The sequence below is a fragment of the Mugil cephalus genome, chromosome 4 (assembly GCF_022458985.1).
Source record: "Mugil cephalus isolate CIBA_MC_2020 chromosome 4, CIBA_Mcephalus_1.1, whole genome shotgun sequence".
Lineage (NCBI taxonomy): Eukaryota > Metazoa > Chordata > Actinopteri > Mugiliformes > Mugilidae > Mugil > Mugil cephalus.
The window spans coordinates 8,667,378-8,809,761 of NC_061773.1; the positions used below are offsets into that span (position 1 = coordinate 8,667,378).

The window sequence follows — 142,384 nt, forward strand, 5'->3', positions numbered from 1 at the left end:
CCAGGTGGATATCCCCCAAACCGGAGACGTATCGTACTGGAGTCACCCGATTGACCTGCACTACGCAACCAAGGGGCTCCAAGGCTGGCCGAAGCTTCACCTCCAAGTGTGGCACCAGGACTCGTTCGGACGCTGCCAGCTGTACGGATACGGCTACTGCCACGTCCCGTCCAGCCCCGGACAACACCGGATAAGCTGTGTGACCTGGAGGCCGCTCGGCTCTTGGCAGGAGCAGTTCGCGCAAATGTTTGTCGGCGGAGGTCCCCAGCTGCGCAGCCCGGACCTCATATACAGCGGGGCGGACAGATACAGACTACACACCGAAGCCATGGGGACCGTGGAGGTGGAGCTGGGAGTTATTATGAGACACTTTGACAAATATGGCGTCGAGAGTTGAGACGCTGACATGTGAAAAACTTTAAGAAAATTGATGTGTTGTGCTGGTTTGTCTTGTGTTTTGTATTCGTTTTTACCTTTTTTACAGTGAGGTTTTACACATTTTTTTTAACCTGTTTATGTTTTATACATAAACTGATACCTATATGTAAATAAACGACCGTCTTAATGAAGTTAGTTCCTCGTTGGTATGTCGTGGTCTATGGTTTATATCACTCAGATCTCCTAATTAACTCGTTAAATGTTTTAGCAATTCAATACCACTCTAAGCTGACGATTTCAATCATTTAACATTTTATTTAGCTTCAATTTTGTCTAGTTAACAATTATTAAAACGAATTCTTATGATACAACCAAAGTACGTCCCGCTGTAGGTTTTGTGAGTAAGTTGTTTTCCAAACATTGAACTAAATCTTGACATTAATACTCAACAAGGTTGCTTAAAGAAATATAGTTTTAATGTCACAGTTTCAAAGCCCCTAAAGATCCATGAGAAAGTAATCTAACCCGTACTGTTTGCCTGACTGCTACTTCTCTAAATGTGCTCACTCCTCTCGCCGTGTAAAATGGATGGGTTAAATGCAGGTAACAGACTTGTTGTATGTGTGCATCCTTGGTTATAATGAATCAGATTCATATTAAATATTAGAATTCAGGAGGGAAACTACACCACTGTGGTTAAAATGTACCAACACTTAATAAAGTCTCATGTTTCTACATAAGATCATTACTACAGGATTTGAAGTACCTTAGTATAATTCTCATTAGGAAGCTCTGTGTTTTTTTCAACATTTATACTGGAAGCTCAGCAGGAATATCTTTCTTACTGTATGTGTCCACATAGTGAGAACGCACTCTAAATTTACTTTAGGCACACATGCTTCAAAAACATGACAACTTCTACTTAACTACTTATTTAACACCAGGGATTTCTCAAATTTGATTCAAATATATTTTTGCTTGTCTTCTTTAAAAGGCAGGATTACAATATTTTGAATTAAATCTGCAGCTTCATTGCCTGCATACGTACTTGCATGGAATGGCAGAATAAAACTAGCTCAATAGCAAGATTAACAGCATCTGAGTGAAAGTCATTACTACACAAGCGTTGAATCAACTTTTTAAATAAAATAAGGCATGGGTAAACTGTGCTTGAGACAAAACGCCCATATTATATCAAACAACAATCTTCTAGTGCTAAAATACAACTGCAAAAAATTCACTTTTCCTTTTTTCTCCAAGAAACTAGTGTGACTACCAATAAGAAACGTACTTCCTATTAGTGGCTAACAACATGTACCATGCAGGAAAAACTCACCAGAGCTGAAGTCATTTTTTTTTCCTGATATAGGAGACAAACACACGGTGAGAGCGACTCGTTTCTGTACCGAAATATAGCGAAGCAGCCCCGTTATTAGCACGAGTCTGATAAAGTGAAAAAGTCCCCTAAAGTGACCGACCGGCTAGCGTTAGCTCCGTTGCTAGCTAGCTTGTAGTTGCTGACAACAACAAAGTTGAGTTTACGCGCCGCGGTTGAGCCTCGGCCCGGGGATTATTCTTAAAGGGGCCGCCGAGCCGCCGCTCAAATTTATGTCGACAAAACGTCGATAAAGTCCTGATAATGTTACGGAACTACATAAAAAAATTGTACAAGAATATAACGATGAGCCATGTTTAGTTTTGTTAGGTGAAGATTTTAATTCCGAGCCGTTTGAAAGTGTAATGACCTACTATTGCTACCAGGTGTCAGCATTGTATCGGGGAGGTTTTCAGTGAAATTCATGCGCCAGGTCATTAAATCCTCCTTGTTCTGCAGCCTGCATATCTAAACTTAGGTATACATGTAAACAGGGATCATTTTTCATGCAAGAATAGGCTGTGTGAATATGAGTGGGAAGTAGTGCCATCTCAAATAAAGGACTCTGCATAAATATAAAAACACATGTACTTTACTTGAGTATTTCCTCTTTACTTGTATTTACTACATTTCCAAGGGAAATATTGATCTTACAGTTGTTGCTCGGTGCCCATGCCATGCAATGCATAGTTATACATTAACATACACATGCAGAGCAGTTTCCATATGGTCCAGCTAGTAGCTATAACATTTAAATGCAGCTCATGGGGTTGATTCATGAGAGTTAAAACACACACTCAAAGCCTGTCCTCTGGTTATGTGTGATGAGATTTCAAGAACCAGCTGAAAGACTCAAAGCCTGGCTGGTTTGGTCTGCGAACTGGGACATTCACCCACTGGGACTCTCACCCACTGGTTGGTGGAGCACTAGGCTATTAAGATTTAACAAAAGGCCAAAGAGTTAACAAGATTTGCATAGATCAACATATATTTTAGTGTTCAAATGTTTTATTTTCGTCCCTTAAGGAAATAACCTCTTCTATTGACATACGTCCACCTCATTCTTAAACTAAATCCCCAGTGGGCTGTTTAACCTGTATGGCTGCTTTGTCGGCGAGTGATCTGTTCATACCACAAATGCTTTAACAATTCCCACTCATTACCTCATGTTTGTACAGCTCATGTTGTTTGCGTATTATTTTTTCTTTATGTATTCATGTTTCTCTTTTTGGAAAAGTGACCAACACAGAAATAAATAAATGCATTAACTGGCAGAACTTCTTTTGTCTAATCTCCTCTCGCTCCAACCGGTTGAGGCAGACGGTCGGTTCTCATCCTTTGCTCATCCTTTCAGATTACAAGGGAATTTTTTGTCCCCATTAAGTGCTTGCTTCAGGAGGAATTGTTGTGTTTCTCTCTATCACACCTTAACATTATGATTTTGCTCACCGAATTAACAGAACTTGAGAATCACCGCCCGGTAACTGACATGTTAATGAAATGAAATAGTCAAATAAGTTTCTCGTTTGCTGTAAAGGGCTCGAGAGAGGCATTCAACAAATTATTGTTAAAACCTGCCAAACTTGCCTCCCTAGAAGCCCTCCTATTCTCCAGGTTAAATTTGTGTTTCCGACTGTTTCAAGAAGACTTTATTTTGCATAATTCATACAGGATTCTGATCAAATTAGGGGTTTACTGGGTCTTAGGGACCTTTCCATTTATGCTCCAATATGTCGGAATCCTGCTTTCAAACTAGATTTGCTGGACAGTGGAGTGTTAACATGCTGGGCAGAAACGGGCTTGAGGATCTGTTTGTTAATAACCATTTAGCACCATTTATACAACTACAAGCCAGATTTGATCTCTCCTCTAGCCACCTATTCCAATACTTATAAATTAGAGTCATTACATCAATTTTAATCTATGCCCAACAAACACAATTTTCATGTCCAGTTTGCAGAGTTGCTGTATGTTTGTATTTAATACATTTTTCGCTGTGACTTGTAAGTCTTTGTATTTAATATCGAGTCACTTTGGTCCGGTTGTGGGAAAGCGAGTCATCTTGTGGGAATGGAGGTCTTCCTCACCTCCCCATTTCAAAAGGTGGTTAAATGACATGGTTACATGTATCTATCTTGAAGAAATCAGTTATACTTTGACTGGCGCCCTGCCTAAGTTTGTCAAGATTTCATTTGGACATTGTGCCTGACCCATAATTAGCTTTCTCGGATTCACACTTGACATACATTTTATCCTTCCTGGTCTCTCCCACTCCTGTAGACACGTGAGTTTCCCGGCCTCTTGGCCAATCCCTAGTCACCCTGACCATGACCCTGACTTAATCTGTTGTATTTCATTTTATATATCTATGTGTACACACACACACACATATGTACATACATACATGTATATATATGTGTGTATAGATGATGTATATGTGTATAGGCACATATATATATATGTGTGTGTATACATGATTTTTTTGTTGTTTTTTTTGTTTTGTTTTTTAACTGGCTGCTGTGTGGTGTTTTGTGTTTGTTTTCCTTGTAACGAATTGAAAAATGAAACTGTACATAAAATATTTAAAACCTGCGAAACTTGGCCAGATGTCAAGCATCTTTCTGCAGAACAATCATGTCTGATACATTTACTTATTTTTACTTACTTTTACATTGCACGTGATTCAAGAATCACATCCCTCATTTATTCAACCCAAAAAATCCCCAATGCCTTCAGTTTCTATGCTTTCCCAAAAGAAATCAAGACAACCCATTTTCTTATTTTCTCTCTGCCAGACAGTAGGCAATAGACAGACGGTAATTCCTTTGCATGAGACACACCAATACTCTAAGGTTATAATATACAGTTGAATAGTTGCAGTAATACTACACGGCAACCCTTAATAAAACAAGATCATGGACCAATCGATTTGTTTTGTTCTAATCAGATGACCGGTCACATTTCTTGGAAAATGTCTTGTAAAGTCTTGTTTCCAGTAGCTGTAGACAAGGAGGACAAGGAAGGAGGAAGAGATGTAGGGATGAATGGAATCTGGACACTTTTCAACCACAACAAAAGATTCCTAATCAGTGACTATAAAAAGACGCCAGTGTCAAGATGGACACACCCAAGTTCCACACACGGTTACTGTAAGTCTCCTCCACAGGACTTTACAGTCTGAGCTTGGTCCACAAACACAATTTCCTCCTCAGTGAGAAAGGTTGTTTTTAAACGTGTGTTATCTGCTGGAGCTCGTCAGTCATTTATGAACCTGCAAATGTCTCCAATCTTATCTTCCGGCACTTTCTACATTCAGCCCGATCCATGTGACTTTATTAGACTTGCCACGGCCTTTGTGGGCTCCTTTTATTCATTATAGCACATCGAGAACTTTTAGAAGTTTGCTTTTTTTAATCGATCCTCAGTGACATTTTTCATGCTCAGTGGCGAGGGCGACTGGAAGCATGCGGAAACTTTCAGCTGCTACAGAAGTGTCTTCTCTCTGTGTGTTGCATTAGTGAGGAAACAGAGCTGGGCCTCCTGACAAGAGACAACAGTTTTAAAAGGTAGTTTGCAGAGTTGCTGTATGTTTGCTGTGACTTGTATGTCTTTGTATTTAATACTGAGTCACTTATGAGATATTTCATTTTACACTTTGTGCTAGGCTAGGCTAAACTAGGGCAGGCTACAGTGTCTGTAGTAAAGATAAATGAATAAAACAGATGTTTAGCCATTATCTAAGTTAAACACTAAACACTAAACACTACCTTTATAGCAAAACCTCCAGAGCTCTAGACTTGTATTAAGATATAAAATAGAATGTAAAAATAGTCAGCTTCAGTTTGTCCCTAGTGTTTTTTTTTTTTTTGTTCTACAGTTTTAGAAAGATGTCCTTTTGAGCTGCGTCTTAAGAGACTGAGATCGTGTTTTTTTGGGATGCAGCTACGTTTGTCTTGTGACTGTCTACTGATGACGCCAGGTTAGAGGTCAGTTACATGGTTTAAAGTCTCACAAAATGCACCCTGAGTCACACAAACAAGTACCTTTGTTATCATTGTATGCTCATGATGTAGTGGAAGAGACCTCGCCTTTCGGTGCTCTTCTGCCACTTACAATCGCTGTCCGTACAATGCAATAATTGTGAGAGAAAAACATTCCACAACATCCGTCTTCCTCTGGGTTTCTAAAGGCGCACCTTAATCCTGCTTTTGAGCCGTGCAGCCTTAAAGAGGCAATTTTTGCCTCATTGTCACGCAGCTTTCACGTGTGCCACAGTCAGGGCGATGCCGCGGCAGTGCCTTTAAAAGCCAAAGAGAAACAACTATGCGTCTATCATGAATGAGGAAATGTAAAGATTTTGAATCCACCGAACTGTTCAGGGGTGCGCATGCAGCTCTGCAGCATTGCGAAGTTGTCTGTCACAACGTGGTTTAAAAGGTCAGCGCTAAAAAGGAACTGCATCCGAAAATAACAAATACATCTTCCCCATAAACGTCCAGTGACGGGAAAAAGTTTATAATAGTAGTTTCAGAGTCAAAAAAGGTGTAGACTGAGTGCATCCACACGCGCTGTGTGGACATGTCTGGCATGTATACAAATGAGTCAAAAAACTGGTTCAACACATTTTATTTTAACGCTGATGTTCGGGTAACATCAAGTGCAAGACCTCAGTCATATAAAATTTGAAGAAGTTGGGTCTCAGCAGCTGTGTCTTATTTTTTATCGTCGTTTGAGGAACAAAGTCCACATTGCACAGCTATGTTGTTTCTTTGCCGTTTTCTAGGAAGAAAGTATATCTGTCTGTGTGATTACTATGAAGCAATGAAGGAAATTCACTCGCTAGATTTTCCATCCGACATCCTTGTTGTGGTGCCTCGGCGAGTTAAGGCTGCTGCCCCCACTTACTGTATGTACAGCCCTCCAAACAGGAAATTCGCTTAATGACTCACACGCTCTTATATGGAAACCGGAATAGCACACTCAAGTCAGTACAATAAACAGGTGAAGTCATATTTTATGACTTTGCATGTGAGGGTAAAGGTTCAGCGCCTTTGTCTTATTTACCTGATACCCTTTTACCTGCAACATGTAGAAACAAGCTGGCAGCATGAGGGAGCAACAAAAGTTACCCCTGCTTGTGATGCCTTCTCACCTAGAACATTCTAGACAAAGTGCAGGCTTTTGAACTTTGAATAAATCAAGCGCACACTCGTTGATGTCTGTCCTGTTATTTGGCTGGGCCGTATAAGGGTTCTTAGTTGCGTGACAGATCTGTCCGCTGGAAGTGTTTTTATCAGCAGGCTCACTATAATGAAAGGAAGAACAGTGTGTTGCTTGGCCTGCAAGGAGGAAACGAATGCCTGTGGCTCTTATCCGTTCATCAGACTTTTATGTCACGTACATGCAAACTGTAAAATAACAATGCAGTCTGAGACACACACAGGGTGAAATCAAGCGCGCTCAGTCTCTCGCCACTCCTGAGCTTAATGTGTACCAGACGGTATGAGTTAAAATGGCTCTTAAAGAGGGGAAAGTCAGAGGAGGAAACTCCGCTCTAGATTATGTTGAATCACCTGCAATGCAGTAAGACAACTTCTGCGAAAGAAAAGGCGCTCTTCGTGGAAGGTATTTTACCCTTGCACATCCTTGTTCCTGGTCAGGCCACAGGCAAGTGAGGGCGAAGTCCTCACTTGGGCTTCACTGGAGCCAAGGTCACAACAGGCAGCTCGAGTTCAAACATACACGGGAGATAAAAGACCATTTCAGACCAAGGGGCCTACAGCTACCGTTAAGCGTGAGAGCTGAGACTTATTGACTGAAACATCCAAGATTATATAACATAAAATGTGGCGTACTCACTCGTTTACTGGATTGTCAGTTTTTTTTTTGTTTTGCCACCAGCTGTAGTTGTCTTTCTATGCAGGTGTTTTCCAACCTGGGGAAATGAAAGGCCAGAGAGGGAGAGGAATGTCCAGCTGGTGAGCCTGGACACCTGCCACTTTATGTCGATTATCATGTGGCAATGACAATGTGATCTAAGACCCTCAAACTCCTCATATTTTAATAACCCACTTTCCCTCATCCGGGCAGATTTCTTTCTTTTTTGAAGCTCAAGGACTCATTGGTTGCTGAATTAGTCCGTTACAGATGTGTTTTGTGTGTATTCAGTACTTCATAGCTACAGCAAATATGAAACTTGACAGCATGTGAGAATAACAAATAATGAATGAGTAATTGCATTTAATTCAACTTTTGTATGAAAGTTCAGGCCTGAATAAGTCATTCGACACTTGATGTGACTGTCACATGGTGTCACACGTCCTTGATCACGGGGAAATCTGTGCACATAATGTCAGCCATTACTTAACATGGCGAACAAGCGAGAGAGATAAGTGTCCCTCATGCCTCTAACAATGCACTTGTCAGGTTGAGGGTTGTTTTGGCAGCCTGAGATGAATTCCTCTAGTGATCTCACGCTCCAGTAAGAGGTGTGAGTTAGAGGAAACATCTTCAGCCGTGAAAAGATTCCCAGTTAATAAATAAAGCTTGTCCATGTGGTTCCCTGCACTGCACGTTTGACCCAGCAAAGGTTGTAGTTAGTTGTGTTTGCTTTAAAAGGAGAAGTCGCAAAGTAATTAGGCAACAGGCAAGATTAGATGAAAGATAAACATGGAAACCGCTATGACCAATAAATTATGAAATAGGTCTATTTATCACTGTAAAAAGTATATGATATATTCCATGATGAAGGTTTTCAAGTCATGTTACTTCTGCTGATATGAAACTACACAGACTGATTCAAATCCATTATCTGGATAAAAACATCCACGCTGAATCAGCATCACACTGGGATCAACTGCATGAAAGTTTGACTGGAGCTGCAGAAATTCTGTATATTTGACTATTTGGTTCCAAGTAAAGATGGGTCTTGTGACTTTTTTTTTCCAAGCTCAGCAGCAGCAATACTGAATCCAAGAGTACAATGTTGGCCTGATTTTGGGAGTCACTTTAAATGTGTATACAGCTATGGCCATCTTGACTAGCTACCATAGAACAGTTGTGTTGATGTTGCCCACACTCTTGTGTTGGTGCATGTTGATTCATTGTCATGAATTATTGAGACTCTTAATGGATGAAATTAATCGTTAGTTGCTTTCCAACAGTGACAAGTCAAAATGTGGCCTGTTACACAACATTGCTTTATTAAAGTGGACTCTTATTTTGTGACGTTTTATCTCATAAATCTCATTTATCTTTATTACAAGGGGACTGGATCACAATAATAGCTCTGCGTGTGATCATAATGAGTTAATACTCTAAGTGAAATACTTAAGTATTAAATAGCTTTGAAGTAAGTTTGATTGTGCAAAGGTACGAATAAAATGGTACGTGGTAATGGTTTTAAAATGAAATAAGCAAATCAAGGCACTGTTGCTTCACTGTACGGCAAAGTTCATAAACTGTGCATGCAGTTGTGGTGACATTTAGGTTAATTCAAGCAGTCTGAAGCAAAGCATCGGCTCAGTTTGTGGTGTGCACAGTTCTTGTGTTGTGAATACAGCCGCACTGCACGACCCTCCACACATTTTAAAGGTGCTCAGCAAGCACACTGATTCCATAATTTTTGTACTCCTGTAATGACCTAGCCCAGCACTCGTGTATTCCGAAGGCAATTCATGCATGCACATGCACCCCTCGCCTCTTATATGAACTGAGACAGTGACGCACCCACGTGGTTACATTCCAGGAGGCCCCAAGGCCCTGCAGTTATCTGGACCCAGATGACGGCAGCAAGGCAGTCAGGGCGGTCAGCGTCAAAGACAAACATAAAGCGAGCCCAGCCGTTTCAACTATTAGGCAGCATTACTGTACACTCAAACAGCACAACACAGACTTTTCAAGGCTATCTCATATTTTGTGTTGACTTTGTTTTGTGAAATTGACTTCGGTAATACATTCAAAGAAAACTAATCTTGACAAATGACTCGGCAATCCTAATAGAGGGAGTATTGTTATCAGAAAAACCAGCTGCAAAATGGGTCATTCCCCGAAATCACTGACAAATATTTGAGGCTTTGAAACCGAATGCTGTTTTAATCCGCTTCATACCAAATGGACGTGATAACGTGGATGTGGACAGAAATGTAATTGTGGCTGTTTAACCAGTTGACTCTACATGCCTCGGTGCTTTCAGTGCTATGAGGAAGAGACCTTCAGAGAAAGCTAAAATTTAGACAACCTGGCCTTCACTTGGCCTTCAAGCTCCGTGGCTGAAGTTGCCATAGTGCTTATGACGTCTGCTTGAGAACCAACTGCAGTTTCGCCTTTTCCGCAGCCACAACACAACAAGTCTTACGCTTGATTTAAATAGGCTGCTCCTTCGCACCCATAGGCCATATTTAGACACAAGCATGAATGGTATCATGAATACTCCAAGTTTTATTCTTGTAATGTCTTATGAATTTAAAATATGCAGTGTGTACACATAAAAATATGCACCCTATCTATAGGCATGCATAATTGGTCATGTGCTTTGTCATATTTTTTTTAGAATAGAAAGCTTTTATTGGCTTTTTACTGGCTCTGGCGCATCTGTAGCATCGGCCAGAGGGCAACAGGTCAAACAGGTTGTGGGCGGGATGGGTGTTGTCTCTGGTGATGGTCCGCGCTCTGCTGAGGCAGCGAGATGTATATATACTTTAAGGGAGGGGAGGGAGCAGCCCACGATCTTCTGCGCTGTCTTGACCACTCCCTGGAGCTTCTTCCAGTCTGCCTCGGTGCAGAGGGAGAACCATGCCGAGGTACAGTAAGTCAGGATGCTCTCCATAGAGGAACCAACAGCTTCTGGTTGATGTTGTTCTTCCTGAGCACTCTCAGGAAGTGCAGACGCTGTTTGGCCTTCTTGACGATAGCCTTGATGTTAGCAGACCAGGACAGGTCAGCAGAGATGGTGGTGCCCAGGAAGGGCAATCCACTGTGGAGTAACAAAGATAAAATACTTCCTAGTTTTTAGCATATCTATATCATTGTTCAGATTAGTTCTTTTTTTTTCTTTACTTTGGGATCAGATGTCATTAATTTAGAGTATAACTGCCTTGCTGCAGACAAAGGTGGCGACCAGTGGAAAAATGCTGAAGTTAAAAATGTTAAGTTTGCAACTATTAAATTTACCATGCTTGGAAAAATTGAACTGCAATCAATCGTGGGAAGCTGCTGCTGGTGAACGGTTAATTAGCAAGTTAGCAAGCAGCACCTATTGATGACCTTGAAATAGATCCCCTGAGCTCCTCATGGTTACAACGTGAGACACTGTGCAACACTTTAACATGAGCCATAAGTTGTGAAACACACCGCTGCAAGGCAACTGCTGCCGTCTAGAAGCCTCTGAGGGTAACACTTAAGTAAGCAACCGTGTACCTCATTGAAGGGAACTAAAAGGAAAAAATAAATGATAAGGCCTTGGGGATAGATAGAATCTCTTAAGGACCTTTTTTTTTAACAGAGTCTGTGTTATCCAACCAGTCCAGTTTGTGGTCAAGCTGTAGGCCCAGGTAATAATAGGCCTGAACCACCTCTACACACTTCCCATTCCCATTACAGGCTGCAGGTAAGGACTGGACCTCCAGAAGTCCACCACCATCTCCTTGGTTTTAGCTGCATTGATCAAAAGGGTGGTTCACTTCGCAACCATAACAAATTGTTCATTACATTCTTACATTCTTTCGTACTACTGCTCCCGTCGATCCCTGATACACCTCACAACACTCCCACACTCCCACTGGGATACTCCACTATCCAAGAAATGAGGTGTGAGTCCACTCCCATCTCTACTAGCTTGTCTCTCAGCGACAGGTTGGCGGTTTGATTTCATCCCATCCCTTGTCTCTTGTTGTGTGCTTCCAGTTGTGTAATGTTTGGTGGTCGGAGCGGCCGTTGGTACATATTAGCAGTGAATGCAGTAGGCACAGAAGTCACAAGGCTAACAGCTAGAAAGCTAATGGTCAGGTAAGTTAAGTCGGAATCGCAAAGGCATGATAAACAAGTGTAGAACGACGGTACTTATTCATATATTGTGTATTGATGCACTGAAGAAAGAAGTGATCACCGCTGACAAGTCTTCTCTTGCATTCAGAAGGGTTTATTAAAAGGAAGAACCGTGTCAAAAAAAATCTTGCCGAATCTGAGGGAGGTCAGACGTCGATTGTAGAATTTCTTGCCATTCAGCTCCAACACTCTCCTTATACAGACAAAAAGACGCTGACACCTAACAGCTGGTACTTTAACACACAACAAATGGTCAGTAACCTTTAACCTAACACCTTTAGATGAGGAGGAAAATAAACTACACATGCATAGATATTTCAGCTGCCTTCTAAGTGGATGTCAGTCCAGTTTACACAGTGCAGTTCAGCATTGTAACTCAGCAGATCAGCCAAACAATTTAATGTGAGACGCATTCGACTCGTTCAACCTCCAGTGTGTGAGCCCGCGGGTGGGTTTCATTGCTCCTTGCTTTTGTCCGGACCATGAGAGTTTGGCAGCCACACAGGGACCGCTATCAATGAATGTGCAGCTGGTGGGGTCGAATTCCACACGAAGCAAACAAAACGCTGTCACAAAGTTGGGAGAGAACTTTGAGTGATTAATTCAAATCCAAAAACCGATTCCACATTTAAGAAAAGCAAAGTTGGAAAGAAGAAAAAAAAGAAAAGAAACATACAAAAAAAAAATAAATAACAAAGAGACATCAACCCGTTTAATGATTGTCTTCTAAAACACTATGAACCAAGCACAAGCTCAGCACATTGTTAACTATTGTTAAGAACATTTACTGATTGTGTTTGTGGGTTTGAGAAGGGTCAGGCTGTGTACTGTCTGTGCGGGGACAAATGAATGAACATGAGTTAACAGTTGAAGACACAAAACAGCTGTAGATGTGTACAAAAGGCACAAGACGTCACTGACTGATTTAATGAGTGAAAATGATGAGTGGGAGTAATAAGAGTCATCAGATTTGACAGATGGATCTCACATCAGCACATCCTCCTTTCTCTTCTTCTGAAGTGTTCTTGCTGACTAAAGCCTGAATTGCATTGAGTCACACGTTCATATTCAATATATTTTTGATATATATATATATATATATTATATATATATATATTATATATATATTATAATATAATATATATATATATATATATATATATTGAGTATTTCCCCTTTCGGCTGTAACACATGCACATTTTTGTTTCCTGAAATGTTGCATTGATCACCATTTTAATACATTTCTGTTGTTTGTATGTAAATTGATATACACGCAGATATCTTCAATATGGAAGTCTAGCTTTATTAGCACAGCATCAGTATGCCACACTGGTATTTCACTGCTCATTGTATGAGCACATGTCTAACCGAATGAATCTTGAAATGCAAACTCGTTCACACGTGTATTTATTTTCATGCTTGTGTGAGTCGGGGGTCGCTTCAAGGCACATGGTCGAGGGTATAAATATAGCTAAGGAGTCAGTTAGCCATAAGATACCGTGTTAGATGTGGCTGAGCTACTGCGTGTATTCAAACTCACACACTCTTAATCCTTGTCAGAGCTTCCATTCAGAAGAGGTTCGTTTTCAATCTGGTAAAAAGCTGCAGTTGCACCTGTGTACAAGCTGCGCAGTGGAGTCGACCAGCACTTATCTGGCGATCTCAGAGGAGGCTTTACCAGAAGACGGCGTGTGGTTTGCTTTGCTTTTCAGGGCTTTGACCCAATTGAAAAGTGCATCTTTCTCAGTGTAGCCAGTGCTGACTCATACAGTATATCAAAGGGACTGACCTGAATCTACAGTGTTGTTGTTTTTGTTGCTGTTGCTGCTGCTGCTGCTTTATTCAAGCATAAGATTATTTTGTTTTATGGTCCTAATAAGGAAGTTCAGTAAAACAAAGCTGTCCATGCATTAAGCCAGATATTTAGACACTTAAAGCAACAATATGAGAAATCTTCACGGATACAGAAGTGTCCACTCAATGAACCATGACTTCCTGTGATTTCTACACTCCTGGTTAGACTCTCTATCCAGCCTCATATCTGTATGCTCTTGTAGAGTCAACTCAAAAGGAGAAGTATTTACAAAAGGCAGTGGCAACATTTTCAACAGTCAAATCTGCTTCTCTCACTTTCATTTCCACACCGGTTATGAGGCAATTGAGGCTCCAGAGAAGTGACAGTACGTGGTTAAATGTATATCGCATGATTATGACTAAAGCAGGCCAGTAAGTTGTTTTGGAAACATGACAACGCAGGAGTCTCCCGTGTTTGGTCCGATCAGTCCGAAGATCACACAGACCCGAAAGAAGACATCTGCCTTATGTGCATCACTGACCTCCTGACCTCCTTTTATTTTGCAGATCTGGGTCTCACAGCTGCATTTATGTCACCTCCATCTGAATTTACAGGGAGGTAGGTTAGAAGGTTACACCTCACAGTCCGGGAAAAAAAAGACACAATACCCAATCTGCTGCCTTTTATTCTGGGAACTTTATCTGTTTATCTGTGTCACATCTACCCAGAATTAATACTGAACGAGTAGATTTTTCCAAGAATAAAGCATGAAAAAATAACACTTCCTGTGTATGAAATTCGTTTGCAGCATTGTCACTTTCAGTTATCAGGACCAAACAAGACACCAATCTGTCTTTATCACTTTTATCTGAAGCACAAGTAGGTCAACAATAATAACTCATGATCACAGGAAGGATACAAAGATTTAGTCCTTTTGTGCGCCGAGTCAGGACCATTTGTTGTGACCCATTTTTGTCGTCTTCAGTGTGTTATCTACCTCAAATTCATGTAACTGCAGGTCAACTTTTATGTGACAGCATCATAATGTGGGATCAGTTTTTTGTTCAACATATGCAATTAACCCACTTCAGAGACCTGTTAATAGAAATGGTCTATCAGAAGACGTATTAGAGCTTGATTTGAATTCACAATTACGGTTTATCTTTTATCTTTACAGTTCCCAGAGCCTGAAACGCTTTTTCTACACCGTTTCACTAAGAAACAGAAGTGCAGGCTTAATGGCAGTCAGTGGTTTTGTATGTATGCAGGTGCATTTCCCTTCTCACTCACAGTTCCTTATCACATTCGCACGTTTGGTCTTTTGATATTTTCTTCTCCAGTTTCACAAAGCAAACAAGCAGAGACATTTTTTTTTTCCTCATATTTTATTCGGAGCATATAGAACATCTGACCATAGATACTTTAAATAATATGTGTAGAGGGACTTATCAAACATAATTAATACATTCTATGACAGTGATAGAGGAATGGGGTTGAATATATATATATATATGTGCCGTCTCAAGCCGGCACTGGGGAGTAGTGTTATGCGCAGGCTGAGATTGGGTGACTGAGGCCACTGAAGTAAGACTTTTCTCGCTCGCTCATCAGCTCGAAGTGCAGCGGCTGCTGGCAGAACGTACACTCGGCGGATGAGTGAGGCTTCAGGTCCAGGCCCACCTCTTTCCATGTGTGCACAAGCTTATCTGAAGACAGAGAACAGAGTTAGAATTCAAGGAAAAACAATACCAGGTACAAATGAGAGGATGGGCCATGTGTTTACTTTTCAGTCAAACATGTTACATCATCTTACCAACAAAGTATTTCATCATCTCGGGGGTGTGGTGAGGGGTTGGAGCGATGCGCAGAAGCTCCTCTCCCCTGGCAACCGTGGGATAGTTAATGGCCTGCACGTAGATGTTGTGGCGACTCATCATGAGGTCACACACCTCAGTGTTTTTCTCTGCGTTAGATACCTAAAAACAAAGAGACACAGACGACAATTAGAAAACTATAATGGAGATGAACTAACGGTAATGGTTTGGTTTTATCTGTAACGTGGCTGTGTGTACTGTCAATGCTTCAATTAGATTACCCTGACGGGGATGATGTGGCTGGGGCAGTGAACGACAGGCAGGCCAGAGTCCATCAACATCTGCCGGAGCAGCTTGACGTTGCGCTGGTGTTTACGCCTAAGAGTGCGGCCCTCCTCCCCTTTAAGAACCTGGATGGACTGCCTGGCTCCAGCCAGCAGCATCGGCGGCAGCGAGGTGGTGAAGATGAAACCGGCAGCGTACGAACGCACCGTGTCCACCAGGGCGGAGGTACTCGCGATATAGCCGCCCACACAACCAAAGGCTTTACCTGAAAGAGAACATGACACAGGTGGTTATTCTTTATTTTTCCATTGCTACATCTCCAGAGACCTCATTTAGAATCCCTCAAAAAGGGCCTCCCACAATAAAAACACTCAGCGGTCTTCACAAAGCCCTCTCACAATCTAGATGGTCCTGACATGGTAGCTGTACAGGAGCTGCAGAGCTCTGAGTAATAATTGTCCTCTCAGCTTGACAGCGACACACAGATACAAAGCGTAATTGAATAAGAGCGCAACAAGAGCCTCGAGTCTCCTAGCAACAACTGAGCTGCCCCAGCTTCTTTAAGCCCTCTGGTATAATGTGTGACAACACTGAGGCCTGATTCTCACTGTAAAGCAGATAGAGAGCTAGGAGAGACTTGCTCACTGGGAGTAGTTGTTTTGAGTCATAAGGAGATAGATACACCAACATTACGATGGAATTAAAGGAAACATAAGCATAACTAGTTATGTAAATGAAATGTAATGCAAATAGCTCAAGAACTTTTTGGCATGGTTTTAAAATCTAAATGCTTTGCAAAACACCGTGAGATTGGTTTGAGCTGTGATTCCATGCTGACCTAGAGTCCCAGAGATGATATCCATCTTGTGCATGATGCCATCCCTGTCTCCGATGCCCCCTCCTCTTGCGCCATAGAGGCCCACGGCGTGAACCTCGTCTACAAAGGTGATGGCACCAAATTCATGGGCCACGTCACACATCTCCTCTAGCGGGCACACGGCACCTGTGTTATAAAAAAAAAACAAAAAAAAAAACAGGAAACGGTTTAGTTAGTGCAATACTTTGGCAGACAATTAGAATGAGTATATTTAATAAAATGATTACAAGCAGTAAAAATCCTCATTTTAAGGACAACAGCTATTAAATAGCATGAAAAACAATCCCAAACTCACCATCCATCGAGTGAACGGTCTCAAATGCCACGATCTTCGGTTTTGTGGGGTCCCCCTTCATTAGCTGCTCTCGAAGATGGGCCACGTCATTGTGGCGGAAAATGAACTTCTTAGCACCGCTGTTCCGGATGCCTTGGATCATGGAGGCGTGGTTGCCCGCATCAGAGTAGATCTCACAGCCTGAAAGTTCAGAGGACAGAGAGAGTAGGTAAGACTGGGCAAAGCTTGAAAACGGTGTCGACTTTCTCGCACAGAAAGCTTGTGTGTACCGGGCAGCATTTTGGCGAGGGTGAAGAGGGTGGAGTCATTGGCAACAAAGCAGGAGGTGAAGAGCAGCGCTGCGTCTTTCTTGTGAAGGTCAGCCAGTTCATGTTCCAGTTCCACGTGGAATTTACTAGTCCCAGAGATGTTCCTGGTGCCTCCGGCCCCTGAGCCATGCTTTTGTAAAGTTTCTCTGGAAACAGAAAACAAACAAAACTTTGTTTAATTGTGCCTGGTTGGCTAAAGCTGGACATGCACACATGCACATTAGCATGAGGGTCTCTGAACGGAAAGTGTGTGCGTTGCTGCTGCACATGGGACGAGAGAACTGGGCAAGCTCAAACAAGTGGTAAGGAGAGGGGAAAAACAAAACAAAACATCTATACTGAGACTCCTGAGGTTTAGGTGTAAACTACAGCCAACTAACACTCTATATCCACGTAAACAGACTGGATCACCCAAGGGTGTCAGGTTGTATGAAATGATTACATGCTCTGTCCTATCGATTCTCGGTTTCTGTCCCTCTCCAAAATCTGATCTCACAGTGGAACAGAAGGTAGAGAGCAATCAGGGGATCGAGACTGGATCAAGTTTCGCCTGTTCGCCGGCTCCGCAAGCTCTTCTATTACTCACACAATGGACTGCACAACTCGAGGGTGGCGGCTCATGCCCAGGTAGTCATTGCTGCACCAAACGGACACCTCCCTCTTGTCCTCTAGAGAGCCTGTGAAGTCGTCGGCCATTGGGAACTCGTTGGCCAGGCGGTTAACGGTCTTAAACACGCGGTACGTGTGATCACTTTTCTTCTCTTCAATCTTCTTCTCAAAAAAGTCATCATAATGAAAGCGGGACACTGCAACGGAACAGGAAGAAAACACTTGCTTAATATGAGTCAATGTTGCTGCAGTAGTGTGGCATGTGGAGAAATTTCAACATGGTGAAATATCCTGACATTTAAAATGAGACTACTAATAATTCAATAATGAGGAACATTTTCCTGAAATGATCACGGTCATAAAAAAAAAAATACATCAACACAAAACTGAGACTTACTTGTTCCTGGCAAGTTGTCCTGCAGCAAGTGGGTGACTCTCTTGGGTCGCTGCTTCAGGAGGGACTTCATTAGGTTCGTTGGCTCCACTGCTTTAGTGGTACCGGCTAAGGACGTCTGGTTCAGCTGGGAAGGTGACACCTCTAAAAAAAGGTTAAGAATGAACAGAAACAAAACAGTGTCAATTACCATGAAACACAACAGATAAAAACTTGGTCAATATCTAAAAAAAAATCTTACCTTTCTGAACAGTGCGGATTTCCTGCACATCCTCCTGAAACTCCATGCAAACCTGACGCACCACACCGCTGTTCTTCTGGCCCATCTCTGCAGCCAGGAAAGGGCATTTGGAGGCCACTGCCTGGCCTTGGGGCGGCATAGGGTGACCGGTAGGCAGCTTGGACTGCGCTTCTTGCTTGGGGGCTGAAAATGGACAAAAGGAATTTTACAACCAAAATCATGCCATTGCAGTAATTACAATGACTGGGATGTAACACTTGGTATAACGCAGCTATGCAACAAAACTCGTCTCCTTCACCTTCAGTGGCAGACGTCATGTCCTCAGTCTTCTGGTGGGAGGATGAGGAGCACAGGGCCCGTGCCATTGAAGGGGCCATAGGCTTCGCAGCCAGCTCCATCATAATGGGGCATCGCTGGGCGTACACCACCATAGACTTCTTGGACTGCTGGAAGAAGGCCTGGGGTACACGAGCCAGGAAAGGACAGCGACGTACTATCACATCCATAGTCAGCAGTGGTAATGGTGATTGTCCAGATGTCTGAAGGAGAGAGTGGAAACAAAACTCGCTGAAGAACCTGTTTCACGGCTTGTAGGATTAAAGCCACAGTTTGCCTGAAAGCATTTTTCCTCTTTTCAGGTAATCCATTCATGCCCTTTCACAGTCATTTCTATTCCGCAAGTCATTCAACAAGTTCTGCAGCTACTTGAAGTATATTGGTTAAAATATTTTCTCTTTCTATTTCTATATTCTCTTTCTGTGTTTTTAGAGACAAATCCACAGAGATCAAGGAATCTGTATAGATTTAGCCGATGTTGAAATACTCAGCATCTCAAAACTAAATCTTGATTTTGAAAGTGAACACTGAGTCCAGTAGAAACAATCAATGTTTGGTCAATTTTTTACTCATTACACAAGGTAAATAATAGACCTGACTACTTGATAAAGTCAAACATACGCCATATGTGAGTTTTAGTTCCTCAAGTTTGAATCCTACTGTATATAATCATTACTCATTATCTTTGACTACAATGATCACTTTTTGCACCGTGTCTCTGATCGTGATATTGGAAGTCGAAAATCCAGTATCATTGCGTAAAACCAAAAACTTACACAGCCCTTTTCCCAACCGTGTGTCATACCCTTCCCCCAGCTGGAGCCCAGTCCATGAATTCCTCGACTGAGTACTCACTTTACAACTTGTCCCCCCGTTCACCCCCGCCCCATCGAAACTCGGAGTAAAGTCATATGTACCGGCAAAACGTTTCTTCATCACAATTATGTTTAATTTTCATGCTAATTCCTTGCACAAGAGTTTTGATAAGCACATATGTAACATCACACAAAGCGGCATGACACCAAAAATTTGGAAGATTTTATGACCGGATTATAAACATAGTTATTTGTGTATTTATATTTCCGGAATATTAACGATCATTGAGAAAAGACTTGGGTTTGAACCTGAGAATTTTTGTCTCATTCAATCGTTTCGTTGAGGTGGTAACGTTACCGAGGTTATAACACAGTAAGACAACAAGGATCACAACCTGTCGGCTTCTGATGTAGACTAGCATAGCAAAATTAAATAATTCGCCATCATGAAACTATTATATGAGACAGAAGGAGTTTTGATATTTTTACGACTGTTTTCATCCTTTGCCGGTTGACACGGCTTACTGTTAGCTGGGCTGCTAACATTAGCTAAGGAGCTACAACCAGAAGTGAGGAAGATGGTCCGGATAAACCTTTAAATAAGACGCTTACCTCTTAAAAACTTCACAGCAGACGGTTGTATCCCTCCGTATATGTCGTTTAGCTTGCAGGGTAGCGGCAACCTTGTGTCACACTCTGACAGAAATTACTCGTTTTCAGAAGAAGCCCAATGTAAGACCGCTTCGTTATCCTGCACTGAGGACGAACGAGAAGGACGAGGTCGGACAGGGTACTTATATGAGCTAACACATGGCGGATGTCTCGCGAGATCTTAATTCATTGACGTCAAAGGTCATGTCAGTGTGTTATGAATCACCTTTCTTGAAGTTACGTAGTAGTCTGTCTGTCTGTATGGATGTTTGAAAATAGGGTAAATACTTAATTTGGTTTGACCACAGCACTCGTGTCCATCATTTTTATTCTCAGCTTTATAAAGGCATTGGTATAATGCTCTTACTGTATGCCAACAAAGGCACCTTTAACTCCTTCAAGTGCCTTTGAATGGGCACAGTTGTCTGCCCTCCCTACCCAGTTCATTAGGTACACTGGTGACAACGAATGTATTCTAATATAACACACTATATTTAGCTTAATGGAGGCTATGGTATTCAGCATTTGTTTAAAATAATCGAGGAGGGTGTTGATTAATCGGTACTAATCTGCCTGCTGCTCACATTAGAGGCAGTGTGAGCAGCATGCTGAGGGATAAATTAAAGGATTACCTGATTTTCACATATCTTAAGAAAATTAAAAAAAAAAGAGTAATACACAATGTACACAAACGATGCCATAAATATATGAAGATTTCAAAGATGGATATGAAGGATGTTGACATGTTGACAAGTGAATAATTGAATAAGTGAATAAATTGGATAAAGTGGATAAAGTGCAGACAGCGTGTGTAAACACGAGTTAAAGGGATTATGTGTGGATGAACTTTTAAAGGTTAAACTGGTACAGATATTTTTAGTGCACATATGACCTCTGGTGTTCAAATAGGGACACTGAACTTACGCAAAGTACACAATTATGAAAGAAAAATCACTGAGAAACACCAAAACACGTTCAATGTCAGCTAAATATAAACTGATGATGAACTCAGTACTTGGTACTCAAAACTTAACACATGGTTACCAGTGTATTGAGATCACCTTAATACACCTTAAATTCATCTTCATTTCATGTTTGAAAATGTATTGTATAGTGTGTATTCCTCTCAATAAACCCAGAGCAAAAATATAATAATGGTCTGCATTTTGATTTCCTCAGCCTCTCCAACAGGCTGATGGGTTTCCATCATATTTCTGAGAAGGTGTAATAAATCCCATTTCCATCTTTTATAATATTGCCTACACCAATTGTGATATTGCTTTTACTGCATGCTTTAACCTAAGCTTATCCTCATGTTTAAATGTTGTCACTTCTTTAGGAATTATCACACATGCTTTTGTAATCGGCCTTTGTCAGTCACGTGAATGACACGCTGGATGGTTAACAGCGCATGAATAAAACGTGAGCATACAACAGTGGAGGTTTAACTGAAGATGGAAAAAGGAAGAACAGACGAAAAACGAGAGGAAAGCGAGACAAATTCAGCAAAAATGACAGGGACAGGTATTTGCCAAGGTCACTATAAATAGCGTCGATCCGTTCGACCTGAGGGCAAACAGCTTGAGCTCCTACGCAGAACTCCAACTTCTTCCCTGGACATCACCAACTATCTGGTATATGGCATAAGTGCCAGCGGTGAAAACTCACAAAATCACTGACACAGCACCAAAGTGCAGAGAAAAGAAAAAGAAAACAAGTCTGTCTTGTCTGTGTCATAAACCAGAGAGCTACAAAGGGCTACAAAATGTGATGTTGATCATCGTAATGTAATCATGCTGTAATGGTCATGACATGTTTGCACTACTGTCATACACAAATTGTTGTTCTCTCAATCTTACATTTGATTTATATCCACTGTTGTTCCACTTGTCAATGTGGTGAAGAACAGTAGCCAATAACACCAGAGTTATGTAAAATGTCACATACGCCCTTTATTGTTAAAGCAGATTCAAATACAGTAAAAACTCAAACACTGCAGTTAGTTACTATACAAAACCAAACAGTTCACTTTAGATGTTAATTTACTTTTCTGCACGGAAATAATGAGACACTTATCTTAAACTTGCTGTTCATAGGTTATATATGTTATATCTGATAAAAAAAAAGAAATGAGCAAATCCGAATTTCCTGTATATCAAAAGAGTGTCTCCAGACTGTATGCAAACAACACTGGTTTGTATATTTGATCAGTAAGATACATTTCCTGTCTCGCAGAACCCATTATGAAGAGACCCGCTAGAGACCCGCTACGATTTGTGCCATGGTGATTTGCTGCCACCTACTGGTCGCTTTAGGCTTTTACAGTATTTCATAAAATTTTATCTACGACTGTACTACAACGCAAATACAGGTGTAATATTGATTGATTCAGTAATAACAAGTTTCCCAGCAATGACAGTGAACTAGTGGCCACAAGAGTAGTAATGCAGCCATCCATTTATATTCCTATACTTTTTTTTTTATGTAACAAGTCAATATGTCTGCCTTCATTAGGTACACTGGTGAAAATGAATATATTCTAATATAACAATCCTGCATTAAATCATAGCTGCACAGAGGTTATGGTTAAGACAACAAAGAAAGCTGTTGATGCAAATGTGCTTTCATGTTGGAGCCAGTTTGTGTACTATTTATTTAATTGTGTTGTACTGACACATCATTTTGACAACTGTTTTTAGTCAACGGGCAAGACTAAGTAACAGAAACACTTTAACGTTTAATTAATTGCAGATTAACACCACCACAAATTACAACCTCCAAAAGGATCATGGAACATTGAAACACTCACATCCATAAAGTGTAAATATTGGAATGTATTCATTTTTACCAGTGTACCTAATGAACTGGCAAGGGAGAGTACTTTCCCTCCTGTAACAAGACAGTATGTCTGCTGTGAAAATGGGATCCAGTGTATTATTTCATTAGAATCACTAACTTTAAACTAGAGCCGCCAAACAAAACAAAACACTGTAACTGCTGTAACACTTACTAGACTCCTTTAGCTTTAGATCAGATTGTTTTGCCAACTATTTTTGTAAATTTTATTTTTATCTTATTATAATCTTATATTATTTTATCTTTATTTTTACTTGTGGTTTTCAAGAGTATTTTTTATGTGCTACTGAACTACTGAGACCAAGTAATTTCCTTTAGATCATTAAAGCCAGTCTAGGTCTAATTTAGCTAGGTGTGCCTGAAAAACTTGCCTCGAGGAATAAATAGGGGTGGGCAAACGATATAAATAGTTACACTAAACCTTTTCCTTCCGTAACGAGGCAATGTGTCTGAATTAAACCTGAAAATGGGCTCTATTTTTGTGTTGACTGTAAAGCTTATCGTACAGCCCGGAGGGGGCGGAGCTTCAGGCTGCTTCGTAGACATAGACGATCTTCGCAGAAGGCTGTAGTTTCTCCGCATCACAAGCCAAGGACTAGAGCTCCTCTTCTCACTGGCGGAGGAGATCCCCGTTTCCTGACTCAACCCGGGACTCTTGGGCTAGCCGTACGGGCCTCTCTCGTGTTGTTGGGTCGGCTCCTTTGACCCTGTCCCCTTCTGCAGGTTTGGTAAGTTTTAACGCTCCTTTTTCTCTGTTCATGTTTCGCTGTTCGGCGTGTTTTCCCGTAAACCAAGGTCGACACGAAGACAGCGAGGTTAGCGTCAAGCAGGGAGACCACATTTTTTTTAGGGCGATGCCAGTTAATGTTTCCTTTGCTGTCGATAGCTTGGTCCTCTATTAAACTTACCGTTTCGTTTTCAATCTCAATGTTGTAACGTTTTGTAGCTAGCTAACCGGTAATCAACCGGAACCTCTTTGTATGATTTGGCCTAGGTTTAACCAGCTGGTCATTGTCTAGGTATGTAAAATGCCGGCGTACTATAGATGTTATCAATCATACTCGTGTACAGCTAAATATAAGTGTCAGTGTCTTGTTTTGAAAAAACAAAAACAAACAAAAAAACGTGTATCCATACAGTCTTGTAAGTGTGAGCTAATTTTATCATGTAATATAGACTCCATGAAGCAAACACTGCCTTTGTTAAGTTCTTCCTCCATGCTCATTAATATGAATGAGTTACGTATAATATCTGTGTCACACATGCACCATAACACCTCTGTAGTGGTCCAGACTAAGCCTGTCTGTTGTTTGGTGTGGATGGGATTTGTGTCAGCACTGTTGTGTCATTTACTGGACTTAATTTGCTCTAGCTAAGTGTCCCTAATAAACTGGAAGTCATAAGTCATATCTCCACCCCCTCCATATAAGTGGACAGTACTTGGGCCAAAACACTAAAATACATGTCATATCATTTTCAAGGATGCTTTCAGTTTTAGGTAGTTAATAGAGTGTTGATGCGTGCTCACGTGTAATGTGTTGGATATGTTTTATTAACAGTAGTTATTTGGTGCTGTAGAAACAGGATGTGGCATAATGTTAACCACAAGTTGCCATGCCAGCCACTCCATAAAGCAGTCTGTGGGAGGAGCAGCAAAAACGATACGCTTTTAAATAAAAAATAAGTACGGTGTATAGCCCAACATTTTGGTCAATGCAAGGAAGTGGGGACACGCCATCCATATTTATATACAGTCTGTGGTTTAGATGTGTGCGCCCCCTTATTCTTAACTGCTGTTTCACTCAGCTCAGACAGTTAGACCACCACTTTGTCTGCAGTAGTTTCAATACTGATGTTTCCTGTGTTGTTCTTTTCTCTCTCTGCTTTGTTACAGCGGGGGACCAGGACTGTTGGGCCTACCATTTTTTTTTTTTCAACCATTCTTTCCAGGAACCTATTTCACAGTAACTCCTGGTGGCTTTCTGAGACAAGATGGGTATGTTCTCTCTGTTCTTGTGTGATTGACAATATATTCCCTCTAAATGTCTTTTGTTAGGTTGAGATTTCTGTTTTGGATGGTGGGAACCAAAGGCAATTTTGAGTCTCAGTCTTTGTGAAACAATAACTGCCACGATGTCCATTGTGATGATTCACACAAGAAAGAGGAAGTGGTGTCTTCCTGTGCAAGACCACCAGGTGTAAATTTACATGTGAACCAGCTACAACGTGCTCCGCAAGTTGTTATCTACGCAGAAAACCTCATTACTTTACACGAGTCATCTGCTGAGATTGAAAAGTCTTAAAATACACACAAAAAGAAAAGGCAATAGAAAAGTACTAAAAGTGTTTGTTGCTTGTGGTGAGAACTGTAACTGAGATTGTGCTATGTCAGCAAAGGCTTTATAAAGCCTTTGCTGCTATTTATATTTCTATAACTAGCAAATATAAATAGTCTATTGTCTCATACTGTAGTTGCAGTGTTCAGTTTAATTGGTTAATCAATCACCCACAATTCTCCGCTTATGCAAGTTACTTAATTAGGGGTTATTCTAATATGGTCTTTCCATCAAACTTTCATATATTGGTGATAATAAGATTGTAAAACTGTAATCTGATCTCAGACTTTGATTTTTAGCTTTAAGTTTACCGTTACACACCAAAGCAATTTCAATAGCGTTTTGCATATTTCTCTCTGTTTCTTTACCAGATATCGGCATATTGACCGTACTCCTGCCTGTCATATGTACTGTGTTCATCATCATCAGCTGCTTTGTCTGCCCCTGCTGCTTATGTTATAAGATGTGCCGCAGGCCAACGCGTAAGTAGTCCCCCTCCAGCAGTTCATACATTGTGTTGTTGTTGCTGTCAGTTATTTCATTGGCCAAGAGATCGACGACCTTGTTTCAAGAGCTCAGGACAGATTGTTGTCACATTTGTTGATCTTTTCAGACTTAAATCATTATGTGCCATAATATGAGAGAGTGTAAAGCTTCTTACATACTCCGTGAGAAGTGAGAAATTTGTTCTTGTTCTCAAGGTGAGCAAGCACAAGAGCAAAGTTTGTTCTGGTCAAGTCATTTATACCTCACAGTGCCGAACTCCAGTGAAGCCCTCAGTGGGCCCTCCCACTGCAGCACACGTCGCGCGCTAAGCATTATGGGAGATGGGTGACGAGACGCGCCTTTGTTATTATTTGTCACTTGGATGAGTGTATTTGTGGCATCACGCCGTTCATTCGGCTTGCACCCACACACAGTATGCCGTATCTCTACCCAGGAGAGATTAGCTTTTCCGCATTAACCACACTCACTCCGGTCTCTGACCAATCACAGAATGGTCGTGAGAAACGCAAGAAAGTGGCACAAAAGAGAGATTAGATTCATGGGCCTCGGAAAGTAGGTAGTTGTGTCACTGTCCCGTAGCACTAGGTGAGAGAACCAATTCCTCACTTCTGGTGGAGTATCTAACAGCTTTAAAGCATGCAATTATCTCAGTAACTAGTGAGGGTGTGGTGGTGTATGGCCAGAACATGCAGTTATTCGGCTCACTGGGCAACACAATTAACCGGCCAACAAGTGGAGCACATTCAGCGTACACTTCAAGTTGCTGGATCGCTTTTGTCCTGTCACAATTCCCATGAAGCTTTTTTCAAACTAGAGGGCTGTGTGCTCGGCGAGAATGTTTTATTTATTCAACTTATTTGATGTGAAATTGCATCTTTGTCTTGAGTAGTTAATAATGAATATGTGCTTGTCACAATAGACCTTTTTTACATTATTTATTTTGTGTGTAATACTAACATTTCAAGTTCTGCCTGATTGGATTTTGTTTTATTTTTATTTTGTGTACTGCAAACCTGCTGGACCACGTTCCCAAAACACTACCCAGGATGACATGCACTGCTTTTCTCACTGCAACAGTGTTGTCGATTTCTTAATCAGTTCAGTCCTGTTTAAATCTAAAACGGTAACAGCTGACGAAAAAAGATTTTGAAGTGTCACTTCAGCTGTATTGAATAACACCATGATAAACCATAATTACTCACTGGAAACAAGATTCACATCTCGTTTATACCGCTGCTTATCTGTCCGTCTGTTTTATTTTAGTTCACATCCTGGACTTACCGGAATGTCAGGTTAATGCATAAACAAAAACTTAATGAGAAGAATTTAATTGAGTTAGTGTTTATACTCCAAAACATGGTTGTAATTTATTTTTCTATAATTTTTTTGTGTAGTTAAGAAGTAACTCATACCACCTCATGTAAACAAAAACCCATCACTGTAAGTTACACTACTGCATTTACTACTTGCATTCTTTCTACAGACTCAAGCACCTACGCCTGCTAGTCAGCTAAATTCAGGTGGCTTTCTATACATTGCTGTGATCTAGTAGTTTGTAAGTAGTTAAAATCCATCATGTGTTGGTATTAGTTAGGTATTGTTTTCAGATTGTCAAGTTCCGACCGACTTTTCTGAGTGCCAGAGTGTAAAAGTGAGGATGTCGGCAGGCAGCTGTCTAACATATTGACAGCTTATTGATGCATGCAGCTGCACCATGTTGCTGCACACCCGTAGGTTTCCTGCACGCAACCCATAAGCAAAACATATTTGAATTGCTAGCTGGGGAGAACTCCCAACCTACACAGACATCCAGCGTCTGATTTTTTTTTTTTTATTTAAATTTTTGCCTTCTTTAGAAGTCAGACTCTTGGTTTCCAGTGTGCTGAAGTGGAAGGTCAAGGGACTCATTTGAAGACTATCGGCACACCCACCACATGACTTTCATTACTGCAGTCAGTGGTTCGCTCTGTCTAATGGCATAGACATTGAGAGTCAGCACGCAAACTGATCTGCTGTTGCAAAATCACAGCAGCAAGGCTATATGAAATCATCTGCCTCCAGAACGAAGACTGAGTTGACATTTGTGTTCGTCTGGGATGCTGCACAATGTCTCACTTATTAGCGATCCTCCGCGGTAAGCGGCAAACCCCTTAGGTTGATGACGTAAAATAGTCACGACAGCGAATTGCTGTTTTGAGTTCAAACTCGGATTTTCCCTTGCTTGAAAGATCCCACTGCTAATTATAAGTGCTATGAACTGAGCCACAGTTATAACAAATGCTGTTTTCTGCATGTAGCTTTATGATTCTTTGCTTCATGGGCTTTTGTGGTTTAATCTCAGACCTCAGCCATAATGTTGCGTAGCTCTCACAGCGGGAGGTCAGACCCGGGACTGCTGACAGTTTGAAAGCACATCAAAGACGGGTCAACCCAAGTGTGAAAATCCTGTGTTAACCCAGTGTTTTCGATTTGAAAGGGGTTGAATATGAACTGTCATTTGTTGTTGTTCATCGTACACACGTCACTCTCTGATGTAAATCTGAGTACCAGACATTGAGGGTAGAGTGTTGTTGTGTGGCTGTGACCACTTCCACTCCAGAGCGCACGAAGTGAGACTTAGACTTTAACTTTCCCATCAATGAGAGTGACGCCTCAAAAATCTTCTGGAATTAGGCGCAGCTTGCAGAATTTGCAGACGGTTAAACGATTTCGTCTACATGTCAATCCCAGAACATTTCCAAATAACAACCAAATACCACCACCAGATTTCATTCATTGCTTAGAGTTTGCATCATGAACCAAGACAGCTGGCCTCGCACACGAACATGTTTTCTTCGTTTGTGAAGTTCGCGTGCACAAGTGGGATTCCCCAAAACTCCCAAAGTTGCAATAAAGCCTCAACACATTCTGATAAACGTTAGGTGTGTCTTTATTAGACTATCGTAAGTGTACTGTAAAGTCTAAAGTTAGTCATTAATAAAAGTTAAAAAATGGACTTTGTAGTGTTAAACTTAATCCGCTCTTCTAATAAAGGGCATTACTAGCAGAAGAACAATGCATCGGTATAATATGAAAAGTTTCTTGTTATACACATATGAACTTAAGTGACATCACACTCTTAATCCATAGGGTTTAATATGACGTTGGTCCACCCTTCGCAGCTATAATAGCTTCAGCTCTTCTGGGAAGGCTTTCCACAAGGGTTAGAAGGGCGTTTATGGGAATTTTTGACTATTGTTCCAGTGCATTTGACAGATGCTGATGTTGGACGAGAAGTCCTGGCTCACAGTTCATCCCACAGGTGTTATATCAGATTGAGGTCAGGACTCTGTTGAGGCCAGTCAAATTCTTCCACACCAAACTCACTCACCCATGTCTTTACGGACCGCGCTTTGTGGTACATGTGCACAGTCATGTTGGAACAGGAAGGGGTCATCCCCAAACTCTTCCCAACACTTCCTCAAAGTTGAGAGCGTGGAATTGCGTTTCCATTGGTGTTTCCATTACAATCTTTCACAGAATAAAAGTAATATTTCTGAAATTTAGAAACTTCCATTAAAAGGTGTTTTGTGAATGAACTGTAACTCGTTAAGTTTCTCGATGTCCCATAATTCTCTTAAATTCTCATCACTTTGAGGAAAATGCACTTCAGATTAACTGGTCACATGACCCCCTGTGTCATCTCAATTTTGTGAAAAAAGTTTTTCCATTGCGACAGCAGGGATAGGCTCCAGCAACCCCCGCGACCTTAGTGAGGATAAGTGGTAGTTGAAGATGAGATGAGTGTTTCCATTGCACTTTTGCGATATACTTCTATATATCTTCTATCAATATCTCTGAAAAACCACCTCATGTGAGCATAAAAATGTTTTAGCAATATTTGCTACATATACGCCTACGTTTTTTCAAAATGTAGGCGTTTCCATTGGCAGTTCTTTATTGCAATATGGAAACACAGCAACTGATTAGTGGTTGTCTTAAATTACACAGCTGTTCATTAGCAATCCCTTGAGTTCCCTTCACACTGTACATGTGGAAATACTCTTAATTTCACTATTAAACGTAGCCCCGAGTTCTGCTGTTTTGTTTTGTCGATTTGATTTCGCTTAACGTTTAAGTCTCCGATCGTGATGAGTCAGGATTTTTTTTTCTGATCAAAGTTCTTCCCCAAAGATGATGGTCTCTCACTATCCTTCCAGCTTTTAATATGACGTTGGACAGTTCTGAACCCAATTTAAGTAGTTTCTGCTTCAGCCTCCTTAGATGTTTTCTCTCCTTGATGCATGCCAATGATTTGACCCTCCTCAGACAGACTGACGCCTATCCCACCACGTCAGGATGTGTCTTTCCACATGCTTGTCGAATAAATGAGAAGCTACTCATTGCATCAGTTACACACTAGATGGAGTTGAAAAACTTGCTGCCAGCTGAAAGATAATCACCCATGCAGTAATTATCCAGTAGGAGGCTTGTACCTGTTTGCTTAGTTAAACCTAGGTTGCTACTTTTTTTTGGGCTAGGCAGTGTATAAATGCAATCAAGTTTGTCAACTGTCGTTAACACACTCTTGTCCTTCTTATCGTGTTGGTCTTGTAGGCAGCTTGTTCATGTTTTGTCATTAGACATAAGGCAGTGTCCTGGCAGAGACAGGCTGTAAGACACCAGTAAATAAGGTGGCAGGCTGCTGGGATCAACGTTGGGATCAATTCCAGGAATTTCGGAGCTCCACCTTGTGAATCATTGTTTCCACGACAACTACAGAGGGGGGGGCGAACTCAAGGCCCTCCGATGTCATTTACGGGAAGTGGTCATGACTTCCACTCAACCACCACACAAAAATAGACTGGAGTTGTTGTTTTTTTTAACATGGCTGTGTTACAGTTTGACTTACATGTGGGTGAAAACTTGAAGCCTCCTTTTTTCAAGGTTTTGGCTTGATTCTATTGATATGCATTTATAGGCAAGAGACATCTTGAGATGAAGGCAGTCAGTTATGGAAAGAGGCGAAGATGATAGATTACTATGTATGTTTCTTCACTCAGAAGAACATCCCCCTCTTCCTCCAGGTCCTTGATGATTTGTTTTTGCTTTATTTTTGCTTTTGTTGATAACCTGATTAGTTTGTATAACTACAAATGATTTATGAGCAACTTCCTTTCCTCTGTGTCTATTCTGTGTCTAACTCCACTCACTCCAGAAATTAAACTTGACAGTGCCAAAAGCCAGATAGATGGATATTTAGATAGCTGTCACATAGCTGTGTGTGCATGTAGTTGGTATAAATGATGAAGACCATGCAGCAATTCATGTGACTGGTTGACTTTGTGTTTTTTCTTGGTGTTGCTCTCATGTTCATGCCCTTAGATAACAGAGGAAATTGTGGTCTGAGTTAGCTCTTGGCTCATATTTTTGAAACAAAGAAATCACTTCTTTCCTAAGTCAGCACTTCTGTTTTCTTTAATGTTGTAATGCGATGGATTCAAGTGTAATTCTTAGTTTCTGCGTGTGGTGGTTACATGTTGGTGAACTTGGTGGCATGTTCTGCATATTTTGTGCCTGAACTGTTCCTCCCACAGATGTGCTTCTCCGCTTTGTCTGAAACTAAGATTACAACTGTCTACTCTATATAAACTGTGTTCGTTATGTGCTCCTGTGTTTTGTTTCCTCACAGCGGTGATAGCCACCACCACCCACACCACAGTGGTCACAAGTGTCCCCCAGCAGTACCCCCAGCAGCCAACCGCAGCACCTGGACCCCCCCAGTCTTATCAGTGGGGCCAGTACCCGGCTTACCATCCTGTGCCAATGCAGACCCACCTTGGACAGCCGTCCGCAGGACCCCCACCAACATATCAGGAAGCCAGTGAGTGTGGATTTTAACACTAGCAGTCAGTATGTTTACATGCACGTGAAAAAAAACATATTATTTCCTTAATCAGACTCTAACTGGAGAACTTCAGTGCATGTAAACGCGTTACTCCGATTTAAATCAGAGTTCTCTTTATCCCATTAAGACTCAGATAATGCGATTGGAATTCGGTTTTCTCTGACCATGTATTATATATATTATATATTAACATGTATAATATAACCTGTCAGTTATTCGGTTTTCTCTGTTGTATGTAAACTGGAACAGGGACTGTAGTCAGAAAGTCAAATTTCGAGCTTATCTCAATTCAGCTGTGCATGTAAATGCACTTAGTGTTATAAATGCCAAGCACGATTATTGGCCGACTTTTTTCCTCTTTAAAAGTGAGATTAGAACTAAAAAAAAAAGTGAGTTAAAATAGGCAGAATATTATTTTGACCTGTAATATAACTTACTCTTTAAAAGAAAATGGTAAGAGAAATGAGTCATTAGACAATAAGTAAATGCTTGTGGACTAGTCTGTAAAGTCTCTGTCATTCGTGCATAAAATTTAATTAAAAAAATAACTAGTTTTTGAAGGTAATTTATTTGTTGTTGAGATTCATTAATTATTTAGTTAGTTAACATGTACAAGAACAGAATGATTAAAAAATGATCGCTGCTAGTGACAGGACACAGCGCTTTTTTACTTCCAGATGATCATTCAGGATGGCAGCCAGTTGAGTCAGCTGAGTAGGTGGTCTGACAGTGTGGGAAGGAGGCACTGTGTGTTCACATTACTACAAGAATGTAGCCACAAGTGGTCTAGACCACCTCCAAATGTGGTCTGAGTGGATCTGTAATGCATACTCAGTGCACCTCCGTTCACTGTTACTGTACTTTAAGCTAGCCATTGAGGGTGTGTGCTATTATCTGATCTGAACAGGACCTAAAACTAACTAAATTTCTTCTTGGAACAGTAAATTAAGTTCCCACTAGAAATGAGAAATTCAGCGAAGGCAAACATGAATATGGTGCTGGTATCCACAGGTCCGTAGAGCCTGAAGGAAAATCATTTCAAGTCGACCAATATGTGGTGAAAGGTTTATATTATTGGTTACAATATGAACTTTGTGTTGGTCTCTAAATAACATCAGGGCGGGGATACATAAAAAATAACTTAACACATGTGCATCATTTCCCCAAGTCATGACGCAAACACAGGACGTGGGAATGGAATAACCGCCGCGTAAAGTTGTAACACGTGTTTAAAATAGGAAAGGAAGCATTTACGTTCATATTACAGAACTGTACTTGAGGTTTCTGTTGAAGCACTTTCAGCCCCTTTTAACCTCATTCCTCCTGTTTGTCCGTCTCTAGTCGGCCCTGGATACCCTCCCCACCCGATGCCTTACAGCCAGGCGGCGTTCAGCCCCGGCCAGCCAGCATACCCTCTGCAGCCCCCTGCCCTCCAGTACCAGCCCAACGCTCCGCCCGCAAACAGAGACTTCCTGAGCCAGCCTGCATACAACCCAGATTATGTTCCATCGTCCATGAGCGGGTAGTGGACCTCAACAAACCTGCGGCAGATCTGGAAACCTGTACTTTGAATGAGAAATTCATCCCGATTCATGTGGTTTGGTGGTTAAATGTGAGAATGTTACAACAGTGTATGTATCTGTTCTGTTGAGCAGTGAAAATGTTGACACCTTTGGGCCTGTGTTGCATGGACTTAAATATCCATAGATGTGTTGATATTGATATTTTCACAGTCTTGGTGGCTCCATTTTAGTCAGCTCGGAAGATTAAACCTCGAGCCGCCGAGTCCGATATTAGAGATTAAGTGCTTTGTTATTTTTCAGCCTCATGACTGAAAACTTGCCTTTTTCTGTCCGCCAGCTAAGACTACCTGACCTCTTAATGCACCTTCAGTTACTGCAGTGAGACTCTGACGGAGGCCATAGTTCAGTGTTCATGTTGTGTATCACTCACTGGAGGGACTGAAGGATTCATGTACTTGTAAAACAAGTAGTGAAGCTCAGATGGTCGCAAGGTGTCCTTTTAACGCTCTAACATGTCCATTCAGAAAAGCAAGTTTTGAAGCCGTGGACAGTTTACTTCACACTTTTTATTTGTGTCTGTGTGTGTGCGCTCATGTACATGAGAGACTTCTTTATTGCTCAGGTTGTTTTCATTTGCTCATCTTCCATACGGACGCGTGCCTGAACTGAAATGCACCGCTAGCCTCAGATTAATTAACCAAAGGAAATTCTTTTCCAGCAACCGAACATTCACAGTCAAAGGAAAAAAAATAAAAAATAAAAAAAAAACAGGAAACAAAAGACAGTTATAAAATGCAAGAAACAGCCGTGCCTTTTCAGCCGCACTCATTTTAAGTGTTTAGTGTCACTGTTACCTTCGTCATAAAGACATCATCCATACATGTTATTTTGCAGTGTGGTCTTTTCTAAATGCTGCCTTTCAGATTTACAACCCAAGTTAATTGTTGTTTCTGTGAAAAGACAGCCATCAGCTCTGTTTTCTGGTGACTGAACATACTTGAAAACAGATATACAAAAGTGGCCTTTTTCTCGTGACCAAGCTGAATGGTGAGCTACAGTCAACTCATGTGACAGACCAAGCGTTGATCTTCTCGGCCGCCATGTTTGCTTTTCTTTGTTTAGGCTGTGGTTGTTGTGATACTGGTGCATAGTAACAGGTATATTTCATTTCACTGAGTCAGACACATCTATGCTGGGACTTGTTTTTCAATCAGAGGTTTGAGATGTCTAACCTTATTTGCAGTAAAAGTAAGATACCCTGTTGTGGGCTCGCCTTTATAGTGGTGTTCTGCATGTGATTTCAGTCCTGCGGCCAGTCTTGACTCTCGAAGGTGACCTAAATTGTTGTGCCGTCTGCTTTTTTTTGTTTGTTTGTTTTTAATATATATATTCTTCAGGAAAAAAAAAACATACAGCCATTTATTCTTGTTCTGTTTCTCAACTGTTTTGTAAAAAAAAAACAAAAAAAAAACACTTATTTTTGCAGAGTTTAATAAAACATATATTTTCTGTTTCTCCCAATTATTGGTTATTGGATTTTAAGGGGATGGTTATTGGTTTTAAGGGTATACCGTATACCTGACAGGTCAGAGGCAAAATAGGGACGGAGACAAAGGATTACTGTGAGCAAAAAACATAAAAATAGTATAGTGTATCAAAAGAGAAGAAAAGAATTATTCTGCTCTCTCATCAAATAGGAAGACGATATTGCACCAAGCCACTTCATGTAATAAAAGGATAATTTCCTGGAATTGTTCTGGGAAAACAAAGCTATGCTGTAGTGTAGTCTGTTTCCAGTTGTAGCCACCACTACTACTGAGTACCACACTTTTACTGAGTAGCTGGATTTCTATTTAATTCAGGTAAGTTGTTCAAAACAACATGACACAACTGAAATCTGACGCAAGCTGGGACTGTTGCTTCATATAGCCCTGCACATCAACTGCATCAGCTGAACATCCTGTATAATACTTAGAAAAAAATGCTTTTGTTATGAAGCCTAGGCAAAAGTTCAGTACTGCTTTCATACAACAAACTTTGGGTTTATTCAAGTCCAAGTCCTTAGCTGCTCAACTTCCTCAATACATGTTCATTCTGCACCAACTACATCATCTCCGTGAGTGTGTGGGGAGGGTTATTAATGCATGATTACTGGCTTTTATTGCTCAAATGTAACAGGATGCAGCCTAGTCTGGCGACAGAGCGTGGGTGCACAAGAAAATAAATTAATAAATAAAGTAGCAACGTGAGAACTTCTCAGGCCCAAGTTTCTGAACTGAACTGGTTTCGTTTTCAAGTGTGTCCTTAATGGTGGAGGAAGAATTCACTGTAAAAAATACTCTGTTACAAGGTAAAAGATTAACTAAACGTAAATAAGTGCTGTGCAATTAAATTATTGTGTGATATATTGCTGAAATATTATTCACGCATTTATAGGAAAAGTTGCACTTTACTGTTTTAGTTTAGAGCATAGGTGTCAAACATAAGGCCCAGGGGCCAAAACCAGCCCGCCAGAGGGTCCAGTCTGGCCCATGGGATGAATTTGCAAAAATGACACTGAAGATATTAGCTGATTTATTTATTTATTGATAAAATAAGAAACTGCGCTTGCACCTTGTCCTTCTTAAGAAATTCACAGTTGCTCATTATATGTAGCTGTACTTTTCTGCATCAAAGCAAAGGGTCGTTATTTACCGGGTAAAAAACTATTGCGTTACTGGTCCGGGCCCCTTGAGATCAAATTGGGCTGTATGTGGCACCTGAACTAGAATGAGTTTGACACCCCAGGCTTAGAGTGTCATATGTTTTACATGTCAAATCTGTTTAAATTTAGTCCAAAGAAGTGTGAATAATGGAAACAACAACGTAATGTAATCTAAATTTATTCTCAACTCCATGTACTTAGTCACTTTCCACTAGTGCCACAAAGGCACGATTCAGTTCAACTTAAATTATTGCCACTGTGAAAATGTTCCAGCACACATGTTTAAAATGTTTTGTGGTTGATGGCTACTTTAACACGTGTTTCTTCTCATTGTTCCACCATTTAATCTGATCTGTCTTTATCAAAAAAGTGTTCATTTTAACCACCGTTGCCTTATTCAGTAAAGTAAGTGCAGGCCTACCAGGCATTGGCAGCATTTATAGTTGATCTGCAAAGACAATTTCCACTGCCAAGGCGTTCACATGAAGAAAGGAATGTTGAGTTACTTGTTACGGTGTGGGACAGGCACACGTGTTGAGACAGTTGTCTCGCTGTTCAGCCTGACTCATTTCCTCTTTACACACCATCAGAGCAGCTATGGTTTCAACTGTTTTATCCCGTCTTGTGTGTTTTTTGTGCGTCATCGTGATCCCGGTTGCCTTTGGTGAGTTTTTATTTTGGTATCCCTTTAGGCAGCCTTAGGATAACTAAAGTTAAAAGTTATGTGTGGCACCTAACTGCTTTTAATAGATGCAAAGATTAATAACCCTCACAGGAGAGCCTACAGCTGACAGCTGGCTAACGTAACTTAGCATAAGGAGTGTAAATCAGTAGGTGAAGTCCACAAATGATCAAGTCAAGTTGTATTTCAATTGAATTTCGACAGCTTTAGATCTTCTTAAGGCATAAGCTGAGAGAAACAAAGCCAAACCGAAACCACCAGGCCAAGTCATAGCAGTCGATGATCAGTAGACACACAGTACAGTGCATTAAATGACATCCCTGTCATGTTATGGTGTGTGTGGTGTATGGTCCTGTCTATGTATCTCTCATCCGTAAATGGTTACTGCCGCTTTAATCTCTCGCCCTCACTGGACGCTGTGTTTTATGTTTTACAGCTGATGACTGCAGCAGTTATTATGATTCATATGGTGTCTTTCATGATGCTCAGTCATGTGTATTCTGCTGCGGAAACTGCCACAATAAATACTGCTGCTACTCCTGGAGTGAACGCTTCACCAAAGCGGCTCAGAAAAGATGTCAGCCCTACACCGGGGAGGCTACGGCTCGGTAGGTAGTGCGGGTTGTCCATGAACCGAAGGGTTAGAGGTTCAATCCCCCGAGTGAGCCATATGCCGAAGGGTCCTTGAGCAAGACACTGAACCCCCCAGTGCAACTGGCACTGGTGTGTGAATGTGTGTGTGTGTTTGTGTGAGCGAATGGGTCTATGTGTCTCTGACTGTAAAAGCGCTTTGAGTACCTTTGGGTTGGTAGAAAAGCGCTATACTGTATAAGAGCAAGAAAATTACATGAATGATGAAGAGATTTAAAAAAACAGTGACTTAACCCGTTTTTCTTTTTTACGCGCCTACCAGTGGATCCAGAAGGTACAGCCGTATCAATCCATTATACATCATAATTGGGGTCACGGCTGCAATTCTGTGCATCTTCCTTGCTGGGCTCGTGATCTGCTGCTGTGTCCCGTGCTGCTGGTGCTACAAGAGACGTCAAAATGCACGGAACCGAAGGCACACAAGTAGGACATGATTTCGGCCACAGTGTAGTTTGTGGACACAGCTGCACTCCTGTAATATACTGCATGTAGATGTCAGCGATTACAGTTAAAAGAAATATTTGGCACCTAATTGTTTCCCTTGATTTCATTAGATGAGAAGATTAATCACCCTCTCACGTGTTTACGCTAAGCTAAATGTGACGCTACGTAGCATAGAAGGAACAGGCTGCCAGGATTTGTCTACCATTAGACTCCACCAAACAGCAAGTGTGAAGTCCACAAACTGTCAAGTCGAGTTTTATTTCAATTGAATTTTGGCCTTTACAACCACAAATATTAAATTGAGAAGTGTTATGTCAGACTATTTCTCATTCAGGAACCGATCCAGGATTATTTGATGGTCCCCTAGCAACTGGTCCACAAGACATAGCACATGAAACATCGGTTTTGTCATTTTGTGCTTTTGAACTAAACTAAATTTCTCACTTCCTATAGATGTGGCAAACACCATCACATTGTTCCACTCACAGCAGCAGGTATACTCACTACATGGATATCAGCAGCCCCACTCAGGATATCAGTCAGTTCCAGTATACATGGGCTCAACCATGCCCGCGACAGCACCACCCTCATACTTACAATGCAGTAAGTTCTTTCATTACATTATAAAACTCAAAGACAACAAGCTGATTTCATCCAGATGTGTGTGCTTTGTTTACGACTGAATTGGCAAATGGAGCCGTCCACCACACCGAAATGGCAGCTAGAATGTGAGTCCTGAGAAATAGACCAACCCGAATGGAAAAGAAAAAAAATGCTCTCTTTAAAAATTTCACACTGTGGACTGCTTTATTCAGTCCGACACACAGGACCGTCAGCAATATCCAAACGACGAATGTGTAAATGAGAGATTTTAAGAATTTAATTGACACCTTGTTCACCTCTTTTGATACCCATTGACTGTTAAAACATCAAAAAATAAATTAAAAAGGAGAATTCCCCAGTGACAACAAACAAAATATTTGTTCCTTGTCTTTCCAGCCAGTCCAGCTTACTCTCCAGCTGCATTCGGTCAAGGGCAGCCAATGCACCCCTTCCAACCTCCCAGTCAGCCTTATGCACCGCCACCGCTGTCAGACGAATCTGCACCACCGCCACCCTACAACCCTTCATATGTAGAAAGCTCCTAAACTCCTGGATCTCTGCTTACCAGGCCACACTGGGGACTGACTCACATTCTTATGTGACAGAGAAATGTGTGGATTGATGTAAATTGTGTTGATGCACTGGGAACCACTTACATTTTCCTTGGGGGGATTTCTGTTGCTGCCTGTGGGCAAACTGTTATGGAATAACCATTTGTTTGTTTGTTTGTTCAGCTGTATTATTATTATTATTGTTGTTGTTTTGTTTTTGTTTTTGTTTTGTTTTTTTACAAAATGCAGTACGTAAGTTCAAACGTAGATGCTAAATGCAAGCACACTCATTTCAAGATGGGAATGAAAAAAACAACATGCACACGTCTGTATACAAACCAAATACAGCTGAATGCTTGCACTGACAGGACAGTGTGTATTAAATAGGATACTTATCTGATTTATTATTAATTTCGGATTCATCGACAAATATTGAGCAGATAATGAATAGTGTGAATAATGAATCTTCTTTCTGTAATTAAGCATATGCACTATATGTGTCTTTTTAATTTTATTGTATTGTTCTTACTACTGTTGGGTTTTATGTATTGTTGTTTTAATTATAAAATATATAAACCTCTACTGATGAGTCTGATTCAGGAGTTTTTATCTGTAATAACTCAGCCTGCCAGCAGAGGTCGCTTCTGTCCTACTTTTATTTTGTAAAAACAAAAACGAAAGAAAGAAAGAAAGAAAGAAAGAAAGAAAGAAAGAAAGAAAGAAAGAAAGAAAGAAAGAAAGAAAGAAAGAAAGAAAGAAAGAAAGCAGGTGGCACATATGTACCTCAGGAAAACTGTTCAAGAATATGACTTTGTGTGAGCAGCAAAAATATGAGTCTCATTATATGTGTAACCATGTCTTTTGGAATTGCATAAACTCTCAGGTGACTTTATTTTAACCACTTGATACACAGGGCACATTACCCACTTTCATTTTACTTTTTTTTACTGTGGCACTAACTATTGCCATCTGACAAAACCTTCTAAAACTGCACACTAGTTGCTCTGAGCGAATCTACCAAAACACTAGGGTGGGCCAGACAGTTCTCCCAAAAGTCTTTGTTTCTGCAACCACACACCACAGTGTTGGTGGAATATTAAAGCATCCCTTTTAACCTGTCAGCTCAAACCCATTTTGGTTTTGTGACCATACGCTAAGTGGTGCAGTGAGAATAAGACGAGGTTGATAATGCTTATTGGTGTTTTAACCGTTTCTACTGTTTCTGCTTAGAGTTCTTCTTAGAGCTGTGTAGATGTGTGCAAAATGAACCTGACTTTCCTGCTGCCTTTGTTGACCAGAAAACAACTCAGCTATTCAGTTCACACCAGAAAAAGTGAAGAATGAAGAGTCTTAGCTGAGACTTTCTTCTAGGGCAATAATTGTTTTTTGTTAAGCCTAAGTAAAGTTTTTGTTGCATTTTGTTTTACTATTCATACTGACAGTTGTACATAAGCAGATTTTGGTCACTTCTCTTTTCTTGGATGCTACATGCTGTACCTGAAACTAACACTAATGTTTTCTTTTGTACACAGTGATGTTGAAGTTTTTCCTGAATACTTACTTGCTGACATTAAAGGTCACAAGAAATTAATGAGTAAAAGCGAAACATTTGTCCTCACTAGGGTTCATGGAAGCTCTCTACTAACTTCGTAACAATGTGTATTACGTTGTGCTGTGCATTGCCAAAACATGGCATAAAATCTTTCAAACAGAGTTAGACCTCCGATTTGTTTTTGTTTTGTTCTTTTTTTGCCGTGCATGTGCCCACCAGATGAATCTACTTCTAATATTCCCAAGGAATATCTGGTGGCCCAAACTCTCCAGCGTGTCCACTGACTAGCTGCTAACTGTATTCACTGAAAATAGCTTTCCACTGTGGCGGACAATTACGCCACAAGAGTAATGAGACTAACCCTCGTGGACCAGGCAGCTGAACGATGAGATATGGGACTCGCTCTGAAGCTCTGAAAAAGCTCAGAGAATGCTCCAGATGCAACCGAGTCTCATGGCAAAATGTGAACTGATTTGCCAGATGACAATTCTCTAAAACGGATGCTTTTTTTTCTAGCAATTTGTTACACTTCCATGTTTTCTACGACTGCAAATTACTGTATATGCTGATCACTGCTGCTACCACAGCAGAGGTGTTCGCGCTCATCAAAAGCAGTGGAGAAAAATGGTGTTTTTTTAATATAAATATCACTGTAAAATGTAATCAGCGTCAGTTACAAAATCCATCAAGATGTCTCTGAATGTTATCAGTGTAAAACCCCTACTCCCAGTTTAGCCTTTTCCTTTGGGATCATGTGTGGTCAAATAGCCCGAGCGGGAGCGGTTGCATTTAATCCCATAATAACCAGCACCACTCCCTCTCATAGCATCTAGCACTATCCATTAATCAATACAGTAATACTGCTGACTGCAGCTATTTCTGCAATCGAAGGGATCGGGGGGGGTGCAAAGGGAAAAATGACCCTGGCTCTGCTCTGCTCCGCTGCTGCTGCCTGATGTCTAAAATAAGCTCTCTCCTTGAAGTGTGGCCCAGACTGCTAATGAGCACTTGTGTAAAGATGACAGTACAATGTGTCAGATAATCTTTTTCGAGGCAGCTATCTTTACCATTTCCTTCCTCTTCATCCTTTTCTTGTCCTTTTCCCTTTACTCCGCCTGCATCTGACTGTGCTTTGTTCTATCTGCAGCCCTTCTTGTCTGGCCTCCTGCCCGAGCTGCCATTAAGACGCTTCCAGTATTTTCTCGACAGCCCACATCATTCTTTTCTTTTCTTTTCTCCCACCCAATACTTCTATTCTGTGGAGTCCATCTTGTATTTATATCTCAAATGACAGATTTCAATCCCAGTGGGCAGGGGACACACTGTGTTACTGGATATCAGTAGGAAACCAACCTCTGGATCATGTTTTAGATAGCCGTATCTGGGACTGTGCAGTGACCCTGTGAGTTGTGTGTGGGAGCAACTGTTGACAAAAAGCTGAAAACTCCCCATTGCGTGTTCTCACTCTGGCCAAGATGCAGAAAAGACATACAGGCCTGTTGAACTTTCCCACATAAGTGGAAACACAAATATACGTGACAGCTTAATTTATCTCTCTATCTCTATCTTCTTTTGCCGAAGGCTTGGGGTCATTATTTATATTTGAGCATTTTCTGACTTCCCATCACTCAAGATACGTGTCAGTGTTCAACATAATTGAAGCTATAATGCAGGATTTTTTTACAAACAGTATATTCAAGCTGTTGTCAAACCATGTTTTACAGTGCTGCTCCTCATTTTCCAGTGAATCTCTCTGGGCACTCTCTGTTAGCAGAGTTTTCAGTTTTGAGTCTGATGTCTGTGGAGACATTCCTGTGTAGGAGGTTAAAGCAAAGACTGGATATCCAGGGATGAAGTGGGGAACAACTGAAGCAATGGAGATGGAGTGGGTTTCTGATTCCACCATGGTGAAAATATGAAACAAAATCTAAATCATACGGATATCATAAACTCTGTGTTCAGAGGTGTTACAGGAAATTAATGACTGTAGGCAAACAGATTATTAAGCACATGTCATACTTTCAGTAGTGGGTAATTGCCCTCACTGCAGAAGGAGACAAAATACCTCCACAATTGGCAAATTTGCCATGAAATACTTGTTTAAGTTTATTTCATTTATATAGCACCTTAAAAGCAAAGAGCATTTGCATTTGCTTCACATTCAACATGTCATATAAAACATGTAAAATGGGAGTGAGAAGCTCAGAGATGTATGAATGGGCGAGACCATGGAGGGATTTATAAACAATCAGAAGAATTTTGGAGTGTATCCTAAAATAAACAGGGATCCAGCATAATGATGCAAGAATGGGGGTGACGTGGTCTCGCTTCTTTGACCGTGTTAATAACCGGGCGTGCGTTTTGGATTAGTTGGAGACGGGAGATGGTGTCTGGGTAATACCTGAGTAGAGAGAGTTGAAGTAATCCAGCATGGATGAAATGAATGCATGATTAACTGTTTCTAGGTCGGAGGGTGATAGGACGTGCCTGATTTTTGAAATGGTTCTGAGCCGAAGGAAACTGGACCTGACAACAGAATTCACATGAATTCTGTTGAAACTTAAATTATTGTCAAATAACACACCCAGGTTCTTCGCATATGGTGTGATAGAGGAGGAGAGGTGGTTGGGGTTCTGCGCAGTAGCAGTAGTATGATGTGGAGGTCCAAAGAGTAAGACTTCTGTCTTGTCCCCAGTTAGCTGAAGGAAGTTCTGAGCCAACCATTCTTTGATGTCATCAAAATGATTTATTACTCGGGTGATGTCAGTCTGACTGTGAGAACTGAGGGGGAGGTAGAACTGCGTGACATCTGTGTAGCAAAGGAAGGAGATGTTGTGTGTTTGGATCATTTTTCCCAGCGGGAGCATGTATAGGCTGAAAAGAAATGGACCTAAAACTGAACCCTGAGGAACCCCACATGTAATATTTATGCCCTTGTCCTGTACCAGTGACTTTATGTGTAGTTCACTGACCCTGGGGTGCCAAACTCAATGTAGTTCAGGGGTTACATACAGCCCAATTTGCTCTTAAGCGGGCCGGACCAGTAACATAACTGCATGACAACCTCTAAATAACAACTCAAGTTGTTTCACAAGAACATTATGAAAATTATTACATTTAATAAACTCCTTTTGCCAAAGATTTTAAGAATGACCTGAAATTTTGTAAGAAAAATAAGTACAATTTGGGCGCATTGTTGCCATCTGCTGTTTAGTTCTGGGTCATATTATGTCAACACTTGCTTATAGAGCGAAACTAATTTAGAATACCAGTTACTTTTATGGAAAAATTGCACTTAATGTCTTCAGTGTAATTTTTGCACTTTCCACTAAACCTTTCTACAGTGAATACTGTAAATGCTAGCAAAATATCTATTCTATATATTCTTTATCCATCTCTCGTGTTACATGCATTACCTGTATCTTGTACTCTTGTTTGTCATCATATTTAGATGCTGAGTGTATGTTTTAACCAGATGTGTGTACACTATAACAGATGTATGTATCATCGTCTTACGCTCGCTGCTCTTATCTTCTCCTCCTTTTCATTTTCAGTCCCTACCCTGCTGGCCGGAGGTTTACAGTATGTTGTGTGCAGGACACACGTTAAAATTTTAGTTTTTCTCTTACTGCTACCTGGCCAAAAATGAACTAGTTTGAGATCTTGGTTATACTGAAGTACAACCTCAAAGAGAATTGTTGTTAAAACTTCAGAAATCACAGAAATACACGGTACAGCTGTGTAGAGAAATCAGCCTCAAAACATCTTAGACATGATTATATCAAATACAAAAAGAAAAACTTAAAATTGATTGACGATATTGAAATGGAATCATGAACTGATCACACACGCTGAAAAGTGGAAACTCACCAGATGCTTTTTAAAATACCACATCAGGGCAGCAGGGGGCAGAGAGTGTTTGCCACCGGAAGCTGGTTCATGATTCCAGCTTCACAGATCACATGAGAGGTCAGCTCCTGTAGGAGGCTGGTATGTGTCGATGTTGATGACAGGTCCTAGAGTTGCTAATCTTTTCGGGGTTTTTTTTATTTATTTTTTTTTTAATTGTGGTAAATGTACAAGTTTTGTCACATAAACATTTAGACCTTAAAGTCACACTAAACATACAGTTTGGTTATATACCGTCTCTTTGTGCTGAATCCAAGTCATATAACATTGGAATAACACTTAATTGTTAAAAACAACTGTAGTTATTAGGGTTAGTGTTAACATTTCTTCGAACTATAGACACTTCTTGGGTACGTGACCATACAGAGTTTTGTATACAGTAAATCATAAGGAATATTTCTTTTTCCTTTATAATGTAAAACATAAAAAAAAAAACATCATTCTCTTACCTTAAAAGTACATGTGTTTTCCTTCATACTTCACTTTCATTTTTTTCTTTTCTTTTCTTTTTTTTACCCATGGAATGTCTTGCAAACTTTTGTTGCTCCGTGATTATAATATCTGTCTGTCTTCATGTTAGTTTTTCAACAGCACTTTGTCTGGGAGTCTTATTGACAGCAAACGTCGGACTCTTGGAATAAAAGAAATATGCTGACAAGTCAAGCAGTATTTCAGTAAAACAAGTGATTTGTTTGAGTGAGACAAACCCGGGACTGAATTCAGACTCAATGCTGATGATGGTCAATACCAGATAAGATTGTAGTTGTAAATGTTTGTTTTTATTTGGTCATTGACCGGTTCTTTTAAATAATTATCCAAAAGAAAGACTCCCATCTAAAAAGCTATTTAATTATACTGATATATAAGCTCATATTCATCTGTTTATGTAAACACCTTAGAAGAAACCTTCCCTCTTGACAACCCCGTCCTAACTGGGACGTTTACTCTCATACAGTGCAAGGATGGGGTCCTGAAAACCGTGTCCCAGTATTTCACCTGTTTGCGTGCAACTGATGTGCAAGTCTTCCTGTGTGGTTTATTGTGTGGAACAGTTGAGGTGACGCACTGACAGCTGCACACGGATTGACCCAGGAGGAACGAAAATCAGCTGGCTGGAGCAGCTGCTGGTGCGACGGAGGCAACGGAGGAATACTTCATTTGGACTTGGGAAACTGGGAAATTCTAAACACGTGTGAGTTAACTTGCAATATGAATGAATGATGCGCTTCGTTGTAAGCGTGCAACCTTCCTGGTCATGTCTGCTCTCACATGGCTTTGTCGTAGCTCATACATTCCCTCGCTCTGGCTGTTCAAAAGAGCTAAAGGTCTCTAATAAAGTTTCCTGGGTCATTGTGCACATCTTCCCCCTTTGTCTATCAGATTCTTTCCAGATCGCTGCCACCAAAAGTGAGACGTCAGGGCTTTTCAAGCTCGGAGGTAAAAAAGGCCTTTTCTTTTTTCTTATTAACTTTCACTGTTATCCCTTTTATGCTGCCCAGATGTACGAGCACCTGCACCGCTGAGCGTCTCCAGAATGAGGCAGTTTGGACCGTGTGAACTCAACAGATAAAACAGCTCGCTGTCTTTTCACCCTCTCTAGCTCTGTTCAAGAGCCTCCAAGTATCCTGACAACCTTGGCTGGTATTTTGGCACAAGTCCCTTGAGTGTTGATGTCAGCTGAGAGAGAGGGGAGGTGCGGTAGGGAGGAGGGGAGGAGGGCCTGGATGAGAGAGGGGAGGGGGAGGAGTGAGCGGGCTATTCAAGGCACTTGTCCTCTGTCTCCCTCTGAGCACAGAGGAGGGGGGAGGCGCACATGCATTGAGAGAAACACACTTACACACACACACACGCGCGCATAGTAGTAGAGGCTGCGTTTTCACAGCCCGCTCTCCAGACTGACAGCAGCAAACGGAGTTGAGAGTCAGCACGACAGAGCGAGGGAGAGCGAGGACTGGAAACAAGGGAGGCATCCACAGAGGAGAGACAAGGAGAGGACAGTTACACTGGATTTTTCCTTTTTTTTCTTCTTCCTCTTTTAGCTCTGTGGGAGCCCTTCGAGGAATCTGCCTTGTGCTCTTCTTGGACTGAACTTGCTGCTAAAGGACCTGCATCCTGCTATGGCAGCTCTGGCGGGACACGGGAACACCGGTTCCCTCTCATCTCAACACTGGACTGCCTTCATCTGGGCTCTGTTGACCCTATCAACCCAAGTGTGGGGCTTCAACCTGGATACTACTCACACTCTGCACAAGTTGGGAGACCGCGGCACCTTTTTTGGTTTCTCTCTTGCACTTCACCAGCAGGTTACCCCGGAGCCCCAGAGCTGGTGAGTGCGTGAATGCGGCACTGAGCTTGCCCTGCGTGTCCTGTGTGTTTTTCACTTGCCTTGTGTGTGCGCTATATGCACCTGCTCCTCACAAGAAAATGCTCCCTCACCCTATTAATGATCATTTTAGGGCTCTCAGAAGAAGACATTTGTCAGCATTTCTCTGCTGCCTTTGATTTGCCAAATCACTCCAGCTGGACTGGCTGCAGGAGCATGTGCAGCCTGAGCTCTGAGTTCATTAAGCGTAAATGGAGGAGAGCGGGCCGGCCGAATCAGCAGACAGGCTTTTATTTAATCATTTTATTGCCTAAAAGGGACAAAATGGCTCTAAACAAGTTCCTTTAGGTATGTGTTCTTGGATGAGTGGTGCGTGTGGTCGGGGTTGTGATTTTCTGTTTGCCAGCAGCTGTTTTGACGTGTCTCTCTGCAGCACTCCAGCCCTCTAGAAATCATGAATAAATTATGACAACAGGTCTGCTTGTAAATCTTTTGGAATTATTATTAACTGCGACACTGTAAATAAGAGGCAGACTTAATTTACCTTTCCTGAAGTGGGGCAATTAATACTGAAAGAAGTGGTGGAGACATTTTAAATGTGTTTCTGCTCATAAGCCTTTAGGCCTGCTCTTATTTTACACCAAAAAGTCCCTACAGCCACAACAGGCACAGCTCTACAGGAATGATTTCAAGAGGTTTTGCTTAACATTTGGTTTAAAAAATTGAAAAATAGAAGCATTACAACGTACTCTATTAAAAATGTAAATTCAAGGTTCAAGTACTCATAGCACAAAGGTAGTATTTTTATTGTGTATTTATTGCGTCTTGAAAAAATCAGTTATATTGAATTGTTTTTAATGTATCTATTTTACTGATGTGTGACATATTTCGTATAACAAGAAATCTGTTAATGCAGTTTTTATGACTTGATTAGTTATTTTTTTCACTGAAATAATAATGTGCAGACTACAGATAATTTCCCTTGCAAATTTAGTGGAATAAAACAGAAATAATTACATAAAGAATTAATAACCGTATAGACTATGCATTAACAAATGCGAGGTATAGTTGAATGTACATTTAAAAAGTCTTAAGGGAATTAAGTGTCTGTGTGCTCCTGTTTTGGAGCTCCATATTTAACTGTTAACTCCTCAGTTTACCCCGGCTGGAGTCATGCTGTCGCCTGGTAAGACCGGGAGAATGACATCAGACAGAGTCATGTCACCTCTCTGAAAACCTGCTCGCTGTCAAGAAGCATTCCTGGAACTTATTTTAAAAAAACGACTCTGAGAATAAAGTATTGTGTTGCTCATTGCTGTGGCCTGAGTAGATGTGACCAAATACCGGTGGTGTTCGTGCCAAGAGACAGTCAATAAATGGCCTGATGTCCTGTGGGGACGCTGCACCTCCTGGAAGAGGATGGCATCAGTAATGCTGTGACATCAGCTACTTTATGTTTGACTTACTTTATGATGATTTCATCCCTGATGTGATATTGGTGTGATTAGATGACTGTAGCCAGTGTTTTATAGATATTGAGGTTATGGCTCCAGTCCTTTCGGCCTACGTAGTTAATGCAAGTCACTCTCTACATCTCTATGTTCACTCTCTTTTACTGCAGACTTTTTAGCCGCTAAATGCTCTCCTGAGTTCAGAAGCTGCAGCTGTAAGCTCCTCCTACCTGCTGGTGTCCTGCTGGTCATTCGCACTGTGTATCTGCAGCGGGGATGCAGTGAGAAGGATGAGAGTGGATCAAAACACTGCAGCTGGGGGCCTATTAAAACAATGAGCTGACACTTTAGATATCAGTGTGGAAAGACAGTAGTTGCATGGTCAGGGTTTTTTTTTTTAAACGTTTGTGTAGGTTCATCACTATGAACAGACACACAGACAAAAATACTGTTCTAGTGGGTTAATGATTCCTTTAGCGATATATTGTTGGCCTAAAAAACATAAAAATGATGAGTCAAATAAATACCGAAGAAGGAAAAAACTTCACTTGTGTCTTCTAAAACCATGTGACATTGACACAAACTGAGAATCATCAATAAGTGCCTAATTCCTACATTCTGTTGTCATAAGCTCTATGGCCACTAGCGCATTCGTTGTCAACAGGGGAGTCGCAAAATCTTAGGTTGATTAGACCTTTTTTTGTATATATTTTTTTTATTTCTCCCACAAATTTAAATTTCGTTAAATACACATTAACCTGAATATAAATAGCACTAGGCCGAATTTAATACAGAACACATATAGTAGGTAGGGGGTCCTGTAAGTTTCTGTGATTTGAACAGAAACTTACAGTAGCTCTGGGCTCAGACTTCATTCTCTGACTTCCACTGTAGCAGCGGCAAAGCATCCTGAGTTAATGTTCTTCTATAAATGTATTATTCAGACAGCAACACAGCAATTATTCCTCCTGTCTGAATAATACATTTCCATTAAGGTTTATGATAGTACCATATTGCCGCCCATGCCAGGAACTTTTGTGGTGCCATTGTTATACGTGGTGCTGTTCTGATAGACAGAATTATCTTGAGCCAAACTGCCCGAAACATGTTGTAATTAGACGCTTTTGACTCATTTTCTTTTGTATTATAAGGGTGTGGGTTACTGAGGCCTGCGGACATGCTGTTCTGTGCCCATTGTGTGTTATGACACCAGATTCAGTGGTGAAGATGATATTACTGCTTTGATGCTCTGTTCTGAGCTTAGTCATGATTGGATCATGCAGATCGTAATGTATAAGTGCTAATGCAGTTCGGCTTAGTCATGCTGGCTCCGTTGTCTAGTTTTGCCATTTGGGTGGATTGAAATTCAGTTTATTGGATGCACAAGGAAATAAGCTCATTGAAAGCACTTCAGATGGTGTGTGTATTTTTTGCACAGGGTTTTCCATGCAGTGTCTGGCAGCGTCTGTGTTTTTGTTCGGTTTTACACTATCTATCAGAACATGCCTTTGCTCTCCCAAAGCCCCACAGCTCCTGTTCAGTTGGCAGTAAAGGTCAAAACAAAAGCCATCTCATATTGACTGTGCTGCAACAAGATCCTGGCCAACGATGTCTGGAGGAAGTAAAAGTATGCCACACTCAGAGTAGGATAAGAGCCTTGATCTGGCCTCCTGGACTTCTGTAAACCTTCAACATTTTCATTCTCGGTTGTCCTGAAGCAGAGGCCCTCAGCTGAACTTAGGGGGGTTCTGTTTCTTCTTCTTCTGCTGTTGTTGCTGCTGATGGCAGAGAGAGGATGAGTTGAGAGTCTATTTGAGTCCGAGTTATGTATGCATCTGCTATTTATAATGCAATGGGAAGAGTTCACTCCCTGGCGAAGACAGGAAGCTCAAAGTCTCCACTGCATATCGTCTTGAAATCGTCTACTGCAAGTTTCACACGGTAGTACGACAGCTCACAACACAAAAATACACTCCAGATACACAAAAACAACTCAGCCGTATCTGTCATGTTTATGTAAACAATTAAAGGACTAGTGTGTAGGATTTAATGACATCTAGTGGTGAGGTTGCAGATCGCAACCAGCTGAAATGTTCTCATCTCAGCCTCCTTCTCTAGGTGGTCTGGTTTGGATGTGGGTTACCGTCGAGACATGGCACTGCAACGCTGTCGTTTTAAAATACTGAACTGAAATGCTGTCCACTCAATGAAAATCTAAGGGTAAGCCACACAAGATAAACCAGGCTGTGAAAATAAAAATGGCCAGTCTGTTAAAAACCAAAATACTGACACTGCTGATGTTCTATGATCAGAATAAGCTGATTCTTCACTGCAAACTTTTAGTGTCATACATCAATATATTTAGAACAGACCATGACAGTAGGATGTAGCATGAAGCCTTCTGCATGTATCCCTGTTTAGTTTACTACCACAGGCATGTACTGTAAATCATACTGGAAAGACTCCAGCTTTGCACTTTCATGCTTTAGTTAATCTATACCTCATAATTCAATGTAAAGATTTTGAGTGTATTGACAGTGATGGGGGCGGGGGGGGCTTTGCCATAGCTCACAAATCATCCGTTATTGTTTCTGGCCTTGAAACACATCTCTTGTCCTATATCTCTTTCCGCCCCTATCTTGTGTGATGTTTTCAATTGATTTCCCTTTCTTTTTGTCACATTGTCTTTAGCAAATGACTTTGCTTAAATCCATGATTCTTTTTTTTTTTTTTCAAACCCTGTCAGTCTGCAGCAAAGCCACACATCACTGACAGTATCATTAAACCATGATTTATGCCACTGTCAGGCTGGTGATTCAGTGGACCTTGAATTGGCTGTGCTGCATTGCTGTCACAGGGAAAGTAGGGAAGTATCATGTTACAGTGAGGTTCATGTTTGCGCTTGGACCTGCTGTGGTGCCTTGGAGAGCAGAAACACTTGGTCACTTGGCCGGGGGACGTCCGCAAGTAGCCGATATAGTCCTAGACATCTTGTCTGGAGTTCAGTTTCACCGGCTGAGCAGGAATCTAAAAGAAAGCTTTCTGAGGCTGAACAAATCCTCCCGTTGAACTGGAGCGTGGATGTTCATTTTGGATGTTTTCCAAAATCTTACAGAGATAGGAAAATAAGTAAAATGTATAAGATAAGAAACTCTGTGCTGTTCAGGTTGGGAGGTTAGTTCACTGAAGCAATACTTTGACATTATGGCAAATACACTTATACACTTTGTTTTGGAGAACTAGAAAAAGAAGTGCATCAACCAATGATGAGCGTAACTAGCACAGAAACAGCCATCAGGGAGAAACTTTGCTTAACTTAAACAGCATTCACTGATTAGAAAACAAAGAATTTCAGTTTTGTGGCGTAATTTACATGACTTTTTAATGCCATGTACTGTGATTAGATAAATATTGGGTGTAGATTCTGTTATATTTTTGTCATCTTTACCTGCGTCCAGGTCAACTGTTTCCCTCTCTCCCCAGTCTTTGTGCTAAGCTAAGCTAAGCTAAGCTAGCTGTATAATGCCTGTCGAGTCATGTTTAGAATGAAAGACTAATGCTCGTCTTGAGTGTTGCATCAAAATGTCACTAACCTCCTAAAAACTGCATCTATAGGTCTGGTCTTTGTAATTATATCAACTCAAAAACCATATTCTTTGAACCTTACAAATTCTTGTGCAGAACACATGTATGAAAGTGCTTAAATGGTGCCTAGCAGAACTGTCTCTCACATTCATAACACAAAGAGGAATTTCTGGGGGCTAATTTACATTACAATGGCGAGATAAAAGCTGCTTTTTCACCCCCAGCTTTTCAGAGTTGAGAATGAACCTTCCCCTCCTTTTCCCTCCCTAATTCAATTCATGATTCCTCTCTCTCTCTCTCCCTCTCTCTCTCTCTCAGTTTGTCCCACAGTAACTTTCTTGCTAACCCTCCCAAAGGCCATTCATGTGAAAGACTCGTAAATGTAACTGTTGCCGAGTTTATTTATATGAGAGATCACTAAGAGCAAAGGGTATACAGAATGGGCTTTACAGTCTACCATGCACGCACAAACACACAGGCACACACACACACACACACACACACACACACACACACACACACACACACACACACACACACACACACACAAGATAAATGTCTTTCTCTCGCTCCCACTTACTCTCTGTCTATTTAGCATTGTCCCATTCCTCCACTGGGCAGCCTGGACCTGCACAAAAGCTCAGTGGGAAACAGCGCTGCCTGGCCCAGAGCTTTCAGGAATATTACTTTGCAGACCACGTGCTCAGTGAAAGCAGAGAGACAATCTGCAGAGTCAGGAGGATGCAAACAACTTAGATCTGATGGAGATGCAGGAAAAAAAAGAAAAAAAAAAGCAGCATTTGGCAGTGTTGCACAGGCATAGGCTATTTGTGCATATGCACTTCTTAGATGGTTGGCAGTCAGATAAAGCCCTTAGGTTACACGGGAAGGGTTCTGCATCCTCGTCTTTAGTGTTAATGAGTCATGTTTCCTTCTGTCCTTAGTTGTGCGTCATTTGACAAAGTTACTTAACAAAGAGCTCAGCATTACCTTGAGTTGACTCCAGCAATCGCTTCTGAATATCGTATGATGTGTATATGGGAGAGGTGTCGAGGGTCTGATGGGAGTGGGAGCTGCAGGGATGAATAAATCATGGCAGGCCTCCCTTTTGATTAAATGTCTGTGTGTGTGTCTACGTGCTTGTGTACGCGTGTGCACGGTGGTGCGTGGCTTAACTCTGATAAAGATGCAGTTTAATCAATCAGCTAATGGCAACTCTAGTGGGACCAGATACAGAGATATCTGCCACCAGATACTATGGAAAGCAGGAACAGGAAATTACAAGAGTGGAGGAGGTCTTTGTTTGTATTTATTGAAAAGATCTGCACATTGTCAAAGTGTCTTGTATCTCTACTAATTTCCTCAGTTATTATATTTTACTCTTCCAGTCTTAATGTGTCATTGCTGTTGGTGTCTTGCATGACGTTTAAATGAATGGACAAAAATAATGACAAAAGACAACAACATGACACGTCTAGATTGAAAAGAGAAAGAAATCACATGCAGTTTCACAAAGTTTATTCCGTTGGATTCTGTTGTTAACTGGGAGATTACAATTTACACTTCAATAAAACAATTCTGCACTGAACCTTAAATTTGTATGCCAAATACATTCACAACAGCTAATTGGCATTGGCTAGCATGACTGTATTTCATTGCTCACTTTAAATTAAGCTAGCTAGGGCCTCAGAAAAATCACATACTTGCCAACTTAACTAACTGAAGAAGTTAACTAAGAATTTATTCATTTATTTGATGAAATCCAAATTTAAAACTAGGTAAGATTTTCCAAGAACAATAAGGACTTTATAGTAACTTCTAAACTATCGGTACGAGCTGAGCTAAGACTTCACTAGGTGAATCTGTAGCACTGCAGTGACCTACGTAGCCCTTGCCGGTGTGAGACATTTGTACTTGTGCCCAGTCTGGCTCTCTCTGTGACAACTCCCCCAAACGCTACACGACACTGTGTCTTTTCTTGACAGCTGGGTTCATTTTTGTTCCCACTTCCTGCTTCACTTTCAACAATGGTGGCTGAAACTTGAACTGGAACACGAGTCATACAAATGCCTGTTTCTCCAAACCTCCTTATTTAACCTTACTGATTCTTTATTGAGCCAAAAACACCGATTTGAAAATGGTCATCATGGTCATGATCGGACAGACTTTCCTAATCATCATTATCTCAGTTTTATTCTGAGAATGAGGCGCCTTGTTAATGTAGAAGCTGTATAGAGGAAGGATATGACGTGAATGGTAAATAAGCAATTAGCAACTAATCCTGTGAGTTTATAGTATAGTAATTAATTCACATGGAAAACGGTGAAATCATACAGTTTTCCTCCTGGACGAGACACAAAGCTGATCAAAGGTGTGACTTAAGGGATGCGTTTGCCTGTGTGATAGACTGGAGGTCGGTCCAGGGTGTTTTGCTGCCATTGACCCTTTTCATTCCGCAGAGTTTGGCCCCTACAAAGAAAAAAAAAGACAAATGAATTTGAAAACAAACTGCGTTTTTCTGAATCAAGAGGACTCATAAAATAGAAGTCACTTCAAAAATGGTTGAGTACAGAGACAAAGTAAAGAAGGGATAGATCAATAGATGGATGAGTGGATAACGGGGGAGAAGAAAGGGATATGAAAAGGAGGAGGGATGGTGTAGGGTTGTGTCCTCTTTACACTTTGGGCCTGAGGGCTAATCATTGCCCAATCTAGGCCTGAAAATGACTGTTCACTTATTGATCAGTGGATCAGGTGGTGAACTGAGGGGCTGTTAAAGATGCATGTGGAGTGAGGATGGGGTTACTATTGTCCTCACTGCCAAGAACAGTGTTTGCATCCTTCTCCTACTTCAGATCTACGTTCGCTGTAGAGTTGAGGATATTCAGATCTAATTGTTAATTTAATACCCTGCCATTGTGATTCCCATAAACAAACTGTTTGAGCAGGAAATTGAGTCAGATCCGTGGGCAGTGAACCACAATATCCCGAAGGAGGTTTTGCAGGAACCGGCAGCTGTTTCTGTCTCTCTTTTTGCCCATTATTTTGCGTTGCCCAACCCCTTCCTGCGCTGCCTGAAGTGGGACAGAGTTGAGATGTTAAAAACGTGATGATTCACAGCTCAGTCAACTCATTCTCAGCTGTCGCTTGCTCATCAGCGGTAACCGAAAGGAGAAAAGTGGCGTCAGGTGTGTAATCTGCAGTTTCTGAAACCCCCTTAGCCATAGTTTTATGGGAACTGAATGTCTCGGTCGACATTGTTGGACATGCTGCAGTCAATGTGTTGATCTTTAGTTTACACAGTTGTTGCGCAGCCTCCTGTTTGTGTGTGTGTGTGTGTGTGTGTGTACGTGAATAAATATTCATGCCATTTGTACACTCACACCTCTATTAATGTCTGCATGCTTGCACATGTTTTCCTTTGCATGCATGCGTGTGTAAGTGTGTGTGTGTGTCCAGGTCAGAGGCCACAGTCTTGCCTGAGGGTAACAACAGAAGGCGTATGGGCCCCCATGCTGATCCTGTTGAGCCACTGTCTATGGAGCAACAGCCTTCACACTGCTCTGTGATGGACAGATGTTAAGGGGTGTGAGCACAAAGATCAGGAGGGACCAGGCAGTCGTGATGGTCAGGAAACCAAATATGGGAAGTTTTTTGAGTGTATTTTACTCAACATTTCACAAATTTTATTAGCTCTTGAAATCCCATGACTGGAACATTCCAAGGACGGGTCGGGATTTGAAGCGTCTTTTGTCTGTTGTTAGAGTTTGCTCTATAAATGGATGTTCACATTAAAATTAAAGCACACGAAAAAAAAGCTCCAGTTCCTTTAGGCAGATTGCTTCAATGATGTACAGTCACACCACAGAGGCCCTTTACAAATCAAAGCCTTTTGCTGCCTCTCACGTCATTCCTCATCTCTCCTTTTCTAGTTGGGGCCTGAGCACTTTCTCTCCACAAACAAACACAAGTGAGCTTTGAATTCTCTTGGGATTACCAGATAACTTTCCGCCAATGTTTGTGCATCTCGTCTGCTGTTTGTTAGTGTGTTAACATGCTGCGTTTGCCTGCTGATGATTATTTCAACAGTTTTCTACAAAAAACAGCCTTGTTTTTAGTTTGCTGTCGGTGGATTATCTGGTTGTATAAAATAAGCGCTGTCCAACATCGCAACAGAAAACACACTGTCACATTTGCTGGAAACACTCTGACAAGAGGACGCTGGTGTTTCTTTAGCAGTTGAAGTAGGAACACTGGTCTGAATCCCATTGTTGTCCAGTTTTTTTCTGCCACTCTCCTTGTTTATATGGGAGGAGGCAGGGATGTGACTCCTGAAAGTGGGGGAGCATTGAGGGAGGGTGAGATTGTGCGTGTGTGTATGTGTGAGTGGGGGAGGTGGAGGGGCCTGGTGGGGGAAGGGTGGACGGAATGGTGTAGAGAGTGTTGGGGTCACTGCACATGACCCCCCCCCCCAGTGAACAACGAATATGTGTGTGGTGTAATGTGTGTCTGTGTAGCTTTTGTGATGATCAACTGGGAAAACAAGGATGGCGGCTATGGAGGACGATGAGGTTATAAATCACTAATCAAAGCAGAGCTATATGAATTATAGGGAGGTTGTTTTTCTGCTGTTACAGACATTGACCAGCGTCAGTACTGGCAGCTTACAGTTTAATCTCCCCTTTCGTAAAGAGTGCTTTTTCTTTCATTGCTGTAATGACAGTAACCCGATCAAACATTGAGTGATCTCATTAAGATCAGATGTCGCCGTGTCAGGCAAGTTTTGTTTACACCCTTTATTTGACCATGTTCCCTGTCTGTAGTGCAAATGCCCCAACTCTACAAAGTGGAAATCATTACCTGCTTAACATCATTATCCTATCCTATTATTATCCCCGCCATTGTAATCATCTTAGCATGCTGATGTTAGCATGGCTAATAGCATTTCTGTGGCTAAATGCAGCCTCTTCCTCAGATACGGTGGTGCCCCAGATGTAGACAGAGCCAGGTGCTTTATCTAATCTGCCGGTTCAACCTGGTGGTGGAATTCTCACACACACACCCACACACACATACACACACACACACACACACACGGACACACTGGTCCTGTCTGGGTTCATGTGGGTTTTCCACTAGACAGCATCACCATCACACTCAACACTCTGATATCTCCTCCGGAGTTAGTGGGAAGCAACAACAACATACCCACAGCCACTCAGGTTACACGCAGACACACACCGTGCCCAATGCAGATTTACGGAAAGATGAGCTTGGCAGCTGAGATCACGATCACACCATCTGAGTCAACCCGAACAATGAAGTGAGCTAATAAGCGGCTAAAGGGCAGATGCATGAAAGTGTTACTCAGCTACGATGAGTTACGTTATCTGTATCAGATCTGCCACATGTGTCCACGTCTGTCTGCTGAGCAGCTCTCAGCTCTCTGGGATGTATTTGTAATTCTTCAAGTGTGTTATAAACCAATAGCTGCGCTCTCATATAAACACTGAATCAGTGTTTTTGTCTTGTTTATATAGACCACTAAAAATGTAATTGTGAGTGAGTGATCTAAAAAACGTAAAAACTGTAAAATGTAAAAGAAGGAAGGAAAGGAAATACAGGCCATAAATGTACTTATTCTACCTATGAATATATACAGTATGATGACCTTTGCCTCATTATGTTTTTTTTGTTTTTTGTTTTTTTCATCATAAATAATGACTTCACTCTGGCAGGCTAGTACAGCGTAGGGAAGCATGTTGGGAGGCATCCCGCTCTTCTCCAAATACTGGTGGTATAACAGATTATCAAACCTCCCAGCCTCACACCTGCATCAGGGTGGAAAGCGACGTGTAAATTAACTCCTAAACATGGGCCTCATGGAATGTGACGCTACCAGAGGAGTCTGATGCTATCAGTTTTTCTTCAGTGATTCCTCTTAACAAAATCCCTTTCGTCAAACATGTGTTTGCAATAGCTTACCTTTTTTTTTTTTTTGGCATGGATCAGCGGTGATAGCTATTTTTTGATGCAGTGTATTTGCTTTGGGTGGCTGTTTCAGATTCTTGCTCGTTAAGGTGAGGGGAATTTTTGGTGAGACTCGCGCAGCTGCACCTCGACAGAAGTTTTTGTCAAGAGCAGTCAATAGAAAGTGGGGCAGTCTGGGGGATGTCAGTGGTCATGTGTGTGTGTGTGTTAATCAGAGGTGGAACGCAAGAAAGTGCAGTTTGGACATATATCTATGCTAGCTGTTAATAATGACTAATAATGTGGCTACAGCGTTAGTGTGATAATATCACAGTACTTTTAGCATGTGCTACTCGTTTAGCATTTTGGCCGACTCATAATCAGCAGTGAAATATATTTTTCTGGATTTACAGTGAGGCTACCCCTCTGCTAGTGTGTGGTTTGTGGTTATGACATGCTTGGCATTCAAGTGGTAACGTCAGCTGTAAATTGTGCGTAAAATGCGGACAGCTAAAGCCCACTGACGTTAGAAGAGATTATCAAGCTAACAATGAAATAAATAATAAAAAGAGGAGGACGTAAGAAATATTTCTTATACAAATTACAGAAGAAGACCTATGTGACTATATTACAATATATTAATTGACCACGGACCTCCACCCTTTCTGAAAATGTCAGCAAACACATCACAACCCGTCAATTCAGAGGTTACTGCAAAATGTAAAACACTATCGTGGACTTTTCTCATGAACATAGTAAATATGACACTATTTGAAGGCCACTCGAGTCACACCACTGTTCACTCACAGCGTCATAGTGTCATTTATTGGCGAAACAAACAGGTACTGGACAAGCTTTATATATTTCTCTTAGTAAAAATCAAATTTTGTGCAGCCTAATAGAGCGTCTGCATGCCTGCTGTCATCTGTGAGAGTTCCCAACTAAGATTAGTTGGAAAGGATGCACTTTTGATACATTCATGTGTCCAAGAGCGGAATGGAGCCAGTATTTTAAAAGAAACACTGCTATCCATCTGTCCAACTCACAGTAAAGAGGAGTTTGCTGCGTACTCAACACTGCCTCTCTGTGAACATTCAGACATCGACATAGAGCTTTTCCGCGTGGTACTTCCAGCTTGTTATGCTATATTTATAGGTGAAATATTTCCCAGCCACAGCAATAGCTCTAATTTAAGTGTGTACATATCACGGTAGATATGAAGGGAGCACGCGGTGGGAACACTACAGCAAGTATGTAGCCACACAGCCGAGCCAACCATTTTCATTGCCAACATTGTTATAATTACCCATATACACATTGAAACTGCCATTTCTGCTGCACTCAATATAGGATAGGCCTCTTTTTTTAGTTTTCTCTTCTACTTCTCACTTTATTCTCTGCTCTCGTGTCTCTGCCTCTGTTTCCACGCGTCTCGCTTCTGTGAATACGCCACGGCTGATGGTGTTGGATGGAATGTGGCTCAACATTCGGTTTTTAAATAGCATCCGAGACAGAATCAGACACTCCTAATAAGGCAGAGGGCAGTGACACCAACCCCAAAATATCAGCAACCACCTCACTGAGAATAAAACTTTTCCTTGCCTTGATAGTGGAGGATGACTGGAGATAGCTGCTGCATATCACACCGTAAACAAGATCCTCAATCAATCAATTTCAAGCCAACATAGCATGTATTCACTGCTGCCACTGAATAGTTTTACTTTAGCTGCAGGTGTTTGTTAATGTAGCTGTGGCTTGACATTCAGGTGATTTTATGGTGATTAAAAAAATGTTTAAACTGTAAAATCGCTGATTTTCTTTTAGGATCCTGGTGGGGGCGCCACAGGCAGCAGGCCAGGGCCTGTTGAGGGGCAGTCGACCCGGGGCCCTGTTCAGGTGTCCAATCACACCAGAGGAGTACGACTGCGAGAGGGTTGACATCGATGGAGATGGTGAGTTTATAGTACCACTCAACTTTAAAACACATTCTGTGCTTTCCAATATACTCTTTATACTTTTGTCTTTCCTTACTTTTATTTGTTTTTCATGTCACCAGTGAAATGAGAAGGATTCAAACAAACATGAATAACTTGTTGTATAACAAAAATCAGTTTGCTTTCCGTGGCTCAGATTCTAATTGGTTTACAATATGGAAACCATTTCCTTCTGTGTTTTCGTTCAGTGAGTCTGGACAGAGAGAGCAAACACAACCAGTGGCTGGGAGTTACAGTGAAGAGTCAGGGGATTGGAGGCAAAGTGGTGGTAAGTGAGATCTGTGTTGTGGAAATTCCTCCATTCAGGAAGGAATTGTGTTTCCGCTGGTGACCCAGTGGTGTTTGAACAATGCAGACACATGTTCAGCTTTGGACGAGGAGCTGATTGTCTGAATGAATAAACAGTGTAGAGTATCCTACTGTCTGAAAGTCAAAGGCCAAGTGATATCCAAGGCACACTAATGCCATTTCCTGGCCCCTCACCAGACCTGCGCTCACCTGTACGAGCTGAGGCAACGTGTGAATCAACCTTCAGAGACTCGTGATCCCATCGGCCGCTGCTACGTCCTGAGCGAGGACCTGACAGAGCGAGATGACCTGGACGGTGGGGAGTGGAAGTTCTGCGAGGGTCGGCCACAGGGGCACGAGCAGTTTGGTTTCTGTCAGCAGGGCCTTTCTGTCAGTTTCACACCGGACAACGACTTTATCCTATTTGGAGCTCCAGGAACATACAACTGGAAAGGTAATGCAGAAGCAGAAGCTCAATCCATTCATCTGTTGTGGCTAAAAAATCTTCTAGAGGAACCTGCCCTAGTTGACAATGGGTGAAAGGTGGGGTTCAGCCAGCAATGTCCTGTCTATAACACAAACAGAGTATTTCCTCTCCAAATTAAGAAGTTGAACACTTTCCTAATCTAAAAACACTTTAAGGGAAATTCATGATATGATGTGCGACTATTTACATAAAAATGACTTGACCTCCACCATGCAATTCTCTTACAGAAAGAAATTTAAATGAAAAACATGTGTTAGTGTGGATCTTTTTAATTAAACTCCTGCAACATTAAAATATGCAGACAGTTTACAGTGGAGGTAAAAATAAAAGAAGAATTTGGCAAGACACGGAAGAAACCCATGGACAAGGACACTGCGTTTAATTTATAAACCAATCTTTTGATTGGACACAGAAATTCCGCAGCATATAGGCATGCCCTAAATCAACGAAGGCTCTGGGACTTATCTAATGCAAAAAACAGTCACTGGATTGACTTATATTTTATGGTCCTGGTCTCCCACATGTTGTGCATTGCTGCATAATACAAAACACATTCTATAATGTGGAAATATGACTTGTCTTATAGATGAACGTCACGCTTCTAATTCTAACAGATTGTATAAATCTGGTATGATGATTTCCATTGTGTGCATAGTGGGTATTTAGATAGACTGTACCATGTTGGTCTGTACTACATTCAAGTTATGAATTTGTAGTGTTTTCACAAGTGCTAACAGCTAAAAACATATGAACACACAACATACTGTGAATAATTGTGAGAAAGAGAATGAATTTTCTTTAAAAATTAAAATGGAAAAAAAAAACAATGCATGAGTACTGTATCAGAAACCTGTTACAATAAAGAAGTAAAGTATGCTAATTGTTTACACACTAACAGTATTATTTACTGCACATTGTAGAGAATTAGCATGCAGTCTGGATTTGGGACACAGCGTGCTGTTTGAGACGATGTGCAGCTGTTTTGTTGCTTTGCTGCGCCCTCACCTGTTTCCTTTCCAGGTGAGATGCGCGTCCAGCTCCTAAACCAGACTCTGCTCAACCTCGGTTTCTTTGACGACGGACCCTACGAGGTGGCAGATCAGAAACAGCTTAATGCCCAGCTCATCCCTGTGCCTTATCACAGTTACCTGGGTAGGATTTGCCCTCCCTGCTCACTGCTGCCTGTGCACAGGAGAGAAAGCGAGGGCTGGTGGAGGGCGACACCAGGGCTCAGGCTGTACCGCGACAGGGTGGACTCTGACTGCAGCAACAGTAGCAGCTGATAAACTGCTCTGAGCTGTTGATGGAAGACTTGTTTTAGTGTCCTTGTCGGCCCCCGGGGATTATTGCTGCCCGTGTGTGACTCATAAAATCCTGAATATGACTCTCATTTTTTGAAATCTTTCTCTTTGTGGGTGGATATGCGGCCTGACATGAATTCTTATGATGCCAGTGCTGACTGCCTTTCTTGGGCAAACAAGGAAAATACTGTACTCTCCAATGACGTAATCCCCATTCCAGACAGTGCCACTGTCTAAAAACAGAAGAACAGGAAAACATGTGAAAATGTAAGTGGGTGGTGAATAGTGTCAGCGTACAGTCTGAGCCCGAAATGTCGTCTCTCTGCCAGGTAGTGGTTTTGAAGGATAAACCACTGCAGCGCCACCAAAACAAAGCACCAGTCAATCACAGCCTGTTTACCTGCACCTCCCTCTTCCCTTTTTTTTTCTGTCTTCTCACTCTTCTCTTCCCCTCACCATTTCACCACCCCCATCACACCCCTCCCACGCTCCCTCTTTCTGTCTCTTCCTGTTTTGGGCCATAGGGCTCTTGTTCATGGCTAGCCCCATTGAAGATGTGCTGCTGTACAAAACTCTGGAGCCCTCCAACCGTCCCACACCGTTTGAGGATGTAGCTCATAATAGCTACTTAGGTTTGTAGGCTTGCAGTGTTGTCGTTCGGACCGGACTGGGATTGTAGTGAACGTAGTCCCTTTTTCTTCCTCTCCACTGTCTTTGTCTTAATCCTTTTTGATAATTCCGCCTCCTGTCTACGTATATAGATTGTAGTGCGTAATCTGTGTACTACATCGGACCGTGTCTTAGTGTCTAATAAAGAGACAGCCATCCCAAACTGAAAATCTGTTCAAAAGCTTGGGTAATTTCATTTAATTGATTTGGTTATTTTCGTGGAACTCGTTGCTGAATCGATGGTTGTCTCTTTGGGTAACAGGAGGCTGTGTGTCTGTTCTGTCTAGATCTCTGTTGTCTCTAGTGTGTCGAGGCCATTTGTCAGTTTGCATGAGTCTGTCCGGATGAAGCCTTCCAGGGTATCTCGGTGGTGGTTTTCCTTTTGATTGCTGCTGTTTTACTAAATTAAAGTTTAACTAACAGCACAAACTGCACAGTGTCCTACAGTTCTGTGAGGCCGTACTCAGAGCTAACATTAGCATGCTAACACGTTCACAATGACGATGCTAACAGTTGGTCACTAGTGTACTTCCCAGGCTCCGGTTGCCTAGCAAACCTCTGGTAGTTTCCCCAACCCCAAATGTGAAGTAAGTAGAATAAAAATACTTGTAGTGTATGGTTGGTGCTAGCTCTTCAACGCTCTCTTTAATTCATGTATTTGCTGTCAACCTAAACGTTTGGCTAATTCTCTGTTTGCGTCACGTTTCAATCAACATTGAGATTATTTCTTTAACATTTTTAAACTGTGACTAGAAAATGGCTCCTGATAACAAATTAAAAAAAAAGTTGTGAGAGGTGATCTGACAGTAAATTTAAAATCTGTATCAAATAAACGAATTTAGAGAAATTTCATGCAAAACCAAAGATTCCTGGTGGCTCAAGAAGAAAAGTCAAAGACATTTGGATTGGTCCACTGGACCCTGTCCATTGCAGTCTTAAATATCCATCGGCAGTGACAGATCGATATTTCTCTCCGTGAAGCTGCAGTCATATAAACAGAAAATGTTGGACAGGTTTTTTTTTTTCTTTTTTAAGAAAGTGATGTGTGGCACTTTGTTGTTACTGACCCATCATGTGGGATCTGTGTGTGGATCCGTTATAAATCTCTCTATTCACATTCCTCCAACCCTGCTTCGCCCCCCCTCCCTCACCATATTGAGCCGTCTCCTTGACAACCCTAATTCCAACATGACCCCTGCGCCTTCATTTATAACTCACATGCTTCCATTGAACCCGACCAGATGACGTGCCACACCTATGCATGCCAGCTAAACTAAAATGAGACTGTTGTAGCAAAGCCACATGATTTCGACTGTTTATAATAAGGTCAGATATAAACTGTAAAAACAACTATTGACTTTAAGGAGAAATGCACTGAAGGGGAAGAAACACAACTTCTAACTCCCTGAAGCCTGTAGCATCATTATAAGGCTGAAGGGACAAACAGAGGCTTTATTACAGGAGCTACCCAAAGAATGAGTTTGTCTTATATAATGAACTGAAACCATGGAGTTTATTAAGGTTAGTACTGTTTGCCCCATCTTTTTTTTTTTAACCTCCCCGTCTCCTTTAAAACCCCTTTTCCTCCACTAAGCTTCTGTTCCCTGCTTAGCTTTACAGTGTCGACCTTGTTACAAGCCTGTGTCTTAAAAGCCACCCACTGTGGAAAAAGTAGCACCTCTTCTCCACCCGTTGGTTTTATAGACGCTGCGATGTTGCATTCCACACCTGCCACCCTGGAGCTCCTCACTGTTCGTTTTTGTTTTGTCTCCCCCTGCATGTTTACTCAGGACTAACAAATGTCCCCGTAGGTTATCCTCCGTTTTCACAACCTCTGCCTGCTCTTTTTTTCTTTTCTTTTTTTAGTCTTTTTTTTAAAAAAAGACTAGCTAAGCCTGTTGCTTGCACTCACATGAAAAGTTTTTTGTATGATGTGTGTTATTTTTGACAACTTGGTGCAAAACCTTCAACCAAACCTTGACTCTCTACTTTGTCCCACCTGATGTACATGCCAGCACATCCTCACATTCCTCCACGTGCACACAAACACACAGACTGGTGCACACAGCACATTCGCACAAAGGATGAGACGCTTAAGGCGATAAATCTGATTAACGTCCTCCCACTATGTTTACATACAGGCTTCACTAGCATCATGAATCTCATGAGGCATTAGGCAGAGGCCGATACATCCTCTTCTGTTACAGTCACAATCATCCTTTTTGCTTCTACCGAGTAGACACACAACCAGACACACTACGCAGGACATTTGCACCCATCATGAGTTTGGCATAAAATCAATAGTTACTTAAGGCACACATTTCATTAGTAAGAAGACGACAAGAACATGGTGCACAGAGAGGAGACGAGCCTCTGAGCCCCTGGTCAATACTAACCCCTGACCCTTTCCTCCTCCGCCGCCCTGCCCTCCTCCTCCTTTTCCTCCTCCTTCCAGGGTTTTCTGTCGACTCGGCTAAGGGGATAATGAGCCTGGGAGAGCTGACATTTGTTGCCGGAGCCCCCCGGGCCAATCACACAGGTGCAGTGGTGCTCCTGAAGAAGGATAACGTTTATCGGCTGGTGCCACAGCACATCTTCTGGGGGGAGGAGCTGGCTTCTTCGTTTGGGTACTCAGTAGCAACCACAGACCTCAACAGTGACGGGTGAGGAAAGGCTGAATGAGAAAACAATACACGGTGATCAGTATTAGTAAAAGCAGAGATTATACTCTATAAAAGTCTGTACATGTACTTGTTCGTTTCACATTCATTTAAAACTGGCTTGTGGTGGCTACATTAGCTCGTTCCCAATAACTTTGTAGTTATATCTATGACAGTATATGTGTCTGTATATAAGGAATATAAGTCTGTTGTAAATGTATTTTAATAGCACCATAAGATAGATTTTCTCAAATAAAGTACTACGCAACTGTTTAAATTCAGGACACCAATGAATGTACTCATTAATGTAATCACGTCTGACCACAAATTTAAAAAACCTAGATGTTCTAACTGTTGATTTAATTTGCTGATTCTTTCTTTCTGCTTCTGTCTCCAGCTGGACAGACCTGATTGTCGGAGCTCCTAATTTTTTTGACCGTAAAGCAGAGATCGGCGGAGCTGTGTACGTCTACCTGAACCCCTTCGGCCACTGGGACGACCAGGCTCGGCCCATCCGTCTCAACGGGACATATGACTCCATGTTTGGAATGACGGTCTGCAGCATCGGAGATCTGGACCAGGATGGATACCAAGGTGTGAGCAGTGTTTTTTTTAGTCTATTTTATTTTGAAAGTAATTTCTACACTGACAAAGAAACAGGTGTGTAGACAGGTGATGGTAGAGGAACCCAGGGAGTGACACTCAGGGTGGGGTTCTCAGGAACCTGGGGTCCTTGTCCCCCGGTTCCTGTAATGAACTCTTTTATCATAACACATATTCATGCTATTTTCCCATCACAAATTTTAATTCTTTAAATACACATTAACATGAATCCTGCGAAGTCCCAGACCCCTGATTTAGTCAGTTGCATGTCTCCAGTTTTCCTCCATCAGACTGGGGATCACATTTTAAACAACTGTAGCTTGACTGAGAATGAACAGTGAGAATTTTAAGTGTGTTGTGTCTGGCCAGATATCGCTGTGGGAGCACCGTTTGATGGAGATGGAAAAGTTTTCATCTACCGAGGCTCAGATTCTGGTATTGAGACAAAACCTGCTCAGGTAAGTTTTATTCAGCATGTTTATGAAAAAAAAAGAAAAAAAGAAAAGGACTGGAATGGAAGAAAAAAAAGATGTGTATCGTTTATCTCATCAGGTGCTGGACGGCCGTGATTTCGATGTGAGGCGCTTTGGATATTCCATCTCAGGTGGTCTGGATATTGACAACAATCAGTATCCAGATCTGGCTGTGGGATCTTTAAATGACTCAGTGGTGCTCTTCAGGTGAGTTTTTATAAAAACCCAAATCACACCTGCAGATACATTACTTTATATGGGGTAACGTTTTTAGTACTTAAATATATATTTCTAGTTAAAAAACAAAAGAGAGAGAGATCAAATCGCACATCTAACTAGATAATATTTCTCTGTGTCCCCAAGGTCTCGTCCAGTCATCCATGTGATCAGAGAAATATCTATCGACCCACAATACATTGATTTGGAGCAGTCCAACTGTAAGGGCAGAGATGGAGTCTGGTAAGAACTGCACAATTTAAAAACACAATTTAGTAACAACAATAAAATAAAATAAAAAGTATCATTCGTTATATTGTTTTTGTAGTGTGGAGGTCATGGCCTGCTTCGCCTTCACAGCCCACCCAGCGCACTACTCACCACACATTAGTAAGTCACACCTCGGATTTCTGAACTGTTTTTATCCTCCTGTAACATGGGACTTCATATCACTCGCCACAGTGACTGCAGTCATTGCTATTTAGAGCAGAAAGTAACCTCATCTGCAACAGTAAACTTTATTATGACTTAATCACAGCTGTGTAATACGGTATTCCCTCAGATGAGGAGTTTCTATATGTCCAGCCCCTGGTGGGCTCTTTAAGTGTTCTCTGTGTGTGTCATGACATTTCTCTTTCTCTCTCTGCCCGCTTTCCTCTCTTCAAGCCCTTGTGGTGCACTTTGAAGCCGACACTGATCGCAGGAAGCTGGGCCTCCCGCACCGCGTGAACTTCCTGGGCCACAGTCCCCTGGAGCCAGAGTACACGCAGACCGAAGAAGTGGAGCTGCATCGGCAGCGTCAGTCTGTGTGCACCAGCGCCATCTTCCAGCTGCATGTCAGTACCTTATTATTGGCAGGGTTTGGTTCTGGCACCTTATTTTAATCTACTGGGCAAATACGAATGAGATGAGATTTTCACTGTAAATTATTGTTTTTATCACATGGAATCTTTTTCCTTTTCATTACATATTTTGGCATATGGAAGTCAGAAATAACACTTTTTTTCGACATCAAGTCGTTTACCAAATCTCTTGTTGAACGTGAGTCTTTTATTTTCTGTCCTAAAGGAGAATATCCGTGACAAATTGCGTCCCATCTCTTTGGCTGTAACCCACACTATCAAGTCCGTGCCTCTACGCAGGCACTCTGCCAAGAAGCTGGAGAAGCTGCCGCCCGTACTGAACATCTCCCCATCTAACACACTGCATTCTGAGGTCTGTAACAAAATGAAATCCAAGTATTTATCGAAAAGTAACAAAAGGTAATGAAAGTAAATAAAAGAAATGTAAAGTAACATAAATAACGAAAAGTAATAAAAGGTAACAAAAGTACAAAAAGCAAAGAAAAATAATAAAAAAAAAGTAGCAGTAAGTGGAGAAAAATAATGAAAAGTAGCAAAAGTAACAAAAAAAAGTGTAAGTAATGAAAAGCAACAACAGTAACGAATGTAAGTCCAGAGCTCATGTGATTCCATTAGTGCATTAATCCAGTTTTATCAGAGCAAGTTGAGCAAACATGAAACCTGTTGTTACCATTAATTGCTTATTTTAATTATTTTTTAATAAGACAATAACAGCCGGTTGCTGCAGGAATAATCTTCATAAATCACAATTATCTTGAAATGTTTTCTGCTGATTCATCTTTGCTACCTTCTTATCTGCACACAAGGTTTTGCAAGTTTACAGTTGTTTTTGTCAGTAACTAATTTTGAGCAGAATATAATCACGAGAAATGTAGAACAAGAGAAATGTGTCTGATCAGTCAAAGATGTTCAAATACAGTGTTTTATTTGATGAACAGTCCAAACACAAGGTTATTTAATTTGCTTGTCATGAGGATGAAAAATGTATATATATTAATATGAGAAACTGGAAAGAGTGAATTTCTGGAGCTTTTATTTAAATTTCACGTCAAAATGCAGTTAAACTTGGAACACATTTCAGAATTTATCACGCCATCCTAATCTAGTTTGAAGTAAATAGCTTGACATTTGCCTCTTCTCACTCCTGAAGGTGAACTTCCTGCGAGAAGGATGCGGCAGCGACAAAATCTGCCAGAGCAACCTGAAGCTGAGCTACCAGTTTGGAACCCGGCCCCTGACCTCAGACCTCTTCACCCCCCTGCCAAAGTTAGTACCTGCCCGGATCTACTTGTGCGAGCTGTTGCCTAGCAACACACACCCCAAGACAACATTGCGTATGCTGTGGGAGCAAAGTCTGTTTTTGTTTGGTGAAGATGATTGATTCTTAGTGTGATGGATCTTGAACTGATCTTTTTGTGCAAGCTCATCATAACGTGTAGCTATATTACTGTCTGATAATATACAAGAGTGGTGCCCCACTTTTCATGTGCTTTGTCGACAAGACAAATAATAAAAATTGTTGCTGTGCTGTGCTGTCACGGATGAATGTATTCTCATTTCCATCTGCACTGTCTTCTGTGCAGAGACGAGGACAACGTGCAGGTGTTTTCTCTGTCAGACCAGCGGGTGGTGGTGCTGGAGATCACTGTCACCAACATGCCCTCTGACCCTCTGTACCCTGAGGAGGATGGCGATGACGCTCACGCTGCTCAGCTGTTTATCTCACTTCCAAACACGCTGTCGTATGGCGGCTCCAGGATCCCGCCACAGGTTCGGGCTCTGCTTAGTAAAATGCTGTCTCATATTTGCATTTTGGACACCATATTCAAGTTAGGGTCATATTCTAGATACTGTCATTTCTTTGCTCTGATGTGTTTTTTTCCTGCCCGTTTGTAGATGAGATGTCAAGCGAATCAGAACGGTTCACAAGTGGAATGTGACCTGGGAAACCCTGTGAAACGAGGTGCTAAGGTAAAGAAGACCGACAAAGTATAGGTTTTATAAGTTGCTGCAATTACAGAATTGATATATATCTACTGACATATAACGAAACATCATTGCATCTTAACTAAAAAGAAGTCTGCTGTATTCATCAAGTGTAAAACAGCTCAACAATTCTTTATGTTTGTCTCTCAGCTGAAATTCTCCATCAACCTGAGCACGTCCAACATTACCATTGAGACCACTGAGTTGACAGCAGACCTTTTACTGACAACGTAAGCTCTCCACGTCGTCTCTCACAGTAACACGTCAAGGATCGATGACTTCCTTTTTTAAAGTCGAGGATTTGGTCACGTTGAACCCACAATTGTTTGATCTGTGTTGGTTTTGTCCACAGTATCAGTGAACAGTCTGACCTGGACCCAGTCACAGCTTATGCTAAAGTTGTGATAGAGCTCCCTCTGTCTGTCAGTGGGTGAGTGAACGTCTTTTTAAGCCGATTTCCTTCACTAGAATTTAAGAGTGCACCCTATTCTCCTACATGTGAAGATCAGAGTTTGAGACCTGCTACAGGATTTAACACTAATTAATTAAAATTAATTAAAATTGCTTGATGGCAGCTTTGGGTTAGGGTTGCTGTGATTTCCACCGCAGCTACCCAGTGAGCACATTGCAGTCTTGCGTATGCAGCTGTCTGACACACTGATGTTATTATCTCACCGCAGACTTGCTCGTCCTCACCAGCTGTTCTTCAGTGGCACGGTGATGGGGGAGAGTGCCATGACCAGCCTCGAGGACGTCGGCAGCCCTGTGGATTTTGAGTTTGTGGTGAGCAACAACCTTGTGTGTGTGCCGGGAAACTTTTGGACCTGGTATTTGTGTTCTCAGACATGTACCACCCACATACACTCACAACAGGACCCCCTCAGAAGGACCATGTCTATTCTCTGATGAGTCGCAACTGTTTATGTGGCACAATGGAGACCTTGGTGGTCATAATGTTATGCCTAATTAGTGTACATTAATCAATTAACATGGCTGAAAAAAAATCAGTATGTCAGAATAATCTATCTGGCAAACATATCAGACATTACCATATACGTTTTCAATTGATTGTGTCTTACAATTATAAAAATGACCCAAGAAAGTTTAAAAAAATTCCACCTTCTGATATAAATGCACCATATATATTCCTTCTCTGTCAGGTCGCTAATCCTGGCCAAGCTCTCCAGACATTCGGCTCTGCCTTCCTCAACATCATGTGGCCTTACGAGCTGACTAATAAGAAATGGCTCCTGTATCCTGCCAGCCTGAAGTTTGAGGGCCACCCAGACACTCGCTGCACCCCCACAGAAGCCCTGAATTCCCTGAAGCTACAGAGCTCCTCCCCAGCAGAGCCACAACATCCCGACAATAACGCGGTAGGTGCAGTAGCTCGAGGACGGACTTGTCCGACAGCGCTCGTGATTCGTTTTTGATTCAAATTATTAAATGATTAGGACTTTGAGAACAAAAAAACAGTTATGTCCACGCAAATTTTGCGTCTTCTTAAATGTGCATAAATGAATCGGTTTCAGCAGGTCGGAAGAACGCGGCGCTCTCACCCGGAGGATGAAGGTCAGGTGATGACAAAGAGCAGCGTGGGACAAACCACACCAGCTGTGGCAGCTTCAGAAAGACGCAAGTCGCTCAAATTGGTAAGGAGGAGAATGAGGAGAGCGATGAGCACGAGACAGTGTAAATCAGTGGTTAACTGGTTTCCTGCTAATGCACTTAAGCAACGTCAGTTTATTTCTATTATTAATTGCAGAAATGATGAAGTGGTAGCTTTCATAGCTTTGTTATGTCTTTTGTTCTCCAGGATTGTCTCTTGGGGTCGGCACGATGTGTCCTGTTCCAGTGTCCTCTCCACAGCTTCTCTGGTCAGGCTGTCCTCAAGATCCACGCCAGACTGTGGAACAGCAGCTTTATCGAGGTAAAATGAGCCCTTGCTTCTTTTCCTTTCTTTGTGTTACTCTCCATCTCAGGCTCAGACTCCAGCTGCTAGTGGCACTTACATTCATCTCAGGACTCACTCGTCTTCTCCTTAAGCATTCAATGGAACAGTGAGTTGCATTTGTCTGAAACATGTTTTAGTATGGCACTTTGACCTCGGTTTGTCTGTCTCTGTCTCTCAGGAGTTCTCAGCTGTCAGTGCCCTGGAGCTGCTGGTCAGAGCAAACATCACCGTGAAGTCCAGCATCAAACACCTGGTCCTCAGGGATGCTGCTGCACAGGTACACCCGTCTACTACTAGACATCACTCTGCTGCCACTTCGCAGTGAGCAGCTGTTAGTGTTTTGGATCATTCAGAAAGGTGTGAAAAGAGAAATATATTCACAGCAGTTAAATTAAATTAAATTAAATTAAACAATTAATCATTAAAAAAAAAAAAAAGCACATTCAGTGATAAACATTATCACAGTGTGCACTCTGCTGTCTTTCCAGGTTCCAGTGATGATTTACCCTGAGCCTGGTCTTGCTGACCAGCACTGGATCCCCTGGTGGATCATCCTCATAGCCATCCTCGCAGGCATCCTGCTGCTGACTCTACTGGTCTGCATACTCTGGAAGGTAAAACATGGGAGGCCCAGCTATTTTTTTGCAAAACACAGATCCTGCATACACATCTGTGTTGTTTTATTTGTGTTGTTTGCGTATTCTAGTTTTTTTCTTTGTTTTTGTAATTGTAACTGTGCTCCGTGCTATAATTGGTTAACGTATAGCTATAATGAGCCACCTTGTCATTGGAAATCAATACATTTTAAAGACTAATCATATGATCTGTTTTTTAAAAAGTAACTATGATTGCATAATACTCGGGGTGGATTAGAAGATACATCATCTCAATCTTTACTTAAGTGTAATAGATGAGTGATGCGGCATAAAAATAAAGTAAAACGTCGGTAAATTTACATTATTACTTTCCACCAAAGTTCAGCTGCCTGTACACAAGACGAACCTAAAGGTGTCACTGGCATCATTCCTGTCATTGTACTTGTCATTACTCAAGTAATGACAAGCATTTTCTCCTTTTCCTGCCATGACAATCCAGTTACTTCCTACTTTGCTGATCTGTCCTGTAATCACCTTACTTCTTCCAGCTCACTCTCATCTTTCCTCTTTTGTACCTGTGTTTGTGTTCTTTCCCTCTTGTTGTGTCTGTTCCATTTGGGGACCGTCTGTCCCTAAATCCCCTTCCTGTCTCATCCACTCTCCTATTCTCCACTGTCCCCTGCTGTGATCTGTTGCCCCAGTGCGGGTTCTTCAAACGCAGTGAGAGGCGCCAGCACTATGAGACGGAGTACTACCGTGCCCATTTGGGGGTCCAACCCTCGGAGGTGGAGAAGCAGGCATCAGAGCTATAATACAGAAAAAAAAAAAAACATATTTCCCTCTGGCCTGCTCTCCCCTCCTCCTCTCCCTCCTAGCGGTAAAAAATCCTCATGCACAGTCGCTTTGTTCCTCGACCCACTCTGGGGCCGGTGGTGTTCATTATTGCATGAAATATGAGCACATTTTGACACAAACACTTACATCATATCAGTAATACCTGAGATGGAGGGTGATTGTTCTTTGGCTAAGCTGTGCACTTCTTGGAGCTCTGTGCTTGGCAGGTTTTGGATCCTTAAACATCAGCTGTGTGGTTTGCAGTGATAACTATGGCACAGTTATCAGCTTAGTTCTGTAGCCGACTTCACTAGGTGGTCGAAAACAATGTCTGTGACATTTTAGTGCATTTGGTTGACTCTTTTAAGACCAAGCGAAACACATACAATGTACATGATACTGTATATATATATATAAGACTAAAGCTAAATGTCCCAGTAAGAAAAAAAAAAAAACACGTTTGAATTTTCCATTACCCTTAAAGATTTCTGTCATGTTGCAGGCGTATAAAAAATGCTATTCTTTACATAATATTTTGTGTCTGTTCCTTTAAAAAGTTAATATCTTATTAGAAAAACTTAAAGTGGCATTGAACAATCCAGAAAAAAATAAAATAAAAACTTCTTCACAAAGGTTTTATTTTTGGAGACATGAGGGCTCCTCAACGGAAACTTGTTTACTGTGCAAAGTTTCCATGTCACACTAATAAGTTGGACCAGAACTGTCTCCATATCAGATGAGGACGCTTTACAACTTTCTACTTTCAGCAGCAAACACATTTTTGAAAGGAGGGGGACTTTAACCTCGGGGGCAGAGATAAGCCGATTAAAACAGTATTTTTCGCTGAGAGTATTTTTAGGATGTACCTAGTTGTTGTTTTTTAACTGTTCCATACTTAAAGAGCAGGATGCAGCTGCTGGCTAGTTAGCTTAAATTCTGAGCATGCGGAAAACTTCCCACACAGTCGGGACCAACCGTTGTCAACGTTAAATGCATCCCACAAATCTGCCAGACTCTTGGCGTGCAGAGTATTGCTTCTACTTGAGCTTCGTTAACTGCTTCCATGTAGAGGGGAAATCCTGAGCGGGCCTGCCAAGCCTGGTTACGGTTGCTAAGCTGTGATTGGATAATAGCTGCTGTAAATGGTCACTTAGGTTTCCAACCACAGACTGTAAATGGCTAATTGTACTTAAAGCTTATAGGTTTCATTCGTACACTGCGTGGTAGAGCTTCAGGGTCTTTAAACAACTGGGCACTCAGATGAAGCAGTCTTAATACTCACCACTGTGATGGCTTCTGCTTTCTGCAGAAATGGGGGTGGGTTTGGGGTATAAATTCAAAACAGTTTAATCCGTGCCTATTGAACACCATTCAGCCGTCCCTCCTCCAGAGCTTTGACATGCCTGCTGTGCTGTGTTGCCTCTTAACGTTTAACCGTCTGCACACGTTCATTCCGGCATCTGTCTATGAAGGCTCTTCATTTATCATGATGTGCTTGTCATGCACGTTTCTCATTAACACCCCTATTTGACTTGCATCTCATTAAAAACAGGCTTCTCCAGGTGCCAGAATGCACTTATCACTGGGGTCACGTGGTGTTTTTGTTCATTTTAATGAGTGTACATTCTGTTAACGGCACTTCAGTGTGTAGGTGTATTAATCACAGAGACTTAAGGCTGACGTTAGAAACGCAGAGCATGTGCTTCTTGAGTGGATGTGCCTTTTTATTAAATAGTCATCGTTATTGAGAGCGGTCAGGTAAAGACTTTGTCTGCTCATTTGTCTCAGACCAACTAGGAGACAGTCATGTAATTAATTTTACTGCTTAGTTTACTTGTCTTACAAGGCATGATACTGAACATCTGTTAATAACATCTATTCATTCATTGTTTTTTCCTTCCTATCTGCGCCCTCATCCCTTCCTCCCTCTCTTCTTCTTCTTCTGTCTACTCTCCCTCTTGCATCGGCAGTGTGGCTTCTTCCAGCGAGCCCACTACAAAGACAAACTGCCTCAGTACCACGCGGTGAAGATTCCTCGCGAGGACCGGCCACAGTTCCAGACTGAGAAGTCGGGAGGTGTCCATAAAAAGGAATGGGCCACGCACTGGAGCGACGGGACCTCCTAACTCGCTTTGAAGCACTGACTGACTGAAACATTTCGAATCACCACACGTGGCACTCATTCTGTCTTTGCATTGGAACTAACTGATTAAAAACCTGCACTGGGACTGGGATCGTGAAAACTTGTGCCCACTTTGCTGCGTCAGTACTTTCACGTCTTCGGCCTGTTACACTGTGACTGGATCCGTGTTGTCCGTATCCGGCTGACGGCTGGCCTTTTACCGCGGTTTTTACAGTGAATACTGAAGGCCCGCGACAATGTTAGAACCAGTTTAGCTGCTCAATATGCTTCACAGCCTACACAAGGAGCGATCACGCTTCATAGTCAGTCATCAGTTTGACTGACAGAACAAAGGAGGACTGAAAATCAAAGACGTGCATGAATGGACATACAGTACACACATAGAGGACATTGTTGCTAAAAAAAAAAAAAAAGTCACTGCCCATTACAAAAACTACTTTTTGCCTTAACTACTGTATGATGGACGACTTATATGGGCAATGAAAAAAAAAATGCAGTTTTATATCCCAAATAATGTTTGGGATTTTTTCCTTTTAGTTGGCTGACACTGGAAATATTTCATTATGTAACAGTGAATGTTTTCTGGCTGCGCTGGAAAAGGCGTAAAGTAAGCTCACCGTTTTTTTTATATTGCCTTACTCAAGCAAACGAACAAGCCCTATCTTTTTTTTTTTTTTTTGCTAATATGTCAGTCAAGCGTATTGTTCATCATTACTCAACTGCCTGAGTCAACTTGAACAAAAACACATCACAGCTTCTGACGTGGCCACATTACTGTTGTCACATGAAAACCAGATGTATCAGAGAAACAAACATAGATGCGTGGTGTCTAATAATGAAATGACATGTGCTCTGTGTATGCTACAGTCTGCATTTAATAATTATACGACTGTGCAACTGAATTTCTTTACATGTGGTTTTCAAGTGACACCCCCATATTCTTTTTTTTTACTGAGATGACTGTAAAGATACTTCACCATGAGACATTGTGGCCTTTTGTATACATACTGCAGTTTTCAAAGTGTTAGGATGGACTGTATTAACCTGCTTATGGCACTGTTCCTGCTAATATCCTCCACTCATTGAGTCAGGTTCCTGGATTGCATTCATTTCATGAGCTGACATTTCTAATTGCGTACAAGTGCCTTATTGTAAAAGTGGCAGATGGCGAGCCACTGATTACAAACACGAGGCTACTGCAAATTAGATCACGCCGCCCTGAAACATCTGTTGGACACCGGTGGACAAGTTGATGTCCCTCCAATGCTGAAGCGACACCAAGAGAGAGGAGAAGTTTCCCGTGAGAGCAGAATAAGTCGGAACCAGACGAACTTGCTTTGGATCTAATTTGGATCGATGATGTGGCTGTAAAGCATGAAGAGTCAGCTTGATTTTTAGGTATTGCTGGACAATCATATATTAGCTGCATGGAGGTCCTGTTGCTGTTCCTACTTTCCCACGTTTCTTTTTTTTTTTTCATTTGTTCATGATTCATGGTTTTATTTATTTTTGTTTGGCTGCACTGTTTTAACAATGTAAATAAAATAAAAGGAAACAAGATAAACGTAGCAGACAGCGTTGCTCACATCATTCTACAAAGATTTACATCTATGTGCATTAATTCTTGAAAGCTGCAGTTCACCCAGAAAACACCAAGTGGTGCCAAAACTCTGGAAACTGTAATACCTATTTGGGAATTTTGCTTTGTGTCACACACAAAACCATTTAAATTCATAATAATTATACATGTACGCATATCTATCTATCTATCTATCTATCTATCTATCTATCTATCTATCTATCTATCTATCTATCTATCTATCTATCTATCTATCTATCTATCTATCTATCTATCTGTTTTATGGAATTATTGCCCATATAAGCTCATTTGACCTGAGGAAAGCTACCAACAGGAGCAAAAAATCTATGAGAAGATCCTTTTTGAATATCCATCTTCTTGAAGAAGATATATCAGCATTGTTTAAAATGAAATAACTTAATTGACAGCTGATCGAAAGCCTTTCAGATAAAAGCATTAATCATCATCAATAAAATATATCACAGTCCAGAGGTCAGACTGACCCTGAGTTAAATCTTTTCTGTGACTACCAGCGGGGAGATGATGTAAATGCTCATGAGGGTATTGCAAAAGAGTGACAAAAAAAAAAAAAAAAGATGAGCAGCATAAATGATTTTCTCTAGATGAGAGGATTTTAAGTTTAAAATTGAATTGTTGTTGGATGGCATTTGAACAAAATGAATTACGGTTATGACCAAACAGCATCAGTAGCTTTTGCTACCTAGCAACTGATCATGTCTCAGAGGCACTGAGGCAAACAGTTAACAAGCTAACAAAAAGGTCACTCCTGAAGGTTATGGAGGCCAAAGAGGAAACCTCTTGTACTTTATTCTTACATCCATGCTACACTAATAGCTTAGCATAACGGTGTCAAATAGGTGTAAAGTGTGATAAAACCTGGTGTCCTCTTTGTGTATGAAGTATTTGGCACGTTAATTTGGTTTAGTTTGGTGAATAAATGAAGTTTTTTAAATCGATATACTGGTGTATCTTTCTGTTGTTGTGGCCACTGGAGCCAGGTCATGACAAAAAGCTAGTCTGGTCCTCTCCAAATACTACAACCATAATATTTACAACCAAAATACAACCACTTGACATGACCATTTTTCCTACCTTTGAACCAAGCTGAAGCAGTTTCTTTCTCTTTTCAGTCTTAATGCTCTTACTCATTCGTCGTTCGCCAGGTGAGGATAGGCGTGATGACAGAAAGTCTATCCCCACCTGGCGAACGACCATTGGTCAAGTTATAGGCCAGTCCTAGCGGACCATGGCATTCAAAGATGGGACGTTCTGGCACCTCGAGGTGGCGGCATTAGTGTAGATGGTTGCCCGCCTGGGTTGACACGCGCTGTGCCATTTATCGCTTTAGTGTGTTTAATGCTGTTTCTATATTGGAATTGGAATTGTTATCAAGATGGTGTTCAGACAGGGTCCTTTGTGTTACTTTGTGGTGGTTGTTTCGCGGGACTCGGGATTCCCTTTATTCATTGTAGTTGTTAACATTTCCCTTAATTTTTGTTGTGTCAAACAATTGTGCTCCGTTGGAGTCCTCTTTTCTTTTACCTTTTGTATTTTAACGGGCTAATTCTTAAGTTTGTATTAAGACCACAAGACGCCTGACAATAATTACTTTTTATCTCCAGCAAAATATACTGTGTTGCTTCCTCTTTCCCCCTAGACAAAGCGAGGTCGAAACAAATGCTAAGCTAGGCTAACCACAACTGCTGGAACATATTAAGGTGTTGACAGCAGCCTCATGTTCACGTTTTACGTGAATGGTACTGATCTTGTCCGAAAACTGTTTAAAGACGGACGACAGAACAGCTCCTCAATAGTGAAGCCAAAGCAAGTAGAGCTCTCCCTGGGGTCTTGGTGCAGTATAGGTCATAAGCTAGCTAAACACGGCAGATGTTACCACTTGAACACAGCATTTTCTGTAAACTACTACAACCTGGTGTACACAAGTTAAAGTCAATATTTTCCTCAGATATATAAAATCAAGAAAATTCTATATGAATTCTAAATTACTACATACTGTATTAATTTAATATCCGACTCTACCTGCTCATATGGGGTTTAGCAGCAGAGTCAAAGCAGGGTCCTACCTATATGGTAAGACACCATTAAACACCAGTATTATGATATGATTTTTTACCGAGGCTCTACCCACAATTGATGTGTATATGATGAAATTTCCACTAAAAAAAAAAAAAAATAGAAAAAATATGCATATTTTATTGTTCATGTCGCACAGAGCGGATTAGATTCTTCTCTAATCCAAGAGCTTCTGATCTTATTCTAGTAATGGAAACTAATTCCCCTCTGAATCCTTCAGATGTCATCGTGGTTGTCATGGCAGCTAAACAGGGACAGTTAAGACTGTGTGTGTTTAAGCGGATTGTCGCCCATTAGGCACTTTGAGGAGCCAAATCTGGAGATGTTGCTTCCAGCCGGTATTGGGGAAGTGACTAATTATTACACACAAACACGCACTGACGCAGAGACAAAGTGAACCCATACTGCACTAATAATGGCAGTCTCACTCCTCACTAATCAGGCTGAAAGTAGTCTTCATTTGAAATGAACAAAATGAAGGAAGCTGACATTTAACAGATGAAGTGTTTCATTAAAGGACAGTTTTTCCTTGGGGAGAAACTTTCCTCTCAAATCCTTTGATCAGCACATTAAAAACAACTCATAAAACTCTCCCTTCTACTGCGTGAGCAAAGATCTTTGATGACCTGTAATATTATTATATACCTGAAGTTTGCTTTACATCCATGTCAGTAATTCTTTTGAGACAGGGTCAATTATTTATTGGTTTATTTTTAGTGATTCTGATTGTGGACCTTAAACCATTTACATGTTCCCTGTAATTTAAATATACACATGTTGTCTTTGAGTCTTCTTACACTTGCAAAGCAATCCTCTATATGAAAATAAAGATGCAGAACATTCGTTAATCCTTCATGGATTGATGAGTGACTCAGTAAGTTTATTACAAACTTGATGCTTGATATTAAAGTTGACATGGGTTTATTTCCTGGTTTAGAAACTTGGAGCAAAACATTTCTGTCAATTAAGTTGCTGCTTAAGATCAATAATGTCGTCTTCTAATCTGTTTCATATCGACACGTGATGACGTGATTAATAAAGGTTTTTCCGTCTGTACATGCAGTCCCAACTGCCAGACAATGGGGACTGGTGGCTCGGAGTCCATTTGCAGGGATTTATCTGTTTAATAACTGGGGAGAGTTGTGTTGCACTACCCTAAGGACCACATAATAATGCACTCCGGCACTTGGTCATCACTAATGCCCTGATCCCACTAAATGGACCTGGTTTAGTCTCATATTAGGAGCCTCTCCTTCCTCTATCCTGTCCCCTGCTCCCTGTTGTACAGTAGCATCTTTCTTCAGCCCTCCTGAGGTTTCCTGCTGGTGGCTGCGAGCTGTATATAAGACTCAGCGAGATCTTCCGACCACTGAAGTTAGGCAGGACGTTGCACACGGAGGACACTGAACCCTGACCAGGACGAGACCCTCTTCTGCTTTCCAGGAGCGAAACCTCTTCTGAATTTGCCTGACCTCCTCTCCAGCCTGAGACCATGGACACAACTGCACTGGTGACTTTTCTGGCTCTGGTTGTGGCAATGGCTGGCGTCAGTCAAGCTATTCACATCCAAGGCGGACTGGACCAAACCGAAATTCTGCCTGGCAGCTCAGAGGAGAACATGGCCGACCGCCTGCTGGGGCTGGTAAGACAACAAACCACTCACAGGCTCGAATTGCAAATTTGTCATTACAGTCGCTGAATGATTATACCTAAACTCTTTGACTTATCTATCTTTTTTTTCCCCCAAGATAAAACAAAAAGTTTTATGAGTGAGGGCTAAAATTATTTTGGCATGTGAAGATGTAAATTTAATGTTGATCTCATATGTGATTATATGTTAAAATATACAGCCATTCTGAATTAAATATGGAGTGTCTGCTCTGTGCCTGGTCCCATTAGCGTGAATACAAGAGTCTCTGCATGACCAGAAGTCATGCCAACACTTCCACAGACGTCTGCCACTACATGTCCTGCAGCATGTAAATGAGAACTGAGCCTTTTATCAAATGAGACAGGTTAAGTCACTTGGCCCATGTAGAGTTCAAAAAATGCCCCTCTTCATGTAACAGCGTACAACTCATTGTTGCATTCAGGGGTCAACAGGCAGTCAAGGCAGTGATAAAAGACAATGATTTATATCACGAGCAAATCCATGGCAGATCAAGGCTTTATTTTACATAAAAATAAGTACGAATGGACATTTCTGTGAAGATGAGTAACATTTCTTTGCCTTTGTGCACTGATATCTACATCTCAAGGTCTCCCTCCACGGCAGCAGAGACCTGTTGGAGTAGCCAGCCATGGGGTCTGTGAAATTTCAATATAAACGCTACTTGCTTTGACACAAGGCTTTGCATTTGGGTTTGTGTGTGTGCTCCAGGAAAGTGAAAACAAAGGCAACAGCATTGAAGATCATCTGCTGGGCTTCGTGTTGAGAGCTCTGCTCCTTGGATCCCAGAGAGAAACCAGGAACTCTGTTCTCCATCAGCCGCAGAGGTCAGTGCCACGATAGAGCCTTTAATTATCAGAACAGAAACATGCATGACAACATGCACATGGGAAATCAGTGATCTAAACATCTATGCAATTTCCAGCTTCTATGTATCAGTTTTCTATCAGAACATATTAAAAATGTTTCTGCTGTAGGAAATGTGAAATTAAATTCTAATACAGAAGGTTTCGGCATGTTTATCAATATGGCCTAGCTAACATTAATAAGGTGACCTAAGAATTTCAGTAAAACACAACATACATTACACCGTTGTTGAAAGTCCTTAAAAGGGGTCCTGGTGTCAGTAGTGTGGCAGAGCAGTGGAGATAAATGGAAAATCCATTTACCCATTTGCAACCATTTGCAACTGCTCTCCATATCTGAATTTTAAAATATTACAGTATGTACCATTATTAATCATTATGTGCTTGAAACGTCTGTTTGAAAAGGCGCTTCAGGATCCAGAAGTCACAGCTATGGCAAAGTTTAGATCACGTTTGTGGCTTGATAATATGGTCATAGGCTTAAGGTTCTAAACATCTAACATGTTTTTTTTTTGTGTGTGTAAAGGATAGGGTCAAACAACAACCAAAGAAAAATGAAATTAAAAACAGACATGAATCTTATTACCCTTTTTTTGATATATATAAATCCTAAATTACTTTGAATTGCATTGGTTCCCACTCCCCTTTCTTCTGCCTCGCAGATTTGGCCGCGGCTCCAGAGGGCCTGTAGTATCAGAGGATCAGATTCATTCCCGGGACTGGGAGGATGCCCCCGGACAGATCTGGAGTATGGCTGTGCCCCAGAGATTTGGCAAGAAATAATCAGGCCTAGCTGCCTTGGTACGAGGCCAAGCCGAGGGCTCGGGTGGAGAGACTAAATCTGAATGAATAAATCTGAATTGCATTAAAAGCCATTCTTTTCCACCCTGTTCCAGCCCATTAGGTTAGGTGAGCCGACACCTGGTGTTCAGCTGAAGATGAGACAAGCTTCATCAACAAGCTCATTTTTTTGTCTTCTAGTGCCATCAAGGACCAAAAGTGTTTGTTGTAAACTGATCGTTGCAGTTTTTTGTTATTCTTCACTTCACTGGTTAAATAAAAGAGCTTTAAACTTGGAAAAGCTAAATTCATGTTTCGGTGTGTTCATTACATACAAAGATCAGAATGACAGATTGTATAAACAAACCTTACAAGATGAACCAATAACATTTAAAACAAACAGTTGCTCTGTCAGTTTAATTGATTAAATACCAAGTTTTCCGTGTCAGAGGTGGCCTTTGCAAATGTTCTCTTTTGCACAAGCAAATCCCAAACAACCAAATGTGATTCAAAAATCAAAAAGTCAGCTCACCCTAACATTTCAGAAGCGACAAATACACAACAATTCTTCTTGATTAATGCTTTGTCCACACATAAATTGTCAGTGGTAAAATGAGATTTATTGCGATTTGCAGCAGCAGTGTCTCATCTATATTTTAGGAAATGAATTTTAATCTTGTGGCTGAGGCGAGTCCTGTTTATTTATAGCCCAGTGAAACAAATATTGTTCCAATAAACTGTATAATCATTTCTAAGTCTAAACACTAAACCATTTCTAAGGCCGCTGGTACTCCATACAGACCACATACAAGAATCTCACTTTTTTTTATCACTCTTTTTATTTGGGTTTTTAGAGTTTAACAAACGTGCATACATATCAACAACACATATATACACCAAAGAATACAAAAAACAAATAAAACAAAAAAACACATGAGAAGTGTCAGAAATGGAAGAGGGTATTAAATATCAGTGCTGTCTTTATATTAACATCAGATTAAATGCAGGAAGTGTTGGTTTGCTTCTGTTCAAGTAATCTATGAAGGGGTGCCAGATTTGATAGAATTGGTCTTCACATCCTCTCAATGAGAATTTTTTTTTTTTTTCTGATTGCAAATGTTGCATAATCTTCACTCATAATTCAAAAGAGTGAGTCGGGGGTCAAGCCTGCTTCCACTATAGTAAAATCTGTCTGCGTGCTAGAAGACATATAAATGTTATCATGTTACATTGAGAGTTAGATAATATGAGATAAGGTTCTTTAATGCCAAAGACAGCTGTCAGTGGTTTAGGATCAATCATTCTTCCTATTGTGTCCGAGAAAGACTGGAAAATCTTTTTCCAGTATGTTGCTATTCTTGGACAGTGCCAAAACGTATGGGCTAATGAAGCAGGTGATTGACCACATCTGTCACATGCAGGATTTATATTTGGATACATATACAGAGCTTTACCTTCGACAAATGTAGTCGATGAAGTACTTTAAATTGCAAGATCCCATGTCTCGCACAGACCGAAGAGGACTGCAGTCGCTTCAAAGCTTCTGTCATCAGTAATGGCTGTTCCCAGGTCATTTATCCAGGCTGTTTTTAGATGATCTAAAGAGGTGGCACCATTTAAACATGAAAGTGTATTGTAAAGAGTCAAGATTCCTCTTATTGAATCCTGTCACCGGATTCAGTAATAGTATAGAATCCATTGATGTACTATCTGGCATGTTGGGGAAGGATTTGGTGTTTTTTTCTGACAAAATCTCGGAACTGCAAATACCTTAAGTGATGTGAGTGAGGTAGATCAAATTCGGTTTACAGTTGTTGAAATGATGGGAATTTATACTCAATAAAAATGTCCCAAAAGGAGTGAATCCCTTTATTGTACCACTTAAAAAACTTGGTGTCAGAGAGATCCAAAGTGCCACCCAAAGTACTTTCTTACTGAAGACCAGATTCAGAGGAGTGTGAGATTATAGGATTGAATATGAATATGCAGTGGGTAAAGCCAAAAAAAATAGAGCTGATAAAAAAATTGGGGAACAACCTTTTTCTCAATTTGAAGCCAGGCAGGTATATGATCTTGGGGCCAAAAGGAGAGTGCTCGTAAGTTGCATGCCCAATAGTAGAATTTGAAAAGAGGTAGACCCATTCCCCCCTCAGACTTGGGTCTTTGCAAGAAGTCCTTCCTTATCCAGGGGGTCTTTTTAGTCCATATCCCTGCTATTATCCTTGGGTCAGTTTGACCCCAATCAATGTTCATCATTCAAAAAATAACAGTAGAGGGAAGGTCAACTCACTGGTAGCAAGGTGTTATTTATGTAGTCAACAAATAAACAAAGTGCCTGACACAAAAACTTGGTCAACAAGTTTATGTCAATCATTTTCTTGAGGGTAAAATTTGTTAGTAATATTTGAGGACAACGGGAGGGATATAAAGCTGGAAATTAATGTATCTAGTTTTTTTTTTTTTTTTTTTTTTTTTTAAATGCATTATAAATGCAATAAAAATTGGAATGGAAAACCTTTGAAAGAGAAATTGAAATGTAGAGAGGGTGTTCACTAATTCGACCAGCCAATGAAATAGGAAGATTTGACCACTTTATAAAATCCTGTTCCGTACATTCTTGATGTTTGGGAGAGAACTGAATGATTTATGGCAGGCACTAGCATTAATGGGAAATAAAACACTTTTTGAAAGGATGAGCTTGAGCCCTGATACTTTACCAACACCCTCTAGTATAGACAAGATGTTAGGAATGGATGTTGAAGGGTTGGTGATATACAGTAATAAATCATCTGCGTATAATGACACCTTATGCTCCTGCTCTCCCCTGGTGATTCCTAGGTATCTGAGGTACGTAAAGATATTGCAAGCGGTTCGATAGACAAAGCGAAGAGAAGTGGAGATAAAGGGCAACCTTGTCTGGTGGAGCGGTTTAGAGGGAAATACTCAGATTCACAAATATTCAGAAATCCCACTGGACCCTGTCAAAAGCCTTCTCTGCATCGAGAGACATTAGCACTTCAAGACTGTGTGAATTTGAGCTGGAAGAATAGATAATATTTAATAAGCGCCGAAGATTAAAAAATAAATGTCTATCTTTAATAAAACTTGTTTGGTCCCCAGATATCACTGTTGGAAGCGCTTTCTCCAGTCGTGTAGATAAATCTTGGCCAACAATTTCATGTCTACATCCAGAAGGCTCACAGGTCTATACAAGCCTGGACTGAGTGGATCTTTCTCTTTTTTAAGCAGTAAAGATGCTGGCTTGATAAAATGTAGGTGGGAGGAAACCTGTTCTAAGGGATTCATTTAATACTTCAAGTAATAAAGGAGAGATAAGATCAATAAATGTTTTGTAGAATTCTGCTGTGTACCCATCTGGGCCCGGGGCTTTTGAGCTCTGCATGTTACGTATAGCTTGTTGTATTTCTTCCAGGGTAATAGGTCCCTCAAGATGCTCTTTAACTTCTGGAATTATAGAAGATAGATCCAATTTATTGAGAAAGCCATCAATTAATATGGGGTCACTAGATGATTCTGAAGAATATAATTTGACAAGAATCTCATTTTAATTCGTCTGTAGTTGCTCATACATCAGTACATCATGTGTAGAACCACCGAAGAGATGAATAAAACATATGTTGTTCGTAAGGTAATATTAAAAGGCATTACATTACATGGACAGCAATGTGCAGGACTGAGGTTAAAATGAAGATAAAAATGGTTTCATCCAGCTATCATTGGTTTATTGAGAAGCGATGCTCAGCCCTTCTCCACTGGCTTGCTGTGGCTGTTGTCTGTGGTAGATTTACAGGTCACCTGGGGAACCAGCATGCAATAAGCTTGAGCACTAATTAAAACACAGCAACATGCAATTACTCTACGGGTTAATGGCTTCCACGGCCAATTACTGGGAAGAAAAGCACGTCAATCCTCTATGAAGAGAGAAAGGCTTATTAGACCGACCACCCATTCCTCTTCCTGAGCCAGGAGGACGAAAAGAAGAGGTGCTGATTGGAAACTATTGACAGATGACTTTTTGATTTTGTTATTTCACCACTTTTGCCTTTTAATGGCCATTTATGGTTTTATTAAGGCTCATTGTGACATGTGAGTCACAGGTAGAGTCTATCATTTTCTTGTCAATCTGTTTCAAAAAGTGATTCACCAATTTAAGGGGGCCCTCTTATATAGGATACATTAGCAGAGCAGAAGAATGAAACATTATCACGGTTTATAAAATTCATTAACAGATGTGATATTGTCAATATAATTGTCAGTAACATTATAACTGTTTGTTGCAGATTAAATAAATGTAGTGTGTTGCACTACAAGCTAAAGATGAACTGGTGCACTGACGCATGGACCGATCATATGCTTTTTCAAACTCTTGATTTTTGAATGGAATGATGACATAACGGCAAGTAGCATTTGATCAACGGGGAATCGCATACAGTGTTGCGGTTATTTGTTTATTTTTAGGTGTGAACACAGCATTATCTGCACTCCTGTATCGACTATTGAATTCACCAAGAGTTGGGTGCGGTCAGGCACTGCCAAGACGGCTGGAACCATCGCTAAACTGCGTGCTATGGGTGACATTAATCTTTATATAGAGTCGGTGATGTTAACACGTGACTGGTGTCAAGTGTAAATTGCTTGTTGAAACCTGCCAGAGGATGAGGATTTTATTATGAAGCTGGACAATATTAAACACAGACACCCCCACAGGGCTGTGTGGGTGTAGCCTGTATTTGATTGATATCTTACGACACTGGCAATGAGAAATAAATACAAGGTCACAAGAAGCATACTGATTGCAGACAAGAAAAAGACAAAGCCGGTGCTGTTGTCCACACAGCTCCAGCCTCTGATGAGCACAGCTGAGATACAGAAAGAGACATCTGAATTTCATGAGTCTGCAGGGGGGCTCAGCTAAAACATCTGTGTGTGCATTAATTATAACAGAGAGAGAGAGAGAGAGAGAGATGGACAGAGAGGAAAGGGGAGACTTTACTCTATGCAGCACCTTTACAACAAAAACATGATCAGCTTTCACTTTTCTCTCCTTGCCCATCTGTGGCTTGTTGACCTCTCTGCAAACCCCCTCACTTCCACCTTCCTTCATGGTCATCATCTTGGAAGGCAGCCATCTTGAACCGCGAGGAGGGAGGTCTCGGCCATTAGTGGTCATGGCCATGACACAGCACAATTTGTCACGCACAACCGAATTTAATGGCTACGGCGTGAGTGAATGTTCTTGTTTTTTTTTTTTACAAATAAAAAAAAAAGTGAGGGCAATGTCAATGTCAGACTGCAGCAGTGTGCTGAGTGGGGAGATTCAGGTGTTTCATAAAATAGGTTAATGCTGCATGAGCACAAAACGAGAAATGTTGCAAGATTTAACTTTATATATGCTACTTGTATGCTTTATCCAGGCACTTGTATGAATGTATCCGCTTCCTTCTGCTTCCCTCTCCTCCTCCTCACAAGGTTTCTATAGTATGCACGTGATGTCACAGCCAGTGCAGTGTCCGTGGTTACGGCCACCAAGTGGCAAAAAGTGACAGTTGAGCATAGAGATTAGCAGCATTTGTTTGAATCACAGGCTTTAATAGCATCTAAATTGTAAACTTAATTTCTGAACCAACAGATTTGAAAAGCAGCCAGAGATATATTTTTACAGGTAACTCTGACTGCCAAAGGAAAGAGAAGTAAATGGATCACTTCATTAGAAGACACAGTTGGAATCCAGGCACCGAAACCTGGTGTTGTGGTTCACATTTTGTGTCAGTAATATTCATTTACGCTGTAGTTCTTTATGAAGTCATACCTTAAGTTACTTCTTAAGTTACGTTCTGGAGGGCTGTCAGATAAGTTTGTCGATTGGCGTAGTTGTGGCCGACAGTAACTATTTCAGTTCCAACAATAAATAATAATTAAACAGTAAGTGGAATATTTGTGATCACTCCTCCATCCTTTTAACGTCCAGTCGGATGCTATAGTATTGTAGGGCTAATATTACCTCTCAGTAAAGGTATTAGTGTTAGCATCTTTTATTTAGCTACATTTATCATAATGAAATGACCTAAAACTAATTTGAACTAACTGAAACTTGTCCACCTTTACAAATCCATACTAGTTCATATGGATCATTGTTGAGTCCAATTGTCCTTAATTTGATCTAATAATCTGTATTTTCCCCAGTCTTGCTGTATTTATTGCTATATTTCACCATGTTTTTGCCACTCGGGGGGGCGTGACCCCGGGTTGTGACTACTGTAAAATAGCTTCGGATTGTTTAAAATTTAATTTAACATAAACTCAAATACATGGCAATTATTTATTTTTTTTTTAAATGTCAATTTACAATAAATCAGATAGCATGAAATAAAAAATTACCAATCTGTTTTTGTGAGGTTGTATCGAAGAATATGCAGGCAGCTGTTGTTGGGCCTCTGTCACATATTCACACAGAGCCTGTGGTCTCTTATTAACACAGTTTTCTGCTTTGTTGACAAAGGCATGATTGTGGAAAAGCTGTAATTACAGTGACAGCTTTTTATTATCATTCTCACTCTTTCGCTCAAGGCTACAAGGAGAAGAAAATGTGTCTTTTGTGCGTGGACCAATTATGTGCAGCTCCGGCAATGCAACACAACATTGACAGCAAAAGAAAAAAAAAGGATTTTGATGTTGTTTTCATTCAGTTACACTTAAAACTCGGCACTTTTTAAAGTCTCATATTGTTGATAGAGGAACATTTTGTCGAGCTTATTGAAAGTCTGGTGAAAATCCTTCAATGGACTTTCAAAAAAAAAAAAAAAAATAGAGACGGCTTCTTCTTTTTCTGGAAATGACACATGTCGCAGTAGTCTAAAAACGTACAAATGTATATGTGAATGCAGTGACGGTGTTAAACTGTCACTGTTCAACGCCAGAGACTGTGAGAACGCTTGTTTAATAATTATTCTTTTCTTTTAATTCAGTTAGTGAGAAGGTTGTGAAATTAGGCCAGAAATAACTTTCTAACCTGTTTGGTCCTTGGGCTGATTGGATGATGCATTGTGACCTTTCACAGTTGTAGACATTTTATTCTTGTGACTTTAAGCGGTCTTCATGGAAGTGTTATTCCTTTTGGGCAGTTTCAGTCAGGTGGCAAATCATCTGGATCATTCTCATGACCTCTCATATTAAGGACATTTTTATTTTTAACAGCAGACACTGTAATGAAATCTGAATGGATTACAATAGGACTTGCACCAACATCACTTTCTAATCCTTAACCACTATTTTCTAGATGGGTGATCCCGTGAAATGCAGTGGATCAGGAATATTTGAACGAACTAGGCCATGCCTTCCATAAAGAGGAAACTAGTGGACTGTGAGAACAAAATGACATCATTTTGTTCTCACACTCCTCATTTGGGATTCTTTCAGCTTGTTTTCAACCGGGCAGAACATTTTTCTCGTGTGGTGTCCGACAATTAGTGGTCGAGGGTAATGCAGAAGCAGATGCTAACATTCGCATTGTGACCGCTCATCTCTCCTGGGAAGAGATTGGCATACTGTGTGTCCTTGCTGAATGAATGGCATGATCCAGTGACATGGACATCAAAACAACTGTTAAATACCAGAAAATAATAATACCTGTCATCATCTTCCGCTTCTCCCACAATGCCTAGTGCATGTGATGTAGGTCTACGCTGCAGTGGGCGTGCTCTATGAGGATTTCCCCAGAGTCTAGCACTTGAGCTTCTCATGATGTATAAATTAACTGCCCCAAACAAACTTCGTTCTTGCTCTCCCTGAGAACCATTACAAATCTGTTGCTTCTCGCAGAGTATCTAAAAAGTTTAACATGCTTGATTTCAGTGATAGGGGGTCTGACAATCTTACTGCTTTGAAAGAGAGACAAGCAACATTTCAGACTTTTTTTTTTGTCCATTTACCACCTCTATAGTCCACCCTCTACCATTCACCTTGCAGATGTAGTAGTATGTTCGACAATACAAATGGACAAAGGATACTCAGGGCAGCCATCGTAAGTAAGCAAATGTGACTTAGTTGGCGAGTGTTGGCCCACTGATGAGCATCTATGACCCCAGTTAAAGTGGTGAAGGTTAGGTTTAAGATTCAGCGAGATGAATCAGCAGCCGAACAAGTGAGGACATTCTTCTGGTTGGTCGTTAAACTCAGAGAACCAGTGCACAAGAAGAGGAATGGAAGAGTTGTTGGAGGTGGCTGGAGTCTTGGCTGAGGTGTGTTCAAGTGCGACTTTTGGATCCAGACACAGTCGCATGAGGCGATGTCACAGTCGGCCTTCGTTTTTTTTCTGTAGGTTTTTTGATATTGGTGTTGTGTGTTCGGGGTAGCATCTCTCCCCTAATTCATGGTACTTAGTTACAAGTAGCACAAAATTTATGCCTGAACCGAGCAACAGAGTTTGTAGAAAATGTAGGCGCCATGTTGGATGAAAAATGCTTTGAGCAATGCTTAAATAGGATGTAAGTTACATAGGAATGCAGTTAAGGGGTATGTATGCACACCACTAACATCTCAAAAGCAACAAATATCATGGTTGATATTTATTACCCCTCCTTCCCCAAAATGCCCTACAAATCTACCCCCACCAGTTATGTGCCTCTTGGCTGGTTTCAGGTATCAGGGCCCTGTAGACCTGTGATGTAGGGACACTCAGGCTAAGAGGCAATCAATAAAGATTGTGCTGGCGAGGCGGCAGAGAGGACAAGCTTTGTCAGACATGAGCGAAGCTCAAACAATCACTTCACAGCTTTACCTCCAGAGTGGACTCAAAACAGTCAGTATGTGGCCTTTTTCCTGAAGACAACTGAGCAAAGCAATATTTAGTCTGTGACTCACAGGCGACTTTTATCACTTTACTTGTGAATGCACCATCCCTGTTAAATAAACCATCCTCAAAATACTGTTGAGTTATTTTTTAAAGCATGTGTAGGTAGGTGGTTTTCAAAAAAAAAAAAAAAAAAAAAAACTCTGAAAGCAGAGACTGGATCACGCATCTGAGAGAGGGACAGAGCAGGCATTTCTTCGTCATCCTCACTCTCCCGTCTGTGCAGAGGCTGCTGCAGAACATCCCTGATCTCAAACAGCCAATGCAGTCAGAAAGAAATGTGAGGAGAGGGAGGGACTTAGTGTGAAAGGGAGTCGGACACAGCGAATGAGAGTGAAGGAGAGGTGTTCCTAGCCCAGAATGCCCTTGCCTGAGCGCCGTGAGCCTGAAGACACAGAAAGGAAGGAGAGAGAGGCTAGAACAGAGACACCAGCAGGTGCTGAGGATAGAGGGAAATCTGTAGAGCAGGAACAGGGTGCCGCAAAGCGATGCAATTAGGGAAAAGTGTGTTAAAGGGTAAAAGTAAAGAAGAGAACACAGTCGGATAAAAACTCAGATAATCAGTTGCTGCTGTTTTCTAACCTGGATCCCACTTATTTGGTTTGTCAGCCGGCGTCACTGAGCTCTACACCCTCCTTCTCTCATACGGATTCTCCCTCCTCATCCTCCTCTGCTCCATCCTGTTCTGAAAGCCCGTGTCACAATGGAAACTGGGAGCCCCAGGAAGATACAGTTCACCGTTCCCCTGTTGGACACCCACCTGGACCCAGAGGCAGCTGAACAGGTAAGAGGCAGCTGAGGACTTTTTGTTAATTCTTTCCATCTGTGACATTAAAAGCAAGATGAAATACTACTTGTGATAAAGATTATTGTAAAAATAAAAGAGGATGTGAGAAGAAACCATCTGACAAATATTTGATCACAGAACTGATAAATATTTATTCCAGCCGTCAGTGATAGCAGGTGCAGCATAGCTGAACAGCTGAGCCTGCTGTGTCACCGATGCTGTAGAGACTGATGTCTTATTACTCACATGCACCTAATTACCAGGATCTATTTTGAATACAGCGTATTTGTGAACATAATGACTTCAAGAGTTATTTTTCCCCCTACACTCACAGTGTGGCAGATTCACAGCGACCCAGAGTATCTGAGCGGCGTTAAAACGAGGTGTTGCAGCGCATTGACGCGTCTCCAGGGGGTTGCTGTTATTTTGCTTTCAGTGCTCATATCCATCAGCAGTGAGATACTGAAAGTTGCTCATCAAAATGCCATCATCACTGTGATTGTGAATCCAACATGGCTTCACTATTTTATTACTAGAGTATGTTGAAAAGATGGAAATATTGGGAGAAATATTTTGGGGAATTTATGACATGAGAGCAAAGACGACTTGCTAGTAAGTGGAAAGGTCCTGTGGGTGATACTTGTGTTCCTGTAGAGAATATAGTGGAAAGATGTGTCCCATTTTCTCATTTTTATAAATATAACATGAATAGAACGGGACATTCATAATGAATGAGCCTCAAGTAACGCCAGCAAGAGGAGTCTGGCTACACTTCGTCTATGTCTCTCTCCTTCTTTTCTCCCTCCCTCTCGTTCTGTCTCTTCCCGCTGTTCACTATTTTTCGCACTCTGACTGTGTTAAGAGACTACCTAATGTGTGTGTGTGTGTGTGTGTGTGTGTGCCCTTGCGTGGACATTTTATTGGACTGTTTGAGAGTATGTTCAAGTTTAGACTAAGAGGAAACTATACCAATTATATGATTAAAAGCACTAAATGTAAAACAACTGCATGTTGTGGTGTGTATGCAAGCTTTTAAATAAATGTCACAGTCAGTTTGACGTACAGTTTATCTCCTTACAGCATTTTTGCAGTTCAAAGAAAATGACAAAAAAAAAAAAAATACGGTGACAGATGGTACAAGATCTGGAGCCTTTTAGAAAAGCATGTGACTATAATGTCCACCTCTGCATAAAAGCCTCCCATTTGCCTGGAGAAAATGATTTGTGTTGAAAGGGGTTGCACATTAAAAGAAGAACAGATTTAATGCACATATGGGCTTTTCCAATATTTCTTGTGGTTTACAATAGTTAAGTACAAAAAAACACCAATTAATGTTGACACTAAGGTTCTTTGTTCTTGGATGTATCAAACTAGATTAGCCCATCTGTAGTGTCAGTCTGTAATATAATATATGCCTTTTGTCAACAGCATAATAGTACTGTATTATTATGGAAAGGATTTCCTAAGGTGTGGCTTGAGGACAACGATAGAAAATAGCGTAACTATTCTCAACTGTGGGAAGAAATTGAATGAATTACTGCTGGTCACAACAAACATATGGTTTAGGGGAAAAGAAAAACAAACCATTGTTGTTTTTGTAATGAAGTCAAGCAGTAATTTGCCTCTTTTCATCATTCTTTGAGTGAATAAATTCTCATTTTCTGTTGCATACAACATTAGTCCACAAACAGCAGGGCGCAAGGAAATGAGCTGGTTACCTCGCTGATATGTTGGCAGTGTGTGGCCTGTTACCTGCAGCTCTTTATCTAACAGCTCACTGTGGCCGCTCCTTTGTCTTCCGTTACTCTCTTAAATATTTAAAGTGTGTTGTTCCAATGTGTCGGCCGCAGTGGCTTTTGTAAATCTGTGAGTGGGGAAATGGGACGTTGTGACTGTAAAGGCCTTTGAGCACCAACCAAGGTAGAAGAGCGGTACATAAATTCACAGTTGTAAAAGTCAGCAATAAGTGTCAGAGCTCAGAAACAAAGCACACAACAGTTCCTGTGAAAATGCTGTGTGTTAAATGCTTTTAATGTGAAGGAAAGGAAAGAAGGAAAGTTCTATTCGTGTGAACTCTTAGATTAGTAAGTTAATATTGAATTTTTTCAATAAAGGTCACTACAAACACCCAGATCATAATAATGGAAATATACGCTGTAGATGTCAGAGTGTTACTGCACTGGACGAATGACAGTGGATTTAGTGTGAAATAATGTCAAAGGCTGTAGAGGTGAGGCTTAACTATATAATATCATATCAAATCATATTTTATTTTTGTCCAATCAAATTCTGCGACACAACTCATATCCAAAGCTTTTTGATAAATATATAGGAGTTAAATTTCATTACATACATAGGTACTTACTAATTTCTTAGTAATAATTACTTGCTTTCTGTATTAAATGTGTACAGATACTTCTGAAGCAAATCACTTGCATAAACAAGTTTTTTTCTTTCTTTAAGGGCCCAAACAGATATTATTACTGGTGTAGCTAATTCATTTATACGTCAGATTTAGACCAGCATGCTAGCTAATCTTATGTGTATTCTGTATGATGTAGTATTTGGCTTGATTAAATCCTTGAGGGTGATTGTTGGAAACAAACACAAAGAACTTAGTATAGGAAGATCCCAAAAACAGTTTTAGATTAAGATGGCAGTGGTGGGATTTGAACCCACGCCTCCATAGAGACTGGAGCCTAAATCCAGCGCCTTAGACCACTCGGCCACACTACCCCAAACAAAGTCACCACATTCAGGTGTTACATGGATTCACATGTACATCTCTACCTCCGCTATATAGTTTATATTATTATTATTTATTCATTTATGACACATTGATGTGTCAGCACATCTAGTGCACATCTAGCATATCTAGTGTTAGACCGATAGACTGGCGACCTGTCCAGAGCGTACCCCGGCTCTCGCTCAATGACAGCTGGAATAGGCTCCAGCAACCCCCGCGACCTGACTGATAAGCAGTAGGAGATGAGAAGAGATGAGATGAGATGAGATGAGATGAGATGAGATGAGATGAGATGAGATGAGATGAGATGAGATGAGATGAGATGAGATGAGATGATCTAGTGCTATTTGAGGATACAGAAATGTTGTTTTTCTGTTAAGTCTCAATACACGAGGAGATAAAACGTGATTAAATAACACAATTGTTTTTCTATTTGTTATTATTTAAAAAAAAAATTGTTATGCCTCTCCCCAGCATTTTGGGCTTGAAAAGTAAAGCACCACTAGGAAGGCTATTACGTTTTTAAATAATGAAAATAAGCTGTGCTACTAAAACAAAAGTATGTCCATATTTCAGTTATTGTTTTGGGCACACTAATAAACCTAAGCTTCTCAACAGAGCAAATGGTCATCATGACTTTCCTGTGACTCAGAGAGACACACATTGTGTCATTTTCTTTGCCTCAGGTGCTGTAAGTTTATTTTTCTGTCACTTTTAATTTAAGCAGACTTTACAATGGCAGCGCTTTTTAGATGAGGTTGGGCTGACATTTGACTTTCATCAAATTGCCAGTGGATGAAAATAAATTACATGAAACATATTAGTTTGCAATGTGTGGACCTCATTACGTTTGGGACTTTAATAACGAAAGTGATTATGAACACACATGTCTAACAATGGTCTGTAACTGTCTTCTGTAGTTGTGTATTATCACATCTCAGTGTGCACACTTGCAGTGCATTACCTCTTTTTTGTCTGTCTTTTATTTTTTAAGAAAGAACATGGCAGACATCATTCTGTTTGACTTGGCCTCCCTGTGTGTCCTGTGTCAGCAGGCTCCTCTTTACTGTCTGTATTTATTCAGTCACACATCTGATCACAGGTTGGAGCCATTCAATATACAGTGGTGTGAAAAGGCTCCTGATTTCTTATTTTAGTTTATATATTTGTCACACCTAAATGTTTCAGGTAATCAAACAACATAAACACAAGACAAAGATAACACAAGGCCTGATTACTGCCACTGCCACAACCATTCTCAATCAAGAAACCAATTAAATAAGACCTCCCTGACAAAGTGAAGTAGACCAAAATATCTTCTAAAGCTAGACATCGTGCCGAGATCCAGTAACAACAGTAAAATCTGGTGGTGGTGGTAGTGTGATGGTCTGGGTCTGTTTTGCTGCTTCAGGACCTGGAAGACTTACTGTGATAAATGGAACCATGAATTCAACTGTCTACCAAAACATCCTAAAGGTGAATGTCCAGACATCTGTTGGTGACCTCAAGCCTAAGTGAACTTCAGGAGCAGGAAAATTATCCAAAACACACCAGCAAGGCCACCTCCAATGGATGAAGAAAAACTAAATGAAGACTTTGAAGAGGCCTAGTCAGAGTCCTGCATCTTTTTGAGATGCTGTGGCATGACCTTAAACCCTCCAATGTGGCTGAGTTACAACAATTCTACAAAGATGAAAAGACTCATTGCAAGTTATTACAAATGCGTGATTGGAGTTATTGCTGCTAACGGTGGCCCAACCAGTTATTAGGTTTAGTTTTTCACATTGGGGCCATGCAGGTTTGGATTTTGTGGATTTAGTTTTCCCTTAATTTTACAAGACGTTCATTTAAAAACTTTTTGCATTTTGTGTTATCTTTGACTAATGTTTAAATTTGTTTGATGATCTGAAACGTTTAAGTGCGACAAACATGAAAACACACATCATAAATCAGGAAAGGAGCCAACACTTTTTCATGCGATTGTAAGAGCTTAACCACCTCCAGCCCACTGTTCACCTACTTCCTTTCAGCAGCAGCAGACTGAGCTCCTTTTAGAAATGAAATTCAGTTTACTTCTACCCTCAAGAGAGTTTTCAGTTCATAGCCTCAATAAGCATGACCAGAGCTTGCCTGATTGCCACTGGGACTTTACCCTTTTAGGACACATCAATTTATTCTGAGACCACTGTGAGTGCCTGTTGAGTCTGCGTGGCATGCTGGTTCCCAAGTGTGTGTTTACATATATTTAAACTAGATGTATATGTGTGACAGATGACCGTGGCAGAAAGCGTAACGGCAAAGCTATAAAGAGAAAGTAAATAACCAAAGGAAATCTCTAATGTACAAAAAAAAACAAACAAAAAAAGATTTAAAAAAACAAAAACAAAAAACGAAATATGTGTCTGTGTTTGCCAGCACACTGATGAATGCCATGCCAGGGGGTTTCACCCACAGTTCACTCATCCCTGCAACCTGACACCTCCCAGCATGGTGAATCGGCGTCCGTGGAGAACTGCATGTCAGTCAGAACAGCCTCCCAGACCGTTAGTCGCAACAGAAGCACACACACATCCTCACATCCACACACAGGTATCTTAACCTTGCAGTAGAGCTCAGCATGTTCTTACCAACACAAACTGACTGTACCTGAGAGAGGCCAATACCAGATCGTGTTATGGAATGGTGGAAAGATTTTAATTACGTAACTGTTCTCACAGTTAGAGGTTGGCACTATTCATTTTATGTTGTATTACTTTAACTCAATTATAATAATATGCATTTTATTACAGTTTGTTTCAGAGAATGCTTCCACATTTTGAGCCCCATAGAGTGGCAGCCTGTCCACGGTGCACCACGCCTCTCGCCCAATCACAGCTGAATAGACTCCAGCCCCCTCGCGACCTTCTAGAGGACAAGCAGTTATAGAAGATGAGATGAGTTCCATATTTTTGGGGAATCTGCTGATAACATTTCCTGCCAATAATGAGATGAAAAAATCCATTGTGCTTTAGCTTAGTTTTTTTAGTTTTTTTTAATTTAACATTAATCTGGAGTTTTCTCATAGAGTGGCTACTGCCTGTCATCGAGCAGTGAGCTCACACTAGTGTTGTCTTCTTTAAACTGTTTCAGCACCACGATGATGAACAAGTTAGGCCTATCTCAGCTTAGCCCCGTGCTGAGGTCAGCGAGTAGCTCAGGGCTGCAAAGCCAGGTCTCATCCTCAGCAAATGTACTGGCTTTGTGTAACTGCAATTGCCCTGTCATCCTGAAGACCGCACAGGGCAGTACACGAGGAGGCCGCTGCACCCAGCCACAAAACAGTTAAACTCCCTTAAAACTGCATCTCAGTGTTCTCACGCTGCGTTGATGGATTGACCTCGTTCCAGTGAGTGACAGGACTGCTCTTTTGTGCAGGGCTGCTGTCGGTCAGAAAGTAGCCCTGAGGTGCTGGTTGGCAGATCTTATTACCTTTAGGCAGAGCCAGACTACTGCTTTCTGCTGATTCCTTCTGCTTTACTCCAGGCTAAGCTAACAGGCGGTCGGTAAAAAACATGCCCCAGAATGCCATATTGTGCCTTTATAATGAAAAATATGAGGCAATAAAAGCGTTTTGCAGTTGCACTGTTTAGTTCTAGTTTATGACAAATATCTCAAATTTCTTTCTACCTCAGTAGATTAAAAGATGGATACGCTCTGTATGGTTGATTAAAGACAATAACCAGGTTACGCATCTGCAGATTTAACCTTAAATGAAAAGGATAGATATGACAGCGGTCTAACTGCATGAAATCAACATTAAATTCAGTTCTTATTAGCAGTTTACCAAGCTGTCTGTTTAGTGCGCCAGTCTTGGTTATTTTTTATCATTAATGTTGTAATTGGAGCATGTGTAACTCCCTAAACACAGCTGCTTTACCTTTCTTCTAATTTACCTTTGCTTGGTGCAGCTCTGAATTCAAATGTAGTATAAACCAAATAAAATAAATTATATTAAACTCATTCTTCTGACATTTAGACGTGGAGTGTTGCAATTGAAAATCAACATGCATAGATGAAAGCAATACATTCCTCTTTGGGATGATTTAATGTGACGTACTGAAATATTCATCTTTTATTAGTTCTATGTCGCAACAGTGTCCTCACTAACATCCCCTACGCAGACGTCTCGGGTCACAACAATTAAGAAGAACCTTCAAGTGCAGCAGATAACCACGATCATACCATGAATACGTTTTGTAGATTAGCCAAAAAAATTATGTATGACCCAAGGAAAAGCAGCTGTCCTCACATGCACTCTGGGCTGACGGAGTGATTTTCTACTCTGCAGGAGTCTGGAGGAGGCTCCTAGCTTCTCCCAAAGCAAATTTCCATTTAAGTGAGTGTTACTTCCAAATCCCGAGAACACATCAGGAGCCAACAAGCAAACATAAGCCCTGTTCATGACTATAGGCTGAGTTGTATTTCACACTTTGTTGAAGCTGGTCCTCAGTGCTTTTACAATTTAATCAGCTCTGTCGTGCTCTTTATTATATCTGAAGGAAAACGCAGCCAAAATTACCTGAAGCAACTTGTGCTATGTCGCCATAAAGTTTGTTTTTATTGCACATGCCTTTTCTCTTTTAACCATACCAGTTGACACATAGGTTACAGATTAAATAATAAAATAAAGGTTTGTATGCTAAAAAGCATTTAATATCCAAATTTCAAGATTCACTTTGTTAATTTATATGTTTTTTATGATCATTTGCATGAATGTACAATTAAATCAGAAAGAATATGTATTCTTGGATTTAGAAACAGAGAATAAATTAAACGTATTGAAAGTGCTGATTCTTTCATCAAGACAAAAGGGAATAGCAATACCTGTCATGTTTCGAGTGTTGTCTGAAAAAAAAATCTTATCAATTCCTTTTTGCCTTGACGAAAGAATCAGCGCTATTATTCAAGCTAAAGCAGACAAAATGAACAGTCCTTGAGCAATTAAATGTGTTACTACAAACCACTGCTCCCCATCTGCGGTTGCCTCTACGATTTGAGTTAATAATAAGAGAGGAGATGGCAAGGACAGCTGCATATGGGGAGAAACCAAGGTCTGATTCGAGAGGGAAGCCAAGCGCTGAAGAAATGCAGATAAAAGGAAGCAGAAGTCAGTGATGTGTATTTTCAAATATGGACTGCAATAAATCCACCTACTCAGAGCCAAATGAGACCACAGCTGGAGAGAGACTATGAGGATTTATCATAGCTGAACAATACCTAGATCATGTTTCAAACGGCCGAATAAAGGATGAGGATTCACATGAATCCTCCTTGGCTACTTATGGTCTGTGCGTTGTACCGAATCTCTCACAACTCGGCCCACCCGCTGACAATGTTTTAACGAATGCTTTCTTTAACCTTCGTCTCTTTTTAATTATCCTCCGATTCATAGCTCTGACCAGCTCTAGTAAGGACCACAGGACACCCCTGACGGTGTGGGATTACAGAACCTTGACTGATTTCTCAAAGGCAAGTCAGGGTTAGGTTAACAGGACGATCTCTCACCTTTACTTCTATTTTTGTTACCTTTATGAATTATGAGGTGAACACTGGCCATGTTACTTTGAAAGACACTGGGCATACAACTACAACAATTAGAAAGCCTGACATAGACTACACATCAGAACAGAGATCCTTGACATTTTTTTTAATGTTCATAATTTTAAAAAGTGCACGAAATGCTCAGAAGTCCATCTAGGTCTATTAAATGTAAACACAAATCATTTTCATTTGCTCAGTGTCTGTGATTTGTGTGCGCGGAAAAAGAATATTTCCTTACGCGGTGTAAGAACTTGTTTTATATCATTTTCCGTATAGTGTATTTTGGAACCCAATTAGAAAGCGAAAGCCATTTCCATGAAAAGCCGAGGCTTCAGTGTGTAAAGGTCTCTGTCTGTGCCGCCTCGTGGCCTGACCTATATCTACCAGCCAAGGGTATTTTGTCCACAAAACAAGAATATCAGGCATGCAGGGCTTTTCCTGCCCACCCATCATTTTCAAAGACAGTTTTGTTGTGAGAAGTGACAGAACTGCATTTTAATCGGACTGTGGGTTGAAAGACAGGCAGGGGGGGTGTGTGAGGAGGGTGGGTGGGGGCGCAGGAAGCGGTTGGTATTTGTGTAGGAGAGAAGGATCGGGGAGTTCGCACTGCAGCCGGGTGAGAAGAATAATGATGACTCCGAGTATAATCAGCTCAGCGCAGCCATGGGCCACGGGCTCCTTTTTGCTTTAACGTGGGCTGGCAGGGTGGATTATATGGAACGGCAACAAAGCACACACAAACACACGCAGAGAATATATAGCTACACAGTTTATAATATACACAAGAGTTAGTGAATCATTTCTATAGCTGCTTTCAGGACTTGAGCTCACAGTGATTTCCATGCCCATTTAAAGCACATCACTGACGAATCAACTGTAGCTTTTATTGTGATAGGGCGCAGCATAGGAGGCCTTGTTCGGGATCTTAAGTGTAACGTACTCGTCGAATTGCTTCGAGGTGCGTAGGAGTTTTTCTCAAGTGGATCAGAAAGTCCCTCTTGCCTCTTGTACAGTCACAACTTTCCGACGTTTAGGGTCACACGGTGGAACCCAGAGATTTCTACACCTGAGATTTTAACAGAAAAGTAAGCATTCACCTTCCAATACACAGATGAGCACCATGAATATACACAATGTATTTGCTTGTCATTTGGCAAATAAACAATAAACAGTGCCTGAAAAACAATAGCCGGGGGTTTTTGCCAAACTGTCTTTTGTTAGATTTTTCATTTCCACCTCGTAATGCTGCTCCACATGTATCCACACGCAAATGTGGCTTGACAAATTGCATCCTATTGTGTCCTTAATGGGTTCTGGGAGCAACTTTGTGGTCGGATCCCTATATTAATTCACTGCATTGTAAAGTAGGCGTGACGGCATTTAATTGCGGTTATGCACCACCAAATTGCTTTAAATTGCACCACTAATAATGCCGTTTCTCTCAGATAAAGGACAGGTCCACCTGGGTTGTACCTGCGTTTCATCTGCCTTTACTGTGATGACATATTCACATGTGAGCAGAGAGGAGAAACACAAACCGTAAGGGTTGCTGTGATGTAACAGTGAATAGCTGACGAGCATTTCAGGATATCAGGTCAGCAATTTTCAAAGCAGCAACATATCTCTGCCTGCCTGTTAAAGAGAAGAAAAGGCCCTCGATGTGTCTTCTCATTCAAAGGCTTCCTGCACTCCATGGTTGTGATTTAACGAAGCCTCTTCAAATCACAATGCCCAATTAGACTGTGCAACCGAGAGGCCGCTGACTACTGACATTTTTCAACCCTGTGCATGATATCCTGCAGTTACATCTGTATTTTGTATCATTATTGAGTGAAGATAATCAATTGAAGCCTACAACTGCGCAGAATTTATCAGTATGCGTGTGCGTATCCAGGGAGATAGTGGTTTTGCAGCGAGGTTGTCTGAAAAGAGGGGGAAAGCACCAGACAAAGCTACAACACACACCTAGAATTTCATAAAGGAGAATGGGAGGGAGAGCCTTCAGCCATCAGGCTCCTCTCTTGTAAGCAACACCTGGAAGATGATCGGGAATAAAAAATAGAAGACCCTTTCTGTCTTTCTTTGCAGACTCACGTCTTAAATCTCAAAAATATTCGTGCTAGCGAACCAGCTTCAGCTGCCATGTAAAATACCAAGTGGTGCAGGCTGGGGTTGCACTGCTCGCTAAGTGCACAGGCAGCATTTAGATAAGATACATGTGTAAGTTGGCACGTGTACACAGCGCAAGTTAGTGTGTATGTGTGTGTTTCTCTTCATGCAGCAATTAAACTGAAATATAATTACTTGATCTTGGAGGAGACTGAAAATGAGTCATTGTGTTTTCCAGTTAATATCTTTTGGGACGGCACACTACCAGTTTCACTTGATAGTGGCATCGCCACTGTCCCTGTTGACTCTAAACATTATCCGTCAGCTCTGGGAGGACAAACACATTTTAGATCAGGGTACTTCTCTGGAAAATGAAGACATATTGCAGCAACTGGTCCAGCAAGGAGACAGGTGAAAAGTGCAAATCTTTGTAAATGACCATTTGCGCCCATTGGAAAGGTATCATTTTAATTGTGTTGGAGCATTTTACAAAGTTTTATCTTCACTCTACAATTTTACCCCATTATGCCTTTTACCATTTTCCCTCTGCCCCGTCTTTTTACTTTGCTTACATCACCCAATAAATTCTTTTTGGAGTTATTATAATGGATATATTGGCTTCAAAAACAAAAGTTTATCCACTAGCAGTTATAGGTTAAAACATGCCATCTGCCGAGCAGCTCAGTGATATGTTCATGCTCTTTCATGTATTGTTGCAGAATGCTCCATACCTGCCACACTCCACTAGGCATGAGCCAAGGAGCAAATAGGAGGTGGCAGGCTGCCCTGCTGATCTCACTGCTCGGCACTGCAGGACTCAGCATTGCTCTCATCCAGCTCGGGCATCTTCAAAGCGCACCGAACCCAAAATATGGACGACACAGGCCTGCCCTGGTCTGACAGAAAGTAGATGCTGCATTGCATCCACTGCACCCTTCACAAAGGGAAGGGCTGGAACCTTTTTCCCGATTGGCTGTGTAATAAAACTATGCAAATTTCAGTGTGCAACCTATTAACATTTTGATTGGTGGAGGCTGTGACAAATTATAGCCTGTGGGTGCTTGAGCTGAATTAGTCAACATATAAAAATCAGCAGCTGTTCAACGCCGTAACGACTTAAGAATGTGCTTTACTGTCTGTTCCCAACGCAATTGAGTCTCTAAAATGAAACTGTTCTACTTTTTCAGATCAGAAGACGTAGACCCACACCTGCCACTTTAGTGGCATCCAGTGATCAGTCTTCACCTGGTAAGGCACTTGAACTCAAACATGCACTCACACGCAGGCCATTTTCGTCTCTTGACTTAACATTTATCAAATTTTCAGGAGGCTCACTTTAACGTTTATAGATAATTCAGTTTCATTAAAGCGTGACTCAGGCCTTGGTGACATACACGGTTCAGGTTAGAAGACAGGCAGACAGAAAACAGCCTGACATAAAAAATAATAGCAATACAAAAACTAAAAAACAACTTGCGGCTTGTGTAGGTGGCTGTGTAGGGCTCCAGGGACAAGGTGAGACAAGAAAATAAAAACTGTGAAGCCCAGTTTGAGGTAACTGACCAACAACTTTATGTGGCTGATGACAGTTTTATCTCCTATTGTACTGGCTGACATGTAAGCAGTTGAAATACACAGTTTCACAATTCGCAATTTAAAGGAATCTGCCTGGTATGTGCACAAGTATATAGTTGTTTGCCCAGGTTCAGGTCTTCTGTTGGATGACCAGACCTTTGTGTTTGCATGTCATTGCTTCAGTAAAAAAACAGACAAATTTTTCACACAAGGCTGAACTCGGTCTTAGCCTATTAGAAACATAAAGAAATTCTGACCCACACTCTCGGCTCTGGATAATGTGAAATTCTTGTTCTTGCACACGCTTCAGAGGCGATGAAAGATTATTTCTGCCGTTTTAGCTGCACCTGCTTTTGGCTTTCACCTTGAAAATGTGCAACATAGATCCCGTAGTGGCCTTAACCACAAACACTAGCCTTAGATCATCTGAACCACAGCGAAACCTGCACCTAACACACAATAAATCCAAGTCACAACACAAAACACAAAAATAGATGTTTAGGCATGTGTAGTGATTCATTTGGTAAATAGGCTCTCTCACAATCAAATCACCTTCTCTACAATATGTTTTTACACATCTCCAGATATCCCTAGTAATCTTGCTTTGATTGCTGTGACGGTGTGACGGTGCATCTCAGCTCTGCTATGCACCAGACGAATCATCATATTGCATTAGCATGATGAAAACAGCCGTTTGTGTGTATCCTCTCGTGGGATTTTAATGCTCAAACACAACAGCACACCTCCAGAGATTTATGCCGTTGGATGAGTCATCCATCGACTCCCTGCTTCCCTCCCTGCCTCTGCTCTACTTTGGTGTGTGAGTGTGTAGTGTGAGCTGCAGCAGAATTAAGAGATGATCAGCAAGAAATGTGAGGCACAGAGAGTAATTACCTCAAGTGAGAAAACAGAGGGTGGTATCCTCTGTTATGTGTGAATAAATAAGAGTCGATGTGTCATTGAGAATATAGACGACTGTGATAGAATTTTATCACTCCAACATGACATGATTAGTGTTTTTATCTTAGAAACAGCAGTTTTGTTTGCGTTGGCCCCCTTCCTGATTTCTTAGTTTTTTGCATGTTTGTCACACCTAAATGTTTCAGATCATCAAACAAATTTAATTAGTCAAAGATAAATAGATAGATAACACAAGCCTAACACAAAATGCAGTTTATAAATTATGGTTTTATTATTAAGGAGAAAAAAATCAAAACCTACGTGTGGTTTATCACACCTGAGTTCAATTCCTCCTGCCACACCCAGGCCAGATTACTGCCACACCTGTTCTCAACCAAGAAACCACTTCAGAAGGACCTGCCTGACAAAGTGAAGTAGACCAAAAGATCCTCAAAAGCTAGACATCATGCAGAGATCCAAAGAAATTCAGAAACAAATGAGAAAGAAAGTAACTAAGATCTATCAGTCTGGAAATGGTTATAAAGCCACTTCTAAAGCTTTGGGACTGAACTACAGTGAGAGCAATTATCCACATCCAATGACAAAAACATTGAACGGTGGTGAACCTCTCCAGGAGTGTCTGGCTGACCAGGTCGGTGTTCATGACTCCACCATAAGAAAGAGACTGGACAAAAAGACCAAAACCATTGCAGATAAAATAGAACATAAAGGCTCGTCCCAGTTTAGTCAGAAAACATCTTGATCATCCCCCAAACAATGATCCAAAACACACCAGCAAGGCCACCTCTAATGGATGAAGAAAAACTAAATGAAGACTTTGGAGTGGCCTAGTCAACGTCCTGCATCTTTTTGAGATGCTGAGGCATGATCTTAAAGAAGCGGTTCATGCTTTAAAACCCTCCAATGTGGCTGAATTACAACAATTCTACAAAGATGAAAAGACTCATTGCAAGTTATCACAAACGCTTGATTGTAGTTGTTGCTGCTAAGGGTGGATCAACCAGTTATTAGCTTTAATTTTTCACACAGGGCCATGTAGGTTTGAATGTGGTTCTCCCTTAACAGTAAAAACCTTAATTTAAAACTGCATGTTGTGTTTACTTGTGTTACCTTTGACTCATAATTAAGTGTAGTAAATGATCTAAAACATTTGGGTGAAAATCATGCAAAAAATAAGAAATCAGGAAGGAGACAAACACATTTTCACGTTTTTTTTCCTGTAGTTGTATTTGCCTGTGATCTGTTTGCCTAATGTGCACCTGAGTGAATGTGTGATTACATGTGCGCGTGCCTGTGCGCCTGTTTGATTCGGTAATTGGGCGCTGAGCATGTGGAGTGTCTCAGAGTCAGCCTTGATCTGTGAGTGAAAGTGCCGATTGAACCCGCAACAATCCTCCCTGCTTAGTAGATCAGAGGCAAGAAGAGAGAAGCGAGAAAGAAGTAACTTAAGAGGGTGTGAAGTGAAGGAGAAATCACGGGTGCAGAGATGGGATGGGAATGGGAAAGCATGAAAAACTAAATATAAAGCATGAAGAAACTGAGACTAAGCATGATAAGATTATATACAAAAAGAATGTGTGTTTATTTTTAGGTTTATTGCAGTGTTCCCCTGTTTTGTTGTTGTTGTTGTTGTTTTTGTTTTTTGGGAAGGAATAATGATTTCCAAATTAGTTTTATTTGCTTTTTGTGTGTTGTAGCAGTTTAAGTTAAGCTCCTAATATGATAAATATATGAACTTACACTCTGCTCAGCATGAAATGTTTTAACTTTTGGTTATCCGTATGGCAATAACTTTATGTATATATATGTCCGATAGGCCTCACATGTAACGAGGTGATTAATTTGTTATGATAGTTAAATCTATCTTGCCTTCTTTTGAGTGGTGGCAGTAATTAGACTACAGAGCCAGAAATATTTGAAGTGTTGTGAGGTGTTTATTATTATTTTTGATGAACATGTAGTTAATGCCACTCATAAATATGAGAAGAGATTCTGAGACGGCCACACTAGGTCCTAGGAGGACATATATCAAGAGATAGACATCCAGTCAGATACAGACATATATTGTATTCATATGTGTGTGTGTGTGTGTGTAAAAGAGGAAGAGAACAAGGATGTTCCAGAGAGGAGGGGCTGGGGGGGCTGGTGCAGTAATGGTGTGCCCCACATCAGACAGTGCCCTGCATTATTTAATGCACTGCAGATTGCTCTGCCCTGTACACCGCGATTCCCGAAAGCGCATCAGAAGAATAGTCACTGAACTGCAGACCACCTGGGGGCTAAGGGGCTAAAAAATGAGGGAGTTGAAAGTACCACAAGAGGGTGGCTGATTTGAATGAATGAAGAGCCTGCCTTTTGGGAGCAACTTTGCTGATTCATGGGGAAAGACAAAGACAACTTGAGTGAGACCAAATAGAATATTTATATATATATATATATTTAGTGTCCTTTAAAGCTTTGAATACCCGCAGGAGCCGGTCTGCAGTCAGAGAATGGGCTTCCACTTGAAACACTTGAAGCTGATATAAATATTAAGGCAGTATAAATATATACAGGCACACACAATATTTACTTAGATTGTAATAAAAGTGCTCTTTTATTGAGCAGTTAAATTAAAACAGCGCAAACATAATATTGCAGAAAGTTTATTTTTTTAATGGGACACTGAAGTGTTTTTTGTTGTTGTGGCTGTTTTTAAATTTAGCAGTGTATTACAATGCTTTCTAAAATGCTCCTTTGTCTTTATGAGGATGTGACGGAAAATGAGCGGAGAAAGGGCGAACAAGTGTGCTTCTTAAAAAACACCACCAACATCTTCTGTTAGTGCTAACGACAGCAAATGAAATAACAAAACACCTTTAGCACAAAGCACATAATGATATTTTCCTTCAGGCGCTGAATGATTCCTTCATAATGATGACACATTGGAACATGGTGGAGTGATTAGGAGGAACCCTGGTACCTGAGTTATTAATAAGAGGTTATATAAATATTAGGGAGTGGGAGTTTCATTACATTTCATTACATTTTCCATGTTATCATATTTTCCAAACCTCAGAATAGCCTTTTTATGCTGGCTCCGTGAACATCATTATTTGTGATTATGCCTGCATTGCTATAGTAACATCCTTTAGTTTTAGTTTTCTCCTGAGAAGGCACCGGATCCAAACCAAAAATGCATTTAGTCACTGGTTTGTTTGCACAAGAACAACCTGTTCTGTAACACGAAAAGAAATGAGCCACTTTGTGCAGAAGAAGCAGAAAGACTCCCACTTCCTTTGCTCATAACAAGAGTAAACAAGTGCAAAAACAACAGATGAAACAATCCTTTCAAATGCGTCTTTGTGTTCTTTCTCTTTTCCTTTAACCCGTGCTGCAAGAGCTTTTGCTGTATTGCTCATTTTTTATTTTTTTCATCAGATGCAGTGCACCATCTATAAACCGACACCAGCTACAGTGGAAAGCTCAATTGGAGCATCTTTGCCGACTAAAGTGGAGTCAGAAGACTCTCTGTGTTCTCATCTGGCTTTGTGTCAGCGAGTCAGTCAGCTGGGAATTGCAGTGATAGACTCATCACTGCAGGAACGGCTTTTTTTTTTTTTATTGGCCTCTTCTTTCATTCTGCAGCGCAGATGGGCTCGGTGCACAGACAAAACAATCTGAATATCAGCGACGTGAGCGCCATGTTTTATGTTTCTTGACCCAGATGATATTTCAACCATGTCTGCTGCTACCAACGGCAATAATCCCCTTCAAACCAAACACAGCTGCTCACTGTTCTAAGACTTGAAGTGCACTGCATTAATTCGGTGGACCTTTTTTTTTTTTTTAAAAAAAAAAAAAGGAAATAAAAAATGAAAAAGAAGCTTTTACATTTTAGGCTCCAGATCGATTCCATCTGTGGTGCATGAACACATCTAACTATCAGCTGTGAGACTTTAAAACTTTAATTGCAGCGTCTCCTTCTACTTTTACTCACAGCAGCTGTTAAATACTGAGAAAAACGATTCTGTAGCTGAAATTATGATCCGCGGAATTCAAACCTAAAACAGTATCATTATACAACTACGTGCCAGCTTAAACAAGTACAAAATGTTTAAGTAATGACTTGCTACAATCTGAAGCGAGAGTCTGACCTTCACACTAAACAAACCGACTCTATGTAGAAGCTCCAACGTATATACAGCTCTGGTAAAGGTATACACGCACTTGCTCCCATATACAGCACATATATTGTAGATGTGCCTGTAAATACGAGGGGACAGCCTCACTTGTGTGAGTGAGCGTCCAAAATGACATCTGTTTACGTTCATGTGACAAATCCCTTCAGCATCAGCAGCAGAAGAAGCAGCACTTGGGCAAAGATGGAGGTCAGATGATATTACAGAGTGAAACCATCTTCACTGGAGGAGACTGGAGGATGAATAAAATATCTGGCCTAAACACAGCAAAGAGCAGTCAACCTCGTTTTCTAACCACGTGTGATTATTGCATGACAACACAGGTTCCTGTAATCTTAATGAAGGAGTCATTTCCATCTTTTTACCAATAATGCACGGTTTTATGTTGCGTTCAATTGGAACTCATGAGCTTGTGGTCATGATGGGGATACTGAGTACTTGGTACCATCAGCTGTAAACTATGAGAACACCACTGGTGGGCTCTCACCATGTAGAGGCCTCAGAGACAGTCAGGAATGTCAGCCCTTTCTTCAGATATGTTATAAAATCATGAAGAACACTTTACATTTCTGCATTTTAACTTACCATCCTCCTCTGCCCTTTGTGAAAGGCTCTGCAAATACACCACACCTCGCAAACTTGACAACATCGTGTTAAAGACGTGAAGATTTCCAGTTACAGGGTCATAAATACCACAAGAGGAGGTTGCTATTGTGGTGATTACTCGTGAATACGGGAAACACAACACTGTTTGAAGGCAGCATTAACCAGGACTATGATCCACACCCCCAAACCTGACCAAACTTGCTTGTTTTCTGACTGAAACTGTATCTGACAGAATTTCCTTATATGAGTTGTAAATTTCTAAATTGTGCTACACGTTCTTAGTTCATCCTCAGGACCCTGTAGCTTTAGGCCTTTTACATTTGCCCTCACCCAGTTGATAAACTCATAGATTCCATCATGTTGATATTTGCCATCTGTTAAAAGTGCAGATAAGTGCTGTTTTGCACTGGTGGAATTAAAGTCCAATTTGTGAAATCCTGAGCTTTAGCCTGTGTCTTGAAGGACAGTCCATGACTGGCCCATTTCCTGAGACTGATTGGAAATCCATATTGGTTGTAAGACCCTTCTTAAAACTCTTGGGAGTTGCTAAAAATAAGATTCGGTTCCGAGAATGACTGCGAAGCATATTCAGCACGAAGATAAATCCTCCCTAAAAACAAACTGAAAGGCTTTTATGTCACATTTTCATACACCACTGGGTTCGTGTTTGGTGCAGGGAGAGAGAGGGAGTAAAGGAACAAGCAGTTTGAGCATCCTAGTGAACACTTTTAAGTGGGAATAATTTATGCACATACTCACTGGCACACATAAACACACACAAAGTGCCTTAGGGATGCAAAGGTTGCCAAGCAACAAGGTGGTGTCCTAGAAAAAAAAAAAGTTTTATGCTATAAAATGCAAATTTGGGCGCAGGTTCAATATGCACAGTATCGATCACAGTTGATGGTTTCATTGTGCTCCAGTCAACGATTCAGTTTTAGACTTTTTACGTAATGACAGAGTTATGTTTCATATATTGACTTTTTTATTGAGCTTCTCTCCATCCAGAGAGGCTCATATGAGCGTCATACCTCATATTGTGTTGAACCTTCTAACTACGCATAAGTATTTATTATCTCCTGTACGCACACTGTAGCTGCTTTGTTTGGTGGAGGAAGTATTCAACTGAATACTCAATCACAGTCATGTTACACATATTGACTTTTTAATGGAGCTGTTTTTCATCCACTGAGGCTCATGCAGCATGAGCTTCCATATTGTGCTGGACTTTCCCTCTACGGACCGGCATATATTACCTCTATGCTGCATACACACTGTAGCTGTGTAAATGTTGGAGAAGTATTTAATAAATACAAGTATGATACAAGTACAACATTAGAATAACTGCATTGAGAACATGGCTTAAGTAAAAGAACATCAGTATAGGTGAACATATCACAGGCTTGTGTTACATGATCATATATCATATATTATTGAGTATATTATCAATGCAGGAACATTTTAATGTTGTAAGCAGACGCAGTAGAAATATCTTTCCATACACTGTTTGACACATGCACTGAGTTTAGTGCAGTTTTCTGTTTCTAGTAGAGTAAGATCAATCTTCATGCCAGCAGCCTGACAAATGATAGCACATTAAGTAGAGTCTGAATCTCTCAGAAATACCATCAGAGAATCTAAATCAATGGGTCTATGCAAACATTTCGTATGACAAATCACCAATAACCTGATATCCGCTGACGGATCAAGAACATACTGTTTGACCCAGGGAAGCTGGTGCGAGCCCATGACATTTACATGAGGGATCTATATGTGTGGAAACGATTTTCTGACTATTTGTTTCAAGGCAGATGACGTACAATATTCGTATTTTATATGTTCACTTTAAAATGTACTTATCTTTAGGCCGAGGATAAGAAGCAACAAGGTCAGGATTGTACTTACATACTTGCAGAGTTGGAAGTTTTTAGTGATGCAAAACAAGTCTGCTTTACACCACACCTCAGTGTGTTTCATGTTTATTTCCCTTCAGTCTGCTGGGAATATGGGAATATGATGAGAGTGGATCAGCGTCCTCTATTTTAGCAAAAACTGTACAAAATTTTTATTTTAAGACAATGGCGAAAAATAAAATCTGCACCACTCACCATGCTTGGTAAGCCCTTCTGCAGTGCTTGTCGTGTGTCAGATAACCATCTGTCTGGAGGTCACCTTATATCCACTCTCTTCTGTACTGTCTGAACACACAGCTGCGTTTCTCTGGCTGCAGTTCACTGACACGCTGAAGAGATCAACCGTGGTATTAAAACAGCAGCAACGCTGTATAGAATATGCGGGACCTTTGTGTGCATTTTTGTTGAAGTGCATCATGTGTGTTAATTGTGTTTCGCAGGGTCCAGTACTAAACTGCTCGTTTGTTTTGTCACAGAAATAGATGAAGACCGCCTTCCAAACCAGCTGTACAAGGTAATTAAAGTCACTCTCTATGAAAGTTATTTTTTATTGATATGAAATTATAGAAATACAATTATGAGATTTTTTTTTTTTAATGAGCTTCATCTCTATTAAAACAATCTCTTCCATCTCGGTGCTCACTGCCCAGCTGACATGCACTGTTGATATTTTACAGGCAGCCTTGTTGAACTCCCCTCGACAGCGGCGGAAAGGGCAAAAGGGTACGCCTACGATGAAAGGTACAGTCTGTTAAAAGTCGTGTCACTGATGCTGCTATGACCTATTTCTGTCTTATGTGTTGGAAGTTCTCTGCTTAAAAGGTGAAAAAGACCAATACCCATTTTATTTCTGTGGTTAAAACTACCACTCCAGAGATTAGCAGGTGTATGAGCAGAATTAGAAAGAAAGAAGAGCAGGAAACAGCAATATATGTCAGGCTACAGGCTGCAGTTAACGCTGTCCTGTTGCACCGGAAACTCCCACCAGGCTTCATTTAAGCCTTAACATTATGTCCTGAACCAAAGGTGACTGGGCTCCCCTGAGTGAATTGTTTGCAGTAAGAACACACAGACCAATACAACTCCTCCATAACCAAGCAGTTCAACTCATGTGTCTTTGGAAGACAAACTGTCGGGTGTATAGGTCGTCGTTTGCCTCCTCCAGAGAGAGTCTTCATATTCTGAGGTGTCTGGCAGTAGTTGCGTGCCCTTACAGCACATTTTATTGCTGTATTTTATTTTTTGGCATAGTCTAGGAGGTCGGTGGTAAAATCTTCTTCCACGAACTAAATCCAGCTTAAATGCAACTCTGTAACATTACAAACATTAAGTGTGAACACCACCGGCTCATTAAGTAAAAATGTCAGAAACCTTGTGACCTGTGGATGGCAACATTTGTGTTGCAGAAATTCTTACACACAATAAATGTGCTTTTTTTCCCGTATAATACAACATAACATAACTTTATGAGACCTTAGTGGTGGAAGATTAAATAATTTGAAGCCTCATATTCATCTTCAGGTTACCTCTTGAATTAATGTTTTGTATGGAATTTTTTGGCCCATAAATTCAAACAGAGCTGCTTGTGGCTCAGCAGGCACTCATATTTCTGACCAGAAGTCTCTCCAGTTTCGTTTTTTAATTAATGGATGCAATTGCTGTGTCCTATTTTGGGTGAAGTTGTGAATGGTTCTGCACCACCAGGGCAAAGCCTGAGTTGAAAACATTAAAAAAAAAGCCAGACAGATATTCCAGCACTTAATATTTCTGCTAGCTGTTTTCGTCTCGGTGGTGGAATACAAATCGTATGTATATGCTTATATAATTACATATATTGAAACGGAGGGGTGAAAGAATGAATAATACAAAGATATGAAATTTGTGGCTCTGGGATGTTTATAGTTGGTTTTACAGCTAAACTGCTTTCTTGTAACAAAAAATACAGAGTGCTTTAGTTTCCCACTATAAAGGGATTAAAATTAATTAAAAAAAAACATTGACTGAAGGTCAAGATGGTGATTAAATCATATCTCAACTCTGATGTGTCTTGCAGGGGTCTAATTAAATGTTCCCAGTTTATTGAAATGCTTAACTCTTTTTTTTTTTGTTAACTTCACACCTACACTGACTCTCTTTCCTTCCCGTGTGCTATTCATAACCCTGCTGTCCTCCCATTGGCTGCCTTTATCTCACACCACTTTATTTTCTGGCTTGTCCTCTTTCTGCTCCCATCTCCCCGAGGATGTCGTGCTTTTTACTTCTTCCTTCTAACCCGCTCCTCTCCGCTCAAATATTTCCCTCTTTTCCGTATCCAACTTCATCGCTTCTCTTATGCCTCCTCTCTCCCTCTCTCTTTCTCAACCTCCCTCCTCCCAGAGCTGCAGTTCCTGGTAGAGCACCACCTGTACAGGCAGCAGCAGGGCGCCGGGGATGAGTGCTCCTCAGAGAGCTGCCTGTCGGACAGACCCAGCCCAGACTCCGTTCCCGCCGGAGAGGAGCTCCCGCATGACGACGAGGCCACAGCGGAGGCTTTTGAGAAACTGCGCTGCCAGATGGAGGGTATGAGACCATGAAAAAAGGGGATTTTATTTGTGTGCCTGCAGCTGCTTGCTCAGCAGTACAAATCCAACTACGGCCTCGACAAATGGGTGGTATCTTCATGGTGGTAAAATTAGGTTTCATTTGATGTGTGAAAGACGCCACAAGGTGTGTGCCAAAACCCGTCTAGGACAAGAAAAGTGAATGGATAAAAAAGAGAGCGTGCATGAGCTAAAGTAAGTGAGCCAGATAAGGAGATCAGTTACAGTAGGTGGCTTGTGAAATACTGCAAGAAGAGAGCAGAAGGACGGAGGGAGAAAAAATACAGCGTGTTAATTACGGTGAAAGGGTATAAAAGTAAAGCAGAGAATGAGCTGGGAGAGGGAACATGTTTGTGAGGGAAATATGAAGATGCTCGACAGGATTAGGAGGAAGCAAGGGGTGGGGGGAAGGAACGGTTTGACATTTTTTGGACAAGAAATAGCATAGCTTAGCATAAAAACAGGAAACACCAGAAAACAGCTCAAGCTGTATATTAAGAAGGATACCTAGTTAGAGTGGTGGCAATCCTCTCATCAAGAAACCAAATACACTGTGTGTTTCCCAGAATGTCTCCTTTAATAACAACACGCGGTCAAAGTGCCGGTTTGGCAGATAGCATCTCCTTTCTGAGCCAAGTACTTTCCCTTTAATGATAAAAAACAGAGGTCAGCTTTTCAGCTCAGACCAAATAATTAACAGTAATGGTTAGTTGTATAGATGGCCACTGTGTACAGCTCACACTGCACACTCTTCAATAATTGCCCAGGGCTAATGCATCATGAGTGGACGGGACTTTTTTTTCTGAAGCAATAACACCACTGTGCCAGCATTTAAATTTAATTCACAGGGACATCAGCGGTTTGGCGGCGTAAAGGCTCGAGAACCTGCCCTCCAAGATTGCCTGGTGGCCCTGCGTTTTATGGATTGCTCACCTTAAAGACGAGCTGCAAATTAAGTTCTCAGTGTAGATAAAAGGATAAAAGAGGAAGTTGTGGGAAACAAATCAATGATCATTAACGCCAGTGGAATACGGCTGCACTCAAAGATCAGTCTTTTAAATTCACTCAGCACGAGTCCATAACACACCACCGCAAATGTCAGCTGGCATTGATTGACTGATGAGATCACCTGGACTGGTTGTGTACACTAACATCATTTAAGAAGACATACTGGCATTAACCGAAACCAACATGATAAACTGTGCTACTCTTCTTTGTTGGTTAGTATCTCACCCTCCATCTCGTCCACTGTTTATCTCTCTGCCTCCTGCAGAGTTCTCCAGGGAGAGTCTATTAGAGGCTGCAGGTGGACTCGAGTGCCCCCGCTCCAAGGAGAAAGAGGATTGTTCCAGTGTTGGCAATGTAGCAGATCCCTCATCGCAACAAAACAATGCACAAGCAGGTACATACGTACAGCAGGAACGGCAGAGTCTCACTTGCGCGGGGATCTTTCCCTCTTTCCTTGATGGCCTTCGCCTCTGGGGAGTCCTCATCCCCCTTTCACAAGGAAAGGGTTTATTTAGCTATGTTAAATAGTTCAACAGGCTTGGCTTGGTGTAATGTAATCACGGCTTGTCAACAAAAATCGGTGAAGTGGCTTTGATGCATACTTCAGAGAGCGGCGTCACGGCTGAAATACCATGGGATGCAGCAACACACCAAAGTGGAAACATGAGGTTTCAACGGGGCGGGGGGAGCTGTGATGTTATGCTGCCATTAGAGTAGAGATTCTTTTCTTTTCGTAGTTCATTATTGCACTCTACAACTGAGCAGCTATAAATGAATAGCTTAATTAATATAATAGATACATATAATTAATATTAATATATAGGTACCATTGCCACCTTATTTAAATGGTTCCAGATATCTGATTAAAAGTACATCATCACCACATTTCACCAGTTTTACAGTTTTGCTCTATTGTTCACATTTATAGAAAAGGCTTAGACAATGACAGCATCGATTCGGATGTGATTTCTGGCATCTGTCCAAATGCAGTAAAGCAGGACATTGTTTCTAGAATTGGTTATTACTATAGGTAATATCCAAGAAAATCACTTCTAAATTGTATTTCAGTAGAGATTACTGTTAATAAAGGTAATTACACATAAGGGTCCCTTACATGTAATTCACTAAGTCCATAACATTTTAGTCTTCAAAAGTAAACGTATACTCACATTTATATCTTGGCCCCATTCACCCTGTGAATGAAAATGTAGCCTTTCATTTCCAGTAGGTAGTTGACACTGCAATTTCACCTGCAAGCATTCAGCTTTAGTTTAGCTTCTTAGACCAAAAATAAAATGTAGCTTGAGGTGATTCCTTGAGTGAGGTAGAAGTAGAGTCTTTGGATAATATTGTGGTCACCTTTGCCCCCTATGAAAGTGAACTGAGCTTTGAATTCATGTGTATGGGCACAAGGTAGTGTTGGTAGTTACAGCAGATGCATTGCAGATGAAAAGCTGTTCAAAAACCACACAAATACACACAAAATATTACTAATATCTATCTAATATTAGATATTTGATAGATTAGTACTTTTTCCACCAAGATGTCTTAGCAATTGTAGCCTATCATAAAAAAACAATCCAGTCGAAGTATTGATTGATATCATAGAGCGACAAACTGCTGCAGCCAACCACCACAATTACCGTATTTCCTCTAATAATGGCCGGTATTTAATTAATAGCTAGGTCTCCAATAATGGCTGGGGCCATGTTTTACACGAACAAATAAAGACCTGAAATACAGCCCGTGTGCGCCAGCAAGCCAATTATAGATGTAGTGACACACAGGTACCATAGATGGCAGTAGCTACATTTTAAGTGCCACATGAACTGAGATTTACAACGAACCACTGTCAAAACAACAGAGGGTTTACCAGCGTGGCACAGAAAAGAACGCATTGAAATATGCAGAGCAAAGTACAGGAGAGGAAGCTGCGAAACGCTCAAATATTGACCGAACTTAGTGAAAAATAAGCTCTGACAGCGGGACGGTTACCCTGTGGTACGCTATGGCGGTAAATATTTTCATGTGCATATGGTACAGTTTTTTTGTTTGTTTGTTTGTTTTAAAACTTATTTGCCCATGTTGGTACAATGGTGTCATTTATTCGTTCGTCCGTTCTGACCAGCGTTTATTAATCCTACCCGACTGCTGTTGTGTTTATGGTGTACCTGCTAAAGGTAAAAAATAAAAAATAAATAATAAAGGCCGAATATTGTGGGCGGTCGAGTAAATAAAGGCCCCGGCCACTATTAGAGGAAGTACGGTACTCACACATCGCTACCATGAAGCCATATTCAGTGACGTCCTGTAGTTCACTGATAATTCTATGGAATAATACAGTTTAAATGTTTTTAAACAACGTGACGACTTCATTATTGCACACAACAGCGGGAATAAATGTTTGCTTACCAGCTGATTGATAGTCAGCTAAAAAACGACTAAACAAAAATAAAACTTACATTTGCATGCTGCTCATTCACACATCTGTCATACACACCGTCTAATTCATTGCTTGTGTTTCTGGATCTGGTATTGCCCTAAAGTAACACCACCATTCAAAGTGTCACTAAACCCCAACCTGAATAATAACAGTTGGTTAGCTACGAGTAAATAATCAGTGTTTGTGCGTGTGGCAGTAGTCTCTGCAGGAGCCTGGTGGTCGGTCGGTTGGTCGGTCGGTCGGCCAGTCCCTCTCTTTCCAGGCTTCAACACTGTTTGGTTTTGTTGTGTTTAGTTTGCCTCCTAGTTGTTTAAAATAAATCCTATCATAACTGGCAGACAATTACTCACGATGACTTTAACCATAGTGCACAACAACTTATAGATTCAAGATTATTTATACTTGTGTACACAGAGAAGAACGAAATATTGTTTCTTGTCAGTGGTATTTAACTGTCTGCAGGGGGTGAGTGAGGGTGTGTTTAGGGAGGGAGGCCGGTCTGAGGAAATTTTAGTTTTATTATTTTGTGGCGTTTTACTATAATTAACTCCAGAGTCAGCCTCCTCCTGCTCCAATATGTCCCTCATTGTTTTACGTCTGTCTCATTTCTGCAGACACAAAAGCCGGAGCATCCAGCGCGAGTCAGTCGGCGGAGGAGAAGACAAAGAAGTGCAGCCTGCAGAAAGAGAAATAGAGCGGTCGTCTGTACAACACGACGCCGTTCAGTGCGCTCAGTCAACCCCAACAGGCTGACAGAAGGTTGTGTCTGCAGATTCACTTTTTAGAAACATCAGGGCATCTATATTCCTCTACAGTCAGGCCTTAGGTACCACCTCGACAACAAGAACAAAGGTTTCTATGTTTATTTTGTGTGAAAAAAAAGTAAAAAATCCCGTGTAAAGGGATTATTTAATTCTATTTGTTTGATATAGCTTCCCCCTGCACTAGACTAAAACTAGCCGACTGTATGTATGAGCCAGACTGGGTTATCTTGTTATCTAGTTAATGGGAGATTCTCTCTTTTCCTGTCTCTGTTACATAACCATTACCATAAACTACCACAGCTGACATGCTTAATGTCTGTTTAAAGTTCAAAGGCAACAAATCCTCCTCCCTGTGACCCTTTTAGACAGTTTTTATCATTAAACATGTGCCATGACTTCAGCAACTATTGTTCCATTTCAAAGCAATAAAAATGTAGCCGTACCTAGTAAATATAGTAACTGGAGCCAAAACCACCACCTTCAACTCTCTTAGACCCGTCGAGTTAGAAGATGAATTATACATGGGTGGATGGCACATCTGGGTTGATTGACAGGTTACATTAAAATGTTTTTACATATTTTTATGTTCCTGGACTGAACATCTACAGATGCATCCCTACTTTGAATATGTCCAGTTGATATCGAGCGTATCTAGTTAAATAATAAGCCAGAAAATCATCCAGCATCATTTTGACCTTTTTTTTTTTGTTTGTTTGTTTTCCCTTAAACTGTCTAGACAGAATTCATTTCGGTCACGCTTTTCAATCACATGTCTCATGACAGCCTGTTTCAATCAAAACAGGCATTTTCACAGGACAAGTATGACAGCTCCGGGTATTTATTCACCTCAAAACTGTTTAAATCCGTTTCTTGCTTGTCGCTGCAGTGGTTGTGTGGTCATGAGTTCCTCTAAAATGTGTATGACCTACAATTAAACGCTGTCCCTGAACGCAGCTCATTCAGGCCCTGAACTTTACCTGTAGAAATTCTAATTATTTGTTTATTGGAGTAAAAAAATTGAAAGTAAAAAAAAAAACTGAAAGATTTCATTAATTAAAATGACTGAACCCAATAGAGAGATAGTTAATTATTAAACATATATTTCCCTTTTTTTGTGTGTGTTCACGCTAATTAAATTTAATAACTTAAACTTAATATTGTTAGATCAACATGGGAAGATCGTTTCCACACAGCCAATTAAATAGTTTACTGTACTGCAGAGACAAATGTGCATACAGCATCACCAGCTTTGCCTCTAGTTTTTCCCACATGTGCTATTGCAAGAAAAACGTAGCCGACAGCCATTGTCCCCACAGACGAGAACGACGTGTTAAATTGTTGAAGGGACTCGTCCAACCTACACAAGCGACTTTCATTAGTTGATCATCACAATGTGAAGTACATGGGCTGAGCTGGAACATAAGGGGGTGGCTGGCGGGGGACCACTAACGCATATGTGTAGTGGGCCAGACATCACGGAGACAAGCTATAAAATGTTTCCGTCTCACACGCCAAGTGACCCATTTCCATTTCAAGTGAGTGCCGTTTGAATCTGGGATTCACTTCCTACAGTACATCATAACACAAAGTCGTACTGTCACTGTTCTTCTTGTCTGACTTGCAAACGAGAACTCCCATCTGATCCTGCACTTTAGCTTGTTGGACAAGCGAACAGCGAAGGCCAACATTCACGGGAGAAAAGTGCACCGTATATTGAGTGCAGCATTGCTATTCAGCGCCACAGCTATCCCCCTGGTAATACGTGTCTGCCACTAGGTTGTAAGCTGCAGGGCAAGTTTGTTTGTTTGTGTCTTTCTGTCCGGCTGCTGCCAGTCAAGTGTAGACACTGACACGCACCCTGTTGAGAATGACCATTTCAGATTTCTTTAACAGTTTAAAACTAACGAGAAGGAAAAAAGAAACAAATTAATTGGTGAGTAATTGATTCCTCACAAAATCACATTCGCACGTATGTTTGTATGTTTGCAGTAACGTACCCATAACCAGACTTTCACCCCTCGGACCAGCTGGTTGAACACATCTAGTTGACATTCAGGGTACATAAAAGAGAATTGTGCCTGCAGATGCATTTACATATTTTGGATTAACGTGGAAGAATCCATCTCCAGTGAGCAAATTGCACCCTCATTTTTGACACATGAATGCTTCTCGGGAATCATGAAACACCTCCTTGCATGGCACTGAATGTACGGTGACTTTTTGTCCACGCCCAAGGTATTTACCGTGTGATTACTGTGCTTCATCTTGTACAGGAATATAAACAGCAAATTTGAAGTACCGGACACAAATTGTAAAAAAAAAAATCTGCTTCCTCTTAATTCTAGTTTTGTATGTGACAAGGACATTGTAAAGTCAACACTGCACACTCAAATGTTCCGTCATCATTTAATCTGTTATCACTGAAGTGGCTTTAACATGTAGATTATGTGACAATCCTTTAATAACCTTCACATCCTACTTGAACACGTCCAAAAGATATAAACGACTCAAACAGAAAACTAAAGCCACCCGAGTATTGATGTCACTTTAGCAGATTAATCGGTCACAGTACGAGCAGTTTATTTCCCAGTTGCCAACAATGGCCACTTTATTCACAGTGGACAAGACAGACAGTAAAACATTCCTGTGAAACCTTTTTGTTTTTTTTTCTTCTGCAGTGTATTTATGGACCATGTAATGTTTGTTCTGTTTTTGAATGGTAATAATGTACTTTACATGAAATCAATCTGGGGAGTTTGTTGTTTTTTTGTTTTATTTTTTGTTCCAGTTTTACTTGAATTGATTAATGATTACGTCTGTAATCCAAATTTGTTTGATACAGTAAAAGATTTAAATTGGTGATTGGCTGCTTTTCTTTCACCCTCATCCAGGAACAGTTTATGAGTCTTCTAAGCATCCGCTCCATTTGACAGTTTGTTTGACAATCAGCGTCACCTCGAGTGTCCGACGCCGAGAGAACCAGAATCTACTTTCCTTTTAAAATGTCAAAAAAAAAAAAAGTTATGTTAGTGGAGAGTCTCCAAAAAAAGCCTCCCAAGTTAAGCCTTACACCACTATTCGTGCGGTTAGCTGAGGTTGATTTGGACTATACTCTAAAAATAGGCTCACTTCTATTAAATTATTCAATGTACTCAGAGCCGGGAGCATAAAAACACATGCATTTTTCATAAACAAGACTAGAATTTTTATACATTTTGTAACTCTGCAGCAACTTAAATTATGTGTGATATTTCTTCTTAAAATCTCAGATGCTATTTAAGGTAATCTGTGTGAGAGTGGTAATTTCTGTCGCTCAGTTTTGTTAAAGGTTGTAGCAACGACTAGAGGCTAAAAACAAAAAGAAACAAAAAGCTCAAATGTTGCTGTTTGGACCAATGGTCTGTTTTTGCACCACACATCAGCGTGTGGAAGACTGGTTGGTCCTACAGCTCATAATGTATTTTCAATTAAAGATTTTCATGTATGAAAAGCGCGAATGGTTCACACTGTATGGAGTCAACTGCAACTGTTTCTTTAGTCGCTCTTTGGGCTTTTTGTTCATTTACAACCTTCCTCTTAACTCGAATGCAGACAAAAAATTGTTGATTCCCCAATGTCACACAATGAATGAAACCTAAAATATAATTTCACACTGCTCTACTGGGCATCTCCAAACCGGGTTTGAAGCGGAATCCTTCGGGTAACCCTGAAGCCTTTTCTGACTTTGCTCTATAGCACCTCCTACTGGGAGAGCAAAGAACCAAAACAATTAATCACTAGAGGAGAGGCAGCTTTTTAAGGGGCACATTGATATGATTTACAGTGCACATTAAAAACAACGGTGGGCCTAACAAAGGATGTTTGAAATCGCATCACAGGTCTTCTGAGATAAATGCTTTCCAGTGGATGGAGAAACATGAGCCTCATTATATTAAAAAACTGAAAGTCTGCCTCTGCTACATCCATTATTTTAATTCTTCAATTTGTCTTTCGCACCTTTTCAAAAGACAGATGAATAAGTACATTTAGCAAATCTATTTAGAAAATAAGTTTTCTAATGTGATATGTCAGCTGATACTAATTAAGTTATTTTAACTTAAGTTTAAGGCAGATGAAACTGGAGACGCACACTCGTAGCTCTGAGTTTAAGACCATGTCATTTTATTTCCCAGGTGTGTATAACTGTTCTCTCTGAATGGACACCCTCCCCCATCCCTCTCTAATTTTGCTTTCACTTGACTATTTCAGTGCAGGAACCAGGTCCTTGGTACAATCCCTTTGACCCCACTCATTCCTCTATCTTCACTGGGTCTATTAATTTGCGGTCTTTGTACGTGAAAGTCTGAATGAATAGATCTAATTTACTATACATGCTACAAACTACACAAAGGGATTTTAAATATCTCTGGAGTGGCTCTTTAATTTCCCAGACTGAATCAATTAATGCACGACAAGAAATGGAGACGAACTTAAATAATTTATCGACAAGCAACTGTACCCAAGCACAACAATGTACTTATAATACAACGATAAAGGATCATATAGCACATGGTTGAGTTTTAATTCAAGGTGAAATGATTGGTGTACAGTTCAAACTGCCAAAAGATAAAATGTTCCTTGTGGGTGTTTAGGTGGCAAATTAAATTAATGACACGGTCTACACTATTTCACATGACCAGCATGTACGCGTTGCATTTAAATTATTGTAGTATTCTAATCTTAAAATAAGACATGAGGACATTTCTGTGATTATGCTGCATCTTACCTTGGGAAGATGATTTCAATCTTTCATTTCATTCAGTCATCACAATAAAAGGCGTGGTTTTGTTACAAAAAGTGACTCAGTGTTAACCTCAGTTAACCATTAGAGATATTCTATGACAAAAAAAGCACATATTACAAATAAAGTCCTGTCTACTGTTTTGTATCTGTAGTGGGGTCTTGCGGGGATTGTTCTGACAGCACTTCTTGTCTGGACTGTCTTTGTTCTTTTGTCACACTGGGCTCCGAAAATCCTGGAAGACATTGAAGATTGGAAAGAGCATTGGAAAATGTTGTTAAGCTGAAAGGAAAACAATATCAGTGTCTTCTAATCTCAACATGAGATCACCCTAAAGTTGATTTAGATAACAAATTAAATCAAGAGGACTGAGCACATTTGCAAAGCAAAGCGGCATAGTGCCAATATATATATATATATATATATATATATACTGTATATATATATATATATATATATATACTGTATATATACTGTATATATATATATATATATATGTATATATATATACTGTTTTACTGTGCTATTTTACTTTACTGTCAGTCAGACAACTTACCATTCGAGCCACTTTCCTTCCATTTAAGCTTGTTGTCTTCGGTGTGTCGTGTCCAAGTGGAGCGGAAGCTCACCAGCTCAGCCGTGATGTGAGCAAGACTCCACTGCAGACCTCTGGAGCTCTCCTTCCAAAGATTACTGTTGAGAAATAACAGCACCCCTCTGGATGAACCTTAATGTCTTGGTTAAATCTTGACTTATGTGCTACACAATTTGTTAGTTCCCCTATCTATGATTTCCCCTAATGATGATCCTTCTAGTGCTACCACGAGTTCTCAAGCAATTCCCAAACAACAGTCAGCCACAGTGTTGGCCAGCTGTCAGTGTTTCTGTTGTAACATTTTGTCCTGTGCCTCTGAAAATAGGGCATTCAGCAACAAGCTGTTTCCATTGAGTATTCCTAGCCCGATATGGTAAATGGTAAATGGCCTTGTTTTTATATAGCGCCTTGGACAACCCGCTCTACCTACTGAGCCACATCCACCCCGGTCAGGTCAGTATCGCTGCAAATCACCCAAGTCATTCCCATAAACTCTTATATTTAAGCACTTTTTTTTTTTTTCCTACAGTGTGATCTAAATGGGTTCTGGGAGGGGTTTCACTAAAATGATTTGTCATATGTAAACAGGGTTTTAGGCAGCCAGTTAGTTGCCCTAACACAAACCACTGGCAAAACCAAAAGGATCAACATCCAAATGTGCTGGTCATGCTTTCCAGTGAGAGGTAACTGGTCAGGAACAGCTGCATAATACGTGCTCATCTCATCCTCTACTACCGCTTAATCCTCACTAGGGTTGCAGGGGTTGCTGGAGCCTATCCCAGCTGGCACTGGGCAAGAGGTGGGATTCACCCTTGACAGCTCGCCAGCCATTCGCCAACCATTCGCACTAGGGTCAATTTAGAGTCACCAATCAGCCTAACGAGGTGGAGGAGGTGGGAGGAAACCGGAGTACCCAGAGAAAACCTGCACAGACACAGGGAGAACATGCAAACTTTCTCGCTGTCAGGCATCAGCGCTAATCACTGAGCCGCTGTGCCGCCCCCATTAATACGTGCAATGCTTTTGACTCATTTCAGGTTATGAACCCAGTGCCACTTCTCTTTATTGTAGATCATCATGTAGTTGGTGTACTGAACCAGAAGATTGTGAGGAGGGTTTTAAACTTTAGTGGCATAATAACTTACAGGTTTCTAATAATGTCAGCTCCAGCTCTATGTGCATGTAGCATTCAACGAATGTTAACATGTTAACTTGATAAAAGTAGGTGGTGGACATTATTATCATGATGGATCTGCTAACTGTCTAAAGTCTTTATGCATCTTTCAAATATTTTGATATCACTCTTTTACAGTACGTAAATTATTACGGTATATCTTCATTCATAGTTAATTCATAGTAGCAACAGATTGGCACACTGCCCAGAGTGTACCCTACCTCTCACCCAAATATAGACGAGCTGGAAGAGGATATAACCCCGCCGTGACCCTCCTGGGGTCAAGTGGTTACAGTGATGCTTCCTTGGATCTTCATTCATATCAAAAACCAAGCAAGCAAGGTTTGTGTGTTCACCTGTGTCTGTTGCAGGGGTCTGGTGGACCTGGGTTCTCTTCCACCAAGGGAATCACAATCTTTTCAGCCATGTCCGTCAACAGAGAGAATGTAGGATACACAATGAAGTCCATGAAACCTGCAGGAGCAAACGTCACTGTATCAACGTGTGAAAATAAACTGTTAATGAGCTGTGAGACTGTGGAGATTGCCCTGCAGCTGCTATTACTCAGTAAAATAAATCCAAATACAGGTCAGTGATCTAAACAATGACATTTAAAGGTTATACACCTCATCCATGCATGGAACTGTCAAAGACGTAGCATGACGTGTGCGACTGACTGGCTTGCTGCATTTGGAAGAAGAAGATTCGTGGACATTATCAAAGACATACCAATCTGGGACTCAGCTACGAGGGTGGTTTTTCGATCACACAGCGGAGAGAAGGGCAGGCCGAGCTCCGCCTCTCTATCACCCTCACAAAGATAGAAAGAGAAAGAGAAGATACTTAAAAGGCATCCCACACATCACCTAAAGATAACTTTAAAAAAGGTGGTCTGTGTTTTACTCAAACACAAACCACCTGAACATTTGAGATTGTTCCAAGAAGACTTGGAGAAGGGTTTTGTTGTTGTTTTTCTTTACCAATACATTAAAGAGCCCTCTCTGAGGAATGTTCTCTCATCTTATATTCAAAGACAGTAAGGCTGCCCAACACCTCCTCTATTCTATTTCTTCTTCAAGTCCAGGCAGAGAAAATAGAAGAGTGGGAACACCTTATTGCTGCAGTACAGTCCACACACCACCAACTAATGCTGCCACTGGCTTTTAAAAAGACTCAGTGGGCATCTTCTTGAAAATAACAGCATGGTAAGACTGTGCTCTTCTCACAGCAGCTCAGACATCAATATTTACAGTTTCAACACACAAGTTGATGATTGCATCTCCAGTGGATTTATATACTTGTGCTACATTGTATTTGTACAATGCCTGGTTTAATGTACTTTTCTGTACTTCATAGCTTAGATAGTAAACTCCCCTCAAGCATCATTTTGAGCCTGAGTTTTCAACCACATAACCCTAACCCCCTAACCCTAACCCCTAACCCTAACCCCTAACCCTATCTTCAGCTTAAGGCGATGGACAGATCTTAGTGTATGACTGCATCTACTGCTGGAGCCCAAGTGAAACGATCTAAAGCTCCAGAACAGCCACTAATTTGACCTCAAGGCAGGAATCGTTCAACTGTGTTTTCTAGACTGAATTGAGTTTCTGAAGTTTGGCAAACCTTTTTGATTTTTAACTTTAATACCTTTGTTAAATTTTTGTATGATGTTGCCAAGGATCAAGAAAAAAACATTCTTTTGTTTATCATGAGTTTTGTGAGATTTGTAAGACCTAGTCTGGTGCTGACTGCCAAAGTACAGCTCTTCAAGGAGACTCTCCTTCTATGACTGCCTTTGCTTCATACCTGAGGGATTATTTATGTGGTTTTCTTTAGTGCCGACGTAATACACCCCTTTGAAGGTTTCCCACTCTCCCTTTTAGCCATTTACAAAACTGTTGAGCTGCTCATAGTGTTTTTTCACAGTGCATTTTCACTCATCAATCATGCAGAGATAATAAGCTCAATCCAATCAGATAAGAATAGAAACTGATATGACGTGACAGAACAGAAAACAACAGATGAAGTAAGTTTCACAGTTTAAGTTTACATTTACACCGATCGGGGATAACATTATGACCTTCCTAATATTGTGTTTGTCTCTCTTGTGCCTCCAAACAGTTGTGACTCATCAGAGAATGGACATGGTCCTCCTGAGGGCGTCCTGTGGTGTCTGACAACACAATGTTGTTGTTGTGGGGGCCTTTGGGTCCTATGAGTTGAGGGGAGGGGTCATTGTGGATCTGACTTCTTCAAGTGTATCCCACAGATAATTGATCAGTTTGGGATCTCGGGGATGGCTGCTGCCATCAAGGAGTGTCATTGCTATGGGGTCGGGGTGTCTGGTCTGGTCTAGGTGGGTGGTACATGTCTACATAACATCCATATGAATGTCAGGTCCAAAAGTTTCCCAGCAGAACATTGAATTGCAGGACGGTCAACCTTATTTACCTCTCCTGTCATAATGTTGTGGCTGATCAGTGTATTTTGTGGCTAATGTTACGTACAAACGCTCAAAGACCTTTGTGTTTTTCGGCATCTACCAAGAGCATCGCATGGCTTGATGGTAATTAAATTTACTTATAAGCAACATGTAACTCCATTTCTTTTTTGAAAAATAACTAATGAAGGATCAAGCCTAAGTACGTGATTAATATGTACTCTCAGAGGTCTGGCTTTAAGCAAGAATCAAGCATAAGGAAACATGTTCCACCTCTGATAGACCACACAGGAGAAGGGTTTGGACCTTCCCACACTGATGATGGGACTAGTCATCGTATGGCATATCACAGTGGATGGCAAAGCTCATAAACTTGAAAGACAGCTGAATGACGTCAGCTCAAAGCCAGCAGCAACAGAGAGCCAGTGGTGAATAAAGATGTGATGAAAAGTGGAGTCACACGGGAACAACTGGACCAGTCACAAATTTTTTTTTTTCAGTTTGGAGGCATATTTGTTATTGTTCGAGAGAGGTAATCAAGCTATGTCAGCCTGTCTTCAACATTTCTGCAGAGGGAAGATGGACGGCAACTTTATTAACAAAGAGGACACAGGGGGGTGTAAATGTTAAGCTAAAGTAAACAGTTATGCTTTGCATGTTGTTTAATGGTGTTTTTACAACTGCAGCACCGTGGAACAAAAATCTTAGTTGAGGAACTCAGTGTAAGAAAAGAAAAGTCGATAACTTCAGCCGACGTCTTTTAGAGTGCATACCTGTCTGAAAAACTCCTCCATCAAGGCTTTGGTCCAGCGAGAGTGCAGTGCCCAGGGCTTGGATGGATGGCTTATGTCAGCGGTGTGCAGTAACAGAGACAGTGCTTTGGGCTTGTCAATCCTGGTGGAAAAAGCGTAATGCACTTCTTGTTTTTGTTGTCGTGCCTCCAGACATAAAAGCCAACGTAAGGCCACGAAGCCTGACACCAATTTGCCGATCTGCCTTTTTATCGAGGACATTTTCATCAGCTGAATGTGCTCTGATTATTCAATAAACGGCCTCCTGATTATACATCACACTGTGTGAACGACAGCGCAGTCCCTTACCGTTCCTGTTGTTGTAGACAGGATTTCATCGCCTTGACTTGGAGTAGGTGGGAGGACATGTCGGTGGACAGCACCATCTCTATAACAAGCGACCGCAGCTCCCTGTAACAAACACACACACAAAGGCAACAGTTGACCTTGTATGATGGGAAGCGGCGGTATAGAGTAAAATAGTAGGCATACAGGCTCTAAGACTCAATGAGGTTATAACCTTTTTAGATTTCCTGATGGATTTTCTTGTTCCCATGGTAACACTGACTGCCCGAGAATCCCATTACAGTATGAGGCTGTTTATCTTTAGTGTTATCTGCAGAGCTCCTCCGTGAATAACAGTCACACAATGAGTGGTGGATATATGAAGCAACAGCCTCCACGAATACATAAACTGTACGTACAGTATAAATATACTGTTGACACCGACTGTCTACATCTGCTGCCAATATGTCCATCATCGTGGGCAATAAGCATCGACCACAGCTGACTTTTAACGGTTTATGTAAATTCTGTCAAATCACTGTTATAAAACCTGACCTGACCTTTTATTTTTTATTTTTTTGGTCCTTTACCGCTTTTCTCTGTTTATTTTATTACAGCCACAGGAGGGACTTGTGACTCATTCGCCAAGCAGCATCAGTAACTTGATCTTTTATTGATTCTCACAGGAGAAATTTTATCTTAGGAGGTCAGAGGTCAGGGGCAGCCAGAGGAGACGCTGCAAAGTCTCATTTGGGGGAAAATTCATGGGGGGCAGGGGGGTTGCAGATAATCCTCAACATATGTCTCTGTTTCTGCAAAATGATAGTATAAAAATCTGTTTGCATACAGTTAAAGCACTTAATTTGACATAACATGGCTGCCGTTCTCTTAGTGTTAACATAGACCCAAACCGACTATATATGATATTACTTTCCCTGTTCATAATACCTAAACCTCTCTTTACTTCTGAGTCTTCAGATCCTTTTAAAATGTTTCACAAATGTTTAGACTGCAAACATATGGATTATTTCTTGTTTCGGACTAGTACACGTTGAAGTGCAGCAACTGGACAGTAATAGGGACTGAATAAAAAATTAGCAAAGTACCCACTGATTTTCATTAATTTTAGAAAAACTGTGCCAGTTTCGACACTGATGCACTGTATGCGATATGAATTAAACCCTGGGGCCTATTTCTCAGACCCTGTTCAAAATAGCATGGTCAAAATGAATGGAAACTATCTGAGGGACAGGGAAACTTCGTGATAAAGGAAACACATTCAATTTTTCTGCAGTGGTGTAAGAATAGTTCTATGTGTTACTGGGTCAAAGTAAATGATGATGAAACACAACAATGTCACCCACACTGAGACTAATGCAAATGAAGTGACGCAGAGAGGTTTTAGCAGAGGCTTGTAAGTTCTCCAAATTGGCTGTTTTGGGGCATCTGTGTGCACCCCCACTACAGACTCTGGAGGCTAACCAGACCTATAATGCACGTTATATGCCAGTTACATAGTTTTTTAAGGGGATATATTAACCATGACAAACCCCACAGTAGCCAATCCACAGATTTTGCCTCAATGAACAATTTGATTTTTTATTTTTTTTTTACACAATTGAACATTTTGTTTTTGTTCTGTCAAGTATCTTTAAACTGTTTTCACAGTTGTTTGTGGTGTTTGACGCACGCCCTTGAAATCGTTCTCATAGTTTTCTATTTTTATTTTTCAGAATATCCTCTGAGTAAAAGAGAACAGCCGAGAACTTGTCACATTCAGCCGCGAAGCTGTGTGGGCGGTGAGAGCAGTCAGGTTTTTTCACCCGTGGAAAAAGATCCAAGTTCAAAATGAAACAGAGGAACCTGATGTATTGGTAATACTGCTGATGGAGAAGGGTTCGTTTTCCTGTCTCTTTCCATCATGGATTTATCTCGCCCTGTGACTGTCTTGATCGACTGTATTTAAACGTTTTCACTGTTTGACCACTGCCGATGTTTAATAGTCTGCACTTGTGGAATATACATATGAGGATGTATAAAATTTAAAAATGAAACAAGAAAACATGAATATGTTGTAAAGTGTTCAGATGGCAGTAATTTTGTCATCTTACATCCATTCTTCTCGTGTCAAATTAATGAAGATGTTCATCTGGTCGTCCTGCAACAGGCGGAAGGCTGCACTCAGGTGATGGCTCTCTTGCACCGACCGGTCGTTGTAGATCAACGCAAACTCTGACCTGGAGGACAGACAGTGAGACGGGGAACAGATTAAGATGGAGAAGTGGATAGGCTGTCAAGCGTGTATGTGTGTGTGTGTGTGTGTGTGTGTGTGTGTGTGTGTGCGCAAAATAGTGCAGTCTAATACAGGAGCTGTTTGAGGTGGAGGAGGTGAGAATGAGATAAAAGGAGAGTCCTCAGGGAGCACTTTAAACGCCGTGATTGCAGGTTTGTAATGATGAATTTGAAAGTGCTGAAGAGGGAGTGAAATGTGATAAAAAAAAAGGCCCCATGTGGATATTAATGGCTCTGTATTGCAAGATAATTCACTAATTTGCAATCGTGCGTCCAGTAGCCATTCATTTACATAATCTACTTTATTAGGCTTTTAAAACAGGTAACAAAGTGCACTGTGAAAACTTTTCCAATTAGCATTTATTTTTAAGCTTCTGTCACACATTTGGGTGCTAGTTTGTGAAGTCACAGCCTGATTAAAGTAATGGGTTAGTTAATTACTGCAGAGAACAGTGCAATGAAGTTCGGAAATGCTGAAAACATATCACAATCAGAGATCCAGTTTTCCAAAAAACTGAAACTGGGAGCACACACACACACACACACACACACACACACACACACACACACACACACACACACACACACACACACACACACATATTTATAAACTATTTTTTAAATTTTTGCACTTAACTACACAACAACATATGCCACTTAAGTCTAGTGGTTGACAGTAGTGTATATAAAAGACTACAGTGATAGTGATATAAAATAGATTTGACATGCAGGAAATATCTGAAACTTAACACATGACCTGTGACCTATACAATGCTATGTACAACCAAGAAATGTTCAGTGCTGGAAGGCCCCACCCCTAAAGTTCCTGTAACTTTGAAAAGTACTGCCTCCAAGCAGGGACTTTTTGGTCACACCGAGTACCTCCAAAGGTCCCTAGTCCCTGGGAATCTTTTTTTTTTTTACTAAACTGTATATACTTCATTTATGCTAAACTGCATGCCTGTTAACAAATCCTGGTTATGGTGAGCTGGCGTGTACTGATAGATGCTAGCAGTAAAACTATAATTAAAAAGGACTAGGCCAAATCCTGTGGTGAAATGTGGAATATAGATTTTGCTTTTTTGGAGTTCTGCGCATACAAGCCGAACAAATGTGTGTTCCGCTACAGGAGGGGATTGACACCTTTCTAATGTCTATTTCTCTCCACTCTGTAAATGTGTCTCCACTCAAATAAACTGTGAACAACATACATTCCTAGCCACCGCCAGTGTTTTTCATAAAGTAGACAACAACAGCCGCCAGTCTCTGTAGGAGGTGAGTGTTTGACATTTTGACATTTTGATATTTTGCGTGGGATATAACTTTGAGATAGTTGCTGTTTAGGTACCGTAACTAATTATGTGTTCTTTTACTGTGGACAGGCATCTTGTGCTCTCTTCCCAGAATGAAGCATGATGATGGGTGCCAAGAGACTGCGTTCTTCAGCCCTCCTATGTGGAAAATCTAAAAATACTGTGTTCCCTCCGTGAAGATGTGTGTGCTTTTAGTAACTCTCTCTTTTTAAAACTGGACAAAGTCCTTTAAGAAGCTCTACCTTACTATTTCCACATTTCCTAAAATCTCTTACTATTTATCAGTTTCATAACAGGATGTGGCGTATATATAGCGGGTCCTTTAGACGTGGCTAATATAAGTATGCTGCAGAAATAAAGCTTACTTTGTGTGGATGTGAAAGTTGTTTGTGGTTCCCGTGTGTTCGTAGTCATGGATGGCTGCAGCGAAAAGTGACGCCATCACCTCAAGCTCTGTCAGCCAGTGCTGCATGAACAAAAACAAATCAATAAAAATAAAAAAACATTCTGTCCTATACCAAAGCCCACTAGCATGACTAAAAGCACAGAAATGATTGTGCTAGATGTTATAAGTGGGTGAAGTATGGATGGCTGTTCAGCTCAGCAAATGTCTATAAATCCAAAGCTGTAAATAGGCCCACATAGAGTAATGTTAAGCAATATTTAGCAACCCCAGAAATGTTTTAGGAAATGACTTTGCTGTTTATAAAATCCAAAAACCAAAATTAGTTTTGTGACCTGGTTCTCTATGGTTCAGTCAGAAAAAAACCACAGACACGTCAGCGAAAGGTGAAAGATGGATATGATGACATGTCTTTTTTTAACCGTTGTGTGCTATGAATGAGAAAGCTAATCCTTACTGATAAAAAGCTAAGAATGTGATCTATTAAACCGCGTGTACCACGAGTCCGGAGCGCAGCAGCAGGCAGTGCAGCGTCTGCGTCACATCAGCGGCGTGAACGTGGTTGTGGTAGGGGTTGTTGTGTTTGCAGTATCCTCTCTCCAGCGCGGAGAGGAATTCTGTCAGGCACGAGATGGGGATCTGCAAAAAAAAAGCATTACACAATCAAGCTGACATTAAATACCAAAGTTTCACAAAGTTTGTATCAACAGTTAAAACTGAGACAAGCTGGACGTTCTAATAAGATTTACGTTAACTTCAGTATCAGGCATTTGATTTTGGCAACCCATCAGTGTATCCCTTCAAACACCACCACCACTGTGTGGAAATAAATTCCATATGCATGATTATATCTACAAATTACAACACACATTTCCCAAAAAACCACAGCAGTAATTCTCATTTTACTGTGAGATGTTCCATCCAAAGTGCAGACATAATAACTTACAGTATTATAAGTACAACTGATACACTGTACAATGATATCTAATGTTAAAAGACCTTAAAACGACTGTTGAGCTCATATCTGGTGATCAGCTCAAAGAACAGAGTTTGTAGTGCGTGATCAGAGCTGGCCGAGTTAAGCGCAAACACGTCAAAGCTCCAGCGGTCTACATCCTGAGCAGAGAGACAGAGATGGAGGAGAGAGATGCCGTTACTGATGCATACTTGTGTTGTGTATATGATCTCTCTTGTGATGTCTGATTTATTGAACAAACACACAAGGCATGTAGATTTATGATTAGTGGAGCCTTACCCTGAGGCAGTTTACGACCGCTGCAGGTTGGTCTGGCATGGCAGCGGTGTAGGCCCTCTTGAACATCCTGGAATAATGCAATGTTTATGTTGAGTTCAGTTAAAGTTCAGATGTTGACACAGAGCAGCGAACTCGACTCATGAGCTGTTTATATAAATCCTCTAAAGTCTCTGTTCGCGTTGGAAGGATGTTTTAAAGAGAAAAGGGGGCTAATGTTTCAAGGTACAGTGTAGCTGTCTGTGTTTTTTGTGGTTGTAATGGTAACAAGATGGTATGAACTTGCATTAGAGTTATACTATAGAGAAGGAAATCACTCATTTACAATGGGAAAAGATTATTTTCTTATTTTATCGTCTTCAAGTGGCATAAATTAAACACATACGACTGGTACAGCTGCATTGTTACTGCTACATCCTCTTAGGCTTACGCGTTTTCACACAGCAGCTCAAAAATAATAACTCTGTAATCATGAAACAGACTGAACATATGTGATGTTATACCGTTCCACAAATATCCCAGCTTGTACTGCATGCACAATGCTACGAAACTTGGGCTTCTCGTCTGAGCGTCGGACAGGGCGCCGAATCCTCTGAGTGAAGGTGGACGCCAGCCAGTCGGTGACCTCGGTAGGCACCCCGTCTGACTGCAGCTGCTGTAGGTCATCTTCAGACTCCAGACACTGCCTGCAGATAATTTTGGAAGAAATGCCAAAAGTTAGGTGGATTCACTCCTCCACTGTGTCTTCAGCTATGCAGACTGAATCAAAGAAATTAATAATTTTAAAGGAAGGTGTTTTTGGCTTAGTTTAGCTTAGCAGAAAAGGAGCAGACGAAGCTGACGTGGAAACTCAGGTACCCAGTTGAATTCATCTCATCTTTGACTTGTGATACAAATACAGTTCCTCATTGCAAGGAGACATCCTCAATGACTTTGTTTCCTACCACCAAATTCACCAGGTTGATAGCGGACTTTGGTGGGTGAACCCAGGTGGAGCAGTGGCAGCGTTCTTTAAAGTGAGAGCTGTGACAGCAAGGCAAGCTAGTCTTTGGCAATCAACGACATCAGTAGTGTTTGTTTTACTCAACCCTAGTTGAGGAGGAACCATATTTGGAAACTTCTGTGTCCGTCTCCAAGGTCCACCTCTGTATGAACACTGAGCATAACCTAGGTACCATAAAGAAGTGGCTTAATGTTGTCTATAGTGATAATAGTTGATAAGTCTCTGAATACGCACTCAGGCTCTAATGGAAATACATGTTTATATATCTTTACCACTTAAAGGTAAAGAACCATATATGGTAAATTTATTGAGGTTTCTACATGAAAATTAAAAATGTTACAAAAATAAAATGAAGTCTTCTTATGTCCTACACTCTAGAGTGGAATTTTTTAATTTCAGTGAGTGCCCTTTAAGGGAACGCCCGTGACGTCACAGCAAGCGCAATGGTTACTGAGTGACAAAAAGTGACAGTCGAGCATGGAAATTAGTTTGACTCATAGGCTTTAATTGCGTCTAAATTTTAAACAGGTTTTTTTTTTTTTTTTAAACGGTGTTGTTTTGCGATTAACTGTACCAACAGATTTGAAAAACAGTCAGATATATATTTTTTACAGATATCTCCGACTGCCTAAGGAAAGAGAAGTAAATGGATCCCTGCATTAGAAGACACAGCTGGAATCCAGGCACACAAACCTGGTGTTGTGGTTTACATTTTGTGTCAGGTAATATTCATTTGCGTTGTATTTCTTTATGAAGTTATACCTTGTTACTCCTTAAGTTACGTATTGGAGGGCTGTCAGATAAGTTTGTCGGTTGTTGTTTTGGCGTAGTTATGGCCGATTGAAACTATTTCAGTTCCAACAATAAATAACAATAAAATAATAAACTGAATATTTGGTCGGACGCTACAGCGTTGTATGGCTAACGTTACTTCTCAGTGAAGCTCTTAGCGCTAGCATCTTTTATTTAGCTACATTTATCACAATGAAATGACCAGAAGTCTTGCACTAACTGACACTGAGGCTAATCCACTTTTCTAAATCCATACTAGTTCGTATGGATCATTTTTGAGTCCAGAATATGATCAAATAATCCACATTTTTCACTGTCTCGCTGTATTTTCTGATACATTTCACTCCATTCTTGCCATTCAGGGGGGCGTGGCCCAATGCGGAAGTGACGTAAATGCACACCTTCTATAAAGAATTATCGTCTCCTAGGCAACCACAACATCCACAACCTGTGCTACAAAGCGATGGGCGTCGAACAAATCACTATATGCTTTCACTCCCAGGTACGTGAACAGTTATGGTGTCTGAAACTTACAGGAAGCCAAGGGCTCCTGCGTCTGCCATACACTCATGCTGATGGCACCCAACCCCTCTTGTTATTTTCTTCATCTAACCCCTCTTTCCACCTCTGTGTCTGCTAGGAGTTTTACCATAGTACTATTCTTTTCCTTTCCTTCCTCTTACCTTTTCCCTGTTGCTGCTTGCAAAAAGTTCAAAAGTCGTGGCACCTAGCTGTCCCATCAGTCAGAGGACTCCCACTGAAGTCAAGGCACCGGAGCCACCACTCATATTTGAATGCAGGCTAAAGTCCGCCATTTTCACAATACCTCTCTTTAATTGTCAGTCACTGGATAAATACATTCAATAAATTGATATAAGAGAATTACACAAGAGCAATCAGCAATAATTGATGAGCTTCAGAGGTGAACACTACCTTTTTTACCTTTTTTCTCTGTTTCCAGTCTGTTTGTGCTAAGCTAAGCTAAATCTCCGCTGACTGTAACTTCATATATAAAGTTGTAGTCTATACTACTGACTGTAATTTCATTCCATACTATAGGCCTACAGGCACATATGTGGTATCAATCATGATGATAACATCTTTACCATGCACTGTATTCTTAAGATGTCACACTGTACATTTGAGGAAGTGGTCCCAGACTGTGAGACTGTGTGTAGACACGTACAGGTTCACACAGGCTATTTTATGCAAAGGCTAAAAAGGTTAAGAAGATAGGTTACCAGTAGCAATCGACTTGTATGACAGGATGTGACCATTAAAAATGTAGTGGATGTTTTGTTCTGGGTCATCAATAATGATGTTTAGGGATTTTTAGAATTTTTTTTTTCTTAAGATATATTTGACATGATAAATAAGTTAGCATTTTTATTTGGCCAGTGGATACTGCTACTCTGTTTAAAGCATGATATAAAAACATGAACGCATAGAAAATGTGATCCAAACTGTCAACATGTTGCCCTCTGTTTTCAAAGACTCCTGGTTGTGTTGATGCTTTACCTCGTTCCATCGAGGTACACTGCCTCTAGTAAAGATGCCGTAAAATCCAGGTTCTTTTTGATGTCCTCGAAGTCGACATCTTTCTCCTCCAGCTGCTTCAACATGCTCCTCAGTCTGAAATGAAACACAATCGATTTAGGGCATGTGATGCGGAACAAAAATAAAACGGTAGATTTCCTCTTTGAATGGACTGGAAAAAGTTTCCCCTCTCGACAACCAGCAGCAATCACTGAAAGGTGAAATGGTTGGAGATTATAGCAGCTTGGCATCAATGTAGTCACATTAAATCACACAGGGTACAAGCAATAAAAGTTATAGCTATACAAGGAGAAAGGTCGTTTGCAGCAAAATAGGAGCCGTTAGTATCTCATTCTCTGTGTTATGCCATTTTGTAAAAACGGCGTTATGCAAGTATGAACAGGATTTTATGTATCTGACAGGACTTGTCATTTCATTTGAGTGAGTGACACTAGTCGTACTTTATGACCAGGTTGAGAAATCCCCATGGGCACAAAGAGTTTATTTGGAAGTGATTTAAATGCCAAGCTGTCCAAAGAAAGGGAGTGGCAAAAGTTCATCATAAGCGGCAAATTTTCCATGAGAGGAAAACTTCCCATGGTTCGAGTCTTATGTAACCCATATTTTGTTACAATACACTTCACTAAAAAAAATGCTCATTTTTATGTTTTAAGTTGTTGGACGCATTCTGATGTTCTCCGAGAACACTGCTCACTCTTTGGGTTTTGAAACTCTTAATCAAATTAGGACAGAGAACTGGGGGAAACACATTCATCTCCTGGAGGGTAATAAGAAGCAAATGTTTGGAGGACGTGTCACCTTCAGTGTAACCCACCTGCTGTGTGTTAATGTAATCTCATCTCAGGAATCGGTCCAAAAACTTTCATTGCCGAACGCAAAATAAATCTTAGTTCACGAACCTGGAATCTTTCCACTTTGACAGATTTATTTTTTTATTTTTTACTCTTCATCTGTTTAAAGAGAGCTTTATTTTATATGGTAACATATTTGTGCCACAGACAATTTCTCTAAAACATTTTGCCGTACTGTCCATATGGTGACCAGAATGACTGTGTTCAAACTGTTCAAGGCCGCACCGTGGAGCCAACTCCTGCGGATGAGACGCTCACAGCTTTTCAAGTGTTTATCACGCTGGCAGGGGCTTTCAAAAGCTGTTGAGTCATAAAAATAGCCTGCATCTGAATGCCACTGCTCACTTTCAATCTCATCTAATCTTTTGTGATAACACGGTCTTTTTTGTCTCAACCGTTCAAAGCAGAGGAGCCTCTAACAGGACGTCTGCAGGAAATTGCCCGTCAAGTGCACTCATGAAACTCTGTTTATAAAGGTAGATGACAAAGACTCCTTTGGCTCGGGCTTTGTTGAATCTACACACTGCCGAGTGTCAACCTCGCTAAGTACATATCAGCACATCAGTGCAGAAGACTGAGCGGCATCAGCTTTGTCAGCTCTAATCTGTATCTGCAATCTATGAAGGAAATCAGGAATGTGTGAAAGTCAAAAATGGCAAAAATGATCCAGAAAAACTCAAGTCTCAATGGCTTCAAGCTACGAGCTCTGCAGACTCGTATGCATCAGTGTGTTAACCAAAACAAAACCACATGACCCATCAAGTCTGCAGCACATTTCCCTCCCACGGCAGAAGCATGGGTAGCATGACATGCGTTTGCTCAACAGTTCTTCAAAATCGTCACATGTTAAAAAGTGGAAGCGGCAATTTAAAGTGTTTCTTTTATGATACTGGTTAAGGTAAGAATACTTTCTGCTTTTTTTTTTGCTTCGCAGCGATCAAGATATGCAAATATAGGATGTTTTAAACCATCACTGAGAAGAGAAGGGTGGATTTTTGAGTCACATTTTTCCACTTCTGCAAAACAAGAAAAAAAATACTCCTACATAGAACCACAGTCTTTTGCATCAAAAACTTGCTAGTTGTGTACTTTTTAAATGTGAAGGAATGTTTGGTTAAGTCCTCCAGCCTTGTTTTTGAGAAATTAATACATATAATCTGTACTAGTGTTAAACCCCTGTCTTACCTAGAGATGGGTATCTGCAGCCTTTTCTTACGGATTCTCACCAGTTCAGCCATTCCACACTCAAGCTGTGCTCTAATTGACCCCAGAATTCAATTTAAAAAAAAAAAAAAGAAAAAAAAAAAAGAACATGAAAAATTTAAATAAGCGCAGAGAAGTTGTAGGCAGAAAAGTTCTCCAAACCACCAATGCAAACTTTGTGCGTCCTGAGACAGACTTCTGTTTCAACAGCTCTCCCACCCACTTCTGGGGGGACCTACTCCACTAGCCTCTGATTGGTTGGGCAAGCCCAAACTGTGTCAGAGTGTGCACATGTGCAAGTGTGTGTGTGTGTTAGTGAGAGAGAGAGAGAGAGAGGGAGAGAGAGAGAGGGTAGCTTGTGAGTGTCTTTGTCAGCGAGTGAGTGTTTGTGTACATGTGTGCACCCGTTGTGTGAAGTGTGAGAGAGTTGACCTCACTCACTGATGAAGTGTTGACTGCGAGGCTTTCAAGCCGTGTGTACTCAAATCCCAAATGAGAATTTTCCACCACAGCCGCAAATCAGGGAACTACACAGAGAGCCTTTCAGTCAAACCCACCGGAGGAACCCAAAACCAAAACACACAAACAAAACTTGTCCTCGAAAGCCATCCACAACAGCGCGATAGGTTAACTGCTGTTACTGGAACCGCGCAGAAAATGTGAGGGGAGGGTTGTCTGCGCCGCGCGAGGTGATTTGGAAATAGAATTAACTCTAAAAAAACAATTCATAAACTTTAATCAGCGTAGCGGCTCGAAAATGATTAAATTCACATTAATAGCTAATGTCCAAAAGCTGACATCTTTACTGAAATGCCACATGTGTAAATGTTTCCTGAGCTCGCCTGGCCAAAAAAAAAAAAAAAAAAAAAGTGGTAGTTCTTCCCACTGACACACCATAAAAGGGAACATTCAAACCTAGAAGATCAGAGGTGACAGTGAAAGTCATCCCTGAACACTTCTGCAGCTCTGCGTCTTAAATCCATTGCTGGGCTTCATTTATAGTATAGTGAGAGCTGTGCGGCAGCGTGAGGCTTGGGAAAGCCCCTGCCTCCTGTGCTTCTTGGCTGTCCTGCTCTGGCTGCCGGGTCAGACCGACACTCATGCTCCCATGCTCTTTGACATTGCAGGACATATTGTGAAGATAAAGAGAAGTAATATTGCAACATATGATCCCCCCATCTCTTGTGTCACTTTTATTAGTCCCCCCCCCACCACTGCACCCCCACCAAAAGCCAGGGCACACACAGAAATACCAGAAAATATCCCCATTAAGCCTCGATGTCACATAAAAGTGTAAATTACAGACATCAGAGGAGAAATCCATCCCATGTCACTTATAAACCTTTGCAAACTTGCCAGCCTCTTGCCTTGACCTCCGTTTATTTCTCTGTCATTATTTGAGTCTCTCTTTGATGATGACGAACAGAAACCCTCTGATCTCTAGCTGTCCACCGACCGTCCCGAGCCAATTATTACTCACCCACTCTACACTTCAGAGGGAGAAATCTGACTTTGTGGCAACATAAATCACCTCTAAATGTTATGTGACTGCATGCATGGGAACTCGATGCCGGAGAAACTAAAGGGCGATGAGGAGAATCAAGAATAAAGGGCTTTTGACTGAACACAGTGGTCAAAGGGTGCAGGGTTTAACGTCACTGAAACACGTTTCTCTGGTGATCCACGGGCTTAGTCAGAAATGTGGGGTTTTTTAAAGGGCCAGTTCATTGAGATTACAAAAAGCAGGTTTTCTCAGTTGTGGCAAATGTGCAGATAGCTATTTTTCTAATAGCATTATTACTAATCAGAAATCAACAGATAATTCACATTGTATAACTCCTTTTATCTTTAATCTTTTTAAATAAGACCTATGGAAACCTTTTGATGCTAATGTTATTTCTTCAAAATATACGCTCAGATAGAATTTGTAGGTAATTTTTTTTAGCTGCTTAAGATTGGGGAGGGGAGATGTTGGTCCAGGTTGAGTAATCTCAAAAACGACTGAATCTGCTCGAGATGAATTATAAAAAACTCTGGTGAGAGTCAGACTCTTCCCCTGAGCTCAGCATCAAGTCAGTGGTTGTTTTTTTTTTTCTTCCGTCATTTGATTTATGACCACATTAGTGCATCCAGAACCCAACCTGTCAGCTTGTTTCACTGTTAAACACGCTGTTTCACAGGTTAAGCACAGAAAAAAAATCCCCATGAGGATCAGTAAAAAGGAAAATTAAATTAAAATTAAAATAAACTCTCCAGTACACCAGCAAAATGTCAACAGCTGCCTGATGCACGGACAGATACGCCCAAGATCTCTTTTTTATTTTTTATTTATTTATTTTTTTAAGAAAAATGTAATTGCAGTGAGCAACACGAATGAAAATGCATGCAGCATGTGCATGGGCAGATAGCTCTAAAGCTAAATAAGAAAACAATTTAATAAGAGGTTTTTATTCAATTGAGTTCAATGCACATTTAGTTTGCTATTAACATGAACAACGAGCCCAATGAGGGAGAACAAATGCTTTGCACAACAAGTTCATTTAAATAGGACGTGAAGAGATAACATCTAAAATTCTCCACATTAGTCATATCTTGAAAAAGAAAATACACACTAGTAAGTGCGCAACACACCGGATGCACACTGCAACTTTATGGGCCACGGCAACCACAGGCTTTAGAAGTCCCCACTACAGATGTGTTGATTGAGTTATGTTAGAGCCAATACGAGGTGTAAACTAATAAAGACTGTAAAAGGCAGTCTTACCTTTGCAGTGTGGCCGTCCATGTCACAAGACCGAGATTTCTATCAGCTGCTCCGTGAGCGCTGCCCGTCGGTGTCATGACCTCTGGCTCCCGACGATCCTGAAGACCACGTGTCGTTCGTCCGTGTAAGAGAGTACACAGCCCTGCGCCTTACTATAAAATCCAGCACGTGGGATTGTTTGAGTGTGTGCATGTAGCGGCTGTAGTTTATGTTAATCAGTGCTGCTCCGTGTTTGGGCTCACAGATGCTTGTAGTCATTTCCTCCGCGCATGATTGCTGAATTTTGCAGCCTGTGTAAAGTGTGCGTGTGTGAAATGTGTGTGTGTGTGTGTGTGTGTGTGTGTGTGCGTGTGTGTGTGTAATCCTCAGTGTTCCACAAGTCAACAGGAGACAGTGTGCGTCAGCAACACAATCAGCAGAGAGTTTTTATATCGGGCCCAGAGTTTCCACCATGAGCTCTCCTCAGAGTCTCGGGGCAGGATCCACTAACAGAAGAGTTTGTATTGCTATTCCTGATATTGATACAAGCAGTAACATTATTTTTGAAATAATTTTCAATACAAATAACATCATCGGCATTTAAATTAGCTGTATCTGTATCACAATACAGATTATTACACAAACGTTAAATTAACGATTTAAAACACACGTTAGTACACTAAAATGCACACATGTTACTTCTATTGAACTACATTACACTGTATCACAGTCTGTTAAAACACATTTATTACTATTATGTCAAACTCAAATAATGAGCAGGAAAATACAACCTTTAACAGCACAGAAATCAATTAAGGATTTCAGAAAAGGGGGCTGCTTGTCAGGCTGGTAGGTGCTTAGAGGGAAAGAGGAGGACCATTATTTTTATCTGTATTTCCAACACACTCCTGCTATATAAATCTGTTTTGTAATTTTGCATTGTTATTTGGTCGTGTGCTGGATCCGTCCTTTGTTTGTTGATGAATGTTCATCTGTGCTAAT

General features: G+C 40.9%; 9 protein-coding genes and 1 non-coding gene across 17 annotated transcripts in view; 6 read left to right on the forward strand and 4 right to left on the reverse strand.

Annotated features, from left to right (window-relative positions):
• b9d2 (B9 domain containing 2) overlaps positions 1-569 on the forward strand; it is an 838-nt gene extending 269 nt beyond the window's left edge. Inside the window, exon 1 of the mRNA XM_047584176.1 lies at positions 1-569. This exon is cut by the window's left edge and continues 269 nt beyond it. Within this exon, the coding sequence (XP_047440132.1) occupies positions 1-397 (397 nt within the window). The 3' untranslated portion in view covers positions 398-569.
• Positions 1-2,996, reverse strand: part of poc1a (POC1 centriolar protein A) — a 43,239-nt gene extending 40,243 nt beyond the window's left edge. Inside the window, exon 1 of one of the 2 annotated variants that reach the window (XM_047584175.1) lies at positions 1,715-2,996. In XM_047584175.1, the coding sequence (XP_047440131.1) occupies positions 1,715-1,729 (15 nt within the window). In that variant the 5' untranslated portion in view covers positions 1,730-2,996. The remainder of the gene's footprint in view (positions 1-1,714) is intronic. The other variant, XM_047584174.1, reaches the window with a different exon arrangement.
• An 11,962-nt stretch (positions 2,997-14,958) lies between these two features.
• Positions 14,959-20,347, reverse strand: alas1 (aminolevulinate, delta-, synthase 1). Its single transcript, XM_047583775.1, has 11 exons — positions 20,179-20,347; positions 18,714-18,954; positions 18,416-18,598; positions 18,178-18,318; positions 17,758-17,977; positions 17,133-17,317; positions 16,864-17,043; positions 16,530-16,694; positions 15,688-15,956; positions 15,406-15,568; positions 14,959-15,298 (listed from the first exon to the last, which is right to left on the reverse strand). Exons 2-11 carry the CDS (start codon positions 18,919-18,921, stop codon positions 15,138-15,140), a joined length of 1,875 nt encoding a protein of 624 aa, XP_047439731.1. The 5' UTR covers positions 18,922-18,954; positions 20,179-20,347; the 3' UTR covers positions 14,959-15,137.
• A 3,285-nt stretch (positions 20,348-23,632) lies between these two features.
• Positions 23,633-34,205, forward strand: LOC125006879 (protein shisa-5-like). The gene is made up of 5 exons (XM_047583361.1): positions 23,633-23,801; positions 24,968-25,069; positions 25,781-25,891; positions 31,588-31,779; positions 33,145-34,205. Exons 2-5 carry the CDS (start codon positions 25,066-25,068, stop codon positions 33,327-33,329), a joined length of 492 nt encoding a protein of 163 aa, XP_047439317.1. The 5' UTR covers positions 23,633-23,801; positions 24,968-25,065; the 3' UTR covers positions 33,330-34,205.
• A 2,047-nt stretch (positions 34,206-36,252) lies between these two features.
• LOC125006878 (protein shisa-4-like) lies at positions 36,253-39,556 on the forward strand. The gene is made up of 5 exons (XM_047583360.1): positions 36,253-36,694; positions 37,149-37,320; positions 37,626-37,786; positions 38,261-38,410; positions 38,807-39,556. Exons 1-5 carry the CDS (start codon positions 36,628-36,630, stop codon positions 38,953-38,955), a joined length of 699 nt encoding a protein of 232 aa, XP_047439316.1. The 5' UTR covers positions 36,253-36,627; the 3' UTR covers positions 38,956-39,556.
• Positions 39,557-46,226: 6,670 nt separating this feature from the next.
• itga7 (integrin, alpha 7) lies at positions 46,227-76,386 on the forward strand. 6 transcript variants are annotated; one of them, XM_047583380.1, is made up of 25 exons: positions 46,227-46,748; positions 59,576-59,703; positions 59,934-60,013; positions 60,232-60,487; positions 61,541-61,672; positions 64,946-65,153; positions 65,548-65,744; positions 66,123-66,211; positions 66,306-66,433; positions 66,590-66,685; positions 66,771-66,832; positions 67,109-67,278; positions 67,511-67,657; positions 68,456-68,571; positions 68,889-69,075; positions 69,202-69,276; positions 69,442-69,521; positions 69,644-69,721; positions 69,972-70,074; positions 70,452-70,667; positions 70,824-70,943; positions 71,108-71,221; positions 71,424-71,522; positions 71,734-71,859; positions 72,543-72,655. In XM_047583380.1, the coding sequence occupies exons 1-25, from the start codon at positions 46,540-46,542 to the stop codon at positions 72,651-72,653; spliced, it is 3,327 nt and encodes a 1,108-aa protein (XP_047439336.1). In that variant the 5' UTR covers positions 46,227-46,539; the 3' UTR covers positions 72,654-72,655. The 6 variants fall into 6 exon arrangements, with proteins under 6 accessions (XP_047439336.1, XP_047439333.1, XP_047439334.1 ...); XM_047583377.1 differs by lacking the exon at positions 72,543-72,655 and adding an exon at positions 74,646-76,386 and having other exon boundaries at positions 46,228-46,748; XM_047583378.1 differs by lacking the exon at positions 72,543-72,655 and adding an exon at positions 74,646-76,386 and having other exon boundaries at positions 46,229-46,748; positions 70,827-70,943.
• Positions 76,387-79,897: 3,511 nt separating this feature from the next.
• npffl (neuropeptide FF-amide peptide precursor like) lies at positions 79,898-82,134 on the forward strand. The gene is made up of 3 exons (XM_047583541.1): positions 79,898-80,154; positions 80,893-81,008; positions 81,710-82,134. Exons 1-3 carry the CDS (start codon positions 80,005-80,007, stop codon positions 81,828-81,830), a joined length of 387 nt encoding a protein of 128 aa, XP_047439497.1. The 5' UTR covers positions 79,898-80,004; the 3' UTR covers positions 81,831-82,134.
• Positions 82,135-91,050: 8,916 nt separating this feature from the next.
• Positions 91,051-120,768, forward strand: LOC125006552 (protein phosphatase 1 regulatory subunit 1A-like). Its single transcript, XM_047582688.1, has 7 exons — positions 91,051-91,480; positions 103,106-103,166; positions 111,591-111,628; positions 111,792-111,855; positions 113,491-113,673; positions 114,967-115,095; positions 117,759-120,768. Exons 1-7 carry the CDS (start codon positions 91,400-91,402, stop codon positions 117,836-117,838), a joined length of 636 nt encoding a protein of 211 aa, XP_047438644.1. The 5' UTR covers positions 91,051-91,399; the 3' UTR covers positions 117,839-120,768.
• Positions 94,138-94,219, reverse strand: trnal-uag. The gene has a single exon. It is a non-coding gene; the product is annotated as a tRNA-Leu (tRNA).
• Positions 120,769-122,448: 1,680 nt separating the features above from the next.
• On the reverse strand, positions 122,449-141,643 carry LOC125006551 (calcium/calmodulin-dependent 3',5'-cyclic nucleotide phosphodiesterase 1B-like). 2 transcript variants are annotated; one of them, XM_047582686.1, is made up of 14 exons: positions 141,404-141,643; positions 136,547-136,660; positions 133,737-133,919; positions 133,237-133,303; positions 132,981-133,097; positions 132,480-132,620; positions 131,944-132,044; positions 130,085-130,210; positions 127,998-128,099; positions 127,671-127,791; positions 125,187-125,268; positions 124,814-124,931; positions 123,245-123,381; positions 122,449-122,923 (listed from the first exon to the last, which is right to left on the reverse strand). In XM_047582686.1, exons 1-14 carry the CDS (start codon positions 141,478-141,480, stop codon positions 122,823-122,825), a joined length of 1,587 nt encoding a protein of 528 aa, XP_047438642.1. In that variant the 5' UTR covers positions 141,481-141,643; the 3' UTR covers positions 122,449-122,822. The 2 variants fall into 2 exon arrangements, with proteins under 2 accessions (XP_047438642.1, XP_047438643.1); XM_047582687.1 differs by lacking the exon at positions 141,404-141,643 and adding an exon at positions 138,622-139,464.
• Between the last annotated feature and the right edge of the window lie 741 nt (positions 141,644-142,384).

Coding starts and splice junctions, on each gene's coding strand:
- alas1 (XM_047583775.1), bottom strand. CDS start 18,921: ATGGATGTGATAGTACGTCGCTGTCCTTTCCTGGCTCGTGTACCCCAG. Junction 18,319..18,415: donor AATCCGCACTGTTCAGAAAG/GTAAGATTTTTT, acceptor ACCTTTTTTTAG/AGGTGTCACCTTCCCAGCTG. Junction 16,695..16,863: donor GACCGTTCACTCGATGGATG/GTGAGTTTGGGA, acceptor TTTATAACACAG/GTGCCGTGTGCCCGCTAGAG.
- LOC125006879 (XM_047583361.1), top strand. Junction 25,892..31,587: donor GATGTGCCGCAGGCCAACGC/GTAAGTAGTCCC, acceptor GTTTCCTCACAG/CGGTGATAGCCACCACCACC. Junction 31,780..33,144: donor ACCAACATATCAGGAAGCCA/GTGAGTGTGGAT, acceptor GTCCGTCTCTAG/TCGGCCCTGGATACCCTCCC.
- LOC125006878 (XM_047583360.1), top strand. CDS start 36,628: ATGGTTTCAACTGTTTTATCCCGTCTTGTGTGTTTTTTGTGCGTCATC. Junction 37,321..37,625: donor ACCGGGGAGGCTACGGCTCG/GTAGGTAGTGCG, acceptor CGCGCCTACCAG/TGGATCCAGAAGGTACAGCC. Junction 38,411..38,806: donor ACCCTCATACTTACAATGCA/GTAAGTTCTTTC, acceptor TTGTCTTTCCAG/CCAGTCCAGCTTACTCTCCA.
- itga7 (XM_047583377.1), top strand. CDS start 46,540: ATGGCAGCTCTGGCGGGACACGGGAACACCGGTTCCCTCTCATCTCAA. Junction 59,704..59,933: donor GGTTGACATCGATGGAGATG/GTGAGTTTATAG, acceptor GTTTTCGTTCAG/TGAGTCTGGACAGAGAGAGC. Junction 60,488..61,540: donor AGGAACATACAACTGGAAAG/GTAATGCAGAAG, acceptor TTTCCTTTCCAG/GTGAGATGCGCGTCCAGCTC.
- npffl (XM_047583541.1), top strand. CDS start 80,005: ATGGACACAACTGCACTGGTGACTTTTCTGGCTCTGGTTGTGGCAATG. Junction 80,155..80,892: donor CCGACCGCCTGCTGGGGCTG/GTAAGACAACAA, acceptor TGTGTGCTCCAG/GAAAGTGAAAACAAAGGCAA. Junction 81,009..81,709: donor GTTCTCCATCAGCCGCAGAG/GTCAGTGCCACG, acceptor TCTGCCTCGCAG/ATTTGGCCGCGGCTCCAGAG.
- LOC125006552 (XM_047582688.1), top strand. CDS start 91,400: ATGGAAACTGGGAGCCCCAGGAAGATACAGTTCACCGTTCCCCTGTTG. Junction 103,167..111,590: donor CAGTGATCAGTCTTCACCTG/GTAAGGCACTTG, acceptor GTTTTGTCACAG/AAATAGATGAAGACCGCCTT. Junction 111,629..111,791: donor TTCCAAACCAGCTGTACAAG/GTAATTAAAGTC, acceptor GATATTTTACAG/GCAGCCTTGTTGAACTCCCC.
- LOC125006551 (XM_047582686.1), bottom strand. CDS start 141,480: ATGACACCGACGGGCAGCGCTCACGGAGCAGCTGATAGAAATCTCGGT. Junction 128,100..130,084: donor TTGACACGAGAAGAATGGAT/GTAAGATGACAA, acceptor TGTTTGTTACAG/GGAGCTGCGGTCGCTTGTTA. Junction 124,932..125,186: donor CGTAGCTGAGTCCCAGATTG/GTATGTCTTTGA, acceptor TTGCTCCTGCAG/GTTTCATGGACTTCATTGTG.